The 144179-nt window shown below is 36.8% G+C and overlaps 1 pseudogene; it reads right to left on the bottom strand.

Moving 5' to 3' along the window:
- Positions 1-47991: 47991 nt before the first annotated feature.
- LOC106637232 (heparan-alpha-glucosaminide N-acetyltransferase-like) lies at positions 47992-49977 on the bottom strand (annotated as a pseudogene).
- Between the last annotated feature and the right edge of the window lie 94202 nt (positions 49978-144179).

The raw sequence follows: 144179 nt of genomic DNA, 5'->3' as shown, positions 1-144179 counted from the left end.
CATATAATAAAGTGTGTCATTGGTTGCGTAAGTAGATATTTGAAATACAGCGGCGTGGAAAATATTTTTATTGAAACCGGTTTATTTGGAGTAGGTGCAACGGATCAAATTCTAAATGGATTTCACTATTCGCGATCTTTACAAGCTTTTAGTTTTTTAACCGAAGCTTTGCGTCGACTACAAATAAAAGAATTTTTTGCTAAAAAAAAATTAGAAATAGATGAAGAAATAGTTGTGGACATAATACTTTTACAAGAAAGTTTTGAGTCGGAAAATGCAAGTGAGTGTATATATTTGTATGATCAATTAAAAAATAAATGCAGTCATATGTTAGATGATTTTAATAAATTTTTTACCTTGCGACGCTAAGATCCTGAACTTTTCAGATACTGGAATAATGTTTTAATATTAATAAATCTTATTAATAATTTAATATGTGCAGATCGCTTAGGAGATTGGCAGTTGCACATACAGTCAAAATGTTACAGCCAATTTTCCACGCAATGGACCGTGTCAATTATGCAAGATGGTGTTCAATATACTTAGAAGACATGATTAAATTAGAAAATCAAGCTCCAGAAGTGTACGAACAATTCATAAAAGGTAGATTTACGGTCAAAACATCTCGTACGCCATTTTCGTCAGTTGCTACTGAGAAAGGCTTCGAAATGAGAATTAATAAACCCTCTAAGATTGAAGGAGGCATTATAGGATCTACTAAACAAAAATAAACTGTTTGCGTGTGGTGTCTGACTTACCATGAAATATTAGCGTCGGCAAACTGTCTGTTTGAAATTACCTACATGAAAAATGAGAACGATGAATTCGTTCATTCTGAATATACATCTTTTACTACTAAACAATATGAATGCACCGTCCAGAGTATTTTGCAGTATTTAGACGAACAAAAAGTCAACCCTTTTAAGCCTGGAAATGAATCTCTAAGAAACAATTACAGGAGAATTGGGTGATTCTATAATCAAAATCCGGATACTAAATATTTTTGATGAAGGGATACTATTATATACTAAGTTTAGGCAATACCGATTAATTTAGAGAGTAAAACCATTAAATGAAGCAATCAAGAGAACGAATCTGCCTAATTTAAAAAAACTATCTACAGCGAAATCTTAATTAGTTAAAAAGAAAAAAGTTAGCAGCAGTGAAACACAATGCATCATCGCAATAGGTAATGACTGTATGTACCCAATTATTGAAATATGACAGACCAAAACATGTTATTTGATGATGATGGACTAATGGTAAAAGATAACAATAAGAGTTTGTTAATACGCAAGTTAGAGAAAGTTTTATTCAATGATGAAACTGTTAATAATAGTTTCGAAAGTCCTGAAACATGTCTGCATGATGTTATGTTATTGATGAGAAAAATTTCATGGAAAGAAAAAAAAACGTTTAAAGAATTAGCTACTCATTTTTCCACAGTATTTATTGGCACATCTTCCAAGTACAACATTAAAAGAATTGACTTTATTTTCGATTCCTATTTTGAAAATTCTTTAAAATCTTGGGAACACATCAGAAGAAATAATCATGATTCTATTGTGCTTCATGAAATTAATCATGAAAACACTAAATTACCAAAACAAGAAAACACCTTTTGGGGATCATCTCAACATAAAATACTGCTTCAAAAATTTTCTAAACAATTTATGTGCTCTTAAAATGACTTATTTTTGGGAGTACAGTTAGTATTCAGTACTTTGAATAATACGGCTAATACAGCATGCAATGTAAACGTCACAGAAACATAATTAACGTCATTACAATGCAATCAAATTGAAGAGGCAGATTTGAAAGTTATCATTCACATTAATCATGCCATTAATAATAGATTTAAAAATATTTATGTCATATCGTCAGACACTGATATTATTGTATTATGCTCATATTTCTGTAAAATTTTCAAGAAAAATGGTTTACAGGTAACAAATATTAAATGCTACTGATATAAAAATAATACTTTATTATTATTATACTTGGAATGTATGTATATATTCTAGACTTTATGGGTTCGTGCAGGAGTTTTCAAAAGCGTGAGAGATATTCCATTGCATTGAATTGCTTTTCTTCACGAAGAACCGTTATGCTCGGTTTTGCCAGCTCTTTATCATTTAACTGGTTCGGACTTTACGAGCAAAGTTGGCACTTCAACTTCAGCATCACAAGCTAAACCTGAAGAATATTTATTGAGCTTCGGAGAAGGTAAGATATCAAATGCCTTTTTACGTATATAAATCATATGTATTGTAAAAATTTCTCTAGAACGTTACTGTGTTTTAGATTCATCTGAAACGAATATTGAAAAATATTTAGACTCAGCAGAAGAATACTTAATAAAAGTTTTAAAAAAAAGTAGTAACTGTAAAACATTTGATGAATTAAGGTATTGGTCTTACTGTCACGAAAAATGTGCACTCATTGAAGATTTACCTCCAACGAGTGCTTCCATCAGACTACACATTATGAGGGCATTTTATGCAACTCATGTGCAAGTGTCATGTTTGAATGAAACTGAAGTGGTTCTTGATCCAACAACCCATGGTTTTGAAATCGAAGGTGATTTACTTTCACCAAGAAAGATAAAAATATTATTTCCAAGTTTTAATGAACTTCTACCAAACTGCAACTGCAAAGTTTGCAAAACAAAAATGTGCCCATATGTCGTAGCTCAAAATACATGTTGTTCGTTTTATTGTTTTAAACTCAGTTTATTTAAGTTAAATGCTTTATAAATGCTTTACGTTGTAAAATGTACAAATTGTAGCTAATATTTGGGTTATTGTGAATTACTTATGCAAAACCAATGCATTTCTTAGATTCTTGTTGCTAAAATTTAGCTAGAGAAAAAAAAAAATTTTTTTAAAGTAATTATTAGATTGTTATTTACAATCATGTGCATGAGTTTAAATAGCAAGCATGGGCCTTTATTAGAAATAAGCGATGAGTATAATGTTCTAATATTTCGTGTTTGTATTTGTTGTAAGAAATGTAGCTTTCTTGCCAACATCACGAAATATTTAAACGCAGTGTTTACTTTAGTGCTAATAGATGACTCACTTAAGCTCTGAGTTAGAAATTTGTTGTTCAAGAGGGCGTTTTATGTTTTTCAACGTATTTTTTTACGCTGATTACGGAAAAAATAATTAAAAATTTTTCAAATAATTGGATTAATGTGAAAATCGCGTCTGCAGTTTATTTCACTCATATCTCTTGAACGGTAACAGATACGACAAACACAAAAATATCAGCGTGTAGGGCGAACAATTTCATATCGATTTGATCCGTTACATATCTTCAGACAAGCGCGAAATTATTCTTAAAAAAATTGATTAAGCGCTTTCAACACTTGCTGTAAGAGTGAGTGAGAACGAGAGAGCGGCGGTGGTGCGCCAGCCACGATGAGCTATAAGCTACGAGCCATACTCCCTCCATGCTCCACTGTACATGCGTGCGTTGTATACGTATATGGATCACGATGCGCAGCGAGAGAGAAGCAAGAGGAGAAGCAGCAGCGGAAGCAAATGCTGGATTAGACAGAATATTTTTCCTTTTTTAGGTTGCGGGCCACGCACTAAAATATTTCCAAGTCCTCGAAAGATATTTAACGAGGAAAAAAAAGGTCTCTGAGGAAAGAGTTTTTTTTACGTTTCTTTGTATTTTCTATCAATTGGTAATAGTGTCGAATGAGGTTTTTTTTTTTTTTTTTTTTTTTCCAGAAATAATAAATCGAACTTTATCATTATTTAACTTTGGTAAATACATGCGTTTAGGCATATTATGCATGAACGTAAAAGAAAAATTTTAATTTTTGCATTTTCAACAATATTTCAGGAAAAAAACTGTTTTGCAATTTAAACACTGCAAATATATCATACATGTTGTAGAAAACTAAACAATGCCAATCGATTAAAACAAAATTGAACAAAAAAAGTTTTCCGCTAAGGTTTAAAAAAAATGGCATAAATTTTAAAACACGATTTTTAGCATCGGAAACGAACAAGCCTTAAAAAAAAATAAAGAAATAAAATAAAATAAAATAACAAACAAACAACCAAAATATAGAAGTATGAAATATATAAGCAGCGTTATTTTACAAAGTGTATCACGCGTATAATCTACGACTGAAAAACTAAAGCGCCGCGCAACGGCGCGTGAGTTTTAGCACGAAAACTTTATAAGTTACTACTGTAATGATAACGTAATAAGAAGTTCATGATTAAAATCGCTTAATAATTATGTTCATATAATAAAAAATAAATAAATTTTTTTTTAAACAAGTATTTACATAATTATTGTGTATATACTGACGCTGCCGTTAGACGGCGCTTTAGTTCTTCAGTCATAGACTGTGTGCGTGATACACTTGGTAACAACAACGCTGGGGCTCAGTTTTAAATTCGATTATTTTTTCTTTCGACGAATAATTGGTTTTCACGGTTTTTCTTTTTTTTTTACATTAGCTTGCCTTAATTTTTTTATTGATACAAAAATATGCAACTTGCGCAGTATAATAAGTCATGCCCTTGTCGCAATTGCTTTGAATATTCTATTTGTAATAATTTAAGTTAACTTAGTGTTAATTGTTATTTTAGACATGCGTAAAATAACCATGTCATTTTATAAACACTCACCCAACGTTCATAATAAAACAAAGTTTTGCAATGTTTAAGTGTATTTTTAAAGCTTCGCCCCCCTGTGCGCTCCGCACGCCAACTCCCCGTTTTTAAATAAGGATGCTTAGACTCTAACAAAACCCTCGGTGATTTCCTTTGGGGTCGATTACTCAAAGACTATTATGATTTACTTTAAATTTCAATTCATGTTGTTGGATATTTATAAAAACAATAAAACAAGAAGTTTGTTTTTTATGTATAAAATCATTGGGATACAACTTTATTTTTCTAGTATAGTCATGAAATTTGTGACGAAGATTTTTTAGCCGATAAACAGCTGTCCCGTATCCTCTCACAAAATTTCTTCTCTTACTTTGCTTACCTTGTCCCTACCCACTGGATACCTCTCCTCCGGGAGGTCTGCCACAGGTGTCCAGCTCGGGAACGCTGAACACTCCTGAAAGGAAATTAAAAAGGCGAAAGGGGGCACTAACTATGAATAAACACTATCACTTCTCTAAATTTTCATAGCGCGCCCGCGCTATTTATTCGTCCTCTATAACTCTTGAATATCACAAGCTTTCTCTCTCTCTTCACTATAACTATGAGCATTAATACACAATGCCTTCAAGGCCAACATGCCACTCGAGGTATGTGTTCCTGGATACTTCTATTACCGTACTTGACTCTAGTATACTATCTCCAGTACCTTTATAATATCTACACAATCACGCTGTGTTACCTGGGGCTCGTCCTAGTCTCGCGATGGCTCGGTCACCCCGCTGGCTTCAGGTGATTCCCTTTAAGGCAGTTCCTCTTGTTCAGCTAGATACTCTCCTCTGGTTCTCTCTCTCTATTCCCTTATATATCACCTGTCACCTTCCCTGCAATTCTCGACTCTGCTCTCCACGCTCTGCTCTCTATGACGCTTTGTACGATACTGCTTGCGCTATACAGTAAGTTTGCATAGGTGCGCGCGCCCCTCCCTTTGCATCTCACCACCTCCAACGTTCCTAACAACCGGTCAATCGTTGGAGGTTTTAAAAACTTGGTTCTCGACGCGACAACTTTGCCCTGGATCTTTCTTCGACGCGTCGCGAGCTCATCTGTCTCCCCTTCTCTCTCTCTTGCCCGCATACACTCACTCAACCATAATTCTCACACATTCAACCTTTTTCATAGCCTTCGGTTCTTCTCCCTCCTTGTGTCTCGTAGTCCGCGGTACAGCTAAAGCTACCACGTCACAAATTCTACTTTGATCTCACGTGCACCTTCAAGGAGAAAAATAGAATACCCAGACTGGTGGCAAGTTTTTGCTCCCTTGTGTATGCTTTTGACCCTTAGGTGCACAGTACAACATGCACTTTGCGCAGATGTAATGTAACATACTGAATAATATTTATCTTGCCAAGAGCGCTGAGTACTTATTCATGCTTGCCCACTTATTGCTTCACCCCAGGGAACAAAGGCTCTGCCAAATCATGCACCTACGATTTATTTTAAGCACCAAAATTATTGATGAAATTTCTTCCTTATATTCTTTGTTAAAAGGTAATTAAAATTACTTTAATTCCAACAATGTAAATTGAAATAATTTAAAATAATTATTTCGACTGTTATTGATTCAATTTGTGTAAACCGTTGCCTTCCATCTAATTTTTTAATTACACTTGATTAATAACACCGTTTTCACAATGATTATATCTAAAGAAAATTAGGGCTGTTAAATCATTGCAGCTTTGACGTTATTTTATATAATTATATACTACACGATCCTGATCCACACGACGTCGTTCTACACGGTCTGTTTTTATAGTGTTACATCGAGGCTGCGCTTGACGTACCTTTTTTTCTCTCCTCCTCTTCTTATCCTCCTCGTAAAGCCGCGTTTTCGTATCAAGCTAAATGACATACACTCACACATACACCAAGGACTGAAGCTAAGGCTTCGTGACACACATATAAGGAGAGACCGAGTAAGACAAAAAAATAAAACAAGAAATGAAAAAAAAAAAATAATAAAACAAGAAATAAAGAAAAAAATGAAAAAAAATGTAATAAAATAGAATATGAAAAAAAAAACAAAAAATAAAACAAGAAATAAAGAAGAAAAAAAAATACTAAAATAAAAAAAAAAAACAACAAACCAGGAGGGATAAATGGGTCATGGGACCCACGGTAAGAACGAAGTTCTTTAAACATGAGATGAGTATAGACACAATTTCTCAGGTAACAAGGGGGTCGCGAGACCCACAGGAAGAACGAAGCTCTGTAAACGTTAGTACTGCATTCATGTTGTTAACTAAAACAAACACTTGAAAAACGAATAAAAAAAAAAAAAAAAAAAAAAAATAGTTTACTACTCACGATGGTTGAACTTCGTGAGTACTGTATTTATGCACGACGTTCTCACGAAGTTCAACCATCGTGAGTAGTAAACTATTTTTTTTTTTTTTTTTTTTTTATTCGTTTTTCAAGTGTTTGTTTTAGTAAACAACATCAATTCAGTACTAACGTTTACAGAGCTTCGTTCTTCCTGTGGGTCTGGCGACCCCCTTGTTACCTGAGAAATTGTGTCTATACTCATCTTATGTTTAAAGAACTTGGTTCTTACCGTGGGTCCCATGACCCATTTATACCCCCTGGTTTGTTGTTTTTTTTTTATTTTATTTTTTTTTTTTTCTTTATTTCGTGTTTTATTTTTTGTTTTTTTTTTCATATTTTATTTTATTACATTTTTTTTTCATTTTTTTCTTTATTTCTTGTTTTACTTTTTTTCTTTTTTCATTTCTTGTTTAATTTTTTTTTCATATTTCATTTTATTATATTTTTTTTCATTTTTTTGTATTTCCTTTATTTAATTTCTTTCTTATTTTCATATTTAGTTTTTTTTTTGCATTCCTTTTTTTTTTTTTTTTTCAATTTATATAATTATGTGACATTGTAACATAATTAGTTAGTCGAATTCAAAATCTTAAAAACCATTGATACGTTGTGCAACTCTATCGTATATGTCTATTTCAATGATTTATTTATAAAATAATTTATTTATAACAGTAATTATTAGTATTACTGTAATGCCAAAAAAAACCTCAGGTTTAATAAAAATTGGTCGGTATTTCATGCATCAAATGCATTTTTTTTTTTTTTTGAACACAAATACACAATTTATCATCAATTAAATGTAGTATCAGTGCAAGCACATAAAAACGGAATATTATAGTTACGAACCGCACGATAAGTACAAGAAACCGAGACTTCTATAGTCAGCAGCGCTTGTAGCAGAGTGGGTAAGGTACTGGATTCACGTGCAGGAGGTCGAGGGTTCAATTCTCCTTATAGGAAAATGTTTTTTTTTTTTTTTTTTTTTTTTTTTTTTTTTTTTTTTTTTTTTTTTTTTTTTTTTTTTAGAATTATAAAAGAAAAAATTCAAAGTGAAATAAAAATTATTGTGAGAAAATAAAATTAAAATTTATTAAAAAATTAATTTTATTTATCGTCTGTAACGATCGTCTTAACGATATAGACTGAGCCTGATGAGGTTGGCGTTAAGACCAACGAAACGTTGCTCAAACTAACACCTGACTTTGGAGTTTTTATTCTCACTCCTAAATTAGCTCTTACTGATCGTGTGCTTATGCACAAAATCTCAAGAAATCATGGAAACAATTGGGAGCAGAACGGCACGTTCAACAAACACCGTAATAAAAAATTAATTGCTTAGGAGTGTGAGGGGGAATGGTGGGTAAAGGTGTGCAGAAGAGTAACACGGCACGGTTGGCAGTTATACACATAGCGGGGAGAGGGTAAGTGTGTAGAGAATAGTAGGTAAGGGAAACGGGGTAAGGGGGGGAACTTGAAAGGCAGAGACTTTGTGTAAAACCACTTTCGTTTCCAAAAAAAAAAATATCTGTCAGTTTTAAAATTCCAGCCCCCCGAGTAACGCGACATAAAGAACTTCGTTCTAAAAAAACTAGTCTACATCTCCCTCCCTCCTTATGCGTCGACATCGCCTAAAAAAATTTAATTATTATTTTCTATCCTTTTCCACTTCTGTGTCTTAACCATTCGTAAATAAGCCGACGCTCGAGCCAGGATGTTGATCCACACATCGGCCAGCGTTCATGCAACGAGACTTGACAACAGCATGCTACACTTCTACCACTTTCTTTCTCTAACACTTACAATACCCCGAAACGCCAAGCCGAAAAATAACGTGAATTGTAGTACGACCTAATTTCGATAAGCAAGCACTGGGACCAGTATCGTTACTATACTATATTCTTTAGTAAATAAGCGACACCCCAACAGCATATGTAAAGGAAGACGAAAAGCATATGGGAAATCTTTCCCTCTCCCTGCTACGAGATGATGCAGACTAATTCTAAGAACCTATGTGCGTCTCGTCATCTCTGGCCGTAGAGGCAATAAAAAGGAGGCAAAATCATCGGCTATGTAAGCCCATGGCCTCCTGCACGAGCAGCTCAGTCTCGAAAAAATTCGTTCAATGGTCAGGCCAGCTTGGATGTATACCTACAGAGGTAGCCAGACTAAAGGCATACGACCTGGAGAACCCGTTCCCTGCATTTAATGGTCAGGCCAGCTTGGTAAAACACTAAGAGCAGTAGCCAGACTAGTACACACGACCTTGGGAATCCGGTCGAAGTCTATTCGTGACCTGGAGCATCCGGTCCGCAATTTCAATTTAAATTATATCTGGCCACCCGGATCTTGCCTCGAGAGCCACTTGTACCCCCCCTTTTTCTTCTTTTAATAAAAGTAAGTAATATTATTTTTTAAACTTAATTCTTATATATCCCCCAATAGTTTTTCTCTTCGCGTGGAACCCACTTTTGCTTGCCGTTCAATTCGGATATTAATGGCCAAGCAGATGGTGAGAAAAAAATTTTAATTCGCAAAATATTTTGAAGGAAACAACGCTAAGTTGTGTGCCGGTTGGTGCAAATGCCGATGGCCAAACAACCAGCCTCTATTTAATGAAAAAGAAAATCAAGTACCGCTAAGTTGTGTGCCGGTAGGTGCAAATGCCGATGGCCAAACAACTAGCCTCTATTTAAAAAAATCAAGCAACGCTAAGTTGTGTGCCGGTTGGTGCAAATGCCGATGGCCAAACAACTAGCCTCTATTGAAAAAAATCAAGCAACGCTAAGTTGCGTGCCGGTTGGTGCAAATGCCGATGGCCAAACAACTATCCTCTACTTAAACAAAATCAAGCAACGCTAAGTTCTGTGCTGGTTGGTGCAAATGCCGATTGCCAAACAACTAGCCTCTATTTAAAGAAAATCAAGCAACGCTAAGTTGTGTGCTGGTTGGTGCAAATGCCGATGGCCAAGCAACTACCTTCTAAGTAAAAATTAAGTTGTGTGCTGGTTGGTGTAAATGCCGACGGCCAAACAGCCAACTCTTAGTTAACCAACCCAATTTTTAAAACTATACGTCGTGCGTCGCTTGTAAAATATCGGCAACCAACGACTATAGACCCCTAAAAAGGAACCAACTTACCAATTCCAAATAAATGGCCAGTTACGTGCCGTGGGTACAAATACCAATGGCCAAGTAGCTAGCTAACTTTTCTATGATCATCTACCCTGTTCCTACCCTAGTGCTCCGTCCTCAACCCTTGCTGTCGTGTTCCCAGGCTATTGAGCCAAAGCTTAGGCCTAAATACAAAATTTACTCCTACGCCGTCTTCGACTTAACAGAGAATATAATTTTTGGAGGCTCTGGAGGGATAGATAGTGTTAGGGTCGCCGTAGCGACGACGTAGAGCTCTTGTGCAACAGAGGAAGTTAAAATTTCCAAAAAGAAATTTTTTTTTTTATATCTATAAAAAGATAAGGGCGAAAAAAAATCAATTAGTTGACCCCTTTTATTTTTGTTTGTATGTATGAGACTTCAAAGTTTTTCTTTTTTCTTCATTAAGTGAGCCTTCAACTCACCGAAGCTGCTAAAAGGCGGATCGAACAGGCGCCGTCAGAAGCAGATAAGAAAAAAATAATACGATACACAAAGAAACAACAGAGGTGGACTTTTAACATACGAAACAGGAAATTACTCGGGGCCTACCAAAAGAGAGGAGAATCTCGGGAACCATCCAAGAGAAACCCGGACTTAACAGTACCGCTTTGGCCAAAGGAAGAGAGTGTTGCGGTAAAATCAAGTAGTCGCAATAAACGATCCTCTCGGTCCAAAATTATCAGTGACATTATTTCACCTGTAACATCGCATATAGAGGCGATATATCCTCCAGCGCTAAGAAGGACGTCACACGATCTAAATGCTTACGATCCTGACTATCCGGAGATAGTCACAGCTGCTGATCGCGAAATAGAAGTGATCTCACAGCAGCAAGTTGCTCAATTACGCGCGATACAACGCATGCCCATATATGTTCTAGATATTATTGAACTCGAATAGACGATTTTAATTAAGAATTATTAGAGTAGTACAAATATTACTAATAAATTAAAAGCATGACACATTCGGTATTTTAGGCTTACTAACTCTCGTAAGGATCAAGGGCAAAGGGCAACTAAGCCCGCACCTGTATAACTGAGGTAGTAAAGGAATAAAGGCAGGCCTTGTATTAGAGCTAAAGAGAGGAAAAAGGGAAATAACTGTCAGCGACGCCCGAACGGATATTCTAAAATATTATTTCAAGGTCAAGGACCGTTACGGCCAGACAAGAAGTCAAGAGCTTTGAAAGGAAATAGATGCGAGAAAACATATGAGAGCTCTTGTCTGGACAATAGGCCTCTATACATACAAATACATTGACCTTAGAAAATTCTTGGTCACATAGTTATGCTCGAAATTGACGATATCATCGAATTGGAAATTGAAATTGAGAAAGTAGAGCGAAAAACTCGCAAAAATTTATCGTTAATTCTTATGCACGCTGACAAACTTGTTGAATTTGAGGAAAAATTAGATATTTTAGACACTTTTGACAAAGACCGCTGGGCTACTGTCGCCTCCTTGTGCGATCAAGTAAAAGCCCTGCAAACTTACATCAAAACCTTACACTGAGTCTAGGAAAAACATCTAAGTGATAAAAATGATACGGACTTCGACGAGCTGAGTGATTTATTTGCACAATTGCATATAGAGTAAATAACACTCAGCGTTTGAATTTTGTCACGAGTAAACACGAGCCTTACAGCATTTGAGAAGGCCGCTTTCAATTTGCACTATTTGGCAGCCATCAATTTAGCAGAAGCGCTCTACATCTTAAAGCACGAAGTAAGAGTATATTTTTATCACAAAAATGGAGGTAGATCAGGAATTTTGAAAACCATTCCATACAAGGGGCGCATTATAAAATATTACGAAATTGACGCGACCAGTATTATTCCGGTCACTTTCTGCGATTTGCCCATAAACATCTAATGTAACTTGGAAACTGCTGCATCACTATTATGCGATAATGATTATCTTTGGCTCGATGCATGTTCTGGCTATTACATTTCTACTTGGGTCATTTTAGATTTTGTAGCGAGTAGACCGGAAACGTTATATAGGAACCCCTTTTACTTTTTGAAAAACAATTAATTGCAAGAATACGCCGGACTACTTTGGGATTGCCGTACGTTCGCTATCAATGAACCTCCCACATTTAGGGAAGTCGATATTCGTATGGAAAGGCTTAAAACATCTTGGGAGAAAAAATTAAGGCTAGAAATACGTTACACTTAACGCACTCTTATTACCATGTATAGTAATGAGCGGTAAACGCATTATACGACAACAGGCTTTGCAAAGTAAAACACTTCAACGTGAAGTCGATAAATTCGCACAATATCAGCCTCGTTATCCGAATTTAAATACCAGCGAAAGCGAATCATTAGATGATTTAAACTTACTCTTTGATCGAAGTTCAAGCATTTAATCATTGGACATTGATAACAGTGAATTAGACGAAACAATACGTGAAGCGAGCATTTTTCACTCTACTGCAAGAGAAGACAGCGAAGACACTTTCGATAATACTGCTATCGAAGTAAAAGAAGAAAGCGTCTCACCCCCACCGGTCGAACTCCCTGTACCTAGACCTGTAAACCCATCAGTAAAAAATATGGCAGCTCAAACTGTCAAATTGAAGGACGCCTTAAAGGTGGTACCTGAATTTGATGGAGAAAATATACCATTGAGTGTATTTCTCGAAGGCTGCGACGAAGCAAAGGAGATAGTAAGCGCCACAGACGAAGCCAATCTGACCAAGCTATTAAGAAGCAAGCTAGTTGGAGAAGCACGTTCAGCTATACATGGAGTAGTCTTCGAAAATATTGACGCCCTCAAAAATCACGTAAAAACTATTTATGCGTCAGCAAAAACCATACACCAATTGTAAGAAGAAATGGGCAATGAATTCCAAAGAGATAATGAGTCTGTAATAACCTACGCTAATAGAATCAGAGATATAAAAAAACGAATTTTAGAGGCTAAAAGGTTAAAGGAAGGAGCTGCCCCACCTGCAGCATTTACTGCAGCTCTTCAGCAAAGTACTGTAGAGTGCTTTAGAAATGGACTTAAACCCGAAATTGAGACTAAGCTAAGCACTATTGCCAACGAAGAAATAAATGACGTACTGACAAGAGCTATTCGAGTGGAGAAAATACTTGAAGTACAATGAGCTTAACGCAATCAAGGAGTAAAACAGGTGCCGCGCATAGAAAAAAAACGATATACTCTTCATTGCAATCTATGCCAATCAAGCGAACATACCGTAGACGACTGTGTACTAAAAATAATTTGCCAACTGTGTAAAAAGAGAGGCCATACTGCAGACAAATGTAACTCAGTAAATCAAGATACCGCTGAAAAATGCAGAATTTGTCGACGAAATAATCACACTGAAGAACAATGTAGATTCAAACAATTAAATTGTCAAATATGCAGAAAAGTAGGCCATACGGCGAGAGATTGTTTTAGAACCAACAATCAAAATACACAAATTGTATGTCAATTATGTAATGCCTTAAATCATATTGCCAAAGATTGCCCCAATGTAGCTAGCACGCCATTATTTTGCAATATTTGCAATAAGCAAGGGTATAACAGAGACAACTGCTATCTTGCTAGAATAGTTTGTCAAATGTGTGACACATTAGGCCACGTTTCTAGGAATTGCAGGCAACTTACAACGCAAGCCAAGAATTCGCTGCATTGTCAACTGTGCAATAAAAATGGTCATACTGCCGCTACCTGTGAGGTATGCGCGTATTGCAAAAACACAGGTCACACGATACAAGAATGTAGAAAAAAAAAATATAAGGAGCATAAAAGACAAGAAAACCAGGGAAACGACTCGGCCCCTCAGGTTATGAGCGCAACTTTAGGGACGCCGAACAACTCGACGCGCTCAGCAGATCTGAACCGCTTACTCGACGAGTTAATACCCTTGGTATAATATACAAAAATGAATGCATACCTCACGTAAATTTTCACTTAGGTGGAAATCCGATAAGCCTCATGATAGATTCTGGATCTCATGAAAATCTAATCAAAGTTGGAAGCTACCCTGATGGAATTGACATTAACTATAACGACGCAGTAGAATTTCATGGAGTAATAAATAAAACTATTCCTTCCATTGGAAAAATTATCTTGAAACTATTTGGGATGGAGATATCATTTTATGTAGTTGAACAGTCATTTGCACCACCGCATGATGGAATTTTAGGAATAAAATTTTTACAAGATACTAAGTGTGAACTGAATTTTGAGCACAAACTCTTGAAACTCCCAGGACGAGTTATAGGTTTTAAACAAAATTTTCGGTGTAATCCAACCCCTACATGTCACTTGAATATTAATGAAACTCGTGGAGAATTTTTATACTTTAACTTATATAGACCAAAAAAACAAATATTAGTAGATACTGGATCGGAAATCAGCATGATAAAAAAACGACTAGTTTCAAAAAATTGCAAAATAGACAAAAGTAACACTAAACTTATAATGGGGATTGGACAAATTCACAAGGAAACTCTCGGTTTAACTACTATTAATTTAGGAGGTATTTATGTAGACTTTCAAGTAATCAATGACGACTCTAACCTACCATTCGAAGGGATTCTCGGCTCAGATTTCCTCACTAAATTTAAGACTAGACTCAATTTTTCAAATAAAATCATGGTTATAAATAAAGAAAAAATTCCCTTTTCAGTAAAAGACGCACACGTAGAATTAGAAAACCAAAAAGAATCCGAACTTAGATATAGCGATTCGAATGAGTCAACGAGTGATGAGATTGATGCGTGCAAATCACAAGCAGAATTGCTCTCAGAATTAGAAGACGATGATATTGAAGACCTTTCCAGTAACAGAGCTATAATCAACGAATTTTCTAGCTTTGGTGAAAAGGAAACGTACATAAACTCAATAGACGAAACTTTTAATGAACTCGATACACCAATCAAACCAGTGTATGTGTATTTCATACAAGAAGATAACAGCAAACTCGCACACACTATTCCTAGGTCAAGAACAGCTCAACTAAAAAAAATAGTGGATTTAAATAACCTAAATGAACTAGAAAGGAAACAAGCTTATATATTGCTTGAGCGACACAACGAAAGATTTTACTTAGAAGGAGACGAGCTCACGGCCACTAACATAGCCACACATTGCATACCAACAATAGATGACCTTCCTGTAACTACTAAGCAATACCGGCTTCCCCATGCCTTAAGGGACGAAGTCGAGCGCTAAGTACAGGAACTGCTTGAAAACGGTATTATACAACGGTCGCGATCCGGCTATAACACAGCTCTTTGGATCGTTCCAAAGAAAAGTCCTGGTGGAAAGCGTAAATGGCGTGTGGTTCTCGATTTCAGGCCCTTAAATAAAAAAACAATACTAATGAGTTTTCCACTCCCCAACATAACTGATATATTACATCAAGTAGGAAACTTTAAATATTACACAGTCATAGATTGCAAGTCAGGATTTCATCAAATTTTAGTATACCCCGATGACGTACATAAAACAGCGTTTTCTACCCCAAACAGACATTATAAATTCGTCAGAATGCCTTTTAGCTTAAGGAATGCCGCTGTCGAATATCAGTCAGCTATGTCACGAACTCTCGACGGATTAATAGGCAAGGGAATTTTTGTGTATATGGACGACATCGTCATTTACCCAAAAACACTCGATGAACATGAGCGACTTTTCGATCTTGTAATGGAAAGATTGAAAAGGGCAAGTTGGAAACTAGAGCATAGTAAATGCAAACTGATGCAACGAGAGGTAAATTACTTAGGGCATATAATAACCGAAAAAGGGCTAAGTCCTGATCCGAAAAAAATTGAAGCAGTAAAATTATGTCCTAGTCCTAAAAACATAAAAAATTTTAGGCAATTTTTAGGATTCGCAGAATATTACCGGCGTTTCATTAAAGATTTTGCTAAAAAGGCCAAGCCCTTAAGAAAATTGCTGCAGAACAATAAAAATTTTCATTGGACAAACGATCAAGAAACGGCCTTTCAGGAGCTAAAGGAAGCATTGTATACAGCACCGCTCTTACAATTTCCCGACATGAGTCAGCCGTTTATTATAACAACAGATACCTCAGGCTATGCTATAGGGGGTATTCTGTCACAAGGGAAATCGGAAACGACTTACCCATCGCATATACTTCTCGCGTATTGAGAGGACCCAAGCTGAGATATGACACGTATGAGAAGGAAGCTCTAGCGATTTTACACTCTGTGCAAACTTTTCGCCCGTACATATACTGCCGAAGGTTTACCATAGTCACAGATCATCAACCACTTATATGGTTTCAAACTGCAGACCTCAATACACGAATACAGAAATGATGATTCAAATTATCCGAATATGATTACGAAATAATTTACCACCCAGGTAGATTGAATTTGCCTGCAGACGCAGTATCACGTAATCCGATAGTAACAGAACAGGTAAACGTGTTAACCAGAAGACAGAAGGCTCTACAAAATCTCGAAGAAAAACCGTTAGAAGAATAATGAAGGTACTAAAGACGCGCTAGAACCTAAGCCACGCGCTATGAAGCAGCAAAATCACCTCAAAAAGGGCTTGACTATTGTCACACCAAAATTACCAGATGATACTAAACAAAAAAATTTACAAGTAAAAATCAAGAAAAAACAAGGCCGAACAAGGAAAACGAAAAACAGTGATAAAAATAAAGAAAAAATCACTGATCAACAACGCTTAGAGCAAGGAAAGGTCAAGAAAAAACTAAACAATACCATAGACCCGGAATTATCCGACGATAATATCGACCAAGAAAGCGAAGCTGAAGATCTTAATCTTAACAATGATGAGCCACTACCTAGAAAGGACTCTATTACCACTGGTGATGAAATCAGCAACACTAAACATGGTGTTAGCAATATCGTCGAAACAAAGGACTAATTGGAGCATAGATTAGATAACGTAATATATTTTGTCAACACGACAGGCGCCCCGCTAGACAAGGGTGCGCGTAGATTATTTAGGGCTAATAAAATACCAGCTAACCAATAATTAGAATTAGGAAGCATTAAAATTAAGAAATTAACGAATAAAAGATATTAATTAGCTCTCTGCATTACAGATAAAGAGCAAGTATCGCAAATTATAATAAAAAACCAGATGTAAGATTCTTTCGACAAATTGCGACTTGTTTTGAGAGAGAAAAATTTAATTACCATAAGCATATCTAAAAATGTACACTTATGTTATTTAGATTGGGAAGAAATATATAGTATGCTCAAAGGTACATTTAATGATGGTAATATCAAAATCATAGTATGTAAAAATTTCCTTAAACATGTAGAAGATAAAGATAGAGATAAAATTTTTTACGAGCTTCATAAATCACCCATTGGAGGACACAGAGTTGTCTCCAAAACTTTCAGTCGCATACACCAAAAGTACTACTGGGAAGGACTAAAGGATGATATACAACGACGTATTCAGCAATGTCTAGAATGCCAATTAAAAAAATTAGTAAGATTAAAAACTAAGCAGCCAATGCTAATAACAGACACGCCTGGCACAGTATTTGAGAAGGTTGCACTCGATATTGTCGGACGCCTACCTAAAACTAGAGAAGGAAATTAGTACATTTTAACGATGCAAGATCAGCTGTCGAAATTTTGCATTGCAGTACCATTAAAGGATGCAACATCTTCCACAATAGCCGACGCATTTATACGACGTTCCATCTAAATTTTTGGAGCACCTAAGGTGATTTTGACAGATCAAGGGAGAAATTTTCTAAGCAACCTAATGAAAAATGTTGCAAAACACTTCAAGATTAAGAAAGTAAAATCAACAGCTTTCCACTCCCAATCAAACGGATCACTAGAGAGATCGCACCATGCATTGGGCGAATATCTCAAGCAATACGCTGATAGCGAGAACGACTGGGATGAATAGGTAGAGCTGGCTATCCTTAACTATAATACCTGCATACAAGAAAGCACCAAACATACGCCGTACGAAGTTGTGTTTGGAAAACTTGCAAGGTTACTTTCATCTGCACCATCAACGAACGAAGATCATCTGTCTACGTATCAAGATTATATTATTAATTCAGTATCTAAGCTTAATAATATTAGAGAATTAGTGTATGATAACTTAGTTAAAACGAAAATTAAGTCTAAAGAATACTATGATAAAAATATAAATGAAAAATTCTTTAGGGTAGGCGAATACGTCTACTTATTAAAAGGGGTTAAAAAGGGTAAATTTGGAAATTATTTTACTGGGCCTCATAAAATTCTAGAAGAATTAAATAAATGTAATGTTAAAATACAAGTAGGAAATGAACACAAAATAGTTCATGCAAATAGGTTAAGAGTATCTAAGATGCTTCCTCCCAACAAAAAGAAAATTAATACAGACTCTAGCGAGTCCAGCGATAAATAAATCACCGAGTAAAGGCTAATTTTGCACATATAAGTATTACCCACTCTCCCACTGATATCTTTCTTTTTTTCTCTCTTTTCTCACTTATCCAATACCGTATGATTTCAGACCTTCAAAATTATGATCCTTGGATTATCACTCCTGATAATAGCCCATATAGCTTACGCCATAGTGGGATTTGATTGTGGAGCTCAAAGCATGAACGTAACAACCTTGCAGCTACTAGAAGTCGAGTCTTGCGATATTCCTTTAGACATCATTTGAAGGTACTGCTGATCGACTAGTAGATATAGAAAAACCCGCAGGGGAAATAATATATTCGTTCAAGTTGGACGACGTAACGTTCGCTTTGACAGTAAAGGAAAGAGACAATATTTGCGGGTACAACATACTACCCACAAACTATATACACTCCCATGTTATCAAACCAGGGAACATTAAAAAACCAAGGAATTACCCCATCCTCTTCAACCATTACACAAGCCACAATTCCAAGCGCCCCAACTGTCCAAACCATTCCAATTATTAACAAAAAAAAAGAGAACCAATTTCTCGCTGTTCAGTAATTAACATACTTCACCCACTTATATGTACACTGTTGGACCTTACTCCTTAAAAATTTTGTAACTATTCTTGTTCGAGGAAACTTCTAAAATTTAATAAATGATTAAGTAAACGATAAATTGTAATCTACGAAATTATAAGCACATGTATGCGCATTATCATAGGTTATACGTGTTTTAACAAATATATTTTAAACCTATTTGTTCATCAATAACCTAACTGATACTGAGTTTATAAGAAAAATTATAATCCTTACTAACATTACATTATGAGATATATACCATTATGTACCATCCCTCTCCTAAAGCAATGTACTCAGCCGACTGTTCCCAGGTGATCATTGGAAGCCCTAGTACCAGTTTTAGGAGGGGGGTGATAGGAGATAATCCGACTCAAAAGTATAAAAAATACCACTTTTTTTCTCTCTTCTCTCATTTTTCTCTTTAGATGTAAGTTCTTGCTAGCTACCATTAAAACATCACAACCATTTAACCAATAAAATGAACGTAAGAATTGAACAACTAACCTTACAGTATACAAGTTGTAATAAGTTTTTTTTTTGCAGTAACGATTATGCAATAGTTATTAAGAACTAGTGCAATAAGATTTAATGACTATATTTTCACTCAGCGAACTGTTCCCAGTTCTTCGTTCGAAGTCCTAGCAATAGTTTTGGAAGGGGGGTGTTACAACGAGGCTGCGCTCGACGTACCTTTTTTTTCCTCTGCTCCTCCTCTTATCTTCCTCGTAAAGCCGCGTTTTCGTATCAAGCTAAATGATATACACTTACACCACTCACACATACACCAAGTACCAAAGCTAAGGCTTCGTGACACACATATAAGGAGAGACCGAGTAAGACAAAGAAGAACTAGTCTACATTTCCCTCCCTCCTTATGCGTCGACATCGCCTCATGAAATTTGATGGTTATTTTCTATTCTTTTCCTCTTCTGTGTCTTAACCATTCGTAAATAAGCCGACGCTTGAGCCAGGATGTTGATCCACACATCGGCCAGCGTTCATGCAACGAGACTTGACAACAGCATGCTACACTTCTACCACTTTCTTTCTCTAACACTTACAATACCCAGAGACGCCAAGCCGAAAAATAACGTGAACTGTATTACGACCTAATTTCGATAAGCAAGCACTGGGACCAGTATCGTTACTATACTATATTCTTTAGCAAATAAGCGACACCCCAAAACCAAAACAGCATATGTAAAGGAAGACGAAAAGCATATAAGAAATCTTTCCCTCTCCCTGCCACGAGATGATGCAGACTAATTCAAAGAACCTATGTGCGTCTCGTCGTCTCTGGCCGTAGTGGCAATGACAAGGAGGCAAGATCTTCGGCTATATAAGCCTGCACGAGCAGCTCAGTCTCAAAAAAATCCGTTCAATGGTCAGGCCAGCTTGGGTGTATACCTAGAGCAGTAGCCAGACTAAAGGCACACGACCTGGAGAACCCGGTCCCTGCATTCAATGGTCAGGCCAACTTGGTAAAACACTAAGAGCAGTAGCCAGACTAGTATACGCGACCTGGGGAATCCGGTCGAAGTCTATTCGTGACCTGGAGCATCTGGTCCGCAATTTCAATTTAAATTATATCTGGCTACCCGGATCTTGCCTTGAGAGCCACTTGTACCCCCCCCCTTTTTTTTTTTTTTTTAATAAAAGTAAGTAATATTATTTTTTTAACTTAATTCTTATATATCCCCCAATAGTTTTTCTCTTCGCGTGGAACCCACTTTTGCTTGCCGTTCAATTCGGAAATTAATGGCCAAGCAGGTGGTGAGAAGAAAATTTTAATTCGCAAAATATTTTCAAGGAAACAACGCTAAGTTGTGTGGCGGTTGGTGCAAATGCTGATGGCCAAACAACCAGCCTCTATTTAAAGAAAAAAAAAACCAAGTACCGCTAACAAGCAACTACCTTCTAAGTAAAAATCAAGTTGTGTGCTGGTTGGTGTAAATGCCGACGGCCAAACAGCCAACTCTTAGTTAGCCAACCCAATTTTTAAAACTATACGTCGTGCGTCGCTTGTAAAATATCGGCAACCAACGACTATAGACCCCTAAAAAGGAAGCAACTTACCAATTCCAAATAAATGGCCAGTTACGTGCCGTGGGTACAAATACCAATGGCCAAGTAGCTAGCTAACTTTTCTATGATCATCTACCCTGTTCCTACCCTAGTGCTCCGTCCTCAACCCTTGCTGTCGTGTTCCCAGGCTATTGAGCCAAAGCTTAGGCCTAAATACAAAATTTACTCCTACGCCGTCTTCGACGAAACAATAGCATGTAGAATTATTGTACACTAGTGTAGAATACATTTAACTTTCTACCCAATGTCAAATTAACGAGTGAAATTAATTGGTGTATTGCTGAATAACGGTTGTGTTGTTCAAAGTGTCTGTGTAGGATTTTTTGTATTGAGCTGGAGGGGGGTCAAATGATATCGAATTGTTTTATATATTAATTTTTAAGAGTTGTACCAACTATTATCAAAATATTAAACAAAATATCAATACTGATTATCTTTCATATAAAGAAAATTGGAAAGGAAAAAATACTCTTACAAAAAAAGAAATTAGTGCAAATTATAATTGCACGTTAGAAGAAGAACCAATTATGTACCGAAATATTAAAACATTGCAAAAAAGAGTGTGTTCATGTAGTCACAGACCCAATAGCCGTAGCTCAAAATACTTCATTAATCAATAGTTGTAGTGATTTTTCAGATTTTCAGAGGTTGGTGTCCACTCAGACAAATGCAGAGCAATCTGCTCAAAAATTGTCGACACCAGTTTTACATAAAAATGTGCAGAATTTTACCAAAACATTCAGTAGCATGAATAACAAAACTAATAAGTTCAAGTTTAGATATTACCTCTACCGTTTATCAATCTCATGTAAGTATAAAGCATGACTACTGCTTGTCACCTACGATAGAAAACTCCTTCTTCATGGGAAGTTCCATAGATAAAAAAACTTTCTAATCCTGTTGATTCTTAATCAGATGATAAAATTTCATCAAATACTCAAATAAAAATTACACCGAAAGTTGTAAAACTGGTTGTAAATATTAAAAATATTGTAAATTCAAGTAAATATTGCAGTCCGTTCCCAAATGCTAACATTTTTTACAAACAAGCTAGTAAAAAAATTATTAAACAAGTCGTAATTCGCAGGGTAGTACATTAGGAGTGAAAAAATTAGGCAATAGTACTTATACATTTAAAGACACATCGCTCTTCGATTCATAAATAGAAATTATGATCTTCGGATATAAATATTTCAAGTCTTGTCGAAATACATTTCAAGTATTTCTGGATAAAAACTTTGAGAAAGCATTTCTTATTAATGTCATCAAAAAATTTGTAGATGAAAAAGAAAATTATAAAACTTTGTATCAATCACGTTTTCTTATATTATTAGAGTACGAACTAATGAAACTAACGAATAATGAAATTTTATGTGATACAAACATAGCAAATTTTATAATAAATTTATCACACTCTATTTATTCTTATAAGCAAACCATAGTTTGTACAACATATAAAAATCTTACAGAAATCATAGAAGATATAATCGTGTATTCTGAATTATTACAATTCAGTGTCCATCATTTAAATATTTATTGAAGCAATCGTCTTCAAAATAATTTTGTTTATCAAAATTGTCAATGCAGCGATAATATTTTAGATATTCAATTTGGACCTTTTATCTTTGTTCAAATCGAAAAAAGTAATAACGTTTTTTTACACTCTTTGATGAATTTAATTAACTTTGCTGATAAACATTTGATTTTGATGGGAGTAATTGGAGTTAACCTTTATCAGAAAGTAATTACTGGGTTGAGCATGACAATTGAAAAAAACACACGAAGCGACTGACGACCAGCTCACCTATTCAAATAAAATTAATGGTTTTTGTTATCAGCAAATAAAATTTAAACTTATCGCTTAAATGGTTACTAGAATTCAATTTATTTTAATAAAATAAATAATTTTAATAAAAATACGATGTACGTATATACGATGATAATAAAGATACGATGAGGTTTAATAACATGGTGATGATAATTATTTTTTAAGTTACCTTTTTTTCCATCAACTAGGGGGCTGCGCCCCTTGCGCGCTTCGCGCGCCAACCCCCTAAATTTAATCAAACATTTATTTTCTGTATTTTTAAAGAAAAATACAATAATTATATCTTTGTCGTAACACGTAAGATTGTAATATTTATCAACTTACAAATTAAAATGAGTTTTCACTGATTTTTCAAAATCTCATTTTCAAATCTACCCGCGCTTGATCAGTCTCAGCCAATCACGCGACGAATAAACAGGCTTTATTACGTGATCCATCGTTTTGTTAAGATAGGATTATTAAAAAAACAACGTAAAACAGTAGTTGATGCTCTGATAATAACTTATTTCTCACCGTGACAGCGGATTTTGGTCTCTGCTAGTGAGATAGCGAATTCTCCCACAAAGCTGAAATTTTAAAGAGCAATATATATATTTTAATTAATTGAATATTATTCACAACTTTGTAATATATTATATTTTTCTATTGAATTAATTCATAAATATAATAAAAAAGTACACTGATAATTTTATCTTATTCACCATTGCTACATCGGTATATACGCTATGTGTTACGACCTGTGCTGCTCTCTCGCGGCTGCCTGTGAAAATGACCTAATGTATGTAAACAAAGCCAAATCGTATTGCAGAGGTAGGAGCCAAATAATTTAAATCAAATTAATTATTATTTATCAATATGAGAACGATGAAATTTATATTTCTATAAAGGGAAACGTATGTTGAATGAAATAGAAGTACAATTTTGCTCAATCGTGTCTTATAGTTAAGATAAAAATAAAATTTTCTCTCTTTTTTTCAAGTTGTATGCTTTCAGAGCTAAGCTGAATGAGATATAGATTACCTTAATGATGTAAGAAATGTCAAGAAATGACTCCCTACATGTGCATGCATACCTTTTTTTCATCATTAAGGTAATCTACATCTCATTCGATTTAGCTCTGAAAGCATACAACCTCAAAAAAAGAGAAAATTTTATTTTTATTTCTATGATAAGACACGATTGAGCAAAACTGTACTTCTGTTTCATTTAACATACGTTTTCCTTTATATAAATATCAATTTCATCATTAAAATACTGATAAATAATAATCAATTAGATTAAAATGATGTTGCTCCTACCACTGCAATAGGATTTGGCTTTGTTTACATACATTAGATCATTTCCGCAGATGGCCGAGAGAGCAGCAGCACAGGTGGTTACACATAGCGGATACCTTGAAACTTAAATTGTACAAAATATTTCACATTAGTTAAAAGTAAAAAAAGCGTCAACAATTTTTAGCTTGAATTGCTTTTTAACATTGATCTTGAGCAATATTTGTACGAAATATTGCTCATACTTTAAGATACAGTAAGAATTTAGATAATATTTACACATTCCTTCGATTTGCGTTCTCTAAATCGCTCTGCGTATCAGTAAACGATAAATTACCCTAATAAAACAAGGAAATATCAAGTACATTTTTTATTTCAGTGGTTAGTGAGTGTTGCCTGAAGTGCCATAGAGAAAAAAAAGCGCATAAAAAAAAAAAAAATTGAGAATTGTTATTCTTAGACCAATTGAACTATTGGATCTTTTCAAAACATATAATCTCATCAAATTTTGGCACGAAATACATATGGGTGATTCTGCCGTAACTTGCTCAGATCGGCTTGAATAATTTTTTAAAAAGAAGTTGGTTAAGAAAAAATTTTTCATGATATTTCTACTGTACACAATATCAGTAACAAATATCTAAAGCGATGCAACCATAAAATTTGCTTGTCAAAAGTTATACGAATTTTATAAAAGTCAGTTTTCATCGATTTTCGAAAAATTATATTACTCTCTAGCGCGTGTAGCTAAGCTCCTTGTCTACCCATACTTTATTTACTAGCCTCAAATGGGGGTTGGAATGAAATATTTGCACGCGCAAAATACGCAAAAAAAAAGAACTTGGCTATTCGAGAGGTAACAACTTCAGGTACTACTGCCGTAAAGATTTATTCGTTTTAGTCCTATACTTTGATAAGTGATCATTTTTTAGCATTTCCAATTCAAAAAGTTATTAGTTTGAACTGATTTTTTTTAAAACCGCGATTATAGTGCAAATATGCGGACAAAATGTATGCAATGAAAACTCACCCACCTGATAAATCTTACCTGAGATCTCAAGTGACCATCTCATGCCAAATACTCACCTGAGATCTCAGCTGAGATTAATGAAACAATATTTATACTAAAAAAAGAAAAATTAAGTTGTCCCGTTGTAGTTACAATTAGGATGGTACATCGGAAAACATACCTATAATAGTGTTTTATGTCTATTTTTTAAAAATGTAATAAATTTTTTCAAGTCTCAGGTGAGATCTCATCTGATATCTCATCTGAGAAAGCACCTGAGAATTAAAGAAATTGATTTCATTTTTGAAAAATATACATAAAACACCTTTATATATGTGTTTTTTTATGTACCATTTTAATTGTAACTACAACGGGGCAACTTGTAATAGCGAAAAATCAATTTTTAATTTTACTTTTTTAGTATGAGTATTGTTTAATAAATCTTAGGTGAGATCTCAGGTGAGATTTATCAGGTGGGCACTCGTTTTTGTCGATTTTTGGTGTGACTAAGGTACAAATCTAATCACCAATAGCTAGAGTATATAATGGTTACACGCCAAAGTGGCATACAAGCCTTATTGTTTACCAATGAAAGCTTTCATGAGTGAAATTGAGTTGCGGACATGGGTTGGAATGGAAAATTTGACTCTAAATGATTGATTATCTCAATGAAGAGATCAATGTATTGGTATAAGATAATATGTCAAGTAAAGTCGATAACATTTAACACAATGTGACGTTTTTAAAGTTTTGGATTTTATTACGGCACGTGAGTATAAGTACCGGACACGATCTGAGCAAGTTACAGCAGAATGACCCACATACATTGTTGTAGTACTTGTAAACTAATTTTTAGAGTTCATGTTAAGCTGAGATCGCATGCCTTGAGCAAGTAAAATAAACATTTCATCTAAAAAATTTTGTACTAAAAAATAAATGTTGACTTTGACCAAAGCCTATCTGTGTCAGTAGCGTTTGTTCTTAATAATTATTTTATAATTATTTCAGCATGTTCCTGCTGCATTTGTTACCATATGTCTGTGTTTTCTACTTGAAAGTGTATTACTCATCCAAAACGGAAAAATAAACAATGTTTCAGATTACTGGTATTGAGAGAAACATGTAATCTGAGAATTTTTTGTTTCTATCCTTGGATTTTAAGTATATCATATACGATTTCTCACCTATCCTGACGCAGGAAGGAGGAATTTTTAAACCGCAAAGCGGAACCAAAGTTTCATTTTTCGAGGCAGTAACGTCAAAATCTGTGTGTGTTTTGTCGTTTTGTACAATTAGCAGTCTCATGTCTTTGGCCTATGTACCAATCTTATTAGACTGAGTGTAGTCCGCATTACAAAAAACACCATTTATAGAGTCCCTTATGAATTGATTTTTTTTTTTTTTTTTTTTAAATATTAAATTCCCATTATTTCTGTGCCGGCGAGATCTCTCCTTGAAGTCCGTGCCCCCTTAAACCATAAACTAGTAGACTGTCCTGTTTCAGGGCCACTGCAGTTAGCTTTGTTTTGTTTTGTTAAGATTTCTTATGTTAAATTTCGTGCTTACATAGTTACAATTGATTGTTTACAAATTCATTCAGCTTTTTAATATTATATTTATAGTACATATTGACAGCTATTCCAAAAAATCAGTGCTAATTGATTTATAATTATTTTTTTAGTACTTTAAGGGTTACTATTCTTGTTTTAATTTGTTTGAAGTAATTCTCGTTGTTAGTTTCATATAAAAATCATGTCTATAAAAACCACATACACTGTATTTAAAAACTTTAAATCTTGTTAAGTATAGGAGACAAGTCCGTAAAAAGGCCTTTTTTTTTTTTTTTTGGTGTAGGAAACTTTCTATAGGTACCTTCCTGATACAAAGGTAGTGCCAAGTGCCAGATTCTTACTGGCTAACAGCCTACACAGTGAAAAACACAAGCATATGCACAGGCACAGTGCACAATAATAACATATATACATATATATACACCAATCAATGTTATTATTGTGCACTGTGCCTGTGCATATGCTTGTGTTTTTTACTGCGTAGGCCTTAAAATCTACCACCACATGGAGGGCCAGCCAGATTGGCTATACACTCCTATAAAGACAAGGAAGTTAGGGAAGCGGAGAAAAACATTAGAAGAACCATTAGACAGTGGGTGCTTGGGTACCAAGTATGAAGGTATACTTCTATGAAATTATATGGCAAACAATATAATTTTGAGTATAATAATAGCTTCTATGAAACAATATTGTGTACGAAGGTAGTGCAACTATCGTGGAAATGAGTATACCTATGTTAATTGGGTGTGATTTTAACTAATATGTAATGAGTTAATGATTATAAACAGTATATTACGGCACAATAAAATAAAAATAATATATAAGCTGGCCAGTTCAAGACTGTGCACTTTCATCGAATCTTCCGATGATTTTAGAACAACATTCTACTGCCTACGCTGATTACATCTGTAACGTCACGCTCACATTTATCACGTACGATACGATCCTACACTTATTTCTCGTCCATATTTAATACCCAAAATATAATTGTATACAGAAAATTGAGAAAAATCATCCTGTAATATAGTTTTCTTCAAAAGGGTTGTATTACATGCCAGCGAATGTCCCTTCAAGACGTTCATCACACATAGGTTTTTTTGATAGATATTATTCAAACGTCAAACGTATATTGCAACACCATAAAAAATACCCACGAACATTGCAGCTCGTTTGACTGTACCATTATTTTATACATGATGCATTTAAAAAAATGGATATTCAACATGTAACCATATGATAAAATTACATCAAATGTCATTTATATGATTTGTAGGAATCTCCTAATTTTTTGGGTACAAAAGATTACTTTTAGAAAAACCTATCGAATTTTCAAATAGACCCACAAATTAAATTTTAAACAAATTTAGAAAGACGGGATAAGGTATGCGTGAAAACATGTATATAAGTACATCCACATAAGAAAAAGAATTCCTAGCTTTACTCTACACATTAGCGTTCCTGTCACTTCTCTGAACTTTCCCCCACAAACTATGTGAAGAACGTCCTTAAATCAAATTATCACATAATCACGAATGGAAAAATTGTAAAAGAATAAAATACAATGAGAATTAATTATTGTATTCGTACAGTACAACAAAATTTTTTATAATTTTTGAAAATTTTGAAAAATTATGAAAGAATTGTATAAAAAATTATTTATTTATTGTAAGAGTAACTAATTAAATACGTAGGAATAAATATTTATTAATAAATTGGAAGGTTGCTCTGCTAAAATATACTAATTGTCTAGTTTTTAAAAAAAAAATTATTTTTTCAAGTAAATTGTTTATTTATTCAATTTATAACTAAACCAAATATATTAATGTACATTAAGTGAAAATTTCTGTGAAAAATAAGTAACAAACTGTAAGATAAGATGAAGTTATTGATTTTCCTATGTTGGGCCTGCTCATAGTATAGTAGGTAATGGCACTGGTCTGAAAGTAAGAGGTTGGGGGTTTAAATCTCTTTGGAAACTTTTTTTTTTTTTTTTTTTTTTTTTTTTTAATTGGTTAAAAGGAAAAGCATGAAAATTCATAATTTTAAAGATTTGTGGCATGGTGATGTGGTGTGACATCATGTAGTGTAGAGGAAACGTACGTGAGGAGGGGCGGGGCGAAGTGGGAAAATCAAGAAAAATTCATTTCCGTCACACTTTTTCTCAAGGTCAAAATCTGAAATCGTTAATTTACTCCCGCGCATAACGCGCCTATAGAAGTATAACTTCAAAAATAAAATTGGACTATTGAGAGTTGAGACCGAAACAGAGTTCAAGAGTAGAACTGGTTTAGCGTTGACGCAAGATGATGCGAGACTCGAGCAGGGTGTAACCTAAATTATGAGAGTTGATGTTTCCTTACTAGCTAGTGTGGCACTGAGAGGTGTATCGGCCGATAACGAGAAGTTCCAGTTCAGGAGATTGGTTGCGAATGCTTCGTGCATTCCACGTTAGAACTTGGAGGTTTGGATTATTTATGAGGTTTGAAGTATAGCTGCCGTGAGATTGGAGACAAATTGAGAATTTGCTGACTGGATGACTGTGTGTAGTGCGCTGTTTGGAATGGGGCCAAGGAGAGACGTCTGTTTGCCTGTGCCCTTGGTAGCTTGGGCGTAGTTCAATCCCAGTTTGTGCCGGTTCAGAATGTCGTTAGCCTGGCTGGCTGCTTTAGCGGATGGGTGCTGTTGCGCAGTCCTGGTGGGCTTGACGGGTGCTTTGGGGCAACCTCGATAGGATGACCAGTGGTCTCCTGAGAAATTTGCACAGGGTGGCTTGGCGTCTTTGGCAGTTTTGGTGGTGCAGGCAGGGGTGGCGTGATTGCCTAAGCAAAACGCGCAGACCCACTATGCGTGGCAATAGTTCGTGGTGTGGTTGTATTTCTGACAGCGCCTACACTGCGGGATGAGGGACGTCTTTTTCTTCGGTTTAACTCTTACGTTCAGGCCGCCGATTGAATGCATTCCAAAGATGGCTGCTTTGAACTCAGGGGTCGAATCGAGATGAACTACGACTAGTGGTCAGACCTGGGGTCTGATCGCGACACTTTGATGCAGCCCGATACCGTTCGTTATAGATCTCTGATTGGTAGTGTTGTTTTGAAGAAACTAGAGGATCACTAAGACGAACCAATTAGAGCGCAAGTTTCTCGATACATCGAACAGTATCGGGCTGTATCGAAGGGTCGCGAACTTTGGATTGGAGTTCGTGGAGAACTTTGGTGTCTGTAAGGTGCTTTAAAACACCATGGATGACGACTTCGAGGTCGCGATCCTGTTTAAGTTGATGGGTCGTGTACTCGACCTTGCTCTTTTCAAGTTCGAAGGTTATGTATCTGAAGTCGTCGACTGTCTTGGTGTAGATTTTGACACCGTCGTTAACGTTAACTGCCTCACGGAGTTCAATGTTCTCGACTGTCAATGCTGAGTGTATTTTCGGCCAGCGTTTGGACTCATGTATAAAGATTGGTGGAGGCGCTGTTTGACGCTGGGAATTGTCAGGAGCCGGTAAATTTTCTTCAGGGTTCTTGGTGGACTCTGACTTGGATGATGAGTCATTAAAGAGATCGAGTTCTTCCGGGCGCTTTGCTTCGGTGGTAGCCTTACGTTTAGCACTCCCGATTTTAGTGCTGAGGAGACGAGTAGAAGGATTAGTGGCAGATGTGCTGATGATTTTGTTCAGGGTGGCGTTTTGAGCGACGATAGTCGCTCGAAGTTCGGAAATGCTGCTTGATGGCGTTAGATGGAGCTGTTCGCGAAGGCTTGAGATTGTGGCCTGGCGATATGTATATATTACAAATGCCAATAAACATATTTAAAGACTAAAGAGATTGTGGCCTGGAATTCAGTTATGACTGAACAATGAGAGTCAGATGCAGATGGTGCAATATATGAGTGTGTCGAGTTTCTCTCGTCCATGTTAGCATGAGGGTCGTCCGTTATGGCCTTGATTGAGCCTTCGGCGTGAGGTTTCTGCTCATTTCTGAGCTCAAGTCTAGATTTTGGATGATTTTCGATTTTCCTAGCCTTGATTCCGTTAAGAGAGGGAGCCATGCAGGCAGACGTAGTGGTTGCAGAGCCCGAATGGGACTTGGTGACAGGGAGAGCGCTATCCGGATTTGATGTATCTCCTGTATTGTCCAACTAGGAGAGAAAAGTCGAGACCCTGATAAGGGCCGATTAAGACCACTGTTTCCAGAGTCAAAGACGGAAACGATAACCTGACTTAATAGTTTTTGATGTTAGGGAGCGCGTACCTAAAGGAGATATCCCACCGGCACGGCTCCTTAAGAACAATGTTAAATTATATTTCGAAATCTTATTGATAGAATACAACAAATATCATGTGTATTTTTGGTTTTAATATAACTTATAAATGATCGTTAACGTAAATTTTTGTTAAAATAAATAAAGTAAGCTTCTGATATCTACTGCAACATGTAGCTCCTCTTCAAATTCCATGTACGCTCTCTACTGTCCTCTTACACGATACAAATAAACGGCTCGATTCAGATCCTCAACACTAAAACTGAATACCTGCTAATGCATGTACATTTAGTTCATGTGCTGAGTGTATTTTGAATTACGAGAAAAAAATTTTTATAAATCTTTTCAAAACTAGACTATTCTGGCATTAAACGTTTTTGAGCACATTGTTTGCAAACGTAGATCATGTAAAAAAGCTGTATGACGTTTTGCTCGATAAACAATGAAATCTTCAATGAATTATTAAACAAAAAAGTTTTGATGGAACAAATACAAAGTGAATACTAAAACGAATTTCATTTCGTCAAACAATCACATATTAGTTTGCGCAAAAATTTCAGGTAATTATATTTTTATTAGGTAGAGTACGGGAAAACGCAGAATAATACAAATCAAATGGATTACGATTGCATAAAAATTTATTTTCTCACAAAAATATAAGTTATTTTACGTAGTAATTGAAATATACAATGTAATTGTAATGACGTCAATCGATAATATTCCAACAGGCAAAAAACAAAAAAAAATACTAGCATAAGGAAAAAAAATTCTCAGTCCTAAGCTACTTAAGAGTGGCTCCCGCTTATCACACTTAAATAATGCGTATTTGGAAAAATAAAACTGAGGAAACTTATTTTTTAATTTAGATCACAATTATATGACCAGAATGCATCTTAAAACTGTAGATAGACTCAAACAATGGTAAAAAGAATGGAAAAAAGACGGAACTTAACTAGCGAACATTCAATATAATAATACTACAAAATAATAACAAACAATACTTTTGTTTGATATTGGACTATTACATAATACAACTGTGTTTATATTCCTTTGTTCTTTCCCACGTAAGATTTTATTAAAAACTTTTAATTACGATCGTACCAAATCATCAAAGTTTTCTTGCAGATTATTAAAAATTGACAGATCGAGCATAACTTAAAAGTAAATCGCTATTTAAATAAACAAATACAATACTAATAGTTTCTAGCTGCTTTCTTTTAAGTACTCTTTGTAGCAAACAAGTACATAACTGCTTGTAATATGTTTAGACATTGTATTAATCCAAAACCGCATGCAAGTGTCAAATTGAGTTCGTAAAATATCATTCACATCAGATTCACATAGTTATAGCAGCTATAAACACTCTTGAAGAATCTAGGGATGCAGTCAACATTTCAGACCTCAAATTGTTTTTTACTTCCCAGCCGTTCGTTTTGCGCAAACATGAAACGTAATGACCACCGGAACGTGACTTCGTTGGCGTGAAACCTACGAATCCAACTAACTTGTACAACCAACTAACTTGTAAATTTTCTCATGTATTTTTATTTTAAAAGGTGAAAACTGTGCTGTTCGTGCAAAATAACTTGATATAACTTGATAATTCCTTGTTTTTAGCAGTTTTTTCAGAAAAGTGCTCTACGTCGAAGACAATAATTGGTCCTACTTCCCACTTCAAGGAAACACGAGTCTAGCATGGAATACACCCGCTAGTCTGTTCCACAAAGAGACATTTGCAATAAACCCATATTTGCAAGCGATTTTACCAATAATATCCTAACAACCTTTAATCAATTTATCGCACAAGCCAACCACGTTCATTTCGCAATCTAAATGTGCTTTATCAAATTTTCCTTATTTCAGCAGGATGCGAGCTCTCTAATAATAAAATATAACGTGAAATATATTTGTGGCACAAAACCGTTTTAAAAAACTTAAAAACTCGTAACTATGAATGTTTGAAAGGTTTGTATGTAAGTCAATATGGCTTAAGTAATAATCAACAGCATTTTTGATGAATTCACTTTCGCAACACGACAAAATAACTTCAAAATTGCTGTCATGTGGACACGTGTTGAGTAATTTGTACATGATCCCGTTAAAGTTTACCAGAAGTGACCAACTGCCATTTTTTACAAATAAGGGTAATTCTTTTGCAAATCGAACGGATTTTGACCTTCACCTCTCTGATTCGGCTCAAATTTTTTTCCTGTATCTACATTGAAAAATAAAAGATATATGAGGAATTTTTTTTTTAAAGCCTATTTTTGATTTTATAAGTTATATAAGTTAAAACAAATTTCAAAATAGGGGTTGGAGACTCATTCTAAACAGTGTATAGCTTCGAATCCTTAAAAGCTACAAAATTTTCACCAGTAACACTTTTGTAGCTAAAGAGTTGAACTTTGAGAAAAAAAATTAAAAAGAAAAATTATCAACAAATTAATATTGTTATTAACAATTTAATTGTTTTAATCGATTTTTAACAATTGTCCCCGAAATGAATCGAGTTTTTATTATTACCATCGTATTCTGCGTCAAATTTTACGTAAAAATCATTTTTTTAAAACATGAAGTCTTTTCAATTGTTATTGTAAAAATATTAATTTATGTAGCGCGTAATGGTAAAAAAACTGTTTTTTTAATATAAAATGAAATTCGTACCTCTCATCAAAAAAAGTTGAACGTAAAATTTGTAGATAATTGTAAGGTCTACAACTTTTGTGTTTCCCATTTGTCAGTATAACCTCAAAATTTTGTATTATCATGCAAAAAAGCGAGAAATCACCATTTTATCATTTATTAAGAGAAATTTTTTCCTCATAAAACGGAGATAAGCAATAATAACTGAAGAAATTATATTTTATTGAATTAATAAAAATGTGTAATAAAAAACCAAGTAAACATAATGATTGTTTAATATTTATTTATAGATGTAACAAAATTTTCATGTACAAGTAAAACTTTTTTTACAGTTTCATAACAAAATTATGTCACTTGAAAATTTTCACAATATTTGTTTTTTCGTGCAAAGAAAACAGCCTAGCTTCTAATTCTTGACGAGATAGTGGAACCATGCTATGATATTTTAGCGTTCCCTTAATCGTTGTTGCTCTCAAAAATCTCTCTGACACTAATTTTCTTTCTTCTTCGTAATTATCATTTGTAGAATAATGACAAGTAATATTTGGCAGTGATTCTGTAGCCCAATCAAAAAGTTCTCGCTGCGTTCGAATGGGATTGTTAATTCTCTGAAGCCTTGCTCTGGCAGCTAGTCATTTCACAGTCCTGCCTATTCCGTCGCATGGCCCCTTTCCATGTGAAGTGGGGGAATAATGCCACTCTGCTGCTATTTTAAAGTCTTCAAAGTGATGAGTGAGATAAATGAAGTTCTTTTTATTTTTATACTGTTCACTTACACCGTCAGACATGTATATTATTTTATTAACACACGGTAAATTTATTTTAATAAATTCAATCAACTGCTTTTGATATAGCTGTGCGGCAATAGTGTCGTGATGCAGGCATTCAGAAATGCAAACAAAACTTGAAATTTTAAATTAATCCAAGTCATTCTTATAATAAATTAAAAATAGGTGCACGGTTGCCTGATCGTTGTTCCAATGTACACCCTGAACCGAATTTTGAATTATGAAAGTATAATTTTCTGAGAAGTCGCAAATTACGATACACTCGTTTTCTCTCAGTTTATTTTTCATCTCATTTAAAGAATCTCTTTGTTTGTTAACCAAAAATAAATGAATCAACAATTTTCGCAAACCTTCACTTAACTTCTGTAAAAATTCATTAACTGGAGATAGTAGGGTCTGCAATGAGGTTCTTTTAACCGTAACACACTGTTTGTAGGTAACAATTTCAATACATTTTTCTTCAAAAATTTCCTTCAGTTGCTCAATAACATTCGTCACGTCTGGAAACTTCTTACAAAAATTTAAATAACAATCAGTTGTTTTGTTTTTGCATATCATACGAACCAAACAATCCTTATAATTGATCGAAGGCAGCTCAGAACCGCAAGTAAGTGATTTATAATTCGCACCACTCACTAATAAACTAACATTTTTATGTATAGGACCTACACAAACAGAGTGAGCACCTGCAAAAACATAATATTTCGGCCTTAAGCTAGCAAACTTTGAAAAACTTCATTTTATAGTTGGATACGTACTAGTAAAAATTTTATACAATTCTTTTAAATTATTTAATACTAGTCTTTTTTTAATAGGCACCGATTTGCCGTCTACTTTTATCGAAACGTAATTTTTTTCCGGGCATATATTAAGTGTAGTCGTCGGACTGGTACAAGCTAACAATTGTATCGATAACATTATCATCTAGAGATGAATGTTGGTTTGGGTTTGAATCCCCAATTAATCCCTTGTCTCGAGCAACATTTTTCGCTATGCCTATTATGTGACGAGTGGCGGAAGGACATGTGTCCTTAATTTTTTTATAAGACCACGATCGAAAAATAGTCAAAATTTTAATTTTATAAACGCGGTCGGCCGAAGTAATATTACTTTCTTGCAAATCACTCATTATCGAGGACTCGTCGTCATCTGCTTTAAGATCATCTGGATCATCTCGGCTCAAATAAAAATTTTTTTTATCAAATATGGACGATATTTGTTTAGATTTTTCTTCCAAATTTCTTTTTGACAATAGTTTTCGTTTTTTGATGGGCGAAGATCCTAAGAAGCTTAATCCTTTGTTGAAAAAATCCACTCGTTGACTTTGTAAAGATGTATTCTCTCCCGAAAATCCGGATGTACCATCACAGCTCCCAACTTTCATCACAGATTCTCCACTTGAAAAATCCTCCTTTTGCAGCGTCAAAAAAAAAATTAGACCAAAACATCGACATAAAATTCTACGAGAGATTAGTTATGTCTGAACTCAATATAATAATCAAAATATTGTAGGTACCAATTCTGGTAGTTCATTTTCAATCTCTTTTGTATCTTTTTTTTCCAAGAATGATAACTTCATGTGGCAAGAAGAACAAATTTTTTGTTGTAATGCATCTGACGAAATCGCCAAGTCCAGTTTCAAAAGCTGGTTTTTATTTACTGGCCTCAAATCAGAAGTGTTTGATGTTGGATGTTTGAGATTAAAAGGATTAGAACATCTGTCTGATCGATAACTAGTATTTTGCATTTTACGTGCCTCTTTCCGTGGCATTGTTACAAAGTAAAAATTATTTAACTTTAAATTACATCGAGTGAGAATATGTCTTGGTAGTGGACCAAAATAAACGCACAGCTGATCTAAAAGCCAACGAACTTGTAGTACGGGGAATGTACGCGAGTAGCGTGGGTAACACTTTGAATCATAGATTGTACTGCAGGCAGGCTTTCCTGCGAAATTTTAAAATTAAAAAAAATCAAAGAGATGAAAAATCTATTTCTTATATAAAAGCAAACAGTTAATAATATAATTAAAATTAAAGTAGCAGTAAAAAAATTTAAAGAACAAAAAACAGTTTACGTGTTGATGTAACGTCAAGCATTGTTGTTATGATTTTTTTGTCTAGTGGTTAATAATTAATCTTTTTTTTTCTTTAATAAAAACTCGTTTTTCATCATTTAGGAGATAAGATTGGAAAACAAATTTTTCATGATATAATTTTAACGAAAATTTACACTAAATAATTGATAAAATAGTGAATTCTCGCTTTTTTGCATGATAATACAAAGTTTTGGGGTTATACTGACAAATGGTAAGTACAAAAGTTGTAGACCTTACAATTATCTACAAATTTTACGTTTAACTTTTTTGATACGAGGTACAGGTATCATTTTATACTCAAAAAACTGGTTTTTTTTTACCATTACGCGCTACATAAATTAATAATTTAACAATAACAATTGAAAAGTCTTCATATTTGAAAAACATGATTTCTACGTATAATTTGACGCAGAATACCATGGTAATGATAAAAACTCGATTGACTGTGGGGGCAATTGTTAACAATCGATTAAAACAATGAAATTGTTAATAACAATATTAAATTGTTGATAATTTCTCTTTTTTTAATTTTTTTTCTCAAAGTTCAATTCTTTATCTACAAAAGGGCCTTTGGTAAAAATTTTGTAGCTTCTAAGGATTTAGAGCTATACATTGTTCAAAATGAGTCTCCATCCTCCATTATTTAAATCGTTATAACTTATAAAATCGAAAATAGGCAATAAAAAAAAATTCCTCCGACACGTATCTCTGATTTTTCAGTATAGAAGCAGGAAAAAAATTTTTCAGCTGGATCGGAGAGGTGACTATTAATTTTTAGCAAAGTCTGTTCGGTTTGTAAAAGAATGACCCATATAAGCGAGAATATGTAACTCATGAGTTTTGGGTAATACATCAGCAGATACGTTTAATGGCACTTTTTGCTGATTATACAATTTATTAGTTAAATTACAGTTTTTCATAAGTTTTTGGTTAAACTTTTGAATGTCTTTTGTCGTTTTATTATCGACATTTTCTAAATTGTTTAATTTTTTAATATTTTTTGTTAAGCCTCTCTCGTTTTTTACGTTACCATCTAAAAGTTTATAAATTTTAAAACAAATTTGTTCACGGAAATTGGGTGGGTCATATTATATTTATTTTTTATAAGACCAAAATAGCATTCTGAAGCTGACGATGACGACACTTTTTTTGATTCTCTATCATAAACATTCATTAAGTTAGTCCACACGGGAAATTGACTGTATATAGGGAACAAGCTCTGGACATTCAAAAATATACGGTTATGGAAAATTGTCGTTTGAATTGATGGAGCACAATAATTGACTTGATCGATTTATTTGTTCTAAATAGCCTAAGAAATTTACTGGCATATCTTTTGAGTCGTCTAATTTTGAAGTATCAATCCCTTCTTCAGTCTCGTTAGTTTCTTTTATTTTTGCAATTTCGTCTTGATTGAAAGATTCAATTTTATTTATCAAGAAATTTTTTCTCGCATAACACTTTAAACCCAGTTTACATACATATTTTTGATAAATTATAAAAATGCTTGACAAAACGTACTCGAATACTTCTAAACATTCTAACTGTAAGAAAAATGCTATAATTCTCGTGTAAAAATTCTTGACGTGCCAATCTTTTTTCGGAAAACAATTTCTTTTTGTAACGTTTTTTTTACCCGATGATTTCGATCACTTTTAAGTTGGCAACGTGGAAAATTTTCATAAGCTTATCCTTTTATTATTACATGACATTTGTCAAGATATGAGTTGTATAAGCAGTCGTTGCACGCTAAACATATCACGTTTAATAAAGCAAGGGAACAATTGCATACAATTTTTGTTGGCATTGGCGCGTTAATATTAATTAAACATTCTAAGAACAAACTTTATGTATTAACATTTTGGGAATCTGTTGACATTTGAGCAACAGAAAAAATTTTATTGTAAAACCATACTACTATCACGTACAAGCACATATCGCTTGAGATCAAATTTTCTGGAATAACAACTTTTTTTAGAAAACTACCTGACTCCTCTATAGAAAATTTAACATCGTCAAGGTCACTCACCACTTTTTAAAGTTTTTGCTGCTCTTTCAACAAAAAAATTAATATGAAAGGTATATAGTTGACAAGAAAACAATGTTCGAGGTATCATTACTCATAATTATAAGCGATTGTAGAGGTTTCCTAGGGTAATTTCGTATGCCAAGATCTGCATCAATAATTTCTTGACGAACTTTTCTATAAACTGGAGAGTTACTGATACTTCCAGGAATAACATCCAATGTGTCCATTAAATTATAATTATCAGCTTATCTTGCTTGAAATAACCGGGGTTTAACATATTGCAGGACCTTTTTTGCTCCCTTCCGCTGGTCCCTTGCTAAAAATCTTTGTTTTTCACGTGGTATTTTAGATGCATCTGTGGTTTTAAAGTGCATAGTCATTTCTGTTTCAGTTATCGTGGGTTCATTTGGACAATTATCCGCTGAATTTTATTCCGCACTCCACGTATTTTCCGTAAAATTCCAGCAATGGAAAACCACTTGTTCTAAAAATTTGATGTTTAAACGAATACGCACACTGAACTTTTATAGCTTTCCAAACTTTTTCATTTATTTAGGTTTGTCCATCCTCGCTGGAGAACATCATACACTCTGTTATCTCCATACATCTTCGAGCAAGGCTTAATAGTATATTCCACTCATTATTAGTAAGTTGAATGTTAAATTCAAGTGTATTTGAGTCATTATTATATTAGCTGCCGTTAATAAAAAAAGAAATGTCCTTGTCGCTCTCATAGTCAGACGAGGATTCTTCCATCTCTAAGAATCTTGACCCTTAGAAGTTCCTTTTTTCACTTGACATGAAGAGTAATTCGAAAAAAATTCTCACTCACACTGATCTCGTATTGAATTTGTTTTTTAATAATACCATATTATTGAAGATACGCACAAGATATTTTATAATTTTTATAATTTTATATTTATGGCTAATATCTTCACCGCATAAAAGTGCACTAATAAAGTAATAGGCACGTAAGTAGATAGGCTAGGCCGGTTCTGGACTCAACCGCCCTAGGGTGGTAGGGGAAAGGGGGAGCTCGTGCTGTTGTACAAGTGCTTTCACCGATGGTGGTGGTGGTGAGGGAAGAGGGATAGTGCGTCAGCTTGCCGACAGCTCGCGCTGTTGTACGAGGCCTCCAGGGTACGGTTGAGGGGGAAACCACGTGAGAAAGTTCTTTTTTCTCTCTCGCTCCGATGTAAGGTTTGTAGATGAAGACACTACGTGCATGAGCTCTCTCTTCTCCCTCTTACCTTAGACAGCAAAGATATATTTATCTTGCTCCATAGGGTGCTCTCTCTGTCTTCTTCCTGCTGTAAGACGAGAATTCAAGCGCTGTATGTATGTGTATGTATATATGTTCGTCCTCTCATGCACACGCTTACGTATACACCTGCACAGTCTCACACTCCTACGGTATACCGTACATGCTTATACATTACTCTTGTATAAGCACACGCGTACAAGCGCAAGTGTATGCATACATGCGATGGTACGCGTGCACCACGCGCGAGCGTACGCATACATCATGCGCGGTCGTACGCGTGCTCGAGCGAGCTTAAGCGTGCTTACGCGATCATACATGTGCATCACGCGCGATCGTATCCGTACACTGCACGCGAGCGTATGCACAAGCTCTCACACAAGGATAGATAAGTATATTTATAATCTTAAATTATCATACAAAAAGCAAAATAGTTTTGCGTTCTTGCAAATTTGCATTTGTGCATGCCATTGTTGTGAAATGTAGATCTCACACGTGCTCTATAATATGCAAGTCTTCAAAAGCACAGTTGGATAACTATCTCATTGGTATAAAATAGTTAATTACATTGATCTGTTAAAGACTTAGACTTAACATTTTTTCTTTTTTAATTTATAAATTAACTTTTCTTTTTTTTTTACAATTTTTAATTTTTGTAAGCGAGTAATAAGGAAAGTTTGCATGAAGGTAATTTAAATAAAAACATAATGTGTTAGTTTATAAAATTTATTAATTATAACTTTACTGCAGCATGTACAAGTAAAAATTTTATAAATTCTTTCTTACATTTCGCTGCACAATCGATGACATCTTCACCAATAAACCATTCTGGAATTCTTTTTTTTTTAATTTATAATGTTTGTGTGCACTATAACACTCATCACTATCATAAGTCCAGGTTTTTAAAAATAAAGTCTTGATAAACCATTCTTTCAGTAAGTATGCTTTATGTAATACACAAAATCGCTGTTTGTTTTCGAAATGTTAATGTGCATATGTAAGACATATGGGCGAAGAGTTATCTTTAATTTCTTACAAGTAAGAACAAATTATTTACGGATCATAAACTTCACGTGCTAAGAGTGAACTGACGTACGGTGGAGGCCGTTTAATTCGTTGAGCGGGAAATTCAAACATTTAATTTTCATTGGCTGATTCGATCATATAACCTATTTCATTGGTAAATTTTATACTTCCCGCTCATCTTAGGGGATGGTGTTTTGCGATGGTACGGTGACGTAGCTAATACTTTCACGTATACATGTATACTCATATATATAGGTTTACATCCACGAATGGGTTGGGTCAATGTGTGTGCGCCAGCTTATTTGCCTCTACGCTCATATCAAACGCCACTCTCTCGTTCTCTCAACTACTCTCTTGGGTAAATGGAACGAGCATGTAGTGGAAAAACATTACCTGATTTGGTATCAAACTACAAAAATGGTTGACTCGTATACTTTTATTACTTTTGTTACTTACAAAATTGTTGTAGTATCTTATTTGGATTTTGGAAGATGCAAGTCCTGAATAGCTCAGTTGGTTAATGGTTTTGTTGGCGTGAAACGTTGATTTAACTTAAGGTAAATGTACCAAACGTTGGCCATCTTAGTAGACCAATTTCTAAAATACTTCATAAATATAAAAAAAAGTAAAATTTCAAGACCTAATAGGTATTATTCTATAGCTATAACACTATTCTAAGCTGTACCAAAAAGAAATAATTTTGTGCATACACAGAAAAAAAGCATATATTCATTATTGGACATGATGAAATGTCCCAATTTTTGGCCTCTGTAGAAAAAACTTGTCCCTGTGGCTGAAACTTCAAGTCCAAATAACTGGCCAGTCGTATGATTTGCATGCAATTAACGTTGGCCAATTATTAGGACACACTAAAAGTGAGGTTACGTTGACAGATGTCTTAAAGCCTGGCCAGCCGACCAAAATCACTTTCTAGAAACACTTTTCTAATTTCTTAATTAAAGTATCATCGAGATAACTATTAACAATGAAATTTATATAATTTTTAAGCGTGAATATTAATAAAAATATTTTTTACAGCTGCAAAAATTCGTGCAAATCGTAAAACTGTGATTGTGGCCAGTCTCTGGGACCAATTTTTTGGTGGCCAAGCAATGGCACATTTACCTTAAATATTCTTTTTTTATTTACATATTTTTTATTCCCAATATTTATGAGTATGGAATTTTTTAAAATAAAATTTTGGACAGAAAACCTCTTCAAAAAACACATAAATATTAATTACAACGTTCAATTGCAATATCTTTTTAAAAAAGTACAGTAAAAATTCATTGATTATTTTTTTTTATCACTGATACTATCTACTACGACTTGACAACTAGAAAATGGTGGTTGTGAACTTTCACTTTCAAGATTCCAGAAGGCGTTACAGTATGCATCACTATCCTGCAATAATGTTTTTAGAGATGAAGTCTTGATGATCCATTCTTTTAACAAACACTCTCTATGCAGTGCCCAAAATAACAGTTTGTCTTCGAAATGTTTTTGCGCATCCATTAGACATATTAGTAAAGCAATTTTTTTTTTTATGCATTGTTAATGAGGTATGAATTGGTGATAGGTCATGAACCTCGTGTTTTAATAACGAACTTATGAATTAGGCTCTATCATTACCATACATGTGAATTCTCTCGATATTTTTAGTGAGTGTAATAAGACAATGTTTTAAATCACTTATTGTAATCAATAGGAGCAGAGGATGAGCGAGGTTTTTTCAATTAAAACTATTAAAAATTTATTAAAGACATATATTGTACAAAAAACCACACACTATAAGCTTACATATGAGCGCATATAAATTTTAAAAAAGAGCTAAAAAATGCCTAAGAATAGTTTTTGCACGTGAAAAATGAAAAATTATATTGGCGCATATAAATTTTAATAATGTGCTGTTCTATATATACTTCTTAGCTTATTTATTGTACTAAAAAAAAAGTCACATATTTATTTTATAGATTTTTTAGAAACGTTTCAAGTTCACCATCTGCGGTGAAATTCTCTTGAGTTACATTTGTTTCAGAATTTACTTCCAGTACATTTACGTTATGGAGATGAAAGTGGCGGCTCTAAGACTTCAAAGTAGCCTCCAAAACTTTATGTCCAACATCGGTTGATAATCTAAATATATGTGAAAACTGTTTCCGTAACAGAAATTGAAAAAAGGCTAGAATACCTTTAGGTCTTGGCGTAAATCCTTCTGTATTCTCAACAATATTACAAACGTGATACTCTGCACACATTTTTCCTTTTAATTGTCTATGTTTTAGACCTAGATTGTAGAACGTAGCGAGGTTGCTACACTATTGCACGGAAGATTGTTGTTACCAGAATAAGCTATACCAAAAGTGATGAGCATAGAAAAATAACGTACAGGTCTTGAGATTTCTGCAACCAGTCTCACATTTTTACATACTTATCTGGATCACCGAAAAACCTGTGACTAGTCGGTTTTATAACTATACTAGTACAAGTTTTTCAATAGCTTTGGTACAGGATTGTTCTGTACCATGGATAGTCTATCAAATTTGTATACTGCGCATGGCTTTCTACTGTACCGCGCATTCGCGCATAGTACGTGCGCTTATATATAGTGGAGAAATCCTAACCCCTTAAGCTTCTGTCAAACTTAAAATCAAGTTTTGTTAGTAGTCGGTTTTTCTTAAAAATTACTTATTATAAAATAGAATTATAAACAAATTTATGTTCTTGTGTTTTTCTACTAGATGACTCAGAAACAAAGTTACCATTAATTTTATACATGATAACTTGAATTGGAAGAAAAAGTAAAAAGAAACAATCTAAAATGAAGTGTAACTTTTTTTTGAAGCCTTGTAGAAAAAACACAAGAGTACAAAGTTATCTGAAATTGTATTTTCTTACAAAAAAAAGTGGTTTTGACAGCTAAAAGTTAATTTAAAAAAAGTTTGATTTCAACGCTGGGCTTCGACAACATTGAATTCTCAATTTTTAAGTTTTTGAGTACCTGTATGAATGAAACTTTTTAAAATAAAGTATTAATTGGTTTTTTGTTTATGACTGACGATCATGTTCATTCATAATCATGTACTTAAGGTTTAAAAAGTAAAAACTGTAATTTTCTATACAAGTATTTTTTTTAAACTTATTTTTTTTTCATCCAAAAGCACTGTATTTAAACAATTGTCTAAGAATTGATCAACTTTTGTACTTGTTTATTTCATTAATTGAAAATTTTGTGTAAATAACATAACAAGCTTATTAATAAGAATTATGAATATGTAAAATGCATATTTTCTCTTAAGTCTTTTTGGAAAAGAATGTATGTATGAAGACGTATGTAAAAAAATATATATATAAATATATATATACTGACATTCTGAATGCTCCCACTGGCCGACTAACTTTCTGTACTGGTACAGGAAAAACCCGTACCACGTATCGGATTTTGACGTACTAAGCATAAGGTTTAGCTATACTCAATAAGGTACTTTAAAGTATACTACCGTATTAAATATACCTGTACCAGTACACATTTTTCTTGTACAGAGTATCGAAAATACTTGTACTAACATATAGAACCTGTTTTTCTGGTAACAACAATCTTCCGTGTGGTCGGGATTCCATTACGAAAACCCCACAAAAACACTTTTCTAAACTTATTTTTGTCATTTATCAAAAAATTACACTTCTTCTTTCGAATCCTCTCTTCTGCGCAGGCATATATGCGTTTATGTAAAACGACATTCTTCATATTTTTGTGTATAGAATATTTGTCTAATTGACGTTCACAAAATTTTTATTCCGATTAAAAAACTTGTAAAATATAAATGCATAAAATAAGTATCGAAATACATTTTTTGTATAACTGAACACTGATATGGTCAAAATCAGACTGAACCCTAGTGTCAAGGAAGCAGTGTTATATAAAGAAAATTAAATTTGATTTTTGAATGTGTCCACGTTTTGAGAAACAGTTTATTACTCATGAGGCTCTAGGATTATAAAGGTGGATCAACCACCAAGCTAAAAACGTAGGTAAAAATTAAAGAGTCGTATAACTCATACTACCTAACAATATTTGTAGGTAAGTCTGACAGGAGACGTAAAAATTTTGAAAGTATAGTTTTCAAAACTATATCGTAAAACAAACAACATTTTAAAAGGAAACGTGAAACAAAATGTTTTAACATCCTACAATATTATTTATTCTATTCAATTTAAAATAATGTCATTTGAAAGTATTTTTAAGCAGTACGTAGTTAATTCTAAAAATATCAATAAAAATTTTTCTCTAAAAAGAAATTATCAATTGCAGAATAAAGATTTCCTTTAACACTTTTCCGTAGAGTTGAGTGTTCTTTGATCAGCTTTTCCAAATTTGATACACTGGTTGTATTCCCTAGAGTTATACTTTCTAATAAAACAGTTAACTCATTCACTATAAATTCTTTGCACTTATTAACTAGCGTAGCTGCACAGTCGATATGGCCCAGTCTTTTATCTACATGTATGACAGCTTGAGTAAGTTTTAAAAAGGTACCGTATTGCATGACAATGGTTGAGCCGTACGTTTTCTTTTTTTTCTTATTTCCATGTTGTCCGTCGCCAATTTCATTTTTACCAAAAATTATTGATTTCATTCCGTAAGATAATGTGAATATCAACTCGATATTACACAATTGTATGCGTTCCATTTGACTAATGTTTTTTATCGTTAAAGTAATCATTTATAGAAGCAAAATGATTCTTAATCTGACTCCATACATGTGCATTTATAATTACACCTCCTGTAAACTGACATTTGGAAAGCTGCAATAAAGGATCAAAACACTGACGATTTGCATTATAATGAAGCCCTACGACGATTTTTTTTGTAGTCGTATTGTTATGTATGGGTGCAGTGGCGGGTCTACATCGGAGAAGCGCGGGGCTGATAACTTTTCCGTCTGCTTAAAAAGGGCAGCGGGTAAAGCGAGCGCGAGAACGGTTGAGTGACGAGGAGAGTAATCAAAAGGCATTATTCTCGGGAAATATACTTTTGCCCGGCTCCCCTTGGAGATAGAGAAAGAGAGAGGGGCTACCTATACCGAACCTGTATGTATATATACATATGACTGGGGGTAGGTACGGTATTGCATCGCCGTGTCGAGCTGTTCGGGAAAAAGAGGGAATCACGTCGACAAGAGAAGAGCGGCTACATTCATTACCAGCCCTCGAGGCTATACGGATCAATCTCATTTTCTTTTCATCTTAGCTATGCTACCTGTATATATGCGTATATACTTACCGACGTATAAAGTATACGCTTTGCCATTTTTGTCCCAATTCCTTATTCCATCCTCCTCCCTCTCTTTTCTCAAACTCTCTTTTGCACATATTATAGAGAAAAAGAAAAAAGAGGAAAAGTGTTTTATCTCTGTTTTAAAGGACATTTCTCCGTTGAACCGGTAAAGCACCGATTTTCCCGTTCGATGGCACCACTTGAAAATTCCGCACCTCCTCCACTTACTGTAAAACACGTATATAGGTATGAAGCAACGAAAGAGCTGTAATAAAATACAAAAACAACGGACAAAAAGTGGCTCTCTTTCTCTCTCTCTGCGCGTCAGGGTATACGATTTTTCACTTAGGCGTGACTTTACCCCCCCCCTCCCCCCAAAGGAATGTTTGGATCCATAAACATAATCCTTGGCCCTGATATCTCTCATATATATACCGTCGTGACTGTATACGCATAAGGCGCACTTAGGTATCGGTTCTTCGGCACTTACGCGTTCACTGCAGATAAGAAATTTTCCCGGGCCCCGATCTTCCCTCGAAAGAATATATTTTAACCCAACTCCCATACACACGGGTGGGGTATAAAAATCGCAAAGTCCTCTTATCTCGGAGAGCCGCGCGACAGAGCCAAAGCTCCCTCTGCGCGTCCCATAAGCTCCATAAAACAAAGTTGCGCCCCATATCCGATACACACACCCACACCCACGAGCCATCGATGCGCCAGTGCTTGTCTCTCCCCCCGGTGGGCGAAAGCCGGTCGCATACCGATATACCGGCGAATTGGTTCAACTTCCAGACGCGCCGACACCTCCGTCATAGGCGATGGGTGCTTTACCCCGCGATCTGCATCATCGTACGAGCTTACGCGTGTCGAGCGATCGTAAGCGGCTGAGGTGATATAGAGTATATATACTAGTAGGGCTAACGCCCCCCTGCGCGCTCCGCGCGCCAACCCTCCACTAACAGATTGAGTACACAAATTAACGACATTATTCGTGTATTTATCAATGCAGGCTGAAAATTAGTTCTCAACAGCAGAATACGTGACTCACAAAGGAGTTGATAAAACATATGATTAACTTAACATAATTAAATTAACATAAATATTAATTTTCCAATAGTATTTTAAAATAATATTAGAGAGGGTCTTCCATTACACAAATTAAAATTAAAAATAAATGCTATAGTAGTGTTAATAAGAACTTTAAGTATATCAGACGGTCTCTGTAGAGGCAGATGATTAAAAATAACAAAATTATTTAAGTATAATATAGAAGCAGAAATAATTATGGGAGAAAAAAAAACAAAGTTTATATTCCTAGAGTAACATTAAATTCTAGCACCTTATTATCATTACCTTTTGTCTTCTATAGAAAACAGTTTGGGCCTTTGTGTATATACGTACAAAACCGCTGCCACAGCGTGTGTACATTTTTGCTCTTTTGCCGGACAAAAATATCACACGACATTGCCCGAGAGCAGTAATAAAAGCCCTTCATCCCATACTTCTTTGCCTCCTAGCGTTGTTTTTTCCTCTCAAAGTCTGCCTCGACCGAAATATCTCCAACTATACTCTTCAACCATACAACCGTATATATACCAATAGACGTATTTGCCTTTATTCCAAAAACCGTTGATTTTTTTTTCTTTTTTTACACAACGTATACATGTATATGGACGGTGGTTGAAACACTCAAAGCCTTAAGTATATTTTCTTCCGGTGCAGCACGTAACCCACCAGAGTCCAGAGTCCCACGCACCAGATCGACTCGGTTAGCAGTAGCGCGTGGCTGTTCATGCGCCCGATTTTCCAGTGAAAGGGAAACATCGACCAAAGCACCTGGTGGCCCGCGTACATCACGAGGGCGTTTATACCAGTTGGGTAACAAGGGACCATTATGGTATACATTGTAACTCGTTATGGTTTAACCAACCTGGTATTCTTAAGGGGCCACCTTGCCACGCGCCGGTCACGTCGATCACCAGGTAAAACACCGACAGGAGTCCCAAGTTGAAGCACGTCGTTATCATGACGGACGACAGCGACCTGCACGTACAGTATACGACCACACAAATATGTTGTTGTAGTCCATATTCCACTATGATTGAAAAAAAAAAAAAAAGTACCATAGGTTCTTGTTTATGGGAATGGCACCGGTGTAGTGCAACGCCCCGGCGACGATGCCGTAGACGACGGCCCTCGAGAGCCACCTCAACAGCCGACCCTTCCAGGCGCGGTGCGCCTTGAGTATCTGCCCGGCGTGCATGCCCAGGAACACTTGGAATATCGACGGTAGACAACCTGCGTGGACATCATGACATACAGTATTCATACAGGCAAAGACTTGATTGATATATACGTACCTACGACGCCTTCGGGATCAAAGGCTCCGGATCCGTTAACGCTGCTGGCCATGGGATGCCGGTAAACGTGTCGCTCGCCCAGTAGGATACTGTCGAGGTAGCCCGTCGCGCCGCACGTGCAGTTCCAATACTTGCCGTCTGCGTAGAGTCCCCCGGGGCTAAAGTAGCCACTGGCAAATATTTTTCAAAGATTTTACTCTCTCCCCTTCTAAAATCTCGTTATTATTTTGTAGGTAAGTATGTGTACTTTGGACAATCCGGGACGGGCAGCCGCAGTACAATAAGACAGTGCGCCGCAAGGACGAGGAAAGCTACCACCCACTCGGGCAGCATCACCATCACGTCTGCCAATGATGACCCCTACGGGGGGGAAAACAAACAGATTGATGATCCTTGATGTGTGTATTTGTCAATCATTATCATTAATCATACCTTCCATTTGGTCGCGGTGTTTGGCCGGAACGCGAGCGTGTGGACTGCGGCCGCGACCAGGTAGGCGACGCTAAACCTCTGCAAGACGCCAAACACTCACATGTCCTCCAGTTAGGTGTTGGCCAGTGTGTTGAGCGAGACGCCGATGAAAAACAAGTAAAAACTGTGCTTAGGAGAGGTAAAAAAATAAAGTTGAATTTGCGTCAAACAGCGATGGGAGTATATTTATATACCTTGAGGATAGCCCAGGAAAGTGCGAGCTTTGAAGTCCCGCGGGACAGGGCCGAGGAGACAGACAGTGGAATGCTGACTCGGGCGCTTCGATCAGTTATGGATTAATTTTATCGCTCTCGGTTCTACTCCCCGCTGCAACTGTACTCTCTCTCTCTCTCTCTCTCTCTCTTTGTAAATATGACTTTTATCGCGTTTAAAAGCTTTCAATATTTCCAGTTCCATTTGGCCGGTTACGCGCATATTATAATATATTAGTGAATTTTCCTGGTCATCATCATCATTGCAAATATGGTTTGCCAAGCAATTTATGATACAAAACGTACAAAAGCTCGCGCGTGTATATGGAACGCCTTTATTTGTATGTATGTACAAATTCAATATACCAGTATAGATCCCATGGTTGGGGGGGGGGTTGAAACGAAAATAAACCGAGCAATGCAGTAGTCGCACCTGTCTCCCTCCCCCACGTTTACCCCGTTCTCCGCACGGCCGTGCCCAGACTGATTAATGAACGAGTCTCGGGTGCAGACCTCAAGTGTATAGCCCACTCGCACGTAGGTACTCTCGTGTACGCGCATCCATTATCAGCGGCTCTTGTTTGTGTATATTCCCCTATGCCGAGGTGAAACGACAAAGTGAATGCACCCATACCGAAAAGGAAAAAAAAAACAACTTTTTTCCATACATCCGTACAGATATGTAACTTGTGCCATTTTTTTTGGTTTTTTTTTTTTTTTTTTTTTTTTTTTTTTATTGCTTCATACACCAAAGTGATGATTTCTCATGGCCTGTACATACATACCTACCGCATAACCTATACTTGCCGGTGTCGTTGGGCCGGCCGGTAAATAATGGCCCCCGAGGCAGACCCCTCTGTCCGTGTATACATATGGTTTCTTCGGTGTGCGTGCAGTCACAGAACGGCGTCCATGTGTCATTGGAAGGCATTAACGTCCGATCGGATCGGACGCGCGTCGCTGGCCTTGCTCTCCTCCTCCTCTCCCTTTTTATTATTCGCTTGTTCGCCGGTGCCGTTGTTGCTCCTCTCCCGCCTGCGTCGCGCCCAACTAAATTATTATCCCCGACAATAGCGCCCGTCTCCTCTCAAACCCCTCTGCCTGTTCGCGAATAGTAACAACGGGGCAAGTTTTTTTATTGCAAAAGTTGGCCCATCGATATAATATACGTGCGTGCGGATACACGGGAGAGTGAAAATTGACGATTGGCCCTCTCGCGCGTGCAAATGAGAGAAAAGAGGAGTGCAGCATATCGGAGCTGAGCCCCATACGGCTCCATTAATGCCGTCCATATAGATATCCAGGGATCGGGTGTGTGGATCCATTCCATCAGGCCATACCGATCTGCCCTGCTCGTCTTGACGTTAATCAAAATACTTACCCGTAGCTGCGCTGCACTTTACCTCCCCCCTCGTCCCACTTGGTATAAAATATGCCGAATCAAAACTTCCCTTCCATTTCGCGCGGCTGCGCCTTTTCTTCGGTTTTACAACTCACCCCCCTCGTTTCATCTCAATGGAGTATCTTTTTTTCTCCGTTCGCTCGGACACGTATGATGTATAATCTGCGACGCGCAGGTATGCCGGGGAAAAGTTGTACCTGCCTTTAATGGACCAAAGAGTAGGACTGTTTAACTCGAGGAGAGTTTTCTCGGGGAAAAAGTTTCGCCCGGGCCCTCGAGAAACTAAGCAGAGCAAGAGGAAGCAAGACCTACCGAGGCAATTATAGTTAGTTCCTGGGAAGGGGGTGGGAGTAAAAAGTAAGCGAGCAAAAGAAGCTGGACGCTGTACATAATGTAGCGGTGGAGGAGCCAACTTTGGAGTTCTTTCCCACCCCTCCTCCGTGCACTTCATTTTTCTTCATCTTTCCGCAAGTACGTGTACAAGGCGTGGGGGTAAAGGGCCCACCCCCTCCTCCTCTCTTGGCTCCAGTCAGCTGGAATTCAAAGCATCCCAACAATGCACTCCCGTGCATACATACGTGTATGCCGTTTGAATGACGGATGGCGAGCTGCGGTGGCAATTAAATAAAAATTACGCAATGCTAACCCGCGTCGGGCCGCTTGTAAGGTGGTACGCTGGAGGATTTTTTTTTCCCTCTCTTTCTCTCCATTGTTCGGACTTTCAAATGGAGGCGAACAACGTGACTTGAATGTTTTGATGCTTCGGAAGTTGTATGATATAACTGGTAATTGATGACGGAGAATGTACATATAGGGAAAGGGTGAAAATAAAAAGGGTACGCAGGCGTGCTGTTTCTCATAGTGTTTTAAAATATTTATTATTCAAAATCATTGAGTTTTCTCTCTCTCTCTATCTTTGAATAACTGTAAGATTGAGGTTTTTCGACGTCTCGACGAGTACAATAGTTTTTTTTTTTTTTCCTCCGCCTCGGCGTCTTTGGCTGTTTTACATTTTAAGCTTGAAACCAAAGAAAAATATTATCGACCAACGCCGTGTTTACATATATGCATATATATGTATGTGACGGCGGAACAACGCGTATACAATATAATATTCCATTTCTGGCTTATTTAGTGCGTATATTTACAATGTCTTATTGGTCTCTCATTAAAATCTAGCGACGTCCTTGTTTTTTTTTTTTTTTTCTTTCTTTCTTTTTTTTTCGATAACGAAGATAATCTACATACAAGAGAAATGAAAACGACATGCTTCATAAGTGAAGGAATTAACGATGCAAAAACGACGCGGCGTTGGTTAAAGCTCGTTGAGAATATATATTTTATTTTTTTTCGTCCAATTATTCATACACTTACGCTCATACGGTTTTTTTTTTTCACGCCATGGCGATTATAATTTAGATAAATCACGACAACGCCGGCAAGCACACTATTCGTCTCATTCTTTCTTCTTTAGTTATACGAAATTGGCACGAATCACTCGTCGCGATAATGATAACAACTCTCTCGAATCTTCGATGGTGCGAATCACGTTAACTCGAAAATCGTCAAGTTACGCTGTACCTATGATATTATGTATATACGCCTCTTTATTTAATTCATATGAAATTTCATTTACTCAAAGCTATACGTAGCCCAACAACTTTTCTCTCTTTTTTCACTATGTATTTTTAACTTTTTTATTTTTTCCATAGCGCTGCAAAGGTTTCAATGACTGTGTAGTTGATATCATGTATATAATATAGTATTACGCGTACCGCGTCTACGCACCTTGTGTGAAAAAAATAAACTTCCGAGTATACAATATTTTTCGCTTATTCATCATTATCGTTATATATATCTTACTAATATATAAAGCAAAGTCGCTAAAACCGTTGTAATCGCTAACCGTGAAAACTACTGAACCGATTTTGCTGAAATTTTGCACACTGATTCATGATACTTTCTAGATGGTTTTAGTATAGTTTTTATCTTAAAAAATTCAATAACAATAGCAATAAATGAGCTCAAAATTTTGCAAAAATACGCCAGCTTTTCACTTTAGTTCAGTAAAATCCGCTAGGTGGCGTCGACATACAATCGAAGCTACCTGCAACATAATTAAATAAGTGTGGTTATAAAGCGCTGGAGCGTCTCCACAGCAGTGTTCCGAGATCGTGCTGAGAACTCGCGCACACTTGTTCGCAGCCGGCCTCCGATTGGCCGAGCGACTGCGCGTCGTTTGAACGTCCAAAACTCAAAGACACAGCGCTCAAAGCCCGAACACATAAAACCCAAATGCCTCATCCCAAACGACCCAGTGCGCTTACTTGGCCGCACTTTTCTTCATTTATTAATTACCAAAATCCCAAGCGGCTAATCCCCAACAACCCAGTGCGCTTACTTGGCCGCACTTTTATTTTATTTATTAATTACCAAAATCCCAAGCGGCTAATCCCCAACGACCCAGTGCGCTTACTTGGCCGCACTTTTATTTTATTTATTAATTACCAAATTATTTAAATAAAATAAAAGTGCGGCCAAGTAAGCGCACTGGGTCGTTGGGGATTAGCCGCTTGGGATTTTGGTAATTAATAAATAAAATAAAAGTGCGGCCAAGTAAGCGCACTGGGTTGTTGGGGATTAGCCGCTTGAGATTTTTCTTACCAATAAATAAAAAAAAGTGCGGCCAAGTAAGCGCACTGGGTCGTTGGGGATTAGCCGCTTGGGATTTTTCTTACCAATAAATAAAATAAAAGTGCGGCCAAGTAAGCGCACTGGGTCGTTGGGGATTAGCCGCTTGGGATTTTGGTAATTAATAAATAAAATAAAAGTGCGGCCAAGTAAGCGCACTGGGTCGTTGGGGATTAGCCGCTTAGGATTTTGGTAATTAATAAATAAAATAAAATGCGGCCAAGTAAGCGCACTGGGTCGTTTGGGATTAGGCATTTGGGTTTTATGTGTTCGGGCTTTGAGCGCTATGTCTTTGAGTTTTGGACGTTCAAACGACGCGCAGTCGCTCGGCCAATCGGAGGCCGGCTGCGCACAAGTGTGCGCGAGTTCTCAGCACGATCTCGGCACACTGCTCCATAGTGGTACAGTCGAGCTTCGGCAGCTCAACAAAATATGTAGAGAATGCTGGTGATAGTCCTGCAGCTGGATATCCCGGTTACGGACGACACTCTTCTCTAAAGGGGAAGGGCCCTAGGTGTCTCTTCACCCTGAATCTCGCCGAGTGCGATCAAAAAAAAATTCCAACCGATGCCATCTCTTCCACAATACCAGGAGACATATGTAGCCAGAGCACAATCTGGATCCAACTCATCAGAGTTGTGAGGGAGTCCCACCATCCCACCTGGTGCAGTTGGATAATTTGTGGCTACAAATGTAAGCAAGGGAAGAAAACAGCTCTGAGCTCTGAGGGGCATGGGCAGCCACAACGGCTACCTTCTTGGTCGTCGCGTCCTCAATGCGCTTGCCCATATAATCCCGTCTAACGATGAGCGGTTGGTTATCCGGGAACGACCCGAGACGAGATATTCTTTGGTTAGCAGCGTACCTCCCTCTATCACAGTCTCCGTATATCGAGACTCCCAGGGTAAGAATCAAGCAACCGTAGCCAGCTCTTCATCATCAGGAATAAGAATAGCCTGGAAGTTTCACCACTGGCGCTTTTTAGGGCCATTATAAGTAGTTACGTTCACTACTGAACCATCAATTTCATCGGTTCTTTTTAGGATCCACCTAAGTGTAAACTACCTTGCCGACAAATACATTTTTATTACCATTTCCGGAAGCGATTCGTCGACTAAAAGACTATATTAACTAAAGACGGGCACTATTAAAGCAAGTCAGCTATTCACAAGCAGACGTCACCTGCGGAGTTGTTCTTCGCAAGGCTGGAAAACCCGGTGACCGACGACTCTATATTACCCTCTCGACTCTAAGCATTCAACCGGGAATCACTGATTCTCTCCAAGGTCTGCGCTGGGCAAACCTATTACGGCTATAAAGGAAAAAAAACTTGAGCCAACGGGACAGCCTCCACTGGACAAGTATCACTAACCAATCTCCCCATCTAAGATCACCAAAACAACTGAATCTGCAAATAAAAAAGGTGCTTTAGACACCAACGTCTTCGACGTTATACCGGGAGACGTTGGGAAAGAGCACTACAACTAGCCCCAAAGCTTCGGACTTTGTAATTTTTCTCCCAATCAGTCTGGGTCTTCAACAGCAAGCCAGAGAAGATCACCCTGAGGTATCCAGGCAGTCACAATCGCTGTTAACTGCAGTCAAGAAAGAGTTAACTTAAGAAGCTCACCGGTCTTTTTTAGGGCCATCGGACGTCGAACTACCTAGCCAACAAATGTATTAAAATTAACAAAGTTGACTGAAAATAGCCTTTAGGGGTCATAAAAGTCGTAAGCATGCTAATAGTCGCAAAAGGGTATATTGGAAAGAAAACTTCAAATGTATCTAATGAATACAATTTGAGGCGTCAAGAAACTGACGCAGAAAATTTATCGAGATTGAAACAGCAGCGTCAAAATCGACAACTTAAGAGTCCATTACGTGAGAGATCAGCTTTCCATTGTACCCTTACAGCAATCTCTGAAATCTTTAAAGATCCTACTTCAGATTTTTAAATAAGTGGAAAATGTATTTCTGTTTTTGTGGCAATAAAAATGTTGGGTTTAAGGTCCAGGACTTTGTTGCTCTGGTACTAAAATTGTGAGATATGAGAAAAAAAAATTTTTTTTTTAATATAAATTTTTTGGGGGTTTAAAATCTTAACAGCTTTAAAAAATAGCCCTTGCCGTGAATTACACAGAAGAAACTATAAATCAACAACTTCTTATTGCCATCGATTATTTTATGGCATAAAGAACGCACGGTACTTTTCAGCATAATTATTTTTTTGAATTTTTACACCTTATTATTTGACCAAATAAACTATATGGATTCCAAAAAAATATGTTTTTAGTAAGAAGATTTTTGTTCTGAGATGTATCGGGAATATGTATAAAATTTTCTAACTAAAAATGTTTCACATTACATGTCAACACACTACGGTGTTTTATTTAGTAAGTCTCGGGCGAAGCCGAGACGGGGGGCTGCTAGTGTATATATATATACGAAATTATCCCTATTCCTCTTCCATCCAACGAGTCTTGCGATTAGTATGGAAAATCCGTCCAAATCACCCGCATCCTCGTACACGCGTTACAGACCCTACACGTATATATATATATTCAATGAATCGATTGCATACGTATAGGTATTTCATATGCATGCGGTACATATTTTGTAGTAAATTGTAGTTATCGCTTCTCCGTCAGCTCGTATACGCTTTCGCGTTTGGCACGTAAAAAAATTCAGCACGAGAAAAAATATATACGTATACGTATTTACACTATGTATCATAATTTATGTAACATATGTTTTAAAAGTATGTGCGTGAGCGTGTGGATATATTTTACAGTGCACCGAGCCCACGAGCTCGACAGTAGGTACAGTTCCGATGGGGCTAGAGGGTCTCGAGGAGGTTGCGGACCAGGAGCGTGGAGACGCCCCCAGCCTTGGCGGCCCTGTTGGTCTTTCTCGTCCTAGCGCAACCGCGCTCGCTGCACCGGGCTGACTGGTTGATGCCGTCCTGCTCCAGCTGCACGGAGACGCTGACCACCCGGGGCCTCGAGCCACCCTCGCACTCGCTCTCCTGCGGGACCGATGACATGTTAACAAAAAAACAAACAAAAATCTATAGGTACTTTTCACCACTGCGACCCCTGGGGGGTGGGGGGCACTCACCAGTAGACACTGGTTGTGCTGGTGGTGGTAGGTCATGTGGCGCCACTCGCGCTCCAGCTGCCAAGATCGAAAGAACAGGTCTCCACGGTATATAAGGCCACCCTTCCGTATTCTCAGCATAATGTGCAACCTGTAATTTTTTTCCGTCCTTTTTTTTTTTTTTTTTTAACGTAAAAGTACCTACAGGTATATATATATATATATATATATATATATATATATATATATATATATATATATATATATATATATATATATATATATATATATATATATATATATGGTCGTGTTTTTTTTATCGTGGTCAACATTATTTTTCAAGAAATCCCTAAAACTTAGTAGGTAACAGCAAACACTTGAAACTTCCGTTGTAGTATCGAAGGCACACGTATTTCTTAACATGATTGGTTTCTTGCCTTTTAAAGTTTTTGCTTTTAAATTGTTTCCATTTACATTATTTTTTTTGTTATTGTTAGATTTTTTTGATTCCGTCAAATGTGCCATTAGAAATTCAAAGTTAGGCTCCGCAGTCACATACTTTCCTCTTTTATTACCGTTATTTTTTATCTTTTGACTAATAGGTTGATTTTTTTTTGTAGGAGGACCTTTACTTTCTACGTTACAATTTTTAACTGAATCTGAAAGAGGATTTTCAAGTAAAAAGTTACTGTCAACAGGAGTTTCATGAAGTTTGCTAGGATTCGAACAATCAAGTTTATCGTCAATAAAACTGATTTCCATTTCTTCAATGTTAAACAAGTCCTTACCTTCTCTATCTGAGATTTTTGTCGATGATAGGGGGAAACTAGATCTGAAATTTTGTGGTTTGTTTTTTAAAAGAGCTTGAGTGGATAATTTCACTTTCTTTTGGCTGATTAGTTTCACTCAGTTTTCCACTGTCACTTTCACTACCAGTATCTTTTTGAATGGAATGATGGATTTGAATTTTGGAAAACTTGTTTTTCGATCTCTCTTCTTCGTACAAATAATTATTATCATAATGTGTTTCGAGGAGTACATTTTTTTTTCTTTTTAACGTTTGTACATCTAACTCTGCCTTGCAAGCGATAACATCAGCATCAATTTGCATGCAGTGTTTTGAAACAAATTTACCAATACGAATCAGAGGTGGCTTAAGACATTCTGGTACCCTGGGCAACTGACCAGTTTGGCGCCCTATGTAGCCCTACGAACTTTGGAGATGGGTAGTACTCCATAAGGCATTTGTAAGTATTTTGTAGTAATTTTGTAGTAATTTTGTAGTATCTGTAGTAATTTTGTCAGATTTTTGACAAACTTCTTCGCCATCAGTGACGGTCACAAATTTTGAATTTTTTAATTTGACCGCACTGATAAAAGTGGTGTGTAAAAAAGGATGATAACTGTACTAAAAAATTTCTATATTTTTTGGAAAAGCTAAGACATACTCACCTAATGACGCCAATCGTTACGTTTAAAATAATTTTTATTATATTTAAAGTAATTATTATTGTGTAGTAGCCGTACAAAAATAATTACGGGGCATAATAAAAATTACTGTTTATGACTTAGTAAAAATTGCGAGAGTACAATTTTTGCTATACAAACATAGTAATTTTTATTTAAATTTTTTTTAAATGTCCCACATTCTAAAGTAGATTTCGCTCTGTGTCATAGTAAAACTTCTCATTCCACTGGGGTCGGCGACAATTTCCATACACGCAAATAGATATTTTTTGTTGAGAGGTTGGCACCAAAGTTGGCAAAGAAATACACATGACCGACTTTACCGGCTGTTCAATGACGATTGTAGTAAATGCAAGGATCGAGAGCTGGCGCCGCTAACTGGCGCCGCTAACTTGCGAGCTAACTTAGCGCACGCAAGGCATCATTTAATGAACTTAAAGGAAACTCGCGTGCGCTAAGTTAGCGCACGCAAGTCATCATTTAATAAAAATAAAGGAAACTCGCGTTTTTATATATTGAACTAGTCAGTTGAACAATTAAACCAGCGTTGAAATATCGACTATTGTAATTATGTTAATAAAAATATTATTTTTCAGACAAGTCACGTTCACTAATAATAAAATTGCAACACTTTATTTATATAAAATAAACATATGCTCATTAAACCGATACAAAATGTCTTTCAGTTTTGTAACTCTTACAATTGAGAAACAGTCAAATATTTCCTTATAAATAAACGACGTACAGTTTTAATCACATTAATTTGTAAATAATTTTTACAGCATGCTTTTATCCTGCTCTGCAGGGCGTGGCTTGTAAAAAATTTATACTTAAACCTAAGTAATGTAATCTTTTCAGATATTTCATAAAAATGTTACTCTAATAAAAATTGTGGAATTCTTTACAAAACTTTTACATATATCTCAATAAAATAAGTGATCTAATTATCGCACTCCAGTTTGCAATGTCTGCAGAAATACGGCTCATCTTCCACCATTTGATTTTTGCTTATGCCTGCGCATTTCTTCTTAAGATGGTACCAACGCATGCACCTGTCGCACTGAACAGCATTCAGCGCCGGCATTTTGCACTCTGGACAGCCCAAAACTCGATCTCTTTTTCGGAGTTCGGTTAGACGATGAAATGCCCCCGAATCGCAATACGTTTGTATTACGCTCAAATCGACTTGGGTTTCAAAAAAAATATCCGGCAGTTCCTCCAATGAGGCTACATTGGAGTATCCAACTGTTTGATTAAAACAACGTTGGGAAATGCAATCGAGAATGAACTGCTCTTTAAATTGAAACGCACTCATTAATACGAATAGCTTCTGTTCCCACTCCATGTCTCTAAACGGTAAAAGTACTTTTACATTTCTAATGCTGACTGGGATACTTTCTTTATCACTCTGATTTTCTGAAATTTCAAGCACAGAAGACCATAAAGTTTAAACATACCATTTATCTACATTAAAACTTCGTATTATTTAATAGCTCATGACATTAATTCACACATTAATAGTTATTACGGATAAATTGCTGAAAAGAAAAATTCCCGTAGGAGTTACGGTTGACACGCATGAGTGGCAGGTGGTGCCAGGAATGAGTGCCAGTTGATTGTACGAGTGTGTACCACGAATAATGATGAAAAAGGCATGATTTAACGGCATAAGCCACGAGTGCGCCGGTAAAAAACACGAGTGTGAGAATCGTCCCACGCGAGTTGCGAACAAGATTTTTCGCGATACGTGTGAGGAAAATAGGATTAACTCTTTTTTAATACAGCCGCAGTTGTCCAAGTGATGCTTATTCTTTGAAGTTCATGTCCATAAACACATGCATGCATATTCGCTAGGGAGATTAAAAAAAAAAAAAAAAATTTCTTTGCAAACATGCTTACAGTTTCATTTTGGCGTAACTAGTATCAGTTAAAATTTTTGCCCTTCGTACCAAAATTCAGATAGCCCGCATCGCATTTTCATTTTATTCTCAAGAATTATATTGGAGATTTTTATTTGGGATTTTGTGCTTCTATTCCCAGATTATCGTGCATCATACATAGTCATTTGAGGCAAGTGTGCGCACTTTCAGATAAAATCATTTTTCAGGTCAGTAGATGAAGTTTCAGGAAATAGTATTATGCTCAAGTAGTAGCATATCAACTCAGCTAATGATAAAAATTTGTGATTAGCATACATTAAAGTGGGCACACTTACCCCGAATGAATCTATTATATTTTAACATATTTTTTTAGAGAACTGACAAAAAACAGTATTATGATTTTCCTTTAAGTCCATTCGTTGAAAAGTTATTCGAAGTCACAGTTTAACTTTCAGTAGTATACTACGACTTTTACCATTTTTATATTCTGTGATAAAATAATGGCTTAAAAACAAAATGTAGTACTCCTCAAGTACTATTTCATTTCGTTTTTGTAGAGCATTCCATTATATAAAAAAAAATGTCACAAGATTTTTTTTACGATGAAGTATTAGGTAACAATAACAAACATACAATAAACAAAAAAAATTTTCATGTCATTCTAATGGAAAGTATAAAAATGTGATGCAGGTTATCTGAATATTAATATTACTGGCTAAAATAGTATCTGACGCCTTGTTATAACAAACCCTAAATTTTTTGCCTTTTGCAAAGAGTATAACAATTTTTTAATTTTTTTTTGGATTATCTCATTATTCACTTCGATATGTGATTAATTAAAAAGGTCCAATTAACACCGTTGTACAAAAATTTGAAATAAGTGATTGTAAATTTTACATCAACTGTCATGGTGTTCACAAGATAACCGTCATAAACATGTTCGATACGGTTTACAGCTGTTACAAGATGATTACAAAACATTTAAAAACAAAAAAAAAATTTGTATTTCGAAAATATTACGGCGTTGGAAAAATTGTCAGGTATGTGATTACAGGCTTTGCCGCATACCTGTAACGCTCACTATGACGAAAAAATTGGATTTCCACACCAAAACTTAAATTAAATAACTATTTCCCACACACTACTGCGATAAAGCATTTTTTTGTAAACTATGTCGTTACATAGATATGCAGCCACGTCCATGTTAAACTGTAATAAAAATATTTTTAAAACTTCTATGCTAACCTGTAATAATGTCGATAAATAACTGTCCAAATCCCTCCTCTTCCAAGTCCACTTCAGTAGAGTTGTTAAGTATCTCCTTCAGATCAGTTGTTTCTACGGGTGCATGGTCAGTTTGGTGAGGAGTTCCTCCAGTATCAGGCATCCAGTCTCCATCTTCTCCTGATTCTCGGTACATTCCGCTTCTACAATGGAAAACTGTTATAACTGCAGGTTTTGTTGGATATACTGTCAGTTACATAGGAACCATTAAAAAAGATTCTGTATGTGATACGGCACGTACAGGCGCTACGGAACTGTTTTTGGTACAAATAAAAAGAGCCGGCTGTAGTGGAACTATTCAAATGATTCTTTTTTGGAATCGTGTAGGTGCAATGATACTATATTTGGAAAAATTGGCCCAAATATGACATAGATTGTGTGGGTGGTAGGGGGTTATGCAGGGGGTGGTGCCCTTATAATGCAGAATTAATGATACTCGGTCTTCATCTTATTTAATTAAAAATGAATAGTGCCATATTATTTAATAATCTAAAAGAAGTCCAGGCATCATCGACTTGCGTACGAACACTACCCACTGTCTGCTTCTGCAGATTTGCGGTAGACGAGTGAAGTACATTTTACATCTAATAAAAAAAAAAAAAAAAAAAAAAAACCAAAAAAAATCAATTTTGACATTTCTGGCAGTGGCATTTGTAACTGGACTAACAATATTATAATAATGGGGTTATAAAATGAGGTGATTCTAATTTAATATCGGACGATCAACTAAAATTAATTCGTTGTTTTTATGAAAAAGTTGGACGATTTATTACAAAAGCAATTTAAACAAAACAAACCATAATTTTGAAAACGGAAATTTTTAATCTTGTTATTAAGTTTATTCTAAAAAGAAGTACTCATATGCAGAGTAGAAAGAAAACATTTTATAAAGTTACATTTTTTCAGAAAGTTCCCTTAGTCGATTACATTTAAATTTAAATACTTTCGTATAGCACAAAACATCTGACTTTCACAAGTCTGTCGCAAGAAGCTGACGCACTCGTATGCTGCAAATCTGCAGCAGTAGACAGTACGAAAGCCTTACGGAAGCATACAAATGACAGAAACTGTATTGAACAGACTAAACTAAACTGGACAGAATTTCGAAAAACTTGTGTAAATGATCCTACACTACACTGGTGTGAGGCTATTTTTAGCTCCATCTTACAACATTTTAGTCCGGGTCCAGCCATATGTGCGCATGTTATTAACAAATGTCAGTAACAAATTTAAGCTCACGTAAGTTTAAAATGATGCACCCACATCTGAAAAACACGCGGTCGAAAATCGTAAAAAATACATTTTTTCTAACTTGAGGAATTTTTTACTCAAAATCTACGGGGCTTAGGTAAATACATCCCGATTGGTTTTTTGTTTGAAATGTGCCAAAGAATGTTACCGAATTATTTATAAGCGAAAAACTGGATTTTTTTGATATGTTACTAAAATTTTTTAATAACAATTGAACGGCAATGATGTAAGTGATCCACCCTTGCTTATGTGTTAAGTGGATTAAATTAAATGGAATAAAAAAGAGTGGATCCATTGACCTCGATCGGCCACGCGCACATACAGCTGGACTGTTGATTACTTACATATAGGGTACAACTAACATACGAAAAATAAATTTCGTAGTCTTAATGTTAACTGAAAATATTTGGAATAGTTCTAACCGGTTGGATTGTCCACAACCGCAGTCTCAGCTACGTCTACCTCGATACAGGAAATATTATCGTACTCCAGCAGTTGTTGTGATGATTCGTCGAGTGCAACTGTCGACTGTTGCATCTTTGGCTGCATCTCTTTTCGATGTCTCTCCGCAGTGGCATAACTACTATAGGGCTAGGCGGGGCAACGCCCCGGGGCCCCTCACGCTCAAGGGGCCCTTCGGTGCCAAAATTAAAAAATAAATTTCAACCTAACAATCCTTTTTTTTGTACTGTATGGATTAAAATTGTATTTAATTTAAAATGACAATGTATTAAAATAAAGAGTTATTTATTGATACATTATAATTTATCGGTAAGCTCTGTTTTCTAATAGAGGAAGCTTTGTGATGGACGAAAAATTACAATTCAAGGTAAGTAACGTAAGTGAAATAAGTCCTTATTCGGGATTCCTTTAATTATGGAGGCTCAAACGCTAAGTGGTACAATCATAGGCAAATCAATTTACGAGTGTGCTAAAAGCGCCGTGAGTGAAAACAATTTGCACAATATCGAGGTACCGACAGAGATTTACTTTTCTGATACGTATTGTATTCGCGTGCGCTAATTTAGCGTACGCGAGTTGGAACAGTATTCAACATACAGTTTTCGCGATTCCCACAAACGATAAAAATTATTTATTTCTATGGCGCAGGGAGGATTTTTGTTTCCGTTGATGCTCAACTTGAAAGTCGGATTGGTGTATATAGAGCCTTCCCATTAACGTGTAAACGTGCATATCACCAAATGTTTTTGGATTAGATAAAAAAAAATCTGACTAGTGCAATTTACGTAAAGCAATAACACGATTGCACTTCCGGAAATAAATTTGAAAGTAACGTACCTTTACTTGGTTCAGTTTTTTGTTTTTTGTTTTCGCGTTGTTTTCTGTCTGCTTCTGGCAAATCTCTTTTTGGATGAAGCTGGTCTTCACTTGTACTTGGTGTAGCCGAACCCCCCACACTTTGTCGACAGTTGTCGACATTTGTCATTGTGAAACAAATGAGATGTTTCACACACTATTAACTTAGATATTTTTCTATCTTTTTTTTTTTTTAATAACAAACGAGCAATCGCAGCGGTTACTTTGTTTCGGCCGACGAGTTGATCCAACCAAGGGTACCAAAGTCCCGAATCGTGCACACCGCCAGTACATTAAGCTGTATTTGAAAACAGTATCCTCCTTGGCTGGAGCTGTTTGATGTTTGCGCAACTGTTCATTTGATGACGTTCCATAGTAGCCTTAGAGAATATATACTCTAAGATAGTAGCGCGCCGAATACTCAGTTACAAATTCATGTAACTGATCGTAACTATCAAACATTTTCCCGATGGATGGTTCCATTATCTACACGATACACACGTCTTCCGAGAATGACTTATGTGGAACAAGTGCCAGGACTCCGACGATCACGCGCGCGATCGGCGCGGTCAGACTCCTGCTACACACTCTCCTCTTACACACACACCACACATGTCCACAACCACGGCACCAGTAACCCCATCTTTTTTTTCACTTACCCCCGTCCTGTCGTCAGTCGCTGTTTGCTCATCTTACAGAGGGAGCTGGCGCTACTGTTCTCAGAAATGAAACTAGGTAGATACTATGCCAATAACGATTACAGACAGAAATGGCTGTAAAATATTGGGAAAGCAAAAAAAAATTCGGTCGATAAAAAAAATCCCTGGTTGAGAGTTCGAGAGACTCGAACTCACAACCGTATGGTTCAAAACAAAGTGCATTTATTTAGGAAATATGTAAAGAAAAGTAAATACAAGCGAGCGCATTGGGTCGCATTTTAAAAAACGATTGACATTGTAAGTAAAATAATTGTTGCAGCTTCTTCTGTCAAATAATATTACGCAATATCTTGATAATGAGCATGCAATCGTAAGACGCCGCTAAGTAACTATAGGCCTAGATGGAGATAATTTGTTTACATAATTGTTTTCTTCTCCCAAAATCAATTACAAAAAATTATAATTGTATTCGGTGTGATTTAAGCGAGTTTATAACGTAGGAAAATAGGACTTTCTTGAACTTATATTGCTTCATTCAATTCGCTGTTAAATCACTATTGCATAAGCATTAAATTCTATTTTAATCGAATATCAATTTCAGTAGCATAAAATTTCAATAGAACTTAAAAGTTTAAGCCACTAAAATTGAAAATTGCAACGAATTTCATATTTTTTTGATTGCATATTATGAAGCACAATAATCATTGAATAATATTATTACGCTGATATTATAACATGAAACTGTGACAGATATACGATGTTTGACGTCTTTTATTTCAAATTTAATTTTCCGAATTTCGTGCTAGTTTTATAAAAAATATTTCGTGTCCGAGCAAACAAAACAAGGCAAGTTCTTGCAAATGAGATTTTACCAAAAACTATAACATTTCGTACTCCCCTTTCCTACAACTGCATGATTATCAACGTTTATTTTTTATGTACTCGTAGGGTGCAAACAAAATTTGTAGGTAATACAAAAGTATTCATAGTTTATAAGTAAAAAATTTTCATTAATATGTAGATTAATCATACTTTTTAAGTTGTATAATTATTAAAACTCAATTTTTATGATATTGTAGGTACTAAAAAAAATTTGTAAATACTATAAATAAAGGACAAGTCGTTAATTTTCTTTGGTTTTTTTAATTTAACTCTTATACATAGCATACAGCTTAAATGAAAAAATTTTAAATCAAAAGTTAATTTATAATCTACTTATTACAAATTAGTAGTAACTTTTATTACGTGTTTTTATTTTATTTCCATTATTGAATACGAGACAAACACCGACATAATCTTGCTAGTATTTGCCGAAACTCATCAAATAGTGTTAATACTTACTTGAGACCAATGAATCACAATAGTTTTTACCATCGTAAATAGATTTACGCACAACAAATCGTTATGATTTTGGACCTGGGCATTAATGTATAAGCAATCAAAGGGTGAAAGTTTGCCTAACATTCACTTTAGCTGCTAACTTGGTAGTACATCCTACCAAATAAGTGTACTTTGTATTGTGTCGCTCAATTGTATCAAAATTTTATAATATACTACTGTAGAACACTGTAACTTGCGATTATTGAAGCTGAAAAGTAAATGTTTTTTTTTTATTGAAGACTTAAATCACAGTTACATCACTGTCACATCTTACATCTGTAAATCACGTCAGCATTCTAAGCGTAACAGCATTCACTCAGTCAGTTCCACAGTATACTTTTGTGTGTCGCCGTTTTCCTCCCTTGCCTCTCTCGGGCACATGCTTGCTGTTTCGATTATTTTTTTTTAACTGTTAATTTTATAATCAGTGATACAAGTGGATTTGTAAATATTGGTGATTAGAGGAGTTAGTGAAATTGCGATCAATATGAAAAAATCACTCGTTTTAAAGGGAGTTAAAAATCACAGTCCATGGCAGTTTGATGGCTTTTCGTATTACAAATACCAGGAAAGGGGTAACAAAATGTAGGTATAAAAATTTAATTGTGATTTTCTCAGCCCATAAATGTGTTCTGAATACATATTTCTTAAATTGTGTAATGTGTAATGACTTGGTCCAGTAGGGGTTACAAACGCGAAATTGCGTACGCTAAATTCAGTGCGCTAAATTGCGTGCACGAAACATTTTAATCATGCGATCTTAACACAAAAAGTGTACAGTAACAGCGGTGTGGGGAAAGTACATTAAAGTTCGCTTACTTCTTGTGTTAGTAGTAGACGAATACGTCTTTCCAAACTATAGGGACCTCGAATTCGTTTGTCGCGGATTTCAGTATATATATATATGTGTGTGTGTGTGTGTGTGTGCGCGCGCATACATGTCACAGTGCGCGTCATGTATCATACACTTTTGTTTTTATATATACAATACCGAATAAAACCTCATCTACATCTCTAAACCTCTCTGTTTCAGCTACGCTACATAAACATAAAAATTAATTTGTAACGTCCAAAATCAATTACGTGCATTTGTGAGAGTATTTTACGAAAATGTTAAATTTGTAAGATTTCGATCCCGCAACTTCAACACCATCCAAGTATTAAATACAATTTTGTTTTGTTTCCCTAAAATGCGTGAAAATTTTGTTTCTGTTAAAAACTGTAAGATCCCATGCTGAAGACAAATAAAAAATCCGTATTTCGCTTCCAGACATCGTCAAAACTGCAAATTTTTGAATAAGTCATGAGCCCGTAACGCTAATTCAGCACTTTTTTTGTATCTCAAACTGAAGAAATAAATTTTTTTATGGTCTGAATTCTGTTGCACCTTGAGCATTACACATTTCTTGAATAATTAAAAAAGTTTCCAGATTGATATTCATCTAGACGATGTTGTGATCGATTGGGGCATAAAATATGCCGCGTTCAGTAGAAAGACCCATATTAGGCTGCGTTTAGATGGATTCTGCCAGACTGGCATTGAAGCTCATACTTAAGAGTGAGAGAGAGGTTCATGACGTGACCACATGTAACCTCTCTCTCACTCTTATAAGCTTCAATGCCAGTCTGGCAGACTTCCAGACTCCATCTAAACGCAGCCTTATAAGAATACGTATTTTGTGCTGCGATCATTCGTTAACTCACGGCAATGCAAATTGTATTTTTTTCAGTTATCTTAGATGTATAAAATACAAAGTCTCAAAGCCTGTGAAAGAAAACGTCAACAAACATGGGAATGAAGAGGTCACAAATGATAAGAAAGGTGATAATTATAAGCGTTGCATGGCGAGAGGTGTTTTTATAAAAAATAAGTATTACCCATCCGTTGAGGAGCATAATCACGACCCCGATTCACTTAGACCTAGGAAAATGAAGTTATATCGAGATCTTCGTTTATTCAGTGCAGTGAACTCTATTCAACCTAGCAAAGTATACAAGACAGCAATGATGAAGTAAGAAATTAAAATTCTTTCTCAATTTTATGACAGAGTGTGTGCGTATGTGTCCGAACGAAAATATCGATGTATAATGAATGACCTGTTGCAATAATTCATATAGAAGTTGTCGATGTCATTAATTTGCAAGTAAATGTAACTGATTATAGTAACATATAAAAATTTAATTTTGCTGTAAGCCAACTATTATACAAACATATTTTCAGGGATTTGGATGTCGCTATTGAAATCCCCATATGCTCAATGTCGACTCTCTACACAGAGGTTCATTCATCGTGAAAATCCAAATGACACAAATGTCCCCGATAAGTCTTATACAATATTTGAAATTGGTCTAGTCTTATCAGATGAAGCATCAGTACCGAATTTGCAATGTGGGCCAGAGAAGGAGTTTCAATTGACTGTGGATATTGACGCATTCGACACAGTTATTGAAAATAAAACTGTTCAAGCGACAAACATATACATTTACGACCAAATGTTTTTTGAGACTTTGATTCTGCATGCGCCTAAATCATTCATTGACGGGACCTTTAGAACTGTGCCCAACATTCAGGGCTCCAGGAACTCCGCGAATGACTTTCGAATTGGGACATGAAAAAAATACCCAAAATTGCGGAATCGTTAGCAACGTTTGCAATCACTTTGCAAAAAATTGTCGGATCTTCCGGTTGTCTATAAAAAAATAAAAACTAAATGGTCCAGCGAGAGTCCGAATAAGTACGTTGTCTGGCTCAAATACTCCATATACGGCTATGAAACTTACTCTAATCGTTTGCAATTTAATTGTCGATGATGATTATCTATTGCATTATTGTAAAACTAACAGAAAAACAATGTGAAATAATTATTTCAGTCATTGCGAATGAAGTCTTCTCTGCAGCTATATATATAGCTATAGCGCTCTCGAGAGCAGACAGCTACCAAACTGGCGGAAAATTCAAATATGTCGCACAGTAGAACAACTTCTATTAATATCAAGATTTATAATTTAAAATAGATATTGAAGAAAAACTAACACATGAGTCATTACAAAAGATCCTTAAACTTATTATTTTTTAAGTGAATTTCGAAAATGTGTTTTTACGTTATGCAATCATCTGCTCTACGTGATTGAAGTCGATTCGGTCTTATCAAGTTGAATTAAATACTAAAAAAACTCTGTTGCAGTATGAAATTGCAACAAGTGTGCATTATTAATAGAACAAATTATTGTGATACAATAAGTATAAAACTATCATTTTGGCGTTTGAAAGTTGGTAACGTGAGTCAGAGCAACTATATATATATATAGGTACATCTATATATATTTATAGGTATACAGCTCGAGTCGCTCTCGGGGAGAACGAGCCTTATGTTTACATAAACTGTCATTTGCGGATTGCTTGAATTTACGCGAAATAAGTACCTGAGCACAAAGTCAGTTCAAATAATTATAATTATTGAAGCTCACAATTTGTTAGTGCGAGAGTGCAATTATCGTTTGTACGACTTGTTGACTGGATGTAGATAAAAGAACTAACCTACAAATTTTAGATAAGTTTATTTTATTTATCTGTAGCTTATATTTTTAATTAGTGAGCAAGGTACTTTGTGGTTTTTTTTGCTTTCAAGTATAGTTATTAACCAGGATAATAAGACTTGCTGCCTGGAACGGTAACGTTATTTATCTGCATCTACATCACAACATCGAGTTGACAGAGTAATTGTATTTCTTTGTAAAAACTATTCGGAATCATTAAAAATAAGATACTTCATTTTAGAGCACTTGGCAGAAGGCTGCAACAATGAGAAAGAAGAAGGACAACGGGTTAGTGCTCGAGTAGCCTCGTAACTCCTAGGAGGAGAGCAGATTCCCTTACGAGAACCCTGACATCACTATTCCTTTTTAAAAAGAGCAAGGTATCATTACGAAGACGTTTTTTAAATACGAACTTATTGAATGTGTGTGCCTGGGTATTCGATGACGACTATCTTTTGCAACGTATCAATTAAGATTTACTCGAGTTCTTAAGTCATTCATGTTTTTTATTCTCAGGCTATGCTACCCAGTAATGAAAGACGCAGTTCAAAACAAGATATCAAGCGAGTACCAGCACCTGTACGATGATCCAAGCACATTGACAGCTGCTTTAAACGACTTCGACCTAGGCTTGAAGATTATTTGCATCAGCTCGAGGGTGTAGCATCGTCACCGAGCATCAATGAAAATTGTCTTCTTTACTTATCTGTTTTTATAATATTATGACCAAAACATCTTTGATAAATTTTAATGAATTTATAGATTTTAGGATATCGTCGAGTTTTCATAACAAATTCAATATTTCTGCAATAGTTCATCGTGAAATGTCTGTCGAACTGATGGACTTAGTCTTTTCAATACTCTTGTGTTCGAAAGACATTAACGTGAACTAAAATTTGAGTATTCGTTAGAATGACTGAGAAGTCCAATATTGGCAGCATATACTCAGTATTGGTCAAAATTGTTTCTGAAATAAGCCTGGCAGGACTAAGAGCGCGTGCTGAGGGAAGCCATGGAAGATTCAACGACTGTGGATGACTAACTGGCTTGGAAAAGTACATAACGTAAACTAAGCGAAACTAAATGTGCTGTGTTTTAGTCTTATTCATATTCTTATTACTACCTTATCAGAGCAAATATTATAAGTATCTTTTTAGAGTATTTATAAAGAAGTAAATGAGTAATGTTTTGAGCATGTCTTTTTTTCAGTTTATTTAAATGTATTACACAAAATAATTTTTGTTTGTATTAGTTTGAATTCTCCTGAGCATTAGTAAAGATGCTATATTCAAATTGCAGATGTATAATTCTTCTATTATTAGCTAACTTTGACAAATTTACATTTTTCATACGTATTACTTTCATGTGGAAAGTATTTGGCCTGTGGGTGCCTACAAGAGACAACATGAGTTATATTGTAATTTGATTAGCTTTTTTAGAACACATTCTAGAAACAACTACCTCTAAATAATGCAGCGTAGAGAACGTAAGTGTAGTATCTTAGGGAGCGTTCGCTTTAAGTATTAGATAGCTTGTGTTTATTAAAGTAATAGGTATATGAAATAAACTGATTTCGTGTTGTATATAGATTCAAGTTTATTTATTAATACGAATCTATCTCATTCTGCATATAAATCCGGATTTACAAAAAAAAAACATCAATTACATTTATGTTTACATAGGGACTCTACTTGTGAATTGTAACATTATAGCAATGTCTTATTTCTTTCAATGATTATTTTGCCCAAGTTAACAGATGATCTAATTTTTTTTGCGTCGTACAGTAAAAATTTTTGTACATGGATGGGATTTTTAATTTTGTTTTTCAAAATTTTAAAATACGTTTCAGACCTCACCGATGATCCTGAGTGATGGGGAGATTGAAAAATATTTGCCATGACATTCGTCCAGGAAGGAAAAGAGTGTAATAGAGAGCTGAAATTTTTGTTGAAAGTAGGGCAGTAGTAAAAATTTGCATTTACTAAAAATTCGCTACACACATCTTTTTTTTCATAGCTAATTCAAAAACATGGTCTACATATTGTGTTAAGTCATCTGCACTAAGTTCAAAACCTTTTTTTGCTAAAAAATCAGTATTGTCCTGGTATCTATTATCATCAGTTTCGGCTTCCTCTACGATTTGATTTACATTCACCTCGTAGCTTTTTATAATCTCTAGTAGTTCGGACCAACTTTGATAGGTAAGCACACTGGGTCAACAGGTGATAGGCGCTTGTGTTATTTACTAATAATTATTTATTTAAAAGAGTGGCCAGTAAGCGCCTCGGGTTATTAGGTTAAGGGCGCTTGTGTTATTTACTAATAATTATTTATTTCAAAGAGCGGCCAGTAAGCGCCCCGGGGCATCAGGTAATAGGCGCTTGTGTTATTCATTAAAAATTATTCATTTAACAGAGTGGCCAGTAGGCGCCCCAGGTCATTTGGTGATAGGCGTTTGTGTTATTTACCAATAATTATTTATTTAAAAGAGAGGCCAGTAAGTGCCCCGGGTTTTTAGGTGATAGGCGCTTGTGTTATTTTAATAAGTATTTATTTACCAGAGTGGCCAGAAAGCAACCCGGGTCATCAGGTAATAGGCACTTGTGTTATTTACTAATAATTATTTATTTAACAGAGTGGCCAGTAAGTGCCCCGGGTTATTAGGTGATAGGCGCTTGTGTTATTAATAATTATTTTTTAAAAAAAGCGGCCAGTAAGCGCCCTGGGTCATCAGGTGATAGGCGCTTGTGGTATTTACTAATAATTATTCATGTTACAGAGTTGCCAGTAAGCACACTGGGTCAACAGGTAATAGGCGCTTGTGTTATTTGCTAATAATTATTTATTTAAAAAAGTGGGCAGTAAGCGCCCCGGGTTATTAGGTGATAGGCGCTTGTGTTATTTTAATAAGTATTTATTTACCAGAGTGGCCAGAAAGCAACCCAGGTCATCAGGTAATAGGCACTTGTGTTATTTACTAATAATTATTTATTTACCAGAGTGGCCAGTAAGTGCCCCGGGTTATTAGGTGATAGGCGCTTGTGTTATTTACTAATGATTATTTATTTAAAGAAGTGGCCAGTAAGCGCCCCGGGTTATTAGGTGATATGCGCTTGTGTTATTAATAATTATTTATTTAAAAGAGTGGCCAGTAAGCGCATCAAGTCAATAGGTTATGGGCGCTTGTGTTTTTTATTAAAAATTGTTTATTTAACAGAGTGGCAAGTAGGCGCCCCGGGTCATTAGGTGATAGGCGCTTGTGTTATTTACCAATAATTATTAATTTAAGAGAGAGGCCAGTAAGCACACTGGGTCAACAGGTCATAGGCACTTGTGTTATTTTAATAATTATTCATTTAACAAAGTGGCCAGTAAGCGCCCCAGGTTGGTAGGTGATAGGCGCTTGTGTTATTTACTAATAATTATTTATTTAAAAAAGTGGGCAGTAAGCGCCCCGGGTTATTAGGGGATAGGCGCTTGTGTTATGAACTAATATTTATTTATTTAAAAGAGTGGCCAGTGAGCGCCCCGGGTTATTAGTTAATATGCGCTTGCGTTATTAATAATTATTTATTTAAAAGAGTGGCCAGTAAGCGCTCTGAGTTATCAGGTGATGGATGCTAGTGTTATTAACTTATAATTATTTATGTTACAGAGTTGCCAGAAACCACACTGGGTCAACAGGTAATAGGCGCTTGTGTTAATTACTAATAATTATTTATTTAAAAAAGTAGGCAGTAAGCGCCCCGGGTTATTAGGTGATAGGCGCTTGTGTTATTTTAATAAGTATTTATTTACCAGAGTGGCCAGAAAGCAACCCGGGTCATCAGGTAATAGGCACTTGTGTTATTTACTAATAATTATTTATTTAACAGAGTGGCCAGTAAGTGCCCCGGGTTATTAGGTGATAGGCGCTTGTGTTATTTACTAATGATTATTTATTTAAAGAAGTGGCCAGTAAGCGCCCCGGGTTATTAGGTGATATGCGCTTGTGTTATTAATAATTATGTATTTAAAAGATTGGCTAGTAGGCGCCCTGGGTCATTAGGTAATGGATGCTTGTGTTATTTACTAATAATTATTTATGTTACAGAGTTGGCAGTAAGCACACTGGGTCAAAAGGTAATAGGCGCTTGTGTTATTGACTAATAATTATTTATTTAAAAAAGTGGCCAGTAAGCGCCCCGGGTTATTTAGTGATAGGCGCTTGTGTTATTTACCAATAATTATTCATTTAAAAGAGTGGCCAGTAAGTGCCCCGGGTTATTGGGTGATAGGCGCTCGTGTTATTAACAATTATTCATTAAACAGAGTGACCAGTAAGCGCCCCGGGTTATAAGGCGATAGGCGCTTGTGTTTTCAATAATTATTTAGTTAACAGAGTGGCAAGTGAGCGCCTCGGGTCATCAGGTGATGGGCGCTTGTGTTATTTACTAATAATTATTTATTTCAAAGAGTGGCCAGTCAGCGCCCCGGGTCATCAGGTGATAGGCGCTTGTGTTATTTACTAATAATTATTTATTTAAAAAAGAGGCCAGTAGGTGCCCTGGGTTTTTGGGTGATAGGCGCTTGTGTTATTTACCAATAATTATTTATTGAAAAGAGTGGTCAGTAAGCGCATCGGGTCGATAGGATATAGGCGCTTGTGTTATTTATTAAAAATTATTTATTTAACAGAGTGGCCAGTAGGCGCCCCGGGTCATTAGGTGATAGGCACTTGTGTTATTTACCAATAATTATTTATTTAAGAGAAAGGCCAGTAAGCGCATCGGGTCAATAGGTTATAGGGGCTTGTGTTATTTATTAAAAATTATTTATTTAACAGAGTGGCCAGTAGGCGCCCCGGGTTATTGGGTGATAGGTGCTTGTGTTATTTACTAATATTTATTTATTTAACAGAGTGGCTAGTAAGCGCCCCAGGTCAATAGGTGATAGGCGCTTGTGTTATTCATTAAAAATTATTCATTTAACAGAGTGGCCAGTAGGCGCCCCGGGTCATTAGGTGATAGGCGCTTGTGTTATTTACCTATCATTATTTATTTAAAAGAAAGGCCAGTAAGTGCCCCGGGTTTTTGGGTGATAGGCGCTTGTGTTATTTACCAATAATTATTTATTTAAAAGAGTGGCCAGTAAGCGCATCGGGTCAATAGGTGATAGGCGCTTGTTTAATCAATAATTATTCTTTAAAAAAAGCGGCCTTTAGGCGCCCTGGGTCATCAGGTGATAAGCGCTTGTGTTATTTACTAATAATTATCTATGTTACAAAGTTGCCAGTAAGCACACTGGGTCAACAGGTAATAGGCACTTGTATTATTTTCTAATAATTATTTATTTAAAAGAGTGGCCACTAAGCGCCCAGGGTCAACAGGTGATAGGTGCTTGTGTTATTTACTGATAATTATTTATGTTACAGAGTTGCCAGTAAGCACACTGGGTCAACAGGTGATAGGCGCTTGTGTTATTTACTAATAATTATTTATTTCAAAGAGCGGCCAGTAAGCGCCCCGGGTCCTCAGGTAATAGGCGCTTGTGTTATTCATTAAAAATTATTCATTTAACAGAGTGGCCAGTAGGCGCCCCAGGTCATTAGGTGATAGGCGTTTGTGTTATTTACCAATAATTATTTATTTAAAAAAGAGGCCAGTAAGTGCCCCGGGTTTTTGGGTAATAGGCGCTTGTGTTATTTACCAATAATTATTTATTTAAAAGAGTGGCCAGTAAGCGCATCGGGTCAATAGGTGATAGGCGCTTGTGTTATTAATAATTATTTTTTAAAAAAAGCGGCCAGTAAGCGCCCTGGGTCATCAGGTGATAGGCGCTTGTGGTATTTACTAATAATTATTCATGTTACAGAGTTGCCAGTAAGCACACTGGGTCAACAGGTAATAGGCGCTTGTGTTATTTGCTAATAATTATTTATTTAAAAGAAATGCCAGTAAGCGCCCTGGGTCAACAGGTGATAGGTGCTTTTGTTATTTACTGATAACTATTTATGTTACAGAGTTGCCAGTAAGCACACTTGGTCAACAGGTGGAAGGCGCTTGTGTTATTTACTAATAATTATTTATTTAACAAAGTGGCTAGTAAGCGCATCGGGTCAATAGGTTATGGGCGCTTGTGTTATTGATTAAAAATTGTTTATTTAACAGAGTGGCAAGTAGGCACCCCGGGTCATTAGTGATAGGCGCTTGTGTTATTTACCAATAATTATTTATGTTACAGAGTTGCCAGTAAGCACACTTGGTCAACAGGTGATAGGCGCTTGTGTTATTTACTAATAATTATTTATTTAACAGAGTGGCTAGTAAGCGCCCCGGGTCAAAAGGTGATAGGCGCTTGTGTTATCAATAATTATTTATTTAAAAGAGTGGCCAGTAAGCGCATCGGGTCAATAGGTTATGGGCGCTTGTGTTTTTTATTAAAAATTGTTTATTTAACAGAGTGGCCAGAAAGCAACCCGGGTCATCAGGTAATAGGCACTTGTGTTATTTACTAATAATTATTTATTTAACAGAGTGGCCAGTAAGTGCCCCGGGTTATTAGGTGATAGGCGCTTGTGTTATTAATAATTATTTTTTAAAAAAAGCGGCCAGTAAGCGCCCTGGGTCATCAGGTGATAGGCGCTTGTGTTATTTGCTAATAATTATTTATTTAAAAAAGTGGGCAGTAAGCGCCCCGGGTGATTAGGTGATAGGCGCTTGTGTTATTTTAATAAGTATTTATTTACCAGAGTGGCCAGAAAGCAACCCGGGTCATCAGGTAATAGGCACTTGTGTTATTTACTAATAATTATTTATTTACCAGAGTGGCCAGTAAGTGCCCCGGGTTATTAGGTGATAGGCGCTTGTGTTATTTACTAATGATTATTTATTTAAAGGAGTGGCCAGTAAGCGCCCCGGCTTATTAGGTGATATGCGCTTGTGTTATTAATAATTATTTATTTAAAAGAGTGGCCAGTAAGCGCATCGGGTCAATAGATTAAAGGCGCTTGTGTTATTTATTAAAAATTGTTTATTTAACAGAGTGGCAAGTAGGCACCCCGGGTTATTAGTTGATATGCGCTTGCGTTACTAATAATTATTTATTTGAAAGAGTGGCCAGTAAGCGCCCCGAGTTATCAGGTGATGGATGCTAGTGTTATTAACTTATAATTATTTATGTTACAGAGTTGCCAGTAACCACACTGGGTCAACAGGTAATAGGCGCTTGTGTTATTTACTAATAATTATTTATTTAAAAAAGTGGGCAGTAAGCGCCCCAGGTTATTAGGTGATAGGCGCTTGTGTTATTTTAATAAGTATTTATTTACCAGAGTGGCCAGAAAGCAACCCGGGTCATCAGGTAATAGGCACTTGTGTTATTTACTAATAATTATTTATTTAACAGAGTGGCCAGTAAGTGCCCCGGGTTATTAGGTGATAGGCGCTTGTGTTATTTACTAATGATTATTTATTTAAAGAAGTGGCCAGTAAGCGCCCCGGGTTATTAGGTGATATGCGCTTGTGTTATTAATAATTATGTATTTAAAAGATTGGCTTGTAAGCGCCCTGGGTCATTTGGTAATGGATGCTTGTGTTCTTTACTAATAATTATTTATGTTACAGAGTTGGCAGTAAGCACACTGGGTCAAAAGGTAATAGGCGCATGTGATATTGACTAATAATTATTTATTTAAAAAAGTGGCCAGTAAGCGCCCTATGTCATCAGGTAATAGAAGATTGTGTTATTATAATAATTATTTATTTAACAGAGTGGCCAGTAAGCGCCCCGGGTTATTTGAAGATAGGCGCTTGTGTTATTTACCAATAATTATTCATTTAAAAGAGTGGCCAGTAAGTGCCCCGGGTTATTGGGTGATAGGCGCTCGTGTTATTAACAATTATTTATTAAACAGAGTGGCCAGTAAGCGCCCCGGGTTATAAGGCGCATAGGCGCTTGTGTTTTCAATAATTATTTAGTTAACAGAGTGGCAAGTAAGCGCCTCGGGTCATCAGGTGATGGGCGCTTGTGTTATTTACTAATAATTATTTATTTTAAAGAGTGGCCAGTCAGCGCCCCGGGTCATCAGGTAATAGGCGCTTGTGTTATTTACTAATAATTATTTATTTAACAGAGTGGCTAGTAAGCGCCCCGGGTCAAAAGGTGATAGGCGCTTGTGTTATCAATAATTATTTATTTAAAAGAGTGGCCAGTAAGCGCATCGGGTCAATAGGTTATGGGCGCTTGTGTTTTTTATTAAAAATTGTTTATTTAACAGAGTGGCCAGAAAGCAACCCGGGTCATCAGGTAATAGGCACTTGTGTTATTTACTAATAATTATTTATTTAACAGAGTGGCAAGTAGGCGCCCCGGGTTATTAGTTGATATGCGCTTGCGTTACTAATAATTATTTATTTAAAAGAGTGGCCAGTAAGCGCCCCGAGTTATCAGGTGATGGATGCTAGTGTTATTAACTCATAATTATTTATGTTACAAAGTTGCCAGTAACCACACTGGGTCAACAGGTAATAGGCGCTTGTGTTATTTACTAATAATTATTTATTTAAAAAAGTGGGCAGTAAGCGCCCTGGGTTATTAGGTGATAGGCGCTTGTGTTATTTTAATAAGTATTTATTTACCAGAGTGGCCAGAAAGCAACCCGGGTCATCAGGTAATAGGCACTTGTGTTATTTACTAATAATTATTTATTTAACAGAGTGGCCAGTAAGTGCCCCGGGTTATTAGGTGATAGGAGCTTGTGTTATTTACTAATGATTATTTATTTAAAGAAGTGGCCAGTAAGCGCCCCGGGTTATTAGGTGATATGCGCTTGTGTTATTAATAATTATGTATTTAAAAGATTGGCTAGTAAGCGCCCTGGGTCATTAGGTAATGGATGCTTGTGTTCTTTACTAATAATTATTTATGTTACAGAGTTGGCAGTAAGCACACTGGGTCAAAAGGTAATAGGCGCTTGTGATATTGACAAATAATTATTTATTTAAAAAAGTGGCCAGTAAGCGCCCTATGTCATCAGGTGATAGAAGATTGTGTTATTATAATAATTATTTATTTAACAGAGTGGCCAGTAAGCGCCCCGGGTTATTTGGTGATAGGCGCTTGTGTTATTTACCAATAATTATTTATTTAAAAGAGTGGCCAGTAAGTGCCCTGGGTCATCAGGTAATCGGCGCTTGTGTTATTTACTAATAATTATTTATTTAAAAAAGAGGCCAGTAGGTGCCCTGGGTTTTTGGGTGATACGCGCTTGTGTTATTTACCAATAATTATTTATTGAAAAGAGTGGTCAGTAAGCGCATCGGGTCAATAGGATATAGGCGCTTGTGTTATTTATTAAAAATTATTTATTTAACAGAGTGGCCAGTAGGCGCCACGGGTCATTAGGTGATAGGCACTTGTGTTATTTACCAATAATTATTTATTTAAGAGAAAGGCCAGTAAGCGCATCGGGTCAATAGGTTATAGGCGCTTGTGTTATTTATTAAAAATTATTTATTTAACAGAGTGGCCAGTAGGCGCTTCGGGTTATTGGGTGATAGGCGCTTGTGTTATTTACTAATATTTATTTATTTAACAGAGTGGCTAGTAAGCGCCCCAGGTCAATAGGTGATAGGCGCTTGTGTTATTTCAATATTTATTTATTTAACAGAGTGGCCAGTAAGCGCCCCGGGTTATTTGGTGATATGCGCTTGTGTTATTTACCAATAATTATTCATTTAAAAGAGTGGCCAGTAAGTTCCCCGGGTTATTGGGTGATAGGCGCTCGTGTTATTAACAATTATTTATTAAACAGAGTGGCCAGTAAGCGCCCCGGGTTATAAGGCGATAGGCGCTTGTGTTTTCAATAATTATTTAGTTAACAGAGTGGCAAGTAAGCGCCTCGGGTCATCAGGTGATGGCACTTGTGTTATTTACTAATAATTATTTATTTCAAAGAGTGGCCAGTCAGCGCCCCGGGTCATCAGGTAATAGGCGCTTGTGTTATTTACTAATAATTATTTATTTAAAAAAGAGGCCAGTAGGTGCCCTGGGTTTTTGGGTGATACGCGCTTGTGTTATTTACCAATAATTATTTATTGAAAAGAGTGGTCAGTAAGCGCATCGGGTCAATAGGATATAGGCGCTTGTGTTATTTATTAAAAATTATTTATTTAACAGAGTGGCCAGTAGGCGCCCCGGGTCATTAGGTGATAGGCACTTGTGTTATTTACCAATAATTATTTATTTAAGAGAAAGGCCAGTAAGCGCATCGGGTCAATAGGTTATAGGCGCTTGTGTTATTTATTGAAAATTATTTATTTAACAGAGTGGCCAGTAGGCGCTTCGGGTTATTGGGTGATAGGCGCTTGTGTTATTTACTAATATTTATTTATTTAACAGAGTGGCTAGTAAGCGCCCCAGGTCAATAGGTGATAGGCGCTTGTGTTATTCTAAAAAAATTATTCATTTAACAGAGTGGCCAGTAGGCGCCCCGGGTCATTAGAAGAAGGCGCTTGTGTTATTTACCTATAATTATTTATTTAAAAGAGAGGCCAGTAAGTGCCCCGGGTTTTTGGGTGATAGGCGCTTGTGTTATTTACCAATAATTATTTATTTAAAAGAGTGGCCAGTAAGCGCATCGGGTCAATAGGTAATAAGCGCTTGTTTTATTAATAATTATTCTTTAAAAAAAGCGGCCATTAAGCGCCCTGGGTCATCAGTTGATAAGCGCTTGTGTTATTTACTAATAATTATCTATGTTACAGAGTTGCCAGTAAGCACACTGGGTCAACAGGTAATAGGCGCTTGTGTTATTTGCTAATAATTATTTATTTAAAAGAGTGGCCAGTAAGCGCCCAGGGTCAACAGGTGATAGGTGCTTGTGTTATTTACTGATAATTATTAATGTTACAGAGTTGCCAGTAAGCACACTGGGTCAACAGGTGATAGGCGCTTGTGTTATTTACTAATAATTATTTATTTAAAAGAGTGGCCAGTAAGCGCCTCGGGTAATTAGGTTAAGGGCGCTTGTGTTATTTACTAATAATTATTTATTTCAAAGAGCGGCCAGTAAGCGCCCCGGGTCATCAGGTAATAGGCGCTTGTAATATTCATTAAAAATTATTCATTTAACAGAGTGGCCAGTAGGCGCCCCAGGTCATTAGGTGATAGGCGTTTGTGTTATTTACCAATAATTATTTATTTAAAAGAGAGGCCAGTAAGTGCCCCGGGTTTTTGGGTAATAGGCGCTTGTGTTATTTACCAATAATTATTTATTTAAAAGAGTGGCCAGTGAGCGCATCGGGTCAATAGGTGATAGGCTTTTGTGTTATTAATAATTATTTTTTAAAAAAAGCGGCCAGTAAGCGCCCTGGGTCATCAGGTGATAGGCGCTTGTGGTATTTACTAATAATTATTCATGTTACAGAGTTGCCAGTAAGCACACTGAGTCAACAGGTAATAGGCGCTTGTGTTATTTGCTAATAACTATTTATTTAAAAGAGTGACCAGTAAGCGCCCTAGGTTAACAGGTGATAGGTGCTTTTGTTATTTACTGATAACTATTTATGTTACAGAGTTGCCAGTAAGCACACTTGGTCATCAGGTGATAGGCACTTGTGTTATTTACAAATAATTATTTATTTAACAGAGTGGCTAGTAAGCGCATCGGGTCAATAGGTTATGGGCGCTTGTGTTATTTATTAAGAATTGTTTTTTTAACAGAGTGGCAAGTAGGCACCCCGGGTCATTAGTGATAGGCGCTTGTGTTATTTGCTAATAATTATTTATTTAAAAGAGTGGCCAGTAAGCGCCCTGGGTCAACAGGTGATAGGTGCTTTTGTTATTTACTGATAACTATTTATAGTACAGAGTTGCCAGTAAGCACACTTGGTAAACAGATGATAGGCGCTTGTGTTATTTACTAATAATTATTTATTTAACAGAGTGGCTAGTAAGCGCATCGGGTCAATAGGTTATGAGCGCTTGTGTTATTTATTAAAAATTGTTTATTTAACAGAGTGGCAAGTAGGCAACCCGGGTCATTAGTGATAGGCGCTTGTGTTATTTACTAATAATTATTTATTTAACAGAGTGGCTAGTAAGCACACTGGGTCAAAAGGTGATAGGCGCTTGTGTTATCAATAATTATTTATTTAAAAGAGTGGCCAGTCAGCGCATCGGGTCAATAGGTTATGGGCGCTTGTGTTTTTTATTAAAAATTGTTTATTTAACAGAGTGGCAAGTAGGGGCCCCGGGTCATTAGGTGATAGGCGCTTGTGTTATTTACCAATAATTATTAATTTAAGAGAGAGGCCAGTAAGCACACTGGGTCAACAAGTCATAGGCACTTGTGTTATTTTAATAATTATTTATTTAACAAAGTGTTCAGTAAGCGCCCCGGGTTGGTAGGTGATAGGCGCTTGTGTTATTTACTAATAATTATTTATTTAAAAAAGTGGGCAGTAAGCGCCCCGGGTTATTAGGGAATAGGCGCTTGTGTTATGAACTAATATTTATTTATTTAAAAGAGTGGCCAGTGAGCGCCCCGGGTTATTAGTTGATATGCGCTTGCATTATTAATAATTATTTATTTAAAAGAGTGGCCAGTAAGCGCCCCGAGTTATCAGGTGATGGATGCTAGTGTTATTAACTTATAATTATTTATGTTACAAAGTTGCCAGTAACCACACTGGGTCAACAGGTAATAGGCGCTTGTGTTATTTACTAATAATTATTTATTTAAAAAAGTGGGTAGTAAGCGCCCCGGGTTATTAGGGGATAGGCGCTTGTGTTATTAACTAATATTTATTTATTTAAAAGAGTGGCTAGTAAGCGCATCTGGTCAAAAGGTGATAGGCGCTTGAGTTATTTGCTAATAATTATTTATTCAAAAGAGTGGCCAGTAAGCAACCCAGGTTATGAGGTGATAGGCGCTTGTGTTACTAATAATTATTGTTTTCGAAAGTGGCCAGTAAGCGCCCCGGGTTATTATGTGATAGGCGCTCGTGTTATTATTAATTATATATTAAACAGAATAGCCAGTCAGCCCCCTGGGTTATTAGGCGATAGGCGCTTGTGTTATTAATAATTCTTTAGTTAACAGAGTTGCTAGTAAGTGCCCCGGGTCATAAGGTGACAGGCGCTTGTGTTATTTTGATAATTATTTATTTAACAGAGAGGCCAGTAAGTGCCTCGGGTTATTAGGTGATAGGCGCTTGTGTAATATACTAATAATTATTTATTTAAAAGAGTGGTTAGTAAGTGCCCAGGGTTATTAGTTGATATGCGCTTGTGTTATTAATAATTATTTATTTAAAAGAGTGGCCAGTAAGCGCCCCGGGTCATCAGAAGATAGGTGCTTGTGTTATTTTAATAATTATTGATTTAACAAAGTGGCCAGTAAGCGCTTCGGGTTATTGGGTGATAGGCGCTTGTGTTATTTATTAAAAATTATTTATTTAACAGAGTGGCCAGTAGGCGCCCCGGTTCATTAGGTGATAGGCACTTGTGTTATTTACCAATAATTATTTATTTAAGAGAAAGGCCAGTAAGCGCATCGGGTCAATAGGTTATAGGCGCTTGTGTTATTTATTAAAAATTATTTATTTAACAGAGTGGCCAGTAGGCTCTTCGGGTTATTGGGTGATAGGCGCTTGTGTTATTTACTAATATTTATTTATTTAACAGAGTGGCTAGTAAGCGCCCCAGGTCAATAGGTGATAGGCGCTTGTGTTATTCTTAAAAAATTATTCATTTAACAGAGTGGCCAGTAGGCGCCCCGGGTCATTAGGTGATAGGCGCTTGTGTTATTTACCTATAATTATTTATTTAAAAGAGAGGCCAGTAAGTGCCCCGGGTTTTTGGGTGATAGGCGCTTGTGTTATTTACCAATAATTATTTATTTAAAAGAGTGGCCAGTAAGCGCATCGGGTCAATAGGTAATAAGCGCTTGTTTTATTAATAATTATTCTTTAAAAAAAGCGGCCATTAAGCGCCCTGGGTCATCAGTTGTTAAGCGCTTGTGTTATTTACTAATAATTATCTATGTTACAGAGTTGCCAGTAAGCACACTGGGTCAACAGGTTATAGGCGCTTGTATTATTTGCTAATAATTATTTATTTAAAAGAGTGGCCAGTAAGCGCCCAGGGTCAACAGGTGATAGGTGCTTGTGTTATTTACTGATAATTATTAATGTTACAGAGTTGCCAGTAAGCACACTGGGTCAACAGTTGATATGCGCTTGTGTTATTAATAATTATTTATTTAAAAGAGTGGCCAGTAAGCGCCCCGAGATATCAGGTGATGGATGCTAGTGTTATTAACTTATAATTATTTATGTTACAGAGTTGCCAGTAACCACACTGGGTCAACAGGTAATAGGCGCTTGTGTTATTCATTAAAAATTATTCATTTAACAGAGTGGCCAGTAGGCGCCCCAGGTCATTAGGTGATAGGCGCTTGTGGTATTTACTAATAATTATTCATGTTACAGAGTTGCCAGTAAGCACACTGAGTCAACAGGTAATAGGCGCTTGTGTTATTTGCTAATAACTATTTATTTAAAAGAGTGGCCAGTAAGCGCCCTGGGTCAACAGGTGATAGGTGCTTTTGTTATTTACTGATAACTATTTATGTTACAGAGTTGCCAGTAAGCACACTTGGTCAACAGGTGATAGGCGCTTGTGTTATTTATTAAAAATTGTTTATTTAACAGAGTGGAAAGTAGGCACCCCGGGTTATTAGGGAATAGGCGCTTGTGTTATGAACTAATATTTATTTATTTAAAAGAGTGGCCAGTGAGCGCCCCGGGTTATTAGTTGATATGCGCTTGCGTTATTAATAATTATTTATTTAAACGAGAGGCCAGTAAGCGCCCCGAGATATCAGGTGATGGATGCTAGTGTTATTAACTTATAATTATTTATGTTACAGAGTTGCCAGTAACCACACTGGGTTAACAGGTAATAGGCGCTTGTGTTATTTACTAATAATTATTTATTTAAAAAAGTGGGCAGTAAGCGCCCCGGGTTATTAGGGGATAGGCGCTTGTGTTATTAACTAATATTTATTTATTTAAAAGAGTGGCTAGTAAGCGCATTGGGTCAAAAGGTGATAGGCGCTTGTGTTACTACTAATTATTTAGTTAACAGAGTAGCTAGTAAGCGCCCTGGGTCATCAGGTGATGGATGCTAGTGTTATCTACTAATAATTATTTATGTTACAGAGTTGCCAGTAAGCACACTGGGTCAACAGGTAATAGGCGCTTGAGTTATTTGCTAATAATTATTTATTTAAAAGAGTGGCCAGTAAGCAACCCGGGTTATGAGGTGATAGGCGCTTGTGTTACTAATAATTATTGTTTTCAAAAGTGGCCAGTAAGCGCCCCGGGTTATTAGGTGATAGGCGCTCGTGTTATTATTAATTATTGATTAAACAGAATGGCCAGTCAGCCCCCTGGGTTCTTAGGCGATAGGCGCTTGTGTTATTAATAATTCTTTAGTTAACAGAGTTGCTAGTAAGTGCCCCGGGTCATTAGGTGATAGGCGATTGTGTTATTTTGATAATTATTTATTTAACAGAGAGGCCAGTAAGTGCCTCGGGTTATTAGGTGATAGGCGCTTGTGTAATATACTAATAATTATTTATTTGAAAGAGTGGTTAGTAAGTTCCCAGGGTTATTAGTTGATATGCGCTTGTGTTATTAATAATTATTTATTTAAAAGAGTGGCCAGTAAGCACCCCGGGTCATCAGGTGAAGGATGCTAGTGTTATTTATTAATAATTATTTATGTCACACAGTTGCCAGTAAGCACACTGGGTCAACAGGTAATAGGCGCTTGTGTTATTTGCTAATAATTATTGATTTAAAAGAGTGGCCAGTAAGCGCCCTGGGTCAACAGAAGATAGGTGCTTGTGTTATTTTAATAATTATTCATTTAACAAAGTGGCCAGTAAGCGCTTCGGGTTATTGGGTGATAGGCGCTTGTGTTATTTACTAATATTTATTCATTTAAAAGAGTGGCCATTAAGCGCCCCGGATTTTAGGTGATATGCGCTTGTGTTATTAATTTTGATTCATTCAACAGAGTGGCCAGTAAGGGCTTCGGGTTATTTGTGATAGGCGCTTGTGTTATTTACTAATGATTATTCATCTAACAGAGTGGCTAGTAAGCGCCCCAGGTCAATAGGTGATAGCTGCTTGTGTTATTCATTAGAAATTATTCATTTAACAGAGTGGCCAGTAGGCGCCCCAGGTCATTAGGTGATAGGCGCTTGTGTTATTTACCAATAATTATTTATTTGAAAGAGAGGCCAGTAAGTGCCCCGGGTTATTGGGTGATAGGCGCTTGTGTTATTTACCAATAATTATTTATTTAGAAGAGTGGCCAGTAAGCGCCCCGGGTCATTAGGTGATAGGCACTTGTGTTATTTACCAATAATTATTTATTTAAGAGAAAGGCCAGTAAGCGCATCGGGTCAATAGGTTATAGGCGCTTGTGTTATTTATTAAAAATTATTTATTTAACAGAGTGGCCAGTAGGCGCTTCGGGTTATTGGGTGATAGGCGCTTGTGTTATTTACTAATATTTATTTATTTAACAGAGTGGCTAGTAAGCGCCTGGAGTCATCAGGTAATAGGCGATAGTTTTATAAACAATTATTTATTAAACAAAGTGGCCAAAAAGCGCCCCGGAGTATTAGGTGATAGGCGCTTGTGTTATTAATAATTATTTATTAAACATAGTGGCCAGTAGATGCCCCGGGTCATTAGGTGATAGGCGTTTGTGTAATCAATAATTATTTATTTAAAAGAGTGGCCAGTAAGCGTCCCGGGTCATCAGGTGATGGATGCTAGTGTTATTTACTAATAATTATTTATGTTACAGAGTTGCCAGTAAGCACACTGGGTCAACAGGTAATAGGCGCTTGTGTTATTTACTAATAATTATTTATTTTAAAGAGTGGGCAGTAAGCGCCCCGGGTTATGAGGGGATAGGTGCTTGTGTTATTTACTAATAATTATTTATTTAAAAAAGTGGCCAGTAAGCGCCCCGGGTTATTAGGTGATATGCGCTTGTGTTATTAATTTTTATTTATTTAACAGAGTGGCCAGTAAGCGCATCGAGTTATTAGGGGTTAGAGGCTTGTGTTATTTTCTAATAATCATTTATTCAACAGAGTGGCTAGTAAGCGCCCCAGGTCAGTAGGTGATAGGCACTTGTGTTATTTAGTAATGATTATTTAATTAAAAGATTGGCTAGTAAGCGCCCTGGGTTATTTGGTGATTGACGCTTGTGTTATTTACCAATAATTATTTATTTAAAAGAGAAACCAGTAAGTGCTCCAGGTTTTTGGGTAGTAAAAGCTTGTGTTATTTACCAATAATTATTTATTTAAAAGAGTGGCTAGAAAGCGCCCTGGGTCAAAAGGTGATAGGCGCTTGTGTTATAAATAATTATTTTTTTAAAAAAATGGCAAGTAAGCCCTCTGGGTCATCAGGTGATAGGCGCTTGTGTTATTTACTAATAATTATTTATGTTACAGAGTTGCCAGTAAGCACACTGAATCAACAGGTAATAGGCGCTTGTGTTATTTGCTAATAATTATTTTTTAAAAGAGTGGCCAGTAAGTGCCCCGGGTCAAAAGGTGATAGGTGCTTGTGTTATTTACTGATAATTATTTATGTTATAGAGTTGCCAGTAAGCACACTGGGTCAACAGGTGATAGGCGCTTGTGTTATTAACTAATAATTATTTATTTAACAGAGTGGCTAGTAAGCGCCCAAGGTCAATAGGTGGTAAACGCTTGTGTTATTTACTAATAATTATTTATTTTAAAGAGTGGCCAGTAAGCGCCCCGGGTTATTAGGTGATAGGCGCTTGTGTTATTAATAATTATTGTTTTAATAAAGTGGCCAGTAAGCGCCCTGGGTTATTAGGTAATGGGCGCTCGTGTTATTAACAATTATTTATTTAACAGAGTGGCTAGTAAGCGCCCCGGGTTATTAGGTGATAGGCGCTTGTGTTATTATTAATTATTTATTTAACATAGTGGCCAGAAGGTGCCCTGGGTTATTAGGTGATAGGCGTTTGTGTAATTAATAATTATTTATTTAACAGAGTGAATAGTAGGCGCCCAGGGTCTTTGGGTGTTAGGCGCTTGTGTTACTTGAATAATTATTCAATTAACAGAGCGGCCATTAAGCGCCCTGGAATATCAGGTGATCGGCGCTTGTGTTATTAAAAATTATTTATTTAACAGAGTTGCCAGTAGGCGCCCCGGGTCATTGGGTGATAAGCGCTTGTGTTATTTACTAATGATTATTTATTTGAAAGACTGGCCAGTAGGCGCCCCGGGTCATTGGGTGATAAGCGCTTGTGTTATTTGCTAATAATTATTTATTTGAAAGAGTAGCCAGTAAGCGCCTTGGGTCAACAGGTGATAGGTGCTTGTGTTATTTACTGATAATTATTTATGTTACAGAGTTGCCAGTAGGCGCCCCGTAGCATTAGGTGATAGGCGCTTGTGTTATTTACTAATAATTATTTATCTAAAAGAGAGGCCAGTAGGTGCCCTAAGTTTTTGGGTGATAGGCACTTGTGTTATTTGCTAATAATTATTTATTTAAAAGAGTGGCCAGTAAGCGCTCTGGGTCAACAGGTGATAGATGCTTGTGTTATTTCAATAATTATTCATATAACAGAGTGGCCAGTAAGCGCTTTGGGGTATTGGGTAATAGGCGATTGTGTTATTTACTAATAATTATTTATTTAACAGAGTGTCCAGTAAGCGCTTTGGGTTATTGGGTAATAGGCGCTTGTGTTATTGATAATTATTGTTTTAATAAAGTGGCCAGTAAGCGCCCTGGGTTATTAGGTAATGGGCGCTCGTGTTATTAACAATTATTTATTTAACAGCGTGGCTAGTAAGCGCCCCAGGTCAATAGGTGATAGGCACTTGTGTTATTTAGTAATAATTATTTATTTGAAAAAGTGGCCAGTAAGTGCCCTGGGTTATTTGGTGATTGGCACTTGTGTTATTTACCAATAATTATTTATTTAAAAGAGAGGCCAGTAAGTGCCCCAGGTTTTTGGGTAATAGAAGCTTGTGTTATTTATTAATAATTATTTATTTAAAAGAGTGGCCAGTAAGAACACTGGGTCAACAGGTGATAGGCGCTTGTGTTATTTACCAATAATTATTTATCTAAAAGAGAGGCCAGTAGGTGCCCTAAGTTTTTGGGTGATAGGCGCTTGTGTTATTTACCAATAATTATTTATTTGAAAGAGTGGCTAGTAAGCGCCCTGGGTCAACAGGTGATAGGTGCTTGTGTTATATACTGATAATTATTTATGTTACAGAGTTGCCAGTAGGCGCCCCGGGTCATTAGGTGATAGGCGCTTGTGTTATTTACCAATAATTATTTATCTAAAAGAGAGGCCAGTAGGCGCCCTGGGTTTTTGGGTGATAGGCGCTTGTGTTATTTACCAATAATTATTTTTTTAAAAGAGTGGCCAGTAAGCGCATCGGGTCAATAGGTTATAGGCGCTTGTGTTATTTATTAAAAATTATTCATTTAACAAAGTGGCCAGTAAGCGCCCTGGGTCAACAGGTAATAGGTACTTGTGTTATTTACTAATAATTATTTATGTTACAGAGCTGCCAGTAGGCGCCCTGGGTCATAAGGTGATAGGCGCTTGTGTTATTTACTAATAATTATTTATGTTACAGAGTTGCCAGTATGCACACTGGGTCAACAGGTAATAGGCGCTTGTGTTATTTGCTAATAATTATTTATTTGAAAGAGTAGCCAGTAAGCGCCCTGGGTCAACAGGTGATAGGTGCTTGTGTTATTTACTGATAATTATTTATGTTACAGAGTTGCCAGTAGGCGCCCCGGGTCATTCGGTAATAGGCGCTTGTGTTATTTACCAATAATTATTTATCTAAAAGAGAGGCCAGTAGGTGCCCTGGGTTTTTGGGTGATAGGCGCTTGTGTTATTTACCAATAATTATTTATTTAAAAAAGTAGCCAGTAAGCGCCCTGGGTCAACCGGTGATAGGTGCTTGTGTTATTTACTGATAATTATTTATGTTACAGAGTTGCCAGTAGGCGCCCCGTATCATTAGGTGATAGGCGCTTGTGTTATTTACCAATAATTATTTATCTAAAAGAGAGGCCAGTAGGTGCCCTGGGTTTTTGGGTGATAGGCGCTTGACTTATTTACTAATAATTATTTATGTTACAGAGTTGCCAGTAAGCACACTAGGTCAACAGGTAATAGGCGCTTGTGTTATTTGCTAATAATTATTTATTTAAAAGAGTGGCCAGTAAGCACACTGGGTCAACAGGTGATAGGCGCTTGTGTTATTTTAATAATTATTCATATAACAGAGTGGCCAGTAAGAGCTTTGGGGTATTGGGTAATAGGCGATTGTGTTATTTACTAATAATTATTTATTTAACAGAGTGTCCAGTAAGCGCTTTGGGTTATTGGGTAATAGGCGCTTGTGTTATTAATAATTATTGTTTTAATAAAGTGGCCAGTAAGCGCCCTGGGTTATTAGGTAATAAGCGCTCGTATTATTAACAATTATTTATTTAACAGCGTGGCTAGTAAGCGCCCCAGGTCAATAGGTGATAGGCACTTGTGTTATTTAATAATAATTATTTATTTGAAAAAGTGGCCAGTAAGTGCCCTGGGTTATTTGGTGATTGGCACTTGTGTTATTTACCAATAATTATTTATTTAAAAGAGAGGCCAGTAAGTGCCCCAGGTTTTTGGGTAATAGAAGCTTGTGTTATTTGATAATAATTATTTATTTAAAAGAGTGGCCAGTAAGAACACTGGGTCAACAGGTGATAGGCGCTTGTGTTATTAACTAATAATTGTTTATTTAACAGAAAGGCTAGTAAGCGCTTCGGATCAAAAGGTGATAAGCTCCTGTGTTATTTATAATTATTTATTTAACATAGTGGCCAGTAGGTGCCCCGGGTCATTAGGTGACAGGCGCATGTGTTATTTTAATAATTATTTATTTAACAGAGTGGCTAGTAGGTGCCCTGGGTCATTAAGTGATAGGCGCTTGTGTTATTAATAATTATTTATTCAAAAGAGTGGCCAGTAAGCGCCCCTGGTTATAAGGTGATAGGCATTGTGTTATTAATAATTATTTAGTCAACATAGTGGCCAGTAGGCACCCTGGGTCATTAAGTGATAGGCGCTTGTGTTATTAATAATTATTTATTTAACAGAGTGGCCAGTAAGCGCCTGGAGTCATCAGGTAATAGGCGATAGTTTTATAAACAATTATTTATTAAACAAAGTGGCCAAAAAGCGCCCTGGAGTATTAGGTGATAGGCGCTTGTGTTATTAATAATTATTTATTTAACATAGTGGCCAGTAGGTGCCCCGGGTCATTAGGTGATAGGCGTTTGTGTAATCAATAATTATTTATTTAAAAGAGTGGCCAGTAAGCGTCCCGGGTCATCAGGTGATGGATGCTAGTGTTATTTACTAATAATTATTTATGTTACAGAGTTGCCAGTAAGCACACTGGGTCAACAGGTAATAGGCGCTTGTGTTATTTACTAATAATTATTTATTTAAAAGAGTGGGCAGTAAGCGCCCCGGGTTATGAGGGGATAGGTGCTTGTGTTATTTACTAATAATTATTTATTTAAAAGAGTGGCCAGTAAGTGCATCGGGTCAATAGGTGATAGGTGCTTGTGTTATTTTAATAATTATTTATTTAACAGAGTGGCCAGTAAGCGCCCCGGGTTATTAGGTGATTAGCGCTTGTGTTATTTACTAATAATCATTTATTAAACAGAGTGGCTAGTAAGCGCTCCAGGTCAGTAGGTGATAGGCACTTGTGTTATTTAGTAATGATTATTTAATTAAAAGATTGGCTAGTAAGCGCCCTGGGTTATTTGGTGATTGACGCTTGTGTTATTTACCAATAATTATTTATTTAAAAAAGAGGCCAGTAAGTGCCCCAGGTTTTTGGGTAATAGAAGCTTGTTTTATTTACCAATAATTATTTATTTAAAAGAGTGGCCAGTAAGCGCCCTGGGTCAATAGGTGATAGGCGCTTGTGTTATAAATAATTATTTTTTTAAAAAAATGGCAAGTAAGCGCCCTGGGTTATCAGGTGATAGGCGCTTGTGTTATTTACTAATAATTATTTATGTTACAGAGTTGCCAGTAAGCACACTGGGTCAACAGGTAATAGGCGCTTGTGTTATTTGCTAATAATTATTTATTCAAAAGAGTGGCCAGTAAGCGCCTCGGGTTATTAGGTGATAGGCGCTTGTGTTATTTACTAATAATTATTTATTTAAAAAAGTGGGCAGTAAGCGATTCGGGTTATGAGGGGATAGGCACTTGTGTTATTTAGTAATAATTATTTATTTAAGAGAGTGGCCAGTAAGCGCCCTGGGTTATTTGGTGATTGACGCTTGTGTTATTTACCAATAATTATTTATTTAAAAGAGAAACCAGTAAGTGCTCCAGGTTTTTGGGTAGTAAAAGCTTGTGTTATTTACCAATAATTATTTATTTAAAAGAGTGGCTAGAAAGCGCCCTAGGTCAATAGGTGATAGGCGCTTGTGTTATAAATAATTATTTTTTTAAAAAACTGGCAAGTAAGCCCCCTGGGTCATCAGGTGATAGGCGCTTTTGTTATTTACTAATAATTATTTATGTTACAGAGTTGCCAGTAAGCACACTGAATCAACAGGTAATAGGCGCTTGTGTTATTTGCTAATAATTATTTTTTAAAAGAGTGGCCAGTAAGTGCCCTGGGTCAAAAGGTGATAGGTGCTTGTGTTATTTACTGATAATTATTTATGTTATAGAGTTGCCAGTAAGCACACTGGGTCAACAGGTGATAGGCGCTTGTGTTATTAACTAATAATTATTTATTTAACAGAGTGGCTAGTAAGCGCTTCGGGTCAAGAGGTGATGATCTCCTGTGTTATTAATAATTATTTATTTAAAGAGTGGCCAGTAAGCGCCCTGGGTCATCAGGTGATAGGAGCTTGTGTTATTTTAATAATTATTTGATTAACAGAGTGGCCAGACAGCGCTATGGGTTATGGGGTGATAGGCGATTGTGTTATTTACTATTAATTATTCATTTAAAAAACTTGCCAGAAAGCGCCCTGGGTTATTAGGTGATATGCGCTTGTGTTATAAATTTTTATTTATTTAACAGAGTGGCCAGTAAGCGCCCCGGGTTATTGGGTGATAGGCGCTTGTGTTATTAACTAATAATTATTTATTTAACAGAGTGGCTAGTAAGCGCCCAAGGTCAATAGGTGGTAAACGCTTGTGTTATTTACTAATAATTATTTATTTCAAAGAGTGGCCAGTAAGCGCCCCGGGTTATTAGGTGATAGGCGCTTGTGTTATTAATAATTATTGTTTTAATAAAGTGGCCAGTAAGCGCCCTGGGTTATTAGGTAATAGGCGCTCGTGATATTAACAATTATTTATTTAACAGAGTGGCTAGTAAGCGCCCCGGGTTATTAGGTGATAGGCGCTTGTGTTATTATTAATTATTTATTTAACATAGTGGCCAGAAGGTGCCCTGGGTTATTAGGTGATAGGCGTTTGTGTAATTAATAATTATTTATTTAACAGAGTGAATAGTAGGCGCCCAGGGTCTTTGGGTGTTAGGCGCTTGTGTTACTTAAATAATTATTCAATTAACAGAGCGGCCATTAAGCGCCCTGGAATATCAGGTGATCGGCGCTTGTGTTATTAAAAATTATTTATTTAACAGAGTTGCCAGTAGGCGCCCCGGGTCATTGGGTGATAAGCGCTTGTGTTATTTACTAATGATTATTTATTTAAAAGACTGGCCAGTAAGCGCCCCGGGTTATTAGTTGATATGCGCTTGTGTTTTTAATAATAATTTATTTAAAAGAGTGGCCAGTAAGCGTCCTGGGTCATCAGGTGATGGATGCTAGTGTTATTTACTAATAATTATTTTTGTTACAGAGTTGCCAGTAAGCAAACTGGGTCAACAGGTCATAGGCGCTTGTGTTATTCGCTAATAATTATTTATTTAAAAGAGTGGCCAGTAAGCGCCTCGGGTTATTAGGTGATAGGCGCTTGTGTTATTTACTAATAATTATTTATTTAAAAGAGTGGGCAGTAAACGCCCCGGGTTATAAGGGGATAGGTGCTTGTGTTATTTACTAATAAGTATTTATTTAAAAAAGTGGCCAGTAAGGTCCCCGGGTTATTAGGTGATATGCGCTTGTGTTATTAATTTTTATTTATTTAACAGAGTGGCCAGTAAGCGCATCGGGTTATTAGGTGATAGAGGTTGTGTTATTTACTAATAATTATTTATGTTACAGAGTTGCCAGTAAGCACACTGGGTCAACAGATCATAGGCGCTTGTGTTATTTGCTAATGATTATTTATTTGAAAGAGTGGCCGGTAAGCGCCCTGGGTCAACAGGTGATAGGTGCTTGTGTTATTTACTGATAATTATTTATGTAACAGAGTTGCCAGTAGGCGCCCCGGGTCATAATGTGATAGGCATTTGTGTTATTTACCGATAATTATTTATTTAAAAGAGTGGCGAGTAAGCGCATCGGGTCAATAGGTGATAGGTGCTTGTGTTATTTTAATAATTATTCATTTCACAGAGTGGCCAGTAAGCGCTTCGGGTTATTAGGTGATAGGCGCTTGTGTTATTTACTAATAATTGTTTATTCAAAAGAGTGGGCAGTAAGCGCCCCGGGTTATTAGAGGATAGGCGCTTGTGTTATTTACTAATATTTATTGATCTAAAAGAGTGGCCAGTAAGCGTCCCGGGTTATTAGTTGATATGCGCTTGTGTTATTAATATTTATTTATTTAAAAGAGTGGCCAGTAAGCGCCCCGGGTCATCAGGTGATGGATGCTTGTGTTATTGACTAATAATTATTTATGTTACAGAGTTGCCAGTAAGCACACTGGGTCAACAGGTCATAGGCGCTTGTGTTATTTGCTAATAATTATTTATTTGAAAGAGTTGCCAGTAAGCGCCCTGGGTCAACAGGTGATAGGTGCTTGTGTTATTTACTGATAATTATTTATGTTACAGAGTTGCCAGTAGGCGCCCCGGGTCATTAGGTGATAGGCGCTTGTGTTATTTATCCAATAATTATTTATCTAAAAGAGTGGCCAGTAAGCGCATCGGGTCAATAGGTTATAGGCGCTTGTGTTATTTATTAAAAATTCTTCATTTAACAAAGTGGCCAGTAAGCGCCCTGGGTCAACAGGTGATAGGTTCTTGTGTTTTTTACTGATAATTATTTATGTTACAGAGTTGCCAGTAGGTGCCCTGGGTCATTAGGTGATAGGCGCTTGTGTTATTTACCAATAATTATTTATCTAAAAGAGAGGCCAGTAGGTTCCTTGGGTTTTTGGGTGATAGGCGCTTGTGTTATTTACTAATAATTATTTATTTAAAAGAGTGGCCAGTAAGTGCATCGGGTCAATAGGTGATAGGTGCTTGTGTTATTTTAATAATTATTCATTTAACAGAGTGGCCAGTAAGCGCTTCGGGTTATTAGGTGATTAGCGCTTGTGTTATTTACTAATAATTATTTATTTAAAAGAGTGGGCAGTAAGCGCCCCGGGTTATTAGGGGATAGACGCTTGTGTTATTTATTAAAAAATTATTTATTTAACAGACTTGCCAGTAGGCGCCCCGGGTCATTAGGTGATAGGCGCTTGTGTTATTTACCAATATTTATTTATTTAAGAGAGAGGCCAGTAGGTGCCCTGGGTTTTTGGGTGATAGGCGCTTGTGTTATTTACCAATAATTATTTATTTAAAAGAGTGGCCAGTAAGCGCATCGGGTCAATAGGTGATAGGTGCTTGTGTTATTTACTGATAATTATTTATGTTACAGAGTTGCCAGTAAGCACACTGGGTCAACAGGTGATAGGTGCTTGTGTTATTTACTAATAATTATTTATGTTACAGAGTTGCCAGTAAGCACACTGGGTCAACAGGTAATAGGCGCTTGTGTTATTTGCTAATAATTATTTATTTGAAAAAGTAGCCAGTAAGCGCCTTGGGTCAACAGGTGATAGGTGCTTGTGTTATTTACTGATAATTATTTATGTTACAGAGTTGCCAGTAGGCGCCCCGTAGCATTAGGTGATAGGCGCTTGCGTTATTTACCAATAATTATTTATTTAAAAGAGAAACCAGTAAGTGCCCCAGGTTTTTGGGTGATAGGCGCTTGTGTTATTTACCAATAATTATTTATTTGAAATAGTAGCCAGTAAGCGCCCTGGGTCAACAGGTAATAGGTGCTTGTGTTATTTACTGATAATTATTTATGTTACAGAGTTGCCAGTAGGCGCCTTGGGTTATCAGGTGAAAGGCGCTTGTGTTATTTGCTAATAATTATTTATTTAAAAGAGTGGCCAGTAAGCGCTCTGGGTCAACAGGTGATAGGCGCTTGTGTTATTTTAATAATTATTCATATAACAGAGTGGCCAGTAAGCGCTTTGGGGTATTGGGTAATAGGCGATTGTGTTATTTACTAATAATTATTTATTTAACAGAGTGTCCAGTAAGCGCTTTGGGTTATTGGGTAATAGGCGCTTGTGTTATTGATAATTATTGTTTTAATAAAGTGGCCAGTAAGCGCCCTGGGTTATTAGGTAATGGGCGCTCGTGTTATTAACAATTATTTATTTAACAGCGTGGCTAGTAAGCGCCCCAGGTCAATAGGTGATAGGCACTTGTGTTATTTAGTAATAATTATTTATTTGAAAAAGTGGCCAGTAAGTGCCCTGGGTTATTTGGTGATTGGCACTTGTGTTATTTACCAATAATTATTTATTTAAAAGAGAGGCCAGTAAGTGCCCCAGGTTTTTGGGTAATAGAAGCTTGTGTTATTTATTAATAATTATTTATTTAAAAGAGTGGCCAGTAAGAACACTGGGTCAACAGGTGATAGGCCCTTGTGTTATTAACTAACAATTGTTTATTTAACAGAATGGCTAGTAAGCGCTTCGGATCAAAAGGTGATAAGCTCCTGTGTTATTTATAATTATTTATTTAACATAGTGGCCAATAGGTGCCCCGGGTCATTAGGTGACAGGCGCATGTGTTATTTTAATAATTATTTATTTAACAGAGTGGCTAGTAGGTGCCCTGGGTCATTAAGTGATAGGCGCTTGTGTTATTAATAATTATTTATTCAAAAGAGTGGCCAGTAAGCGCCTGGGGTCATCAGGTAATAGGCGATAGTTTTATAAACAATTATTTATTAAACAAAGTTGCCAGTTAGCGCCCCGGAGTATTAGGTGATAGGCGCTTGTGTTATTAATAATTATTTATTTAACATAGTGGCCAGTAGGTGCCCCGGGTCATTAGGTGATAGGCGTTTCTGTAATCAATAATTATTTATTTAAAAGAGTGGCCAGTAAGCGTCCTGGGTCATCAGGTGATGGATGCTAGTGTTATTTACTAATAATTATTTATGTTACAGAGTTGCCAGTAAGCACACTGGGTCAACAGGTAATAGGCGCTTGTGTTATTTACTAATAATTATTTATTTAAAAGAGTGGGCAGTAAGCGCCCCGGGTTATGAGGGGATAGGTGCTTGTGTTATTTACTAATAATTATTTATTTAAAAAAGTGGCCAGTAAGCGCTCCGGGTTATTAGGTAATATGCGCTTGTGTTATTAATTTTTATTTATTTAACAGAGTGGCCAGTAAGCGCATCGAGTTATTAGGGGTTAGAGGCTTGTGTTATTTTCTAATAATCATTTATTCAACAGAGTGGCTAGTAAGCGCCCCAGGTCAGTAGGTGATAGGCACTTGTGTTATTTAGTAATGATTATTTAATTAAAAGATTGGCCAGTAAGCGCCCTGGGTTATTTGGTGATTGACGCTTGTGTTATTTACCAATAATTATTTATTTGAAAAAGAGGCCAGTAAGTGCCCCAGGTTTTTGGGTAATAGAAGCTTGTGTTATTTACCAATAATTATTTATTTAAAAGAGTGGCCAGTAAGCGCCCTGGGTCAATAGGTGATAGGCGCTTGTGTTATAAATAATTATTTTTTTAAAAAAATGGCAAGTAAGCGCCCTGGGTTATCAGGTGATAGGCGCTTGTGTTATTTACTAATAATTATTTATGTTACAGAGTTGCCAGTAAGCACACTGGGTCAACAGGTAATAGGCGCTTGTGTTATTTGCTAATAATTATTTATTCAAAAGAGTGGCCAGTAAGCGCCTCGGGTTATTAGGTGATAGGCGCTTGTGTTATTTACTAATAATTATTTATTTAAAAAAGTGGCCAGTAAGCGTCCCGGGTTATTAGTTGATATGTGCTTGTGTTATTAATATTTATTTATTTATAAGAGTGGCCAGTAAGCGCCCGGGGTCATCAGGTGATGGATGCTTGTGTTGTTGACTAATAATTATTTATGTTACAGAGTTGCCAGTAAGCACACTGGGTCAACAGGTCATAGGCGCTTGTGTTATTTGCTAATAATTATTTATTTGAAAGAGTGGCCAGTAAGCGCCTCGGGTTATTAGGTGATAGGCGCTTGTGTTATTTACTAATAATTATTTATTTAAAAAAGTGGCCAGTAAGCGTCCCGGGTTATTAGTTGATATGTGCTTGTGTTATTAATATTTATTTATTTATAAGAGTGGCCAGTAAGCGCCCCGGGTCAACAGGTGATAGGTGCTTGTGTTATTTACTGATAATTATTTATGTTACAGAGTTGCCAGTAGGCGCCCTGGGTCATTAGGTGATAGGCGCTTGTGTTATTTACCAATAATTATTTATCTAAAAGAGAGGCCAGTAGGTGCCCTGGGTTTTTGGGTGATAGGCGCTTGTGTTATTTACCAATAATTATTTTTTTAAAAGAGTGGCCAGTAAGCGCATCGGGTCAATAGGTTATAGGCGCTTGTGTTATTTATTAAAAATTATTTATTTAACAAAGTGGCCAGTAAGCGCCCTGGGTCAACAGGTGATAGGTTCTTGTGTTATTTACTGATAATTATTTATGTTACAGAGTTTTCCAGTAGGTGCCCTGGGTCATTAGGTGATAGGCGCTTGTGTTATCTACCAATAATTATTTATCTAAAAGAGAGGCCAGTAGGTTCCTTGGGTTTTTGGGTGATAGGCGCTTGTGTTATTTACTAATAATTATTTATTTAAAAGAGTGGCCAGTAAGTGCATCGGGTTAATAGGTGATAGGTGCTTGTGTTATTTTAATAATTATTTATTTAACAGAGTGGCCAGTAAGCGCCCCGGGTTATTAGGTGATTAGCGCTTGTGTTATTTACTAATAATTATTCATTTAAAAGAGTGGGCAGTAAGCGCCCCGGGTTATTAGGGGATAGACGCTTGTGTTATTTTTAAAAAATTATTTATTTAACAGACTTGCCAGTAGGCGCCCCGGGTCATTAGGTGATAGGCGCTTGTGTTATTTACCAATATTTATTTATTTAAAAGAGAGGCCAGTAGGTGCCCTGGGTTTTTGGGTGATAGGCGCTTGTGTTATTTACCAATAATTATTTATTTAAAAGAGTGGCCAGTAAGCGCATCGGGTCAATAGGTGATAGGTGCTTGTGTTATTTACTGATAATTATTTATGTTACAGAGTTTCCAGTAAGCACACTGGGTCAACAGGTGATAGGCGCTTGTGTTATTTGCTAATAATTATTTATTTAAAAGAGTGGCCAGTAAGCGCCCTGGGTCAACAGGTGATAGGCGCTTGTGTTATTTACCAATAATTATTTATTTATAAGAGTGGCCAGTAAGCGCATCGGGTTAATAGGTGATAGGCGCTTGTGTTATTTACCAATAATTATTTATTTAAAAGAGTGGCCAGTAAGTGCCCCGGGTAATTAGTTGATAGACGCTTGTGTTATTTACTAATAATCATTTATTTAAAAGAGTGGGCAGTAAGCGCCCCAGGTTATAAGGGGATCGGCGCTTGTGTTATTAATATTTTTTTATTTAAAAGAGTGGCCAGTAAGCGCCCTGGGTCATCAGGTGATGGATGCTAGTGTTATTGACTAATAATTATTTATGTTTAAAAGTTGCCAGTAAGCACACTGGGTCATTAGGTCATAGGCGCTTGTGTTATTTGCTTATAATTATTTATTTGAAAGAGTGGCCAGTAAGCGCCCTGGGTCAACAGGTGACAGGTACTTGTGTTATTTACTGATAATTATTTATGTTACAGAGCTGCCAGTAGGCGCCCTGGGTCATAAGGTGATAGGCGCTTGTGTTATTTACTAATAATTATTTATGTTACAGAGTTGCCAGTGAGCACACTGGGTCAACAGGTAATAGGCGCTTGTGTTATTTGCTAATAATTATTTATTTGAAAGAGTAGCCAGTAAGCGCCCTGGGTCAACAAGTGATAGGTGCTTGTGTTATTTACTGATAATTATTTATGTTACAGAGTTGCCAGTAGGCGCCCCGTATCATTAGGTGATAGGCGCTTGTGTTATTTACCAATAATTATTTATCTAAAAGAGAGGCCAGTAGGTGCCCTGGGTTATTAGGTAATGGGCGCTCGTGTTATTAACAATTATTTATTTAACAGCGTGGCTAGTAAGCGCCCCAGGTCAATAGGTGATAGGCACTTGTGTTATTTAGTAATAATTATTTATTTAAAAGAGTGGCCAGTAAGTGCCCTGGGTTATTTGGTGATTGGCACTTGTGTTATTTACCAATAATTATTTATTTAAAAGAGAGGCCAGTAAGTGCCCCAGGTTTTTGGGTAATAGAAGCTTGTGTTATTTATTAATAATTATTTATTTAAAAGAGTGGCCAGTAAGAACACTGGGTCAACAGGTGATAGGCGCTTGTGTTATTAAACAATAATTGTTTATTTAACAGAAAGGCTAGTAAGCGCTTCGGATCAAAAGGTGATAAGCTCCTGTGTTATTTATAATTATTTATTTAACATAGTGGCCAGTAGGTGCCCCGGGTCATTAGGTGACAAGCGCATGTGTTATTTACCAATAATTATTTATTTAAAAGAGTGGCCAGTAAGCGCCATGGGTCAATAGGTGATAGGCGCTAGTGTTATTAATAATTATTTATTCAAAAGAGTGGCCAGTAAGCGCCCCTGGTTATAAGGTGATAGGCACTTGTGTTATTAATAATTATTTAGTCAACATAGTGGCCAGTAGGCACCCTGGGTCATTGAGTGATAGGCGCTTGTGTTATTAATAATTATTTATTTAACAGAGTGGCCAGTAAGCGCCTGGGGTCATCAGGTAATAGGCGATAGTTTTATAAACAATTATTTATTAAACAAAGTGGCCAGTAAGCGCCCCGGAGTATTAGGTGATAGGCGCTTGTGTTATTAATAATTATTTATTTAACATAGTGGCCAGTAGGTGCCCCGGGTCATTAGGTGATAGGCATTTGTGTAATCAATAATTATTTATTTAAAAGAGTGGCCAGTAAGCGTCCTGGGTCATCAGGTGATGGATGCTAGCAATATTTACTAATAATTATTTATGTTACAGAGTTGCCAGTAAGCACACTGGGTCAACAGGTAATAGGCGCTTGTGTTATTTACTAATAATTATTTATTTAAAAGAGTGGGCAGTAAGCGCCCCGGGTTGTGAGGGGATAGGTGCTTGTGTTATTTACTAATAATTATTTATTTAAAAAAGTGGCCAGTAAGCGCCCCGGGTTATTAGGTGATATGCGCTTGTGTTATTAATTTTTATTTATTTAACAGAGTGGCCGGTAAGCGCATCGAGTTATTAGGGGTTAGAGGCTTGTGTTATTTTCTAATAATCATTTATTCAACAGAGTGGCTAGTAAGCGCCCCAGGTCAGTAGGTGATAGGCACTTGTGTTTATTAGTAATGATTATTTAATTAAAAGATTGGCCAGTAAGCGCCCTGGGTTATTTGGTGATTGACGCTTGTGTTATTTACCAATAATTATTTATTTAAAAAAGAGGCCAGTAAGTGCCCCAGGTTTTTGGGTAATAGAAGCTTGTGTTATTTACCAATAATTATTTATTTAAAAGAGTGGCTAGTAAGCGCCCTGGGTCAATAGGTGATAGGCGCTTGTGTTATAAATAATTATTTTTTTAAAAAAATGGCAAGTAAGTGCCCTGGGTTATCAGGTGATAGGCGCTTGTGCTATTTACTAATAATTATTTATGTTACAGAGTTGCCAGTAAGCACACTGGGTCAACAGGTAATAGGCGCTTGTAATATTTGCTAATAATTATTTATTCAAAAGAGTGGCCAGTAAGCGCCTCGGGTTATTAGGTGATAGGCGCTTGTGTTATTTACTAATAATTATTTATTTAAAAAAGTGGGAAGTAAGCGATTCGGGTTATGAGGGGATAGGCACTTGTGTTATTTAGTAATAATTATTTATTTAAAAGAGTGGCCAGTAAGCGCCCTGGGTTATTTGGTGATTGACGCTTGCGTTATTTACCAATAATTATTTATTTAAAAGAGAAACCAGTAAGTGCCCCAGGTTTTTGGGTAATAAAAGCTTGTGTTATTTACCAATAATTATTTATTTAAAAGAGTGGCCAGTAAGCGCCATGGGTCAATAGGTGATAGGCGCTTGTGTTATAAATAATTATTTTTTTTAAAAAATGGCAAGTAAGCCCCCTAGGTCATCAGGTGATAGGCACTTGTGTTATTTGCTAATAATTATTTATGTTACAGAGTTGCCAGTAAGCACACTGAATCAACAGGTAATAGGCGCTTGTGTTATTTGCTAATAATTATTTTTTAAAAGAGTGGCCAGTAAGTGCCCTGGGTCAAAAGGTGATAGGCGCTTGTGTTATTAACTAATAATTATTTATTTAACAGAGTGGCTAGTAAGCGCTTCGGGTCAAGAGGTGATGGGCTCCTGTGTTATTAATAATTATTTATTTAAAGAGTGGCCAGTAAGCGCCCTGGGTCATCAGGTGATAGGAGCTTGTGTTATTTTAATAATTATTTGATTAACAGAGTGGCCAGTCAGCGCTTTGGGTTATGGGGTGATAGGCGATTGTGTTATTTACTATTAATTATTCATTTAAAAAAGTTGCCAGAAAGCGCCCTGGGTTATTAGGTGATATGCGCTTGTGTTATAAATTTTTATTTATTTAACAGAGTGGCCAGTAAGCGCCCCGGGTTATTGGGTGATAGGCGCTTGTGTTATTAACTCATAATTATTTATTTAACAGAGTGGCAAGTAAGCGCCCAAGGTCAATAGGTGATAAACGCTTGTGTTATTTACTAATAATTATTTATTTCAAAGAGTGGCCAGTAAGCGCCCAGGGTTATTAGTCGATAGGCGCTTGTGTTATTAGCAATTATTGTTTTAATAAAGTGGCCAGTAAGCGCCCTGGGTTATTAGGTAATGGGCGCTCGTGTTATTAACAATTATTTATTTAACAGAGTGGCTAGTAAGCGCCCCGGGTTATTAGGTGATAGGCGCTTGTGTTATTATTAATTATTTATTTAACATAGTGGCCAGAAGGTGCCCCGGGTTATTAGGTGATAGGCGTTTCTGTTATTTTAATAATTATTTAATTAACAGAGTGGCCATTAGGCGCCCCAGGTTATTAGGTAATAGGCGCTTGTGTTATTAATAATTATTTATTTAACAGAATAAATAGTAGGCGCCCAGGGTCTTTGGGTGTTAGGCGCTTGTCTTACTTAAATAATTATTCAATTAACAGATCGGTCATTAAGCGCCCTGGAATATCAGGTGATCGGCGCTTGTGTTATCAAAAATTATTTATGTAACAGAGTTGCCAGTAGGCGCCCCGGGTCATTGGGTGATAAGCACTTGTGTTATTTACTAATAATTATTTATTTGAAAGACTGGCCAGTAAGCGCCCCGGGTTATTAGTTGATATGCGCTTGTGTTTTTAATAATAATTTATTTAAAAGAGTGGCCAGTAAGCGTCTTGGGTCATCAGGTGATGGATGCTAGTGTTATTTACTAATAATTATTTTTGTTACCGAGTTGCCAGTAAGCACACTGGGTCAACAGGTCATAGGCGCTTGTGTTATTCGCTAATAATTATTTATTTAAAAGAGTGGCCAGTAAGCGCCTCGGGTTATTAGGTGATAGGCGCTTGTGTTATTTACTAATAATTATTTATTTAAAAGAGTGGGCAGTAAGCGCCCCGGGTTATAAGGGGATAGGTGCTTGTGTTATTTACTAATAAGTATTTATTTTAAAAAGTGGCCAGTAAGCGCCCCGGGTTATTAGGTGATATGCGCTTGTGTTATTAATTTTTATTTATTTAACAGAGTGGCCAGTAAGCGCATCGGGTTATTAGGTGATAGAGGTTGTGTTATTTACTAATAATTATTTATTTAACAGAGTAGCTAGTGAGCGCCTTAGGTCAATAGGTGATAGGCACTTGTGTTATTTAGTAATAATTATTTATTTAAAAGAGTGGCCAGTAAGCGCCCTGGGTTATTTGGTGATTGGCGCTTGTGTTATTTACCAATATATATTTATTTAAAAGAGAGGCCAGTAAGTGCCCCAGGTTTTTGGGTAATAGAAGCTTGTGTTATTTACCAATAATTATTTATTTAAAAGAGTGGCCAGTAAGCGCCCCGGGTCAATAGGTGATATGCGCTTGTGTAATTAATAATTATTTATTTAACAGAGTAAATAGTAGGCGCCCAGAGTCATTGGGTGATAGGCGCTTGTGTTATTTACTAAAAATTATTTATTTCAAAGAGTGGCCAGTAAGCGCCCCGGGTTATTAGGTGATAGGTGCTTGTAATATTAATAATTATTTATTGAACAGAGTGGCCTGTAAGCGCCCCAGGTTATTAGGTAATAGGCGCTTGTGTAATTAATAATTATTTATTTAACAGAGTGAATAGTAGGCGCCCAGGGTCTTTGGGTGTTAGGCGCTTGTGTTACTTGAATAATTATTCAGTTAACAGAGCGGCTATTAAGCGCCCTGGAATATCAGGTGATCGGCGCTTGTGTTATTAAAAATTATTTATTTAACAGAGTTGCCAGTAGGCGCCCCGGGTCATTGGGTGATAAGCGCTTGTGTTATTTACTAATAATTATTTATTTGAAAGACTGGCCAGTAAGCGCCCCGGGTTATTAGTTGATATGCGCTTGTGTTTTTAATAATAATTTATTTTAAAGAGTGGCCAGTAAGCGTCCTGGGTCATCAGGTTCTGGATGCTAGTGTTATTTACTAATAATTATTTTTGTTACAGAGTTGCCAGTAAGCACACTGGGTCAACAGGTCATAGGCGCTTGTGTTATTCGCTAATAATTATTTATTTAAAAGAGTGGCCAGTAAGCGCCTCGGGTTATTAGGTAATAGGCGCTTGTGTTGTTTACTAATAATTATTTATTTAAAAGAGTGGGCAGTAAGCGCCTCGGGTTATAAGGGGATAGGTGCTTGTGTTATTTACTAATAAGTATTTATTTAAAAAAGTGGCCAGTAAGCGCCCCGGGTTATTGGGTGATATGCGCTTGTGTTATTAATTTTTATTTATTTAACAGAGTGGCCAGTAAGCGCATCGGGTTATTAGGTGATAGAGGTTGTGTTATTTACTAATAATTATTTATTTAACAGAGTAGCTAGTGAGCGCCCCAGGTCAATAGGTGATAGGCACTTGTGTTATTTAGTAATAATTATTTATTTAAAAAAGTGGCCAGTAAGCGCCCTGGGTTATTTGGTGATTGGCGCTTGTGTTATTTACCAATATATATTTATTTAAAAGAGAGGCCAGTAAGTGCCCCAGGTTTTTGGGTAATAGAAGCTTGTGTTATTTACCAATAATTATTTATTTAAAAGAGTGGCCAGTAAGCGCCCCGGGTCAATAGGTGATAGGCGCTTGTGTTATTTACTAATAATTATTTATGTTACAGAGTTGCCAGTAAGCACACTGGGATAACAGGTAATAGGCGCTTGTGTTATTTGCTAATAATTATTTATTTAAAAGAGTGGCCAGTAAGTGCCCTGGGTCAACAGGTGATAGGTGCTTGTGTTATTTACTGATAATTATTTATGTTATAGAGGTGCCAGTGAGCACACTTGGTCATCAGGTGATAGGCGCTTGTGTTATTTTAATAATTATTCATTTAACAGAGTAGCCAGTAAGCGCTTTGGGTTATGAAGTGATAGGCGATTGTGTTATTTACTATTAATTATTCATTTAAAAAAGTTGCCAGTAAGCGCCCCGGGTTATTAGGTGATATGCGCTTGTGTTATAAATTTTTATTTATTTAACAGAGTGGCCAGTAGGCGCCCCGGGTTATTGGGTGATAGGCGCTTGTGTTATTTACTAATAATTATTTATTTCAATGAGTGGCCAGTAAGCGCCCGGGTTATTAGGTGATAGGCGCTTGTGATATTAATAATTATTTATTAAACAGAGTGGCCTGTAAGCGCCCCGGGTCATTAGGTGATAGGCGCTTGTGTTATTAACTAATAATTACTGATTTAAAAGAGTGGCCAGTAGGCGCCCCAGGTTATTAGGTAATAGGCGCTTGTGTAATTAATAATTATTTATTTAACAGAGTAGCTAGTAGGCGCCCAGAGTCATTGGGTGATAGGCGCTTGTGTTATTTACTAAAAATTATTTATTTCAAAGAGTGGCCAGTAAGCGCCCTGGGTTATTAGGTGATAGGTGCTTGTAATATTAATAATTATTGTTTTAATAAAGTGGCCAGTAAGCGCCCCGGGTTGTTAGGTAATAGGCGCTCGTGTTATTAACAATTATTTATTAAACAGAGTGGCCTGTAAGCGCCCCGGGTTATTAGGTGATAGACGCTTGTGTTATTGATAATTATTTATTTAACTTAGTGGCCAGTAGGTGCCCTGGGTCATTAGGTGATAGGTGCTTGTGTTATTTTAATATTTATTTATTTAACAGAGTGGCCAGTAGGCGCCCAGGGTCATTGGGTGATAGGCGCTTGTGTTATTTACTAAAAATTATTTATTTCAAAGAGTGGCCAGTAAGCGCCCGGGTTATTAGGTGATATGCGCTTGTGTTATAAATTTTTATTTATTTAACAGAATGGCCAGTATGCGCCCTGGGTCAAAAGGTGATAGGTGCTTGTGTTATTCTAATAATTATTCTCTCAACAGAGTGGCCAGAAGCGCCCCGGGTTATTAGGTGATAGGCGCTTGTGTTATTTACTAATAATTATTCATTCAAAAGAGTGGGCAGTAAGCGCCCCGGGTTATTAGGGGATAGGCGCTTGAGTTATTTACTAATAATTATTGATTTAAAAAAGTTGCCAGTAAGCGCCCTGGGTTATTAGGTAATAGGCGCTTGTGTAATTAATAATTATTTATTTAACAGAGTAGCTAGTAGGCGCCCAGAGTCATTGGGTGATAGGCGCTTGTGTTATTTACTAAAAATTATTTATTTCAAAGAGTGGCGAGTAAGCGCCCCGGGTTATTAGGTGATAGGCGCTTGTAATATTAATAATTATTTATTGAACAGAGTGGCCTGTAAGCGCACCAGGATATTAGGTGATAGGTGCTTGTTTTATTAATAATTATTGTTTTAATAAAGTGGCCAGTAAGCGCATCGGGTTATTAGGTGATAGAGGTTGTGTTATTTACTAATAATTATTTATTTAACAGAGTAGCTAGTGAGCGCCCCAGGTCAATAGGTGATAGGCACTTGTGTTATTATTAATAATTATTTATTTAAAAGAGTGGCCAGTATGCGCCCTGGGTTATTTGGTGATTGGCGCTTGTGTTATTTACCAATATATATTTATTTAAAAGAGAGGCCAGTAAGTGCCCCAGGTTTTTGGGTAATAGAAGCTTGTGTTATTTACCAATAATTATTTATTTAAAAGAGTGGCCAGTAAGCGCCCCGGGTCAACAGGTGATAGGTGCTTGTGTTATATACTGATAATTATTTATGTTATAGAGTTGCCAGTGAGCACACTGGGTCATCAGGTGATAGGCGCTTGTGTTATTTTAATAATTATTTATTTAACAGAGTGGCCAGTAAGCGCTTTGGGTTATGGGGTGATAGGCGATTGTGTAATTAATAATTATTTATTTAACAGAGTAGCTAGTAGGCGCCCAGAGTCATTGGGTGATAGGCGCTTGTGTTATTTACTAAAAATTATTTATTTCAAAGAGTGGCCAGTAAGCGCCCCGGGTTATTAGGTGATATGCGCTTGTGTTATAAATTTTTATTTATTTAACAGAGTGGCCAGTAGGCGCCCCGGGTTATTGGGTGATAGGCGCTTGTGTAATTAATAATTATTTATTTAACAGAGTAGCTAGTAGGCGCCCAGAGTCATTGGGTGATAGGCGCTTGTGTTATTTACTAAAAATTATTTATTTCAAAGAGTGGCCAGTAAGCGCCCCGGGTTATTAGGTGATAGGTGCTTGTAATATTAATAATTATTAATTGAACAGAGTGGTCTGTAAGCGCAACGGGATATAAGGTGATAGGTGCTTGTTTTATTAATAATTATTGTTTTAATAAAGTGGCCAGTAAGCGCCCCGGGTTGTTAGGTAATAGGCGCTCGTGTTATTAACAATTATTTATTAAACGGAGTGGCCTGTAAGCGCCCCGGGTTATTAGGTGATAGACGCTTGTGTTATTGATAATTATTTTTTCAACTTAGTGGCCAGTAGGTGCCCCGGGTCATTAGGTGATAGGTGCTTGTGTTATTTTAATAATTATTTATTTAACAGAGTGGCCAGTAGGCGCCCTGGGTTATCAGGTGATAGGCGCTTGAGTTATTAAAATTTATTGATTAAAAAGAGTGGCCAGTAGGCGCCCCGGGTTATAAGGTAATAGGCGCTTGTGTAATTAATAATTATTTATTTAACAGAGTAGCTATTAGGCGCCCAGGGTCATTGGGTGATAGGCGCTTGTGTTATTTACTAAAAATTATTTATTTCAAAGAGTGGCCAGTAAGCGCCCGGGTTATTAGGTGATATGCGCTTGTGTTATAAATTTTTATTTATTTAACAGAATGGCCAGTATGCGCCCTGGGTCAAAAGGTGATAGGTGCTTGTGTTATTCTAATAATTATTCTCTCAACAGAGTGGCCAGAAGCGCCCCGGGTTATTAGGTGATAGGCGCTTGTGTTATTTACTAATAATTATTTATTCAAAAGAGTGGGCAGTAAGCGCCCCGGGTTATTAGGGGATAGGCGCTTGAGTTATTTACTAATAATTATTTATTTAAAAAAGTGGGCAGTAAGCGATTCGGGTTATGAGGGGATAGGCACTTGTGTTATTTAGTAATAATTATTTATTTAAAAGAGTGGCCAGTAAGCGCCCTGGGTTATTTGGTGATTGACGCTTGTGTTATTTACCAATAATTATTTATTTAAAAGAGAAACCAGTAAGTGCCCCAGGTTTTTGGGTAATAAAAGCTTGTGTTATTTACCAATAATTATTTATTTAAAAGAGTGGCCAGTAAGCGCCATGGGTCAATAGGTGATAGGCGCTTGTGTTATAAATAATTATTTTTTTTTAAAAATGGCAAGTAAGCCCCCTAGGTCATCAGGTGATAGGCACTTGTGTTATTTGCTAATAATTATTTATGTTACAGAGTTGCCAGTAAGCACACTGAATCAACAGATAATAGGCGCTTATGTTATTTGCTAATAATTATTTTTTAAAAGAGTGGCCAGTAAGCGCCCTGGGTCATCAGGTGATAGGAGCTTGTGTTATTTCAATAATTATTTGATTAACAGAGTGGCCAGTCAGCGCTTTGGGTTATGGGGTGATAGGCGATTGTGTTATTTACTATTAATTATTTATTTAAAAAAGTTGCCAGAAAGCGCCCTGGGTTATTAGGTGATATGCGCTTGTGTTATAAATTTTTATTTATTTAACAGAGTGGCCAGTAAGCGCCCCGGGTTATTGGGTGATAGGCGCTTGTGTTATTAACTCATAATTATTTATTTAACAGAGTGGCAAGTAAGCGCCCAAGGTCAATAAGTTATAAACGCTTGTGTTATTTACTAATAATTATTTATTTCAAAGAGTGGCCAGTAAGCGCCCCGGGTTATTAGGTGATAGGCGCTTGTGTTATTAGCAATTATTGTTTTAATAAAGTGGCCAGTAAGCGCCCTGGGTTATTAAGTAATGGGCGCTCGTGTTATTAACAATTATTTATTTAACAGAGTGGCTAGTAAGCGCCCCGGGTTATTAGGTGATAGGCGCTTGTGTTATTATTAATTATTTATTTAACATAGTGGCCAGAAGGTGCCCCGGGTTATTAGGTGATATGCGCTTGTGTTTTTAATAATAATTTATTTAAAAGAGTGGCCAGTAAGCGTCCTGGGTCATCAGGTGATGGATGCTAGTGTTATTTACTAATAATTATTTTTGTTACCGAGTTGCCAGTAAGCACACTGGGTCAACAGGTCATAGGCGCTTGTGTTATTCGCTAATAATTATTTATTTAAAAGAGTGGCCAGTAAGCGCCTCGGGTTATTAGGTGATAGGCGCTTGTGTTATTTACTAATAATTATTTATTTAAAAGAGTGGGCAGTAAGCGCCCCGGGTTATAAGGGGATAGGTGCTTGTGTTATTTACTAGTAAGTATTTATTTAAAAAAGTGGCCAGTAAGCGCCCCGGGTTATTAGGTGATATGCGCTTGTGTTATTAATTTTTATTTATTTAACAGAGTGGCCAGTAAGCGCATCGGGTTATTAGGTGATAGAGGTTGTGTTATTTACTAATAATTATTTATTTAACAGAGTAGCTAGTGAGCGCCTTAGGTCAATAGGTGATAGGCACTTGTGTTATTTAGTAATAATTATTTATTTAAAAGAGTGGCCAGTAAGCGCCCTGGGTTATTTGGTGATTGGCGCTTGTGTTATTTACCAATATATATTTATTTAAAAGAGAGGCCAGTAAGTGCCCCAGGTTTTTGGGTAATAGAAGCTTGTGTTATTTACCAATAATTATTTATTTAAAAAAGTGGCCAGTAAGCGCCCTGGGTCATCAGGTGATAGGCGCTTGTGTTATTTACTAATAATTATTCATGTTACAGAGTTGCCAGTAAGCACACTGGGATAACAGGTAATAGGCGCTTGTGTTATTTGCTAATAATTATTTATTTAAAAAAGTTGCCAGTAAGCGCCCCGGGTTATTAGGTGATATGCGCTTGTGTAATTAATAATTATTTATTTAACAGAGTAAATAGTAGGCGCCCAGAGTCATTGGGTGATAGGCGCTTGTGTTATTTACTAAAAATTATTTATTTCAAAGAGTGGCCAGTAAGCGCCCCGGGTTATTAGGTGATAGGTGCTTGTAATATTAATAATTATTTATTGAACAGAGTGGCCTGTAAGCGCCCCAGGTTATTAGGTAATAGGCGCTTGTGTAATTAATAATTATTTATTTAACAGAGTGAATAGTAGGCGCCCAGGGTCTTTGGGTGTTAGGCGCTTGTGTTACTTAAATAATTATTCAGTTAACAGAGCGGCCATTAAGCACCCTGGAATATCAGGTGATCGGCGCTTGTGTTATTTAAAATTATTTATTTAACAGAGTTGCCAGTAGGCGCCCCGGGTCATTGGGTGATAAGCGCTTGTGTTATTTACTAATAATTATTTATTTGAAAGACTGGCCAGTAAGCGCCCCGGGTTATTAGTTGATATGCGCTTGTGTTTTTAATAATAATTTATTTCAAAGAGTGGCCAGTAAGCGTCCTGGGTCATCAGGTGCTGGATGCTAGTGTTATTTACTAATAATTATTTTTGTTACAGAGTTGCCAGTAAGCACACTGGGTCAACAGGTCATAGGCGCTTGTGTTATTCGCTAATAATTATTTATTTAAAAGAGTGGCCAGTAAGCGCCTCGGGTTATTAGGTAATAGGCGCTTGAGTTATTTACTAATAATTATTTATTTAAAAGAGTGGGCAGTAAGCGCCTCGGGTTATAAGGGGATAGGTGCTTGTGTTATTTACTAATAAGTATTTATTTAAAAAAGTGGCCAGTAAGCGCCCCGGGTCATTGGGTGATAAGCGCTTGTGTTATTTACTAATAATTATTTATTTGAAAGACTGGCCAGTAAGCGCATCGGGTTATTAGGTGATAGAGGTTGTGTTATTTACTAATAATTATTTATTTAACAGAGTAGCTAGTGAGCGCCCCAGGTCAATAGGTGATAGGCACTTGTGTTATTTAGTAATAATTATTTATTTAAAAGAGTGGCCAGTAAACGCACTGGGTTATTTGGTGATTGGCGCTTGTGTTATTTACCAATATATATTTATTTAAAAGAGAGGCCAGTAAGTGCCCCAGGTTTTTGGGTAATAGAAGCTTGTGTTATTTACCAATAATTATTTATTTAAAAGAGTGGCCAGTAAGCGCCCCGGGTCAATAGGTGATAGGCGCTTGTGTTATTTACTAATAATTATTTATGTTACAGAGTTGCCAGTAAGCACACTGGGATAACAGGTAATAGGCGCTTGTGTTATTTGCTAATAATTATTTATTTAAAAGAGTGGCCAGTAAGTGCCCTGGGTCAACAGGTGATAGGTGCTTGTGTTATTTACTGATAATTATTTATGTTATAGAGTTGCCAGTGAGCACACTGGGTCATCAGGTGATAGGCGCTTGTGTTATTTTAATAATTATTCATTTAACAGAGTAGCCAGTAAGCGCTTTGGGTTATGGGGTGATAGGCGATTGTGTTATTTACTATTAATTATTCATTTAAAAAAGTTGCCAGTAAGCGCCCCGGGTTATTAGGTGATATGCGCTTGTGTTATAAATTTTTATTTATTTAACAGAGTGGCCAGTAGGCGCCCCGGGTTATTGGGTGATAGGCGCTTGTGTTATTTACTAATAATTATTTATTTCAATGAGTGGCCAGTAAGCGCCCGGGTTATTAGGTGATAGGCGCTTGTTATATTAATAATTATTTATTAAACAGAGTGGCCTGTAAGCGCCCCGGGTCATTAGGTGATAGGCGCTTGTGTTATTAACTAATAATTACTGATTTAAAAGAGTGGCCAGTAGGCGCCCCAGGTTATTAGGTAATAGGCGCTTGTGTAATTAATAATTATTTATTTAACAGAGTAGCTAGTAGGCGCCCAGAGTCATTGGGTGATAGGCGCTTGTGTTATTTACTAAAAATTATTTATTTCAAAGAGTGGCCAGTAAGCGCCCTGGTTATTAGGTGATAGGTGCTTGTAATATTGATAATTATTTATTGAACAGAGTGGCCTGTAAGCGCACCGGGATATAAGGTGATAGGTGCTTGTTTTATTAATAATTATTGTTTTAATAAAGTGGCCAGTAAGCGCCCCGGGTTGTTAGGTAATAGGCGCTCGTGTTATTAACAATTATTTATTAAACAGAGTGGCCTGTAAGCGCCCCGGGTTATTAGGTGATAGACGCTTGTGTTATTGATAATTATTTATTTAACTTAGTGGCCAGTAGGTGCCCCGGGTCATTAGGTGATAGGTGCTTGTGTTATTTTAATAATTATTTATTTAACAGAGTGGCCAGTAGGCGCCCTGGGTTATCAGGTGATAGGCGCTTGTGTTATTAAAATTTATTGATTAAAAAGAGTGGCCAGTAGGCGCTTCGGGTTATAAGGTAATAGGCGCTTGTGTAATTAATAATTATTTATTTAACAGAGTAGCTATTAGGCGCCCAGGGTCATTGGGTGATAGGCGCTTGTGTTATTTACTAAAAATTATTTATTTCAAAGAGTGGCCAGTAAGCGCCCGGGTTATTAGGTGATATGCGCTTGTGTTATAAATTTTTATTTATTTAACAGAATGGCCAGTATGCGCCCTGGGTCAAAAGGTGATAGGTGCTTGTGTTATTCTAATAATTATTCTCTCAACAGAGTGGCCAGAAGCGCCCCGGGTTATTAGGTGATAGGCGCTTGTGTTATTTACTAATAATTATTCATTCAAAAGAGTGGGCAGTAAGCGCCCCGGGTTATTAGGGGATAGGCGCTTGAGTTATTTACTAATAATTATTGATTTAAAAAAGTTGCCAGTAAGCGCCCTGGGTTATTAGGTAATAGGCGCTTGTGTAATTAATAATTATTTATTTAACAGAGTAGCTAGTAGGCGCCCAGAGTCATTGGGTGATAGGCGCTTGTGTTATTTACTAAAAATTATTTATTTCAAAGAGTGGCGAGTAAGCGCCCCGGGTTATTAGGTGATAGGCGCTTGTAATATTAATAATTATTTATTGAACAGAGTGGCCTGTAAGCGCACCAGGATATTAGGTGATAGGTGCTTGTTTTATTAATAATTATTGTTTTAATAAAGTGGCCAGTAAGCGCATCGGGTTATTAGGTGATAGAGGTTGTGTTATTTACTAATAATTATTTATTTAACAGAGTAGCTAGTGAGCGCCCCAGGTCAATAGGTGATAGGCACTTGTGTTATTATTAATAATTATTTATTTAAAAGAGTGGCCAGTAAGCGCCCTGGGTTATTTGGTGATTGGCGCTTGTGTTATTTACCAATATATATTTATTTAAAAGAGAGGCCAGTAAGTGCCCCAGGTTTTTGGGTAATAGAAGCTTGTGTTATTTACCAATAATTATTTATTCAAAAGAGTGGCCAGTAAGCGCCCCGGGTCAACAGGTGATAGGTGCTTGTGTTATTTACTGATAATTATTTATGTTATAGAGTTGCCAGTGAGCACACTGGGTCATCAGGTGATAGGCGCTTGTGTTATTTTAATAATTATTTATTTAACAGAGTGGCCAGTAAGCGCTTTGGGTTATGGGGTGATAGGCGATTGTGTTATTTACTATTAAATATTCATTTAAAAAAGTTGCCAGTAAGCGCCCCGGGTTATTAGGTGATATGCGCTTGTGTTATAAATTTTTATTTATTTAACAGAGTGGCCAGTAGGCGCCCCGGGTTATTGGGTGATAGGCGCTTGTGTAATTAATAATTATTTATTTAACAGAGTAGCTAGTAGGCGCCCAGAGTCATTGGGTGATAGGCGCTTGTGTTATTTACTAAAAATTATTTATTTCAAAGAGTGGCCAGTAAGCGCCCCGGGTTATTAGGTGATAGGTGCTTGTAATATTAATAATTATTTATTGAACAGAGTGGTCTGTAAGCGCAACGGGATATAAGGTGATAGGTGCTTGTTTTATTAATAATTATTGTTTTAATAAAGTGGCCAGTAAGCGCCCCGGGTTGTTAGGTAATAGGCGCTCGTGTTATTAACAATTATTTATTAAACGGAGTGGCCTGTAAGCGCCCCGGGTTATTAGGTGATAGACGCTTGTGTTATTGATAATTATTTTTTCAACTTAGTGGCCAGTAGGTGCCCCGGGTCATTAGGTGATAGGTTCTTGTGTTATTTTAATAATTATTTATTTAACAGAGTGGCCAGTAGGCGCCCTGGGTTATCAGGTGATAGGCGCTTGAGTTATTAAAATTTATTGATTAAAAAAAGTGGCCAGTAGGCGCCCCGGGTTATAAGGTAATAGGCGATTGTGTAATTAATAATTATTTATTTAACAGAGTAGCTATTAGGCGCCCAGGGTCATTCGGTGATAGGCGCTTGTGTTATTTACTAAAAATTATTTATTTCAAAGAGTGGCCAGTAAGCGCCCGGGTTATTAGGTGATATGCGCTTGTGTTATAAATTTTTATTTATTTAACAGAATGGCCAGTATGCGCCCTGGGTCAAAAGGTGATAGGTGCTTGTGTTATTCTAATAATTATTCTCTCAACAGAGTGGCCAGAAGCGCCCCGGGTTATTAGGTGATAGGCGCTTGTGTTATTTACTAATAATTATTTATTCAAAAGAGTGGGCAGTAAGCGCCCCGGGTTATTAGGGGATAGGCGCTTGAGTTATTTACTAATAATTATTGATTTAAAAAAGTTGCCAGTAAGCGCCTCGGGTTATTAGGTGATATGCGCTTGTGTTATTAATTTTTATTCATTTAACTTAGTGGCTAGTACGTTTCCCGGGTCATCAGGCGATAGGCGCTTGTGTTATTAACTAATAATTACTGATTCAAAAGAGTGTCCAGTAGGCACCCTGGGTTATTAGGTAATAGGCGCTTGTGTAATTAATAATTATTTATTTAACAGAGTAGCTAGTAGGCGCCCAGAGTCATTGGGTGATAGGCGCTTGTGTTATTTACTAAAAATTATTTATTTCAAAGAGTGGCCAGTAAGCGCCCCGGGTTATTAGGTGATAGGCGCTTGTAATATTAATAATTATTTATTGAACAGAGTGGCCTGTAAGCGCACCAGGATATTAGGTGATAGGTGCTTGTTTTATTAATAATTATTGTTTTAATAAAGTGGCCAGTAAGCGCATCGGGTTATTAGGTGATAGAGGTTGTGTTATTTACTAATAATTATTTGTTTAACAGAGTAGCTAGTGAGCGCCCCAGGTCAATAGGTGATAGGCACTTGTGTTATTTAGTAATAATTATTTATTTAAAAGAGTGGCCAGTAAGCGCCCTGGGTTATTTGGTGATTGGCGCTTGTGTTATTTACCAATATATATTTATTTGAAAGAGAGGCCAGTAAGTGCCCCAGGTTTTTGGGTAATAGAAGCTTGTGTTATTTACCAATAATTATTTATTTAAAAGAGTGGCCAGTAAGCGCCCCGGGTCAACAGGTGATAGGTGCTTGTGTTATTTACTGATAATTATTTATGTTATAGAGTTGCCAGTGAGCACACTGGGTCATCAGGTGATAGGCGCTTGTGTTATTTTAATAATTATTCATTTAACAGAGTGGCCAGTAAGCGCTTTGGGTTATGGGGTGATAGGCGATTGTGTTATTTACTAAAAATTATTTATTTCAAAGAGTGGCCAGTAAGCGCCCTGGTTATTAGGTGATAGGTGCTTGTAATATTGATAATTATTTATTGAACAGAGTGGCCTGTAAGCGCACCGGGATATAAGGTGATAGGTGCTTGTTTTATTAATAATTATTGTTTTAATAAAGTGGCCAGTAAGCGCCCCGGGTTGTTAGGTAATAGGCGCTCGTGTTATTAACAATTATTTATTAAACAGAGTGGCCTGTAAGCGCCCCGGGTTATTAGGTGATAGACGCTTGTGTTATTAATAATTATTTATTTAACTTAGTGGCCAGTAGGTGCCCCGGGTCATTAGGTGATAGGTGCTTGTGTTATTTTAATAATTATTTATTTAACAGAGTGGCCAGTAGGCGCCCTGGGTTATCAGGTGATAGGCGCTTGTGTTATTAAAATTTATTGATTAAAAAGAGTGGCCAGTAGGCGCTTCGGGTTATAAGGTAATAGGCGCTTGTGTAATTAATAATTATTTATTTAACAGAGTAGCTATTAGGCGCCCAGGGTCATTGGGTGATAGGCGCTTGTGTTATTTACTAAAAATTATTTATTTCAAAGAGTGGCCAGTAAGCGCCCGGGTTATTAGGTGATATGCGCTTGTGTTATAAATTTTTATTTATTTAACAGAATGGCCAGTATGCGCCCTGGGTCAAAAGGTGATAGGTGCTTGTGTTATTCTAATAATTATTCTCTCAACAGAGTGGCCAGAAGCGCCCCGGGTTATTAGGTGATAGGCGCTTGTGTTATTTACTAATAATTATTCATTCAAAAGAGTGGGCAGTAAGCGCCCCGGGTTATTAGGGGATAGGCGCTTGAGTTATTTACTAATAATTATTGATTTAAAAAAGTTGCCAGTAAGCGCCCTGGGTTATTAGGTAATAGGCGCTTGTGTAATTAATAATTATTTATTTAACAGAGTAGCTAGTAGGCGCCCAGAGTCATTGGGTGATAGGCGCTTGTGTTATTTACTAAAAATTATTTATTTCAAAGAGTGGCGAGTAAGCGCCCCGGGTTATTAGGTGATAGGCGCTTGTAATATTAATAATTATTTATTGAACAGAGTGGCCTGTAAGCGCACCAGGATATTAGGTGATAGGTGCTTGTTTTATTAATAATTATTGTTTTAATAAAGTGGCCAGTAAGCGCATCGGGTTATTAGGTGATAGAGGTTGTGTTATTTACTAATAATTATTTATTTAACAGAGTAGCTAGTGAGCGCCCCAGGTCAATAGGTGATAGGCACTTGTGTTATTATTAATAATTATTTATTTAAAAGAGTGGCCAGTAAGCGCCCTGGGTTATTTGGTGATTGGCGCTTGTGTTATTTACCAATATATATTTATTTAAAAGAGAGGCCAGTAAGTGCCCCAGGTTTTTGGGTAATAGAAGCTTGTGTTATTTACCAATAATTATTTATTCAAAAGAGTGGCCAGTAAGCGCCCCGGGTCAACAGGTGATAGGTGCTTGTGTTATTTACTGATAATTATTTATGTTATAGAGTTGCCAGTGAGCACACTGGGTCATCAGGTGATAGGCGCTTGTGTTATTTTAATAATTATTTATTTAACAGAGTGGCCAGTAAGCGCTTTGGGTTATGGGGTGATAGGCGATTGTGTTATTTACTATTAAATATTCATTTAAAAAAGTTGCCAGTAAGCGCCCCGGGTTATTAGGTGATATGCGCTTGTGTTATAAATTTTTATTTATTTAACAGAGTGGCCAGTAGGCGCCCCGGGTTATTGGGTGATAGGCGCTTGTGTAATTAATAATTATTTATTTAACAGAGTAGCTAGTAGGCGCCCAGAGTCATTGGGTGATAGGCGCTTGTGTTATTTACTAAAAATTATTTATTTCAAAGAGTGGCCAGTAAGCGCCCCGGGTTATTAGGTGATAGGTGCTTGTAATATTAATAATTATTTATTGAACAGAGTGGTCTGTAAGCGCAACGGGATATAAGGTGATAGGTGCTTGTTTTATTAATAATTATTGTTTTAATAAAGTGGCCAGTAAGCGCCCCGGGTTGTTAGGTAATAGGCGCTCGTGTTATTAACAATTATTTATTAAACGGAGTGGCCTGTAAGCGCCCCGGGTTATTAGGTGATAGACGCTTGTGTTATTGATAATTATTTTTTCAACTTAGTGGCCAGTAGGTGCCCCGGGTCATTAGGTGATAGGTTCTTGTGTTATTTTAATAATTATTTATTTAACAGAGTGGCCAGTAGGCGCCCTGGGTTATCAGGTGATAGGCGCTTGAGTTATTAAAATTTATTGATTAAAAAAAGTGGCCAGTAGGCGCCCCGGGTTATAAGGTAATAGGCGATTGTGTAATTAATAATTATTTATTTAACAGAGTAGCTATTAGGCGCCCAGGGTCATTCGGTGATAGGCGCTTGTGTTATTTACTAAAAATTATTTATTTCAAAGAGTGGCCAGTAAGCGCCCGGGTTATTAGGTGATATGCGCTTGTGTTATAAATTTTTATTTATTTAACAGAATGGCCAGTATGCGCCCTGGGTCAAAAGGTGATAGGTGCTTGTGTTATTCTAATAATTATTCTCTCAACAGAGTGGCCAGAAGCGCCCCGGGTTATTAGGTGATAGGCGCTTGTGTTATTTACTAATAATTATTTATTCAAAAGAGTGGGCAGTAAGCGCCCCGGGTTATTAGGGGATAGGCGCTTGAGTTATTTACTAATAATTATTGATTTAAAAAAGTTGCCAGTAAGCGCCTCGGGTTATTAGGTGATATGCGCTTGTGTTATTAATTTTTATTCATTTAACTTAGTGGCTAGTACGTTTCCCGGGTCATCAGGCGATAGGCGCTTGTGTTATTAACTAATAATTACTGATTCAAAAGAGTGTCCAGTAGGCACCCTGGGTTATTAGGTAATAGGCGCTTGTGTAATTAATAATTATTTATTTAACAGAGTAGCTAGTAGGCGCCCAGAGTCATTGGGTGATAGGCGCTTGTGTTATTTACTAAAAATTATTTATTTCAAAGAGTGGCCAGTAAGCGCCCCGGGTTATTAGGTGATAGGCGCTTGTAATATTAATAATTATTTATTGAACAGAGTGGCCTGTAAGCGCACCAGGATATTAGGTGATAGGTGCTTGTTTTATTAATAATTATTGTTTTAATAAAGTGGCCAGTAAGCGCATCGGGTTATTAGGTGATAGAGGTTGTGTTATTTACTAATAATTATTTGTTTAACAGAGTAGCTAGTGAGCGCCCCAGGTCAATAGGTGATAGGCACTTGTGTTATTTAGTAATAATTATTTATTTAAAAGAGTGGCCAGTAAGCGCCCTGGGTTATTTGGTGATTGGCGCTTGTGTTATTTACCAATATATATTTATTTGAAAGAGAGGCCAGTAAGTGCCCCAGGTTTTTGGGTAATAGAAGCTTGTGTTATTTACCAATAATTATTTATTTAAAAGAGTGGCCAGTAAGCGCCCCGGGTCAACAGGTGATAGGTGCTTGTGTTATTTACTGATAATTATTTATGTTATAGAGTTGCCAGTGAGCACACTGGGTCATCAGGTGATAGGCGCTTGTGTTATTTTAATAATTATTCATTTAACAGAGTGGCCAGTAAGCGCTTTGGGTTATGGGGTGATAGGCGATTGTGTTATTTACTAAAAATTATTTATTTCAAAGAGTGGCCAGTAAGCGCCCTGGTTATTAGGTGATAGGTGCTTGTAATATTGATAATTATTTATTGAACAGAGTGGCCTGTAAGCGCACCGGGATATAAGGTGATAGGTGCTTGTTTTATTAATAATTATTGTTTTAATAAAGTGGCCAGTAAGCGCCCCGGGTTGTTAGGTAATAGGCGCTCGTGTTATTAACAATTATTTATTAAACAGAGTGGCCTGTAAGCGCCCCGGGTTATTAGGTGATAGACGCTTGTGTTATTAATAATTATTTATTTAACTTAGTGGCCAGTAGGTGCCCCGGGTCATTAGGTGATAGGTGCTTGTGTTATTTTAATAATTATTTATTTAACAGAGTGGCCAGTAGGCGCCCTGGGTTATCAGGTGATAGGCGCTTGTGTTATTAAAATTTATTGATTAAAAAGAGTGGCCAGTAGGCGCTTCGGGTTATAAGGTAATAGGCGCTTGTGTAATTAATAATTATTTATTTAACAGAGTAGCTATTAGGCGCCCAGGGTCATTGGGTGATAGGCGCTTGTGTTATTTACTAAAAATTATTTATTTCAAAGAGTGGCCAGTAAGCGCCCGGGTTATTAGGTGATATGCGCTTGTGTTATAAATTTTTATTTATTTAACAGAATGGCCAGTATGCGCCCTGGGTCAAAAGGTGATAGGTGCTTGTGTTATTCTAATAATTATTCTCTCAACAGAGTGGCCAGAAGCGCCCCGGGTTATTAGGTGATAGGCGCTTGTGTTATTTACTAATAATTATTCATTCAAAAGAGTGGGCAGTAAGCGCCCCGGGTTATTAGGGGATAGGCGCTTGAGTTATTTACTAATAATTATTGATTTAAAAAAGTTGCCAGTAAGCGCCCTGGGTTATTAGGTAATAGGCGCTTGTGTAATTAATAATTATTTATTTAACAGAGTAGCTAGTAGGCGCCCAGAGTCATTGGGTGATAGGCGCTTGTGTTATTTACTAAAAATTATTTATTTCAAAGAGTGGCGAGTAAGCGCCCCGGGTTATTAGGTGATAGGCGCTTGTAATATTAATAATTATTTATTGAACAGAGTGGCCTGTAAGCGCACCAGGATATTAGGTGATAGGTGCTTGTTTTATTAATAATTATTGTTTTAATAAAGTGGCCAGTAAGCGCATCGGGTTATTAGGTGATAGAGGTTGTGTTATTTACTAATAATTATTTATTTAACAGAGTAGCTAGTGAGCGCCCCAGGTCAATAGGTGATAGGCACTTGTGTTATTATTAATAATTATTTATTTAAAAGAGTGGCCAGTAAGCGCCCTGGGTTATTTGGTGATTGGCGCTTGTGTTATTTACCAATATATATTTATTTAAAAGAGAGGCCAGTAAGTGCCCCAGGTTTTTGGGTAATAGAAGCTTGTGTTATTTACCAATAATTATTTATTCAAAAGAGTGGCCAGTAAGCGCCCCGGGTCAACAGGTGATAGGTGCTTGTGTTATTTACTGATAATTATTTATGTTATAGAGTTGCCAGTGAGCACACTGGGTCATCAGGTGATAGGCGCTTGTGTTATTTTAATAATTATTTATTTAACAGAGTGGCCAGTAAGCGCTTTGGGTTATGGGGTGATAGGCGATTGTGTTATTTACTATTAAATATTCATTTAAAAAAGTTGCCAGTAAGCGCCCCGGGTTATTAGGTGATATGCGCTTGTGTTATAAATTTTTATTTATTTAACAGAGTGGCCAGTAGGCGCCCCGGGTTATTGGGTGATAGGCGCTTGTGTAATTAATAATTATTTATTTAACAGAGTAGCTAGTAGGCGCCCAGAGTCATTGGGTGATAGGCGCTTGTGTTATTTACTAAAAATTATTTATTTCAAAGAGTGGCCAGTAAGCGCCCCGGGTTATTAGGTGATAGGTGCTTGTAATATTAATAATTATTTATTGAACAGAGTGGTCTGTAAGCGCAACGGGATATAAGGTGATAGGTGCTTGTTTTATTAATAATTATTGTTTTAATAAAGTGGCCAGTAAGCGCCCCGGGTTGTTAGGTAATAGGCGCTCGTGTTATTAACAATTATTTATTAAACGGAGTGGCCTGTAAGCGCCCCGGGTTATTAGGTGATAGACGCTTGTGTTATTGATAATTATTTTTTCAACTTAGTGGCCAGTAGGTGCCCCGGGTCATTAGGTGATAGGTTCTTGTGTTATTTTAATAATTATTTATTTAACAGAGTGGCCAGTAGGCGCCCTGGGTTATCAGGTGATAGGCGCTTGAGTTATTAAAATTTATTGATTGAAAAAAGTGGCCAGTAGGCGCCCCGGGTTATAAGGTAATAGGCGCTTGTGTAATTAATAATTATTTATTTAACAGAGTAGCTATTAGGCGCCCAGGGTCATTCGGTGATAGGCGCTTGTGTTATTTACTAAAAATTATTTATTTCAAAGAGTGGCCAGTAAGCGCCCGGGTTATTAGGTGATATGCGCTTGTGTTATAAATTTTTATTTATTTAACAGAATGGCCAGTATGCGCCCTGGGTCAAAAGGTGATAGGTGCTTGTGTTATTCTAATAATTATTCTCTCAACAGAGTGGCCAGAAGCGCCCCGGGTTATTAGGTGATAGGCGCTTGTGTTATTTACTAATAATTATTTATTCAAAAGAGTGGGCAGTAAGCGCCCCGGGTTATTAGGGGATAGGCGCTTGAGTTATTTACTAATAATTATTGATTTAAAAAAGTTGCCAGTAAGCGCCTCGGGTTATTAGGTGATATGCGCTTGTGTTATTAATTTTTATTCATTTAACTTAGTGGCTAGTACGTTTCCCGGGTCATCAGGCGATAGGCGCTTGTGTTATTAACTAATAATTACTGATTCAAAAGAGTGTCCAGTAGGCACCCTGGGTTATTAGGTAATAGGCGCTTGTGTAATTAATAATTATTTATTTAACAGAGTAGCTAGTAGGCGCCCAGAGTCATTGGGTGATAGGCGCTTGTGTTATTTACTAAAAATTATTTATTTCAAAGAGTGGCCAGTAAGCGCCCCGGGTTATTAGGTGATAGGCGCTTGTAATATTAATAATTATTTATTGAACAGAGTGGCCTGTAAGCGCACCAGGATATTAGGTGATAGGTGCTTGTTTTATTAATAATTATTGTTTTAATAAAGTGGCCAGTAAGCGCATCGGGTTATTAGGTGATAGAGGTTGTGTTATTTACTAATAATTATTTGTTTAACAGAGTAGCTAGTGAGCGCCCCAGGTCAATAGGTGATAGGCACTTGTGTTATTTAGTAATAATTATTTATTTAAAAGAGTGGCCAGTAAGCGCCCTGGGTCAACAGGTGATAGGTGCTTGTGTTATTTACTGATAATTATTTATGTTATAGAGTTGCCAGTGAGCACACTGGGTCATCAGGTGATAGGCGCTTGTGTTATTTTAATAATTATTCATTTAACAGAGTGGCCAGTAAGCGCTTTGGGTTATGGGGTGATAGGCGATTGTGTTATTTACTATTAATTATTCATTTAAAAAAGTTGTCAGTAAGCGCCCCGGGTTATTAGGTGATATGCGCTTGTGTTATAAATTTTTATTTATTTAACAGAGTGGCCAGTAGGCGCCCCGGGTTATTGGGTGATAGGCGCTTGTGTTATTTACTAATAATTATTTATTTCAAAGAGTGGCCAGTAAGCGCCCGGGTTATTAGGTGATAGGCGCTTGTGATATTAATAATTATTTATTAAACAGAAAGGCCTGTAAGCGCCCCGGGTTATTAGGTGATAGGCGCTTGTGTTATTAACTAATAATTACTGATTTAAAAGAGTGGCCAGTAGGCGCCCCAGGTTATTAGGTAATAGGCGCTTGTGGAATTAATAATTATTTATTTAACAGAGTAGCTAGTAGGCGCCGTGAGTCATTGGGTGATAGGCGCTTGTGTTATTTACTAAAAATTATTTATTTCAAAGAGTGGCCAGTAAGCGCCCCGGGTTATTAGGTGATAGGTGCTTGTAATATTAATAATTATTTATTGAAAAGAGTGGCCTGTAAGCGCCCCAGGTTATTAGGTGATAGGCGCTTGTGTTATTAACTAATAATTACTGATTTAAAAGAGTGGCCAGTAGGCGCCCCAGGTTATTAGGTAATAGGCGCTTGTGTAATTAATAATTATTTATTTAACAGAGTGAATAGTAGGCGCCCAGGGTCTTTGGGTGTTAGGCGCTTGTGTTACTTAAATAATTATTCAATTAACAGAGCGACCATTAAGCGCCCTGGAATATGAGGTGATCGGCGCTTGTGTTATTAAAAATTATTTATTTAACAGAGTTGCCAGTAGGCGCCCCGGGTCATTGGGTGATAAGCGCTTGTGTTATTTACTAATAATTATTTATTTGAAAGACTGGCCAGTAAGCGCATCGGGTTATTAGTTGATATGCGCTTGTGTTTTTAATAATAATTTATTCAAAAGAGTGGCCAGTAAGCGTCCTGGGTCATCAGGTGATGGATGCTAGTGTTATTTACTAATAATTATTTTTGTTACAGAGTTGCCAGTAAGCACACTGGGTCAACAGGTCATAGGCGCTTGTGTTATTCGCTAATAATTATTTATTTAAAAGAGTGGCCAGTAAGCGCCTCGGGTTATTAGGAAATAGGCGCTTGTGTTATTTACTAATAATTATTTATTTGAAAGAGTGGGCAGTAAGCGCCCCGGGTTATAAGGGGATAGGTGCTTGTGTTATTTACTAATAAGTATTTATTTAAAAAAGTGGCCAGTAAGCGCCCCGGGTTATTGGGTGATATGCGCTTGTGTTATTAATTTTTATTTATTTAACAGAGTGGCCAGTAAGCGCATCGGGTTATTAGGTGATAGAGGTTGTGTTATTTACTAATAATTATTTATTTAACAGAGTAGCTAGTGAGCGCCCCAGGTCAATAGGTGATAGGCACTTGTGTTAATTAGTAATAATTATTTATTTAAAAGAGTGGCTAGTAAGCGCCCTGGGTTATTTGGTGATTAGCGCTTGTGTTATTTACCAATATATATTTATTTAAAAGAGAGGCCAGTAAGTGCCCCAGGTTTTTGGGTAATAGAAGCTTGTGTTATTTACCAATAATTATTTATTTAAAAGAGTGGCCAGTAAGCGCCCCGGGTCAATAGGTGATAGGCGCTTGTGTTATTTACTGATAATTATTTATGTTATAGAGTTGCCAGTGAGCACACTGGGTCATCAGGTGATAGGCGCTTGTGTTATTTACTAATAATTATTTATGTTACAGAGTTGCCAGTAAGCACACTGGGATAACAGGTAATAGGCGCTTGTGTTATTTGCTAATAATTATTTATTTAAAAGAGTGGCCAGTAAGTGCCCTGGGTCAACAGGTGATAGGTGCTTGTGTTATTTACTGATAATTATTTATGCTATAGAGTTGCCAGTGAGCACACTGGGTCATCAGGTGATAGGCGCTTGTGTTATTTTAATAATTATTCATTTAACAGAGTGGCCAGTAAGCGCTTTGGGTTATGGGGTGATAGGCGATTGTGTTATTTACTATTAATTATTCATTTAAAAAAGTTGCCAGTAAGCGCCCCAGGTTATTAGGTGATATGCGCTTGTGTTATAAATTTTTATTTATTTAACAGAGTAGCCAGTAGGCGCCCCGGGTTATTGGGTGATAGGCGCTTGTGTTATTTACTAATAATTATTTATTTCAATGAGTGGCCAGTAAGCGCCCGGGTTATTAGGTGATAGGCGCTTGTGATATTAATAATTATTTATTAAACAGAGTGGCCTGTAAGCGCCTCGGGTCATTAGGTGATAGGCGCTTGTGTTATTAACTAATAATTACTGATTTAAAAGAGTGGCCAGTAGGCGCCCCAGGTTATTAGGTAATAGGCGCTTGTGTAATTAATAATTATTTATTTAACAGAGTAGCTAGTAGGCGCCCAGAGTCATTGGGTGATAGGCGCTTGTGTTATTTACTAAAAATTATTTATTTCAAAGAGTGGCCAGTAAGCGCCCCGGGTTATTAGGTGATAGGTGCTTGTAATATTAATAATTATTTATTGAACAGAGTGGCCTGTAAGCGCACCAGGATATAAGGTGATAGGTGCTTGTTTTATTAATAATTATTGTTTTAATAAAGTGGCCAGTAAGCGCCCCGGGTTGTTAGGTAATAGGTGCTCGTGTTATTAACAATTATTTATTAAACGGAGTGGCCTGTAAGCGCCCCGGGTTATTAGGTGATAGACGCTTGTGTTATTGATAATTATTTATTTAACTTAGTGGCCAGTAGGTGCCCCGGGTCATTAGGTGATAGGTGCTTGTGTTATTTTAATAATTATTTATTTAACAGAGTGGCCAGTAGGCGCCCTGGGTTATCAGGTGATAGGCGCTTGTGTTATTAAAATTTATTGATTAAAAAGAGTGGCCAGTAAGCGCACCAGGATATAAGGTGATAGGTGCTTGTTTTATTAATAATTATTGTTTTAATAAAGTGGCCAGTAAGCGCCCCGGGTTGTTAGGTAATAGGTGCTCGTGTTATTAACAATTATTTATTAAACAGAGTGGCCTGTAAGCGCCCCGGGTTATCAGGTGATAGACGCTTGTGTTATTGATAATTATTTATTTAACTTAGTGGCCAGTAGGTGCCCCGGGTCATTAGGTGATAGGTGCTTGTGTTATTTTAATAATTATTTATTTAACAGAGTGGCCAGTAGGCGCCCTGGGTTATCAGGTGATAGGCGCTTGTGTTATTAAAATTTATTGATTAAAAAGAGTGGCCAGTAGGCGCCCCGGGTTATAAGGTAATAGGCGCTTGTGTAATTAATAATTATTTATTTAACAGAGTAGCTATTAGGTGCCCAGGGTCATTGGGTGATAGGCGCTTGTGTTATTTACTAAAAATTATTTATTTCAAAGAGTGGCCAGTAAGCGCCCGGGTTATTAGGTGATATGCGCTTGTGTTATAAATTTTTATTTATTTAACTGAATGGCCAGTATGCGCCCTGGGTCAAAAGGTGATAGGTGCTTGTGTTATTCTAATAATTATTCTCTCAACAGAGTGGCCAGAAGCGCCCCGTGTTATCAGGTGATAGGCGCTTGTGTTATTTACTAATAATCATTCATTCAAAAGAGTGGGCAGTAAGCGCCCCGGGTTATTAGGGGATAGGCGCTTGAGTTATTTACTAATAATTATTGATTTAAAAAAGTTGCCAGTAAGCGCCTCGGGTTATTAGGTGATATGCGCTTGTGTTATTGATTTTTATTTATTTAACTTAGTGGCTAGTACGTTCCCCGGGTCATTAGGCGATAGGCGCTTGTGTTATTAACTAATAATTACTGATTCAAAAGAGTGGCCAGTAGGCGCCCTGGGTTATTAGGTAATAGGCGCTTGTGTAATTAAAAATTATTTATTTAACAGAGTAGCTAGTAGGCGCCCAGAGTCATTGGGTGATAGGCGCTTGTGTTATTTACGAAAAATTATTTATTTCAAAGAGTGGCCAGTAAGCGCCCCGGGTTATTAGGTGATAGGCGCTTGTAATATTAATAATTATTTATTGAACAGAGTGGCCTGTAAGCGCACCAGGATATTAGGTGATAGGTGCTTGTTTTATTAATAATTATTGTTTTAATAAAGTGGCCAGTAAGCACCCCGGGTTGTTAGGTAATAGGCGCTCGTGTTATTAACAATTATTTATTAAACGGAGTGGCCTGTAAGCGCCCCGGGTTATAAGGTGATAGGTGCTTGTGTTATTGATAATTATTTATTTAACTTAGTGGCCAGTAGGTGCCCCGGGTCATTAGGTGATAGGTGCTTGTGTTATTTTAATAATTATTTATTTAACAGAGTGGCCAGTAGGCACCCTGGGTTATCAGGTGATAGGCGCTTGTGTTATTAAAATTTATTAATTTAAAAGAGTGGCCAGTAGGCGCCCCGGGTTATAAGGTAATAGGCGCTTGTGTAATTAATAATTATTTATTTAACAGAGTAGCTATTAGGCACCCAGGGTCATTGGGTGATAGGCGCTTGTGTTATTTACTAAAAATTATTTATTTCACATAGTGGCCAGTAAGCGCCCGGGTTATTAGGTGATAGGCGCTTGTAATATTAATAATTATTTATTAAACAGAGTGGCCAGTAAGCGCCCGGGTTATTAGGTGATAAGCGCTTGTAATATTAATAATTATTTATTAAACAGAGTGGCCTGTAAGCGCCTCGGGTCATCAGGTGATAGGCGCTTGTGTTATTTACTAATAATTATTTATTTCAAAGAGTGGCCAGTAAGACTTCCGGGTTAGTAGGTGATAGGCGCTTGTGTTATTAATAATTATTGTTTCAATAAAGTGGCCAGTAAGCGCCCCGGGTAATAAGGTGATAGGCGCTCGTGTTATTAACAATTATTTATTAAACAGAGTGGCCGGTAGGTGCCCAGGGTTATTAGGTAATAGGCGCTTGTGTAATTAATATTTATTTATTTGAAAGTGTGGCCAGTAAGCGCCCCGGGATATTAGTTGATATGCGCTTGTGTTATTAATAATTACTTTATTAAAAGCGTGGCCAGTAGGCGCTCCGGGTCTTTAGGTGATGGATGCTAGTGTTATTTACTAATAATTATTCATGTTACAGAGTTGCCAGTAAGCACACTAGGTCAACAAGTAATAGGCGCTTGTGTTATGCGCTAATGATTATTTATTTAAAAAAGTGGCCAGTAAGCGCCCTGGGTCAACGGGTGATAGGTGCTTGTGTTATTCTAATAATTATTCTCTCAACAGAGTGGCCAGAAGCGCCCCGGGTTATTAGGTGGTAGGCGCTTGTGTTATTTACTAATAATTATTCTTTTAAAAGAGTGGGCAGTAAGCGCCCCGGGTTATTAGGGGATAGGCGCTTGAGTTATTTACTAATAATTATTGATTTAAAAAAGTTGCTAGTAAGCGCCTCGGGTTATTAGGTGATATGCGCTTGTGTTATTAATTTTTATTTATTTAACATAGTGGCCAGTAAGCGCCCCGGGTTATTGGGTAATAGGCGCTTGTGTTATTGACAAATATTTATTTATTTAACAGAGTAGCTAGTAAGCGCCCCAGGTTAATAGGTGATAGACGCTTGTGTTATTTATCAATAATTATTTATTTTAATGAGTGGCCAGTAAGCGCCCTGGGTCAATAGGTCATAGGCGCTTGCGTTATTAATAATTATTTTTTTTTAAAAGTGGCCAGTAAGCGCCCTAGGTCATCAGGTAATAGGCGCTTGTGTTATTTGTTATATTTATTTATGTTACAGAGTTGCCAGTAAGAACACTTGGTCAACAGGTAATAGGCGCTTGTGTTATTTGCTAATAATTATTTATTTAAAAGAGTGGCCAGTAAGCGCCCTGGGTTAACAGGTAATAGGTGCTTGTGTTATTGACTGATAATTATTTATGTTACAGAGTTGCTAGTGAGCACACTGGGTCAACAAGTGATAGGCGCTTGTTTTATTAACTAATAATTGTTTATTTAACAGAGTGGCTAGTAAGCGCCCCGGGTCAATAGGTGATAGGCGCTTGTGTTATAAATAATTATTTTTTTAAAAAAGTGGCCAGTAAGCGCCCTGGGTCATCAGGTGATAGGCGCTTGTGTTATTCATAATTATTCATTTAACTTAGTGGCCAGTAGGTGCCCCGGTCCATTAGGCGATAGGCGCTCGTGTTATTAACTAATAATTATTGATTTAAAAGGGTGGCCAGTAGGCGCCCCAGGTTATGAGGTGATAGGCGCTTGTGTCATTTATAATTATTTATTTTACTCAATGGCCAGTAGGTGCCCCGGGTCATTAGGCAATAGGCGCTTGTGTTATAATTTAATAATTATTGATTTAAAAGAGTGGCCAGTAGGCGCCCCGGGTTATCAGGTAATAGGCGCTTGTGTAATTAATAATTATTTATTTAACAGAGTAGCTAGTAGGCGCCCAGAGTCATTGGGTGATAGGCGATTGTGTTATTTACGAAAAAATATTTATTTCGAAGAGTGGCCAGTAAGCGCCCTGGGTTATTAGGTAATAGGCGCTTGTAATATTAATAATTATTTATTAAACAGAGTGGCCTGTAAGCGCCGTGGAATATTAGGTGATAGGTGCTTGTTTTATTAATAATTATTGTTTTAATAAAGTGGCCAGTAAGCGCCCCGGGTTATTAGATAATAGGCGCTCGTGTTATTAACAATTATTTATTAAACGGAGTGGCCTATAAGCGCCTCGGGTTATTAGGTGATTAGCGCTTGTGTTATTTATAATTATTTATTTAACTTAGTGGCCAGTAGGTGCCTCGGGTCATTAGGTGATAGGCGCTTGTGTTATTTTAATAATTATTCATTTAACAGAGTGGCCAGTAGGCGCCCTGGGTTATCAGGTGAAAGGCGCTTGTGTTATTAAAATTTATTGATTTAAAAGAGTGGCCAGTAGGTGCCCCGGGTTATAAGGTAATAGGCGCTTGTGTAATTAATAATTATTTATTTAACAGAGTAGCTAGTAGGCGCCCAGGGTCATTAAGTAATAGGCGCTTGTGTTATTTACTAAAAATTATTTATTTTAAAGAGTGGCCAGTAAGCGCCCCGGGTTATTAGGTGATAGGCGCTTGTTTTATTAATAACTATTTATGTAACATAGTGGCCAGTGGGTGCCCTGGCTTATTAGGTGATAGGCGCTTGTGTAATTATTAATTATTTAGTAAACAGAGTGCCATGTAAGCGCCTCGGGTCATCAGGTGATAGACGCTTGTGTTATTTACTAATAATTATTTATTTCAAAGAGTGGCCAGTAAGCGCTCCGGGTTAGTAGGTGATAGGCGCTTGTGTTATTAATAATTATTGTTTCAATAAAGTGGCCAGTAAGCGCCCCGGGTTATAAGGTGATAGGCGCTTGTGTTATTAATAATTACTTAATTAAAAGAGTGGCCAGTAAGCGCTCCGGGTCATCAGGTGATGGATGCTAGTGTTATTTACTAATAATTATTCATGTTACAGAGTTGCCAGTAAGCACACTAGGTCAACAGGTAATAGGCGCTTGTGTTATTCGCTAATAATTATTTATTTAAAAAAGTGGCCAGTAAGCGCCCTGGGTCAACAGGTGATAGGTGCTTGTGTTATTCTAATAATTATTCTTTTAACAGAGTGGCCAGTAAGCACCCCGGGTTATTAGGGGATAGGCGCTTGTGTTATTTACTAATAATTATTGATTTAAAAAAGTTGCCAGTAAGCGCCCCGGGTTATTAGGTGATAGGCGCTTGTGTTATTTACAAATAATTATTTATTTAACAGAGTGGCTAATAAGCGCCCCAGGTTAATAGGTGATAGGCGCTTGTGTTATTTAGTAGTAATTATTTATTTGAAAGAGTGGCCAGTAAGCGCCCTGGGTTAACAGGTAATAGGTGCTTGTGTTATTGACTGATAATTATTTATGTTACAGAAATGCTAGTAAGCACACTGGGTCAACAAGTGATAGGCGCTTGTGTTATTAACTAATAATTGTTTATTTAACAGAGTGGCTAGAGTGGCTAGCTTCGGATCAAAAGGTAATAGGCTCCTGTATTATTAATAATTATTTATTTAAAAGAGTGGCCAGTAAGCGCCCTAGGTCATCAGGTAATAGGCGCTCGTGTTATTAACAATTATTTATTAAACAAAGTGGCGAGTAAGCGCCCCGGGTTTGTAGGTGATAGGCGCTTGTGTAATTAATAATTATTTAGTTAACAGAGTGGCCAGTAAGTGCCTCGGGTCATCAGCCGATAGGCGCTTGTGTTATTAACTAATAATTGTTTATTTAACAGAGTGGCTAGTAAGCGCTTCGGATCAAAAGGTAATAGGCTCCTGTATTATTAATAATTATTTAGTTAACAGAGTGGCCAGTAAGTGCCTCGGGTCATCAGGTGATAGGCGCTTGTGTTATTTACTAATAATTATTTATTTCAAAGAGTAACCAGTAAGCGCCATAGGTGAGTAGGTGATAGGTGCTTGTGTTATTAATAATTATTGTTTTAATAAAGTGGCGAGTAAGCGCTCCGGGTTTGTAGGTGATAGGCGCTTGTGTAATTAATAATTATTTAGTTAACAGAGTGGCCAGTAAGTGCCTCGGGTCATCAGGTGATAGGCGCTTGTGTTATTTACTAATAAGTATTTATTTCAAAGAGTGGCCAGTAAGCGCCCCGGGTTATTAGGTGATAGGCGCTCGTGTTATTAACAATTATTTATTAAACAGAGTGGCCTGTAAGCGCCCTGGGTTATTAGGTGATAGGCGCTTGTGTTTTTTATAATTATTTATTTAACATAGTGGCCAGTAGGTGCCCAGGGTCATTGGGTGATAGGCGCTTGTGTTACTTAAATAATTATTTAATGAACAGAGCGGCCATTAAGCGCCCCGAGTTATTAGGTGATAGGCGCTTGTGTTATTAACAATTATTGTTTTAAAAAAGTGGCCAGTAAGCGCCCCGTGTTATTTGGTGATGAGCGCTCGTGTTATTAACAATTATTTATTAAACAGAGTGGCCAGTAAGCGCCCCGAGTTATTAGGTGATAGGCGCTTGTGTTATTGATAATTATTTATTTAACTTAGTGGCCAGTAGGTGTCCCGGGTCATTAGGTGATAGGTGCTTGTTTTCTTTTAATAATTATTTATTTAACAGAGTGGCCAGTAGGCGCCCTGGGTTATCAGGTGATAGGCGCTTGTGTTATTAAAATTTATTGATTTAAAAGAGTTGCCAGTAGGCGCCCCGGGTAATAAGGTAATAGGCGCTTGTGTAATTAATAATTATTTATTTAACAGAGTAGCTATTAGGCGCCCAGAATCATTGGGTGATAGGCGCTTGTGTTATTTACTAATAAGTATTTATTTCAAAGAGTGGCCAGTAAGCGCCCCGGGTTATTAGGTGATAGGCGCTCGTGTTATTAACAATTATTTATTAAACAGAGTGGCCAGTAGGTGCCCAGGGTTATTAGGTAATAGGCGCTTGTGTAATTAATATTTATTTATTTAAAAGTGTGGCCAGTAAGCGCCCTGGGTCAACAGGTGATAGGTGCTTGTGTTATTCTTATAATTATTCTTTCAACAGAGTGGCCAGTAAGCGCCCCGTGTTATTAGGTGATAGGTGCTTGTGTTATTTACTAATAATTATTTATTCAAAAGAGTGGGCAGTAAGCGCCCCGGGTTTTTAGGGGATAGGCGCTTGTGTTATTTACTAATAATTATTGATTTAAAAAAGTTGCCAGTAAGCGCCCCGGGTTATTAGGTGATATGCGCTTGTGTTATTAATTTCTATTTATTTAACATAGTGGCCAGTAAGCGCCCCGGATTATTGGGTGATAGGCGCTTGTAATATTAATAATTATTTATCGAACAGAGTGGCCTGGAAGCGCCTCGGGTCATCAGGTAATAGGCGCTTGTGTTATTTACTAATAATTATTTATTTCAAAGAGTGGCCAGTAAGACTTCTGGGTTAGTAGGTGATATGTGCTTGTGTTATTAATAATTATTGTTTTATTAAAGTGGCCAGTAAGCGCCCCGGGTTATAAGGTGATAGGCGCTCGTGTTATTAACAATTATTTATTAGACAGAGTGGCCAGTAGGTGCCCAGGGTTATTAGGTAATAGGCGCTTGTGTTATTAATATTTATTTATTTGAAAGTGTGGCCAGTAAGCGCCCCGGGATATAAGTTGATATGCGCTTGTGTTATTTATAATTACTTAATTAAAAGCGTGGCCAGTAGGCGCTCCGGGTCATCAGGTGATAGGTGCTTGTGTTATTCTAATAATTATTCTTTTATTAGAGTGGCCCGTAAGCGCCCCGGGTTATTAGGTGATAGGCGCTTGTGTTATTTACTCATAATTACTTATTTAACAGAGTTAACATTAGACGCCCTAGCTAATTAGGTAATAGGCGCTTGTATAATTAGAAATTATTAATTTAACAAAGTGGTCAGTAGGCACCCTGGGTCATTGGGTGATAGGCGCTTGTGTTATTTAAATAATTATTCAATTAAAAGAGCAGCCATTAAGTGCCCTGGGTTATCAGGTGATTAGCGCTTGTGTTATTTACTAATAAGTATTTATTTTAAAGAGTTGCCAGTGAGCGCCCCTGGTTATTAGGTGATAGGCGCTTGTGTTATCAACTAATAATTATTGATTTAAAAGAGTGGCCAGCAGGTGCCCTGGGTTATCAGGTGATAGGCGCTTGTGTTATTTACTCATAATTACTTATTTAACAGAGTTAACATTAGACGCCCTAGCTAATTAGGTAATAGGCGCTTGTATAATTAGAAATTATTAATTTAACAAAGTGGCAAGAAGGCACCCTGGGTCATTGGGTGATAGGCGCTTGTGTTATTTAAATAATTATTCAATTAAAAGAGCAGCCATTAAGTGCCCTGGGTTATCAGGTGATTAGCGCTTGTGTTATTTACTAATAAGTATTTATTTTAAAGAGTTGCCAGTGAGCGCCCCTGGTTATTAGGTAATAGGCGCTTGTGTTATCAACTAATAATTATTGATTTAAAAGAGTGGCCAGCAGGTGCCCTAGGTTTTCAGGTGATAGGCGCTTGTGTTATCGAAAATTATTTATTTAACAGAGTAGCCAGTAGGCGCCCCGGGTTATTAGGTGATAGGCGCTTGTGTTATTTACTAATAATTATTTATTTGAAAGAGTGGCCAGTAAGCGGATCGGGTCAATAGGTGATAGGCAATTGTGTTATTTATTAAAAATTATTTATTTAACAGAGTGGCCAGTAGGTGCCCCATATTATTAGGTGATGGGCGCTTGTGTTATTTACCAATAATTATTTATTTAAAAGAGAGGCCAGTAAGCACACTGGGTCAGCAGGTAATAGGCACTTGTGTTATTTGCTAATAATTATTTATTTGAAAGAGTGGCCAGTAAGCGCCCTGGGTCAACAGGTGATAGGTGCTTGTGTTTTTTACTGATAATTATTTATGTTACAGAGTCGCCAGTAAGCACACTGGGTCAACAAGTAATAGGCGCTTGTGTTATTTTTAAAAAATTATTTATTTAAAAGAGTGGGCAGTAAGCGCCCCGGGTTATTAGGGGATAGGCGCTTGTGTTATTTACTTATATTTATTAATTCAACAGAGTGGCTATCAAGCGCCCAAGGTCAATAGGTGATAGGCACTTGTGTTATTTATTAAAAATTATTTATTTAACAGAGTGCCCAGTAGGCGCCCTGGGTCATAAGCTGATAGGCGCTTGTGTTATTTTAATAATTAATTATTGAACAGAGTGGCCTGTAAGCGCCTCGGGTTATTAGGTGATAGGCGCTTGTGTTATTTACTCATAATTACTTATTTAACAGAGTTAACATTAGACGCCCTAGCTAATTAGGTAATGGGCGCTTATATAATTAGAAATTATTAATTTAACAAAGTGGCAAGAAGGCAGCCTGGGTCATTGGGTGATAGGCGCTTGTGTTATTTAAATAATTATTCAATTAAAAGAGCAGCCATTAAGTGCCCTGGGTTATCAAGTGATTAGCGCTTGTGTTATTTACTAATAAGTATTTATTTCAAAGAGTTGCCAGTGAGCGCCCCTGGTTATTAGGTAATAGGCGCTTGTGTTATCAACTAATAATTATTGATTTAAAAGAGTGGCCAGCAGGTGCCCTGGGTTTTCAGGTGATAGGCGCTTGTGTTATCGAAAATTATTTATTTAACTGAGTGGCCAGTAGGCGCCTCGGGTCATCAAGTAATAGGCGCTTGTGTTATTTACTAATAATTATTTATTTAAAAAAGAGGCCAGTAAGCACACTGAGTCAACAAGTAATAGGCGCTTGTGTTATTCGCTAATAATTATTTATTTAAAAAAGTGGCCAGTAAGCCCCCTGGGTCAACAGGTGATAGGTGCTTGTGTTATTCTAATAATTATTCTTTCATTAGAGTGGCCAGTAAGCGCCCCGGGATATTAGTTGATATGCGCTTGTGTTATTAATAATTACTTAATTAAAAGCGTGGCCAGTAGGCGCTCTTGTTCATCAGGTGATGGATGCTAGTGTTATTTACTAATAATTATTTATGTTACAGAGTTGCCAGTAAGCACACTAGGTCAACAAGTAATAGGCGCTTGTGTTATTCGCTAATAATTATTTATTTAAAAAAGTGGCCAGTAAGCGCCCTGGGTCAACAGGTGATAGGTGCTTGTGTTATTCTTATAATTATTCTTTTAACAGAGTGGCCAGTAAGCGCCCCGTGTTATTAGGTGATAGGCGCTTGTGTTATTTACTAATAATTATTTATTCAAAAGAGTGGGCAGTAAGCGCCCCGGGTTTTTAGGGGATAGGCGCTTGTGTTATTTACTAATAATTATTGATTTAAAAAAGTTGCCAGTAAGCGCCCCGGGTTATTAGGTGATATGCGCTTGTGTTATTAATTTTTATTTATTTAACATAGTGGCCAGTAAGCGCCCCGGATTATTGGGTGATAGGCGCTTGTAATATTAATAATTATTTATCAAACAGAGTGGCCTGTAAGCGCCTCGGGTCATCAGGTAATAGGCGCTTGTGTTATTTACTAATAATTATTTATTTCAAAGAGTGGCCAGTAAGACTTCTGGGTTAGTAGGTGATATGTGCTTGTGTTATTAATAATTATTGTTTTATTAAAGTGGCCAGTAAGCGCCCCGGGTTATAAGGTGATAGGCGCTCGTGTTATTAACAATTATTTATTAGACAGAGTGGCCAGTAGGTGCCCAGGGTTATTAGGTAATAGGCGCTTGTGTTATTAATATTTATTTATTTGAAAGTGTGGCCAGTAAGCGCCCCGGGATATTAGTTGATATGCGCTTGTGTTATTAATAATTACTTAATTAAAAGCGTGGCCAGTAGGCGCTCCGGGTCATCAGGTGATAGGTGCTTGTGTTATTCTAATAATTATTCTTTCATTAGAGTGGCCCGTAAGCGCCCCGGGTTATTAGGTGATAGGCGCTTGTGTTATTTACTCATAATTACTTATTTAAAAGAGTTAACATTAGACGCCCTAGCTAATTAGGTAATAGGCGCTTGTATAATTAGAAATTATTAATTTAACAAAGTGGTCAGTAGGCACCCTGGGTCATTGGGTGATAGGCGCTTGTGTTATTTAAATAATATTTCAATTAAAAGAGCAGCCATTAAGTGCCCTGGGTTATCAGGTGATTAGCGCTTGTGTTATTTACTAATAAGTATTTATTTTAAAGAGTTGCCAGTGAGCGCCCCTGGTTATTAGGTGATAGGCGCTTGTGTTATCAACTAATAATTATTGATTTAAAAGAGTGCCCAGTAGGCGCCCTGGGTCATAAGCTGATAGGCGCTTGTGTTATTTTAATAATTATTTATTGAACAGAGTGGCCTGTAAGCGCCCCGGGTTATTAGGTGATAGGCGCTTGTGTTATTTACTCATAATTACTTATTTAACAGAGTTAACATTAGACGCCCTAGCTAATTAGGTAATGGGCGCTTATATAATTAGAAATTATTAATTTAACAAAGTGGCAAGAAGGCAGCCTGGGTCATTGGGTGATAGGCGCTTGTGTTATTTAAATAATTATTCAATTAAAAGAGCAGCCATTAAGTGCCCTGGGTTATCAAGTGATTAGCGCTTGTGTTATTTACTAATAAGTATTTATTTCAAAGAGTTGCCAGTGAGCGCCCCTGGTTATTAGGTGATAGGCGCTTGTGTTATCAACTAATAATTATTGATTTAAAAGAGTGGCCAGCAGGTGCCCTGGGTTTTCAGGTGATAAGCGCTTGTGTTATCGAAAATTATTTATTTAACTGAGTGGCCAGTAGGCGCCTCGGGTCATCAAGTAATAGGCGCTTGTGTTATTTACTAATAATTATTTATTTAAAAAAGAGGCCAGTAAGCACACTGAGTCAACAAGTAATAGGCGCTTGTGTTATTCGCTAATAATTATTTATTTAAAAAAGTGGCCAGTAAGCCCCCTGGGTCAACAGGTGATAGGTGCTTGTGTTATTCTAATGATTATTCTTTCATTAGAGTGGCCCGTAAGCGCCCCGGGTTATTAGGTGATAGGCGCTTGTGTTATTTACTCATAATTACTTATTTAACAGAGTTAACATTAGACGCCCTAGCTGATTAGGTAATAGGCGCTTGTATAATTAGAAATTATTAATTTAACAAAGTGGCCAGTAGGCACCCTCGGTCATTGGGTGATAGGCGCTTGTGTTATTTAAATAATTATTCTATTAAAAGAGCAGCCATTAAGTGCCCTGGGTTATCAGGTGATTAGCGCTTGTGTTATTTACTAATAAGTATTTATTTCAAAGAGTTGCCAGTGAGCGCCCCTGGTTATTAGGTGATAGGCGCTTGTGTTATCAACTAATAATTATTTATTTGAAAGAGTGGCCAGTAAGCGCCCTGGGTCAACAGGTGATAGGTGCTTGTGTTATTTACTGATAATTATTTATGTTATAGAGTTGCCAGTAAGCACACTGGGTCAACAGGTGACAGGCGCTTGTGTTATTAACTAATAATTATTTATTTAGCAGAGTGGCTAGTAAGCGCCCCGGGTCAAACGGTGATAGGTGCCTGTGTTATTTATAATTATTTATTTAAAGAAGCGGCCATTTAGCGCCCTCGGTTATCAGGTGATTGGCGCTTGTGTTATTTACTAATAATTATTTATTTCAAAGAGTAGCCAGTAAGCGCCCCGGGTTATGAGGTAATAGGCGCTTGTGTAATTAATAATTATTTATTTAACAGAGTGGCTAGTAGGCGCCCAGGGTCATTAGGTGATAGGCGCTTGTGTTACTTAAATAATTATTTAATAAACATAGCGGCCATTAAGCGCCCTGGAATATCAGGTGATTGGCGCTTGTGTTATTAAAAATTATTAAGTCAACAGAGTAGTCAGTAGGCGCCCTGGGTTATTAGGTGTTAGTCGCTTGTGTTATCAAAAATTATTTATTTAACAGAGTGGCTAGTAGGCGCCCTGGGTCATTGGGTGATAGGCGCTTGTGTTATTTTGTTAATTATTTAATTAAAAAAGTGGCCAGTAAGCGCTCCTGGTTATTAAGTGATAGGCACTTGTGTTATTAATAATTATTTAGTTAACAGAGTGGCCAGTAGGTGCCCCGGGTCATTAGGTGATAGGCGCTTGTGTTATTTATAATTATTTATTTAACATAGTGGCCAGTAGGTGCCCCGGGTCAATAGGTGATAGGCGCATGTGTTATTTTAATACTTATTTATTTAACAGAGTGGCTAGTAGGCGCCCTGGGTCATTGGGTGATAGGTGCTTGTGTTATTTTAATATTTATTCAATTAAAAAAGCGGATATTGAGCGCCCTGAATTATCAGATAATTGGCGCTTGTTTTATTTACTAATAATTATTTATTTCAAAGAGTAGCCAGTAAGCGCCCCGGGTTATGAGGTAATAGGCGCTTGTGTAATTAATAATTATTTATTTAACAGAGTGGCTAGTAGGCGCCCAGGGTCATTGGGTAATAGGCGCTTGTGTTACTTAAATAATTATTTAATAAACATAGCGGCCATTAAGAGCCCTGAAATATCAGGTGATCGGCGCTTGTGTTATTAAAAATTATTTAATTAACAGAGTAGACAGTAGGCGCCTCGGGTCATTGGGTGATAGGCGCTTGTGTTATTAATAATTATTGTTTTAAAAAAGGGGCCAGTAAGCATCTCGGGTTATTAGGTGATAGGCGCTTGTGTTATTAATAATTATTGTTTTGAAAAAGGGGCCAGTAAGCGCCACTGGTTATTAGGTGATAGGCACTTGTGTTATTAATAATTATTTATTAAACAGAGTGGCCAGTAAGCGCCCCGGGTTATTAGGTGATAGGCGCTTGTGTTATTTATAATTATTTATTTAACTTAGTGGCCAGTAGGTGCCCCGGGTCATTACGTGATAGGCGCTTGTGTTATTAACTAATAATTACTGATTTAAAAGAGTGGCCAGTAGGCGCCCTAGGTTATTAGGTAATAGGCGCTTGTGACATTAATAATTATTTATTTAACAGAGTAGCTAGTAGGCGATCGGAGTCATTGGGTGATAGGCGCTTGTGTTATTTACTAAAAATTATTTATTTCAAAGAGTGGCCAGTAAGCGCCTCGGGTTATTAGGTGATAGGCGCTTGTAATATTAATAATTATTTATTGAACAGAGTGGCCTGTAAGCGCACCGGGATATTAGGTGATAGGTGCTTGTTTTATTAATAATTATTGTTTTAATAAAGTGGCCAGTAAGCGCCCCGGGTTGTTAGGTGATAGGCGCTCGTGATATTAACAATTATTTATTAAACGAAGTGGCCTGTAAGCGCCCCGGGTTATTAGGTGATAGGCGCTTGTGTTATTGATAATTATTTATTAAACTTAGTGGCCAGGAGGTGCCCCGGGTCATGAGGTGATAGGTGCTTGTGTTATTTTAATAATTATTTATTTAACAGAGTGGCCAGTAGGCACCCTGGGCTATCAGGTGATAGGCGCTTGTGTTATTAAAATTTATTGATTTGAAGAGTGGCCAGTAGGCGCCCCGGGTAATAAGGTAATAGGCGCTTGTGTAATTAATAATTATTTATTTAACAGAGTAGCTATTAGGCGCCCAGAATCATTGGGTGATAGGCACTTGTGTTATTTACTAAAAATTATTTATTTCCAAGAGTGGCCAGTAAGCGCCCGGGTTATTAGGTGATAGGCGCTTGTAATATTAATAATTATTTATTAAACAGAGTGGCCAGTAAGCGCCCGGGTTATTAGATGATAGGCGCTTGTAATATTAATAATTATTTATTAAACAGAGTGGCCTGTAAGCGCCTCGGGTCATCAGGTGATAGGCGCTTGTGTTATTTACTAATAATTATTTATTTCAAAGAGTGGCCAGTAAGACTTCCGGGTTAGTAGGTGATAGGCGCTTGTGTTATTAATAATTATTGTTTAAATAAAGTGGCCAGTAAGCGCCCCGGGTTATAAGGTGATAGGCGCTCGTGTTATTAACAATTATTTATTAAACAGAGTGGCCAGTAGGTGCCCAGGGTTATTAGGTAATAGGCGCTTGTGTAATGAATATTTATTTATTTAAAAGTGTGGCCAGTAAGCGCCCCGGGATATAAGTTGATATGCGCTTGTGTTATTAATAATTACTTAATTAAAAGCGTGGCCAGTAGGCGCTCTGGGTCATCAGGTGATGGATGCTAGTGTTATTTACTAATAATTATTTATGTTACAGAGTTGCCAGTAAGCACACTAGGTCAACAAGTAATAGGCGCTTGTGTTATTCGCTAATAATTATTTATTTAAAAAAGTGTTCAGTAAGCGCCCTGGGTCAACAGGTGATGAGTGCTTGTGTTATTCTAATAATTATTCTTTCTACAGAGTGGCCAGTAAGCGCCCCGGGTTATTAGGTGATAGGAGCTTGTGTTATTTACTAATAATTATTCATTCAAAAGAGTGGGCAGTAAGCGCCCCGGGTTTTTAGGGGATAGGCGCTTGTGTTATTTACTAATAATTATTGATTTAAAAAAGTTGCCAGTAAGCGCCCCGGGTTATTAGGTGATATGCGCTTGTGTTATTAATTTTTATTTATTTAACATAGTGGCCAGTAAGCGCCCCGGGTTATTGGGTGATAGGCGCTTGTAATATTAATAATTATTTATTAAACAGAGTGGCCTGTAAGCGCCTCGGGTCATCAGGTGATAGGCGCTTGTGTTATTTACTAATAATTATTTATTTCAAAGAGTGGCCAGTAAGACTTCCGGGTTAGTAGGTGATAGGTGCTTGTGTTATTAATAATTATTGTTTCAATAAAGTGGCCAGTAAGCGCCCCGGGTTATTAGGTGATAGGCGCTTGTGTTATTTACTCATAATTACTTATTTAACAGAGTTAACATTAGACGCCCTAGCTGATTAGGTAATAGGCGCTTGTTTAATTAGAAATTATTAATTTAACAAAGTGGCCAGTAGGCACCCTCGGTCATTGGGTGATAGGCGCTTGTGTTATTTAAATAATTATTCTATTAAAAGAGCAGCCATTAAGTGCCCTGGGTTATCAGGTGATTAGCGCTTGTGTTATTTACTAATAAGTATTTATTTCAAAGAGTTGCCAGTGAGCGCCCCTGGTTATTAGGTGATAGGCGCTTGTGTTATCAACTAATAATTATTTATTTAAAAGAGTGGCCAGTAAGCGCCCTGGGTCAACAGGTGATAGGTGCTTGTGTTATTTACTGATAATTATTTATGTTATAGAGTTGCCAGTAAGCACACTGGGTCAACAGGTGACAGGCGCTTGTGTTATTAACTAATAATTATTTATTTAGCAGAGTGGCTAGTAAGCGCCCCGGGTCAAACGGTGATAGGTGCCTGTGTTATTTATAATTATTTATTTAAAGAAGCAGCCATTTAGCGCCCTCGGTTATCAGGTGATTGGCGCTTGTGTTATTTACTAATAATTATTTATTTCAAAGAGTAGCCAGTAAGCGCCCCGGGTTATGAGGTAATAGGCGCTTGTGTAATTAATAATTATTTATTTAACAGAGTGGCTAGTAGGCGCCCAGGGTCATTGGGTGATAGGCGCTTGTGTTACTTAAATAATTATTTAATAAACATAGCGGCCATTAAGCGCCCTGGAATATCAGGTGATTGGCGCTTGTGTTATTAAAAATTATTAAGTCAACAGAGTAGTCAGTAGGCGCCCTGGGTTATTAGGTGTTAGTCGCTTGTGTTATCAAAAATTATTTATTTAACAGAGTGGCTAGTAGGCGCCCTGGGTCATTGGGTGATAGGCGCTTGTGTTATTTTGTTAATTATTTAATTAAAAAAGTGGCCAGTAAGCGCTCCTGGTTATTAAGTGATAGGCACTTGTGTTATTAATAATTATTTAGTTAACAGAGTGGCCAGTAGGTGCCCCGGGTCATTAGGTGATAGGCGCTTGTGTTATTTATAATTATTTATTTAACATAGTGGCCAGTAGGTGCCCCGGGTCAATAGGTGATAGGCGCATGTGTTATTTTAATACTTATTTATTTAACAGAGTGGCTAGTAGGCGCCCTGGGTCATTGGGTGATAGGTGCTTGTGTTATTTAAATATTTATTTAATTAAAAAAGCGGATATTGAGCGCCCTGAATTATCAGATAATTGGCGCTTGTTTTATTTACTAATAATTATTTATTTCAAAGAGTAGCCAGTAAGCGCCCCGGGTTATGAGGTAATAGGCGCTTGTGTAATTAATAATTATTTATTTAACAGAGTGGCTAGTAGGCGCCCAGGGTCATTGGGTAATAGGCGCTTGTGTTACTTAAATAATTATTTAATAAACATAGCGGCCATTAAGAGCCCTGAAATATCAGGTGATCGGCGCTTGTGTTATTAAAAATTATTTAATTAACAGAGTAGACAGTAGGCGCCTCGGGTCATTGGGTGATAGGCGCTTGTGTTATTAATAATTATTGTTTTAAAAAAGGGGCCAGTAAGCATCTCGGGTTATTAGGTGATAGGCGCTTGTGTTATTAATAATTATTGTTTTGAAAAAGGGGCCAGTAAGCGCCACTGGTTATTAGGTGATAGGCACTTGTGTTATTAATAATTATTTATTAAACAGAGTGGCCAGTAAGCGCCCCGGGTTATTAGGTGATAGGCGCTTGTGTTATTTATAATTATTTATTTAACTTAGTGGCCAGTAGGTGCCCCGGGTCATTACGTGATAGGCGCTTGTGTTATTAACTAATAATTACTGATTTAAAAGAGTGGCCAGTAGGCGCCCTAGGTTATTAGGTAATAGGCGCTTGTGACATTAATAATTATTTATTTAACAGAGTAGCTAGTAGGCGATCGGAGTCATTGGGTGATAGGCGCTTGTGTTATTTACTAAAAATTATTTATTTCAAAGAGTGGCCAGTAGGCGCCTCGGGTTATTAGGTGATAGGCGCTTGTAATATTAATAATTATTTATTGAACAGAGTGGCCTGTAAGCGCACCGGGATATTAGGTGATAGGTGCTTGTTTTATTAATAATTATTGTTTTAATAAAGTGGCCAGTAAGCGCCCCGGGTTGTTAGGTGATAGGCGCTCGTGATATTAACAATTATTTATTAAACGAAGTGGCCTGTAAGCGCCCCGGGTTATTAGGTGATAGGCGCTTGTGTTATTGATAATTATTTATTAAACTTAGTGGCCAGAAGGTGCCCCGGGTCATAAGGTGATAGGTGCTTGTGTTATTTTAATAATTATTTATTTAACAGAGTGGCCAGTAGGCACCCTGGGCTATCAGGTGATAGGCGCTTGTGTTATTAAAATTTATTGATTTGAAGAGTGGCCAGTAGGAGCCCCGGGTAATAAGGTAATAGGCGCTTGTGTAATTAATAATTATTTATTTAACAGAGTAGCTATTAGGCGCCCAGAATCATTGGGTGATAGGCACTTGTGTTATTTACTAAAAATTATTTATTTCCAAGAGTGGCCAGTAAGCGCCCGGGTTATTAGGT

The sequence above is a fragment of the Copidosoma floridanum genome, unplaced genomic scaffold (assembly GCF_036245765.1).
Source record: "Copidosoma floridanum isolate Cflo_tuat_1 unplaced genomic scaffold, Cflo_Japanese_pri ptg000001l, whole genome shotgun sequence".
Lineage (NCBI taxonomy): Eukaryota > Metazoa > Arthropoda > Insecta > Hymenoptera > Encyrtidae > Copidosoma > Copidosoma floridanum.
The sequence above is the reverse complement of the archived record's forward strand: the minus strand, read 5'-3'. Positions and strand labels throughout refer to the sequence as shown.